Source organism: Prionailurus viverrinus, chromosome C1 (genome assembly GCF_022837055.1).
Source record: "Prionailurus viverrinus isolate Anna chromosome C1, UM_Priviv_1.0, whole genome shotgun sequence".
NCBI classification, from domain to species: domain Eukaryota; kingdom Metazoa; phylum Chordata; class Mammalia; order Carnivora; family Felidae; genus Prionailurus; species Prionailurus viverrinus.
The window spans coordinates 201,040,706-201,181,041 of record NC_062568.1 but is presented as its reverse complement, the minus strand read 5'-3'; the positions used below and the strand labels follow the sequence as shown (position 1 = coordinate 201,181,041).

The following is a 140,336-nucleotide window of genomic DNA, read 5'->3' as shown; positions in this document are numbered from 1 at the left end:
TTGGCCTGGATCTTAAGATCTAAGAGAAGATCTTAAGTAACGACTAGATTACTATCTCTGGCCTTCCCCAGACTGTTAGCTCCAAGAAGGACAGGCGCGGGTCTCCGCGTGTTCCAGATAGTAGCCTCGTTTCCCAGCCCCGGAGCGGGGCCCACAGAAGGTGCTCAGGGAAGGGGACTGAACGCATGCAGGAATGTCTTGACCTAATCCCGTGGCCTCCACGGGGGCCCTCCTGCCCCCCCCCCCCCGAGCTCTGCAAAGCCCACACAGGAGAGCAGTCTTGCATTTCAGTAACTGAACTTCATTTCAGTAACTGCATTTCATGGATCCAGAAATGAAGGTGGTTCTCTGTCAAAGCTTCCCCAGCTGGGTGTGGGCCTGTCCCTCCCCCCTGCCACCCCCCACTGGGGGGCAGACAGAGCAGAATGTGAGGGGACCCTGGGAAGCCAGCCCTGACCCCACTCCTGTCCCTCTCCTCCCTCCCACCAGCTCCTTCCACTCCCACGGCTGCGTGTCCTGCCCAGGCTGCAGGATGGAGAGGCCGAGGGAGCCTTGCCCATAAATTACATTGCAGACGGTCCACCGGGAAGATTAGGATCGCACGGGCTTGGAGCCAGGCTTCCCAGCGTCTCCCTGCAGGAAAAGTGGTTCAGGGATAAACAGACTCAGCAGTGAGAGGGAAGAAGGGAAGGAAGAGACAGGAAGGGGGGGGCGGTGGGAAGGGGAGAAGGGTGGGCGGCAAGAGGGAAGAGAGGGAGAGAGAGCAAGGCGGAGAGACAAAAGGCAGACAGAGACCAGTAGAGGCACATGGGCAGAAGCAAACCCAATGGCCTCTCGCCTCTGCGTTCTGGATCCCAGGTATGGAAATGTCTTTCTCTGGAAGACGAGACTGACGGCCTTAATGGTCCTGAGTCCCAGGGAGGGGGGATTCCTCCCAACCGAGGCCCAGACTCTGGGGAAGAGACAGCAAACCTTGGGGCAGGTCTAGGGACTTGAGGACAGGGTCAATGCCATTCTCAGGGTCCCCTTTTCGGAAGTGGGGAAGCTACTTAACCCCAAGGATGGGGGGTGCGGGGCTCCCACACCCCCACCCTTTCTCTGCCTGTGTTTGCTGTATGCAACCCGTTTCTCCCCCACCCCGGGACCCCTCACCATTTCCCCCCGGGGTTGCAATGCCTCACACCGAATGAACTTTTGCCTCCAGAAAGAAACGTTCAAATTCAATTTCAAGCCCTTACGTTGTGGAGGGGAAAGCCTCTAGGACTGAGATTCAGGACACCTGGCCTTTGACCCCTGTCAGCGAGGAACTCACTGTGTGGCCTTGGGGTAGCCACGGGGCGTCTCTGGGCCTCGTTTTCCAAGGCGAAAGAGGAGCTTGGAGTAGTGGTCCCCCAAAGAGTCTTCCAGCGCTAAGATTCCACAGCAGCCCGCATTCCTCTTTGGAGGAAATCCCGAGTGAGCGAGCACTGGACAGGGAGTCGGGCAGCCCCTGCTGCAGCCGACTGAGCCTACATTTCACCTGGCAGGCTCGTTCGGAGCCAGCACCACTGGTTAAAACACCAGCATGTCTCCCCTTCGCTACAGCACCTGAACTTCCCAGCACCCCTGTGGGTCACGCTTTAGGATCGTGTCCATCATACAGAGAGAAAACTGAGGGTAGGATCGTGCCCATGATACAGAGAGAAAACTGAGGGTTGGCCAAAAGCAACTCGGCTCAGACATAGCAGAGCAGGAGTCAGATGGATGCCAGCCCAGCTCGCCCCCCACTCCACCCCACCCACAGCGCGACGCCTGAACCGGGAGAGGGACACCTCGGAGAAGACAAATGGAAGACGAGGGTCACGTGCACCCCAAGGCATCCCCGGCTCGTCCCCCTGTATTTAGACGCAGGAGATTCCAGGGAATGGCTCGGTCCTAATCTCTGTTACGAGAAAGGATTTCTTGGACAGACGGGGACACCGAGGCCCAGAGGAGCTTCCATGGGTCTGATCGCCAGATAAAATACAGGACAATGTTTGGGACACATGCATGCTAAGAAAAAAAAAAAAAAAAGACAATTGTTAATCTGAAATTCAAGCGTCACTGAGCAACCTGAGTTTTTATTTGTTAGATCTGGCTGCCCTCAATGGGATACACCCCACTCCCCACCATCCTGGGGGGGCCACGAACCTAGAATCTGTGTCTTTCCCTCCCCAGCACGAGCTACACCCACCCCCAGTCCTGGGCCCTGCAACGAACACACATTTGAACGAACACTGGGGAAACAATCGCTTCCCGCAAACCCTTGAAGCCCCAGCCATCTCTAAAGTGCCCCCGGCTCTCTGGGGGCGTCGAAGGAGGGAGGCAAAAGGCTCCCTCCAAGCCCCCCTGCGCCTCTGGCCTCTGTGTCGCGGCAGCCAGTGGCGTCAGAAACAGACACTTCCCGAATCCCTCCTCTGGGCCTCAGTTTCCACATCTGCGAAATGGGAGCCCGGTGCCCTTTCCCTGCAGCCCTGGCCCGAACAGACTGTGAAAGCATCGTCACGGCCCCAGCACTGTGCCTCCAGGGGCCCCTCCTTCCGGGGCAGGACGTAGGAAGGCGGACCAGCCACCAGGAAATGCTGCTTCTGCCGGTCACACTGACCGAGCACCATGCACGCCCGGCTGTGTATGTCACACGTCCCCAGCCCCGAGGTAGTGCCCAGCACATCAGAGTCCCCATTGACGCTAAGCCCACGGTGTCCTGCGCCGAGCCCCGCATGCAGTGACCGGTGTGGATTATCTGGTCTAATCCCCCAAAACACCTCACACCCCCACACGCGTGTTCATCGCCGGGTGGCCCTAGATTTACCTGATGTGTGTCGTCTGCCTTCACGACCGGGTCACACGGGCTCTGCAGCCAAGGGCCCCGTCGGCCTTGTCCCCGGCTGCATCCCAGGCTGGGGAGCCACGCGGGGCTCAGAACAGGTGGAGCAAATGAATGAGTGCTGTTCTCGGCCCCTCTTACAGATGAGGACGCCGAGGCTGGGAGAGATGATGTTGCCCACGACGGCCGAGGGAGGGTAGTTTGAGCCCAGGCAGCCCGGCTCGGAGCCTCTCCTGTCACCCTCCACCATTCGGTGGGCACACAAAAAATAATCCGCGAATATGCAAAGGAGTTCGCCACCCTCCTCCCCTCACCCACACCCTCCGGGGCCGGCAAAGCAACCCCTTCGAAATCTGGAAGCAATCACTAAACCTGAGAGCTTGATTCTTCTTCTTTTTTTTTTAAGATTATTTATTTATTTTGGGAGAGAGAGAGAGAGAGAGAGAGAATGCAGACAGGGGAGGGGCAGAAAGAGAGGGAGAGAGAGAATCCCGAGCAGGTTCCACGCGGTCAGTGCGGAGCCGGACGTGGGGCTCGAACCCACGAACCGTGAGATCATGACCCGAAACCGAGAGTCAGATGCTCAACCGACTGAGCCACCCAGGCACCACGAGCGCTTGACTCTTCACCCTAAAGCATCAGCTCAGATGCTGCTCAGAGGATCCTGCTCAGAGACGGGGAGCCACCGCCCTGAGTCACACAGCACCTTGGTAGGAGCCCAGCTGCCCCATCCCGTAGGCCCAGGCCCTGGACCCCCTCTCTGCTCCCCTCTGTACTGGCGACAGAGCAGCAGCCTTGCTCCCTCCTCGCTGTGTGACCTTCCCTGAGTCACGGCGCCTCTCTGAGTCTCTCCCGCTCTAAACTGGGAATACGGCTCCCGACCCCGCAGAGCTGTTCCAAAAATTGGGAAGTGAAACCGTGGACGATCAGCCCAGCTGGAGAGAACGTGGCCCTCCCCGCTCAGCAGACCCCACCAGCCCCCTCCCGGCCTCTTGGCCTCCACCCGGCAAGCACTAACCGGGGCCTGACAAACCCCAGAGCCAACCTGACAACCCTGTGAAGTCTGAATCAGAGGAAAATAATTGAGGTTAATTCCTCAGCGTCTCCAACATACCACCCACCTCTCCTCCCAGCAGGCCGGGGAGGATTTAGGAGTTAATGGCAGCATTGTCATGTAAAGGGCTTTGAGATCCTGGGAGAGAGCCCTGGGGACGTGGCAAGTATGAAATGGGCATAATAGTATTCGCACCCAATTACTCCAGGATGGTCACTCAGGCTTCCCCCACCCCCAAGCCATAAGGGAAGAGCCGCCCTTTCCCTCCCCCTGCCCCCCGCCCCCCACCACCTCCTCCCCAAGCCCCTGCGGGGACCGGGCTAGGGCTAGCAGGTGCCACAGGCTGGGACCTGAGTCCTTCCAGCTTGCTGTGTGGTCTTAGGAAGTTCACACACCCTCTCTGAATAGCTTGCCTCCTCAGTGTCCTGAGGGTCCCTGCAAACCAATAGACAGGTAAAGCACCCACCATGCCTGCCCCTCCACCCCCGGGTGGCCCCGCAGTTCTACGGCAAGGGACCCGTGCGCCCTGCATGGGTATCCACCCAGGGAGAAAGCCAGGGATCCAGCTCCCAGCCCGAGCTGCTTCCCTGTCCTCTTGTCTTAGCCAAGCACTGAGGCCCCAGTCGGTGGGCATGAGACCCTGTGATAAGAGTAGCCCTCACTTTGCCTACTGCGGTGGAGTGACTTCCTTAACGCTCACTGGAGCTCCAGCCCCAATCTGCAGATGGGGAAACTGAGGCCAGAGGGCAAGTCCTTGCCCCAGGTCCCACGGCCAGGAAGCAGGTGAGCCAGGCTTCCCATCCAGGAGCTCAGACTCCACTCACTCCCCCTTTGTGCTCAATAGAAGCTTGGAGGGGGGCACCTGGATAGCCCGGTCGAGCGTCTGACTCGTGATTTGGGCTCCGACCTTGATCCCAGGATCGTGGGATCGAGCCCCACGTCGGGCTCTGCACTAATTGTGGAGCCTGCTTAAGATTCACCCCCCCCCTCTCTCTGTCTCCCTCTCCCTCTCTCCTTCTGCATCTTTCCCCCACTCGTGCATGCTCTCTCTCTAAAATAAAAAAAACAGGGGCACCTGGGTGGCTCAGTCGGTTAAGCGTCCGACTCTTGATTTCAGCTCAGGTCATGATCTCACAGTTCGGGAGTTCGAGCCCTGCGTTGGACAGAGCCTGCTTGGGATTCTCTCTCTCCCCGTCTCTCTCTCTCCATCTCTCTCTCCCCTGCTTGTGCTCTCACTCTCTCTCAAAATAAATAAATAAACTCTTAAACAATAAAATAAAATGCAGAAAGAAAGAAAGAAGCTTGGAGGAAATGCCCCAGTCTCCTTCTCTGTGTCCTGAGAACTTCCAAAGGGACATCTGCCAGCTTTCTGTGCCCCCCCCCCCCACCCCGGGCCGGTTGATAGAGCCTGAACAAAGCTTTCTTGAGCATTTACTATGTACCAGGCTCTGCGCTGAGTGCTATCACTTTATATCTAACTCACCTCCTGGGAAATGTGGTGTTTCCACCCCATTTTACAGGGAGAGAACCCGAGGCATGGGGCCAAACGGTGGCCGCTCTACGGAGTAGGCACCACCTGGTTTCATGGCCTTTACGGCGCTCCTCGCTTGCTTAGCTGGTCTTTTCACGCGTCTGCGTGCAGGAAGGTGCTTATTCCGTTTGCCTTGACTTTGCAGGCTGGTCTGGCCCTCCTCCTCTCTGCTGGGTACCCAGGGCTTGGAATGGGGCCCAGGCACCGATATTTATAAACAGGGGCTGGAAGGCAGCGTCTCGTGGGCCAAGGAGCCCTCCGCACGGGGCCGGGAGGCTCACACTTTAGAGGCAGCCTGAGAGGGGCCCGGATGGGGTGCAGGGCTGCCCGCGGGAGAATCAGCAAAGGCATCGAGCCAAAAGCTCCGTGCGGCCCAAAGCCGCATGATTTCTGGGACAGACACGCAGCCCAGCCCGTCTGGCATCCCCTCTCTCAGGCAGCTGGGGGTCTCTAGGGTCCCGAAGCCCCTGCTGTCGGCCATTCGGTGGCCCGCTGCCCCTCGGATGCTGATGGCCCACCTGTCTTTCCCATCCCTTCTGGATAAATCCGAGGCAGCCCCCTCCTTCCTCAGATGCTACCCGCGATCTCCTGGTCTTTCCGGGCTCCTCATTTTCCTCCTCCTGCTCCCCCCGCCCCTCCCCTGCCTCCCCCACCCATCAGAAGTTAATTCCTCAGAAACTTTCCTTGGGAGCAATTTCCGCTTCTCATTATGCCCGCTGCGCCGGCCGGGCTCGCGCTATCTGGCTCCCTACAGCAGGGAAGACGTCTGACACTTGCCTGGAATAGCAGAGGTGACGGAGTGGGGGGGGGGGAGGCGACTCCTGGGATTACGATAAGGGCTCGTAGGCCGTTTGGTATGCCAGCCCAGGCCACACGCTTTACCTTCCGTATTGGGGTGATAAAGATGATTCTCCATGCTGGTCCCTATCTCCTATCAAGACCAAACATTCAAATGCAGCCCTTCGTTTCCAGCCCCCTCCCCCCGCAAGATCCTACCTCCTCCAAAGGAAATTGAACCTTATGATTTGAACGGGGGAAAAAAAATTAATTGAAGTAGGCCAGGTCATTCCCTCCCTAGGACTCTCTCGGATTTAATGAAAAAAATGGAGAGGGTTTTGAAGACAGGTGTACTTGTGGGGTGCAGAGAAAGAAGGGGCTGGCAGGTATTTCTTTGGTGGGCTCCGAGAGGAGGCCCCAGTCCATCAGGAGGGCTCCGGCCAGGGGCACCCAGTCCCACCCCACCGGCCGGGTGCTCTGACCACAAAGTTGTCACATCGGAGATGAGTTGGCGGCACGGGGGCGGGGGGTGGGTGCAGATTCTGACCCAAAAGAGAGGTACTGAGGGTGGGGGGGGGGGTGCAGGGAGGAAGCATGACTTCACTTCTCATCTTAATAAAATTTTACCAAAGGAGAACGAGGCTTCGGGAAGGTTTGGGTTCCTTTTCTTCATTATGATTATTTTTTAGGGTTTCGGAATTGTTTCTTGGGTTCGGAGCCTGTCAGCAGAATATTTATTGTACTTTATGGTGCATTAGTAACAAGATTGTCTTTCCTCTCCACAGCCGGCTTCAAACCCCCCCCCCCCCCCCCCATCTATCTGGAAGGAGAGTATATTAAGTAGGAGGATTTCTTTTTTGCCAAAGTCAGCAGCCGTGGCAAAGACTCCTCAAGTCCCGGAACTCCGGCTTTGGTGGCATCGCCCACGGGGCCTCGGGGAGGGGGGAGGCGCCCCGGCTGGGCCTGGCCTCATTCCACTGGCCGCTGCCCACCCCCCCCCTCCGGCACCCCCACTGAGCACCTCCCAAATTCTCCAGAGAGCCACCGGGTACCCCTGCCCTTCCCCTCGGCAGCTCCCCGCACCCCTGGAAGGGCACCACACCCCACGATGGACTCACAGCCACAAATTACAGCCCAGACAAGTGTGGATTACTGGCCGGCAGGAAAGGGCACCGGAGGCAGAGGCCAGAGGCGGGGAGGGGCCTGGATGGGGTTGGGGGGGGGGGGTTGGCCCATCCAACCCCCTCCCGCAAGAGCAAAGACACAAAGAGGCCGGAACAGAGAGGCTGGCCGCCCAGCCGGCTGCCCCGGGGCCCACAGCGGCTTCCCATACAGGTTTTACAGGTCTGCCTGGAGGCGGAGAGAAACTGGCCACAAGCCATTAATTACAAATTGGTTCAGGGAGGGAAAGGCTGGGGAGGACATTTTGGCTCCGGCCTCCGGGGGTGGGGGGGATTCCTGCTCTGTCCGGGATGGGCCCCAGAGCCAGCACTGGGCTGCCCCCCCCTCGGGGCCCGCTGGGGACACCGCTGGGACGGCTGCCTCTCTGGGCCTCACTTTGCCCATCTGTCAGCCCAGGGGTGGGATCGGGTCATCTCCAGGGAGATGATTCCGCTCATCGCAACGACAGCCACGCAAGAGCAAATGCACAGTGGATGCTCACGGGTGGCCACGCCGGCTGTCACACAGGCCACCTCACCGAATCGCCCCAGCAACCCCGCGGCCGGGGTACTGTTATCCTCGTGGCGTGGTGAGGGGCCAGAGAAGGCTCGGGGAGTGCAGGCGCCCGGGAGGGCTGGGGTCATCAGGCAGGTAGCGGCGGGGCCTGGGCCCCGGCCGCTGTCCTGGCGGGCTCCAGCTCCCTTCTGGTGACTCCACACCACCCCCTCGGACAGTTGCGCAGGCCTCGGGTCCCACGGTCACCTTCCGACTTGTCCTCCTCAACTAAAAAGACAGCAACGCGTCCGGAACCTTAAAGGCTTCTGGAGAAGCTCCCACGCCTGTGCAGACACCGGCTGAGACGGGGGGGGGGGGGGGGGGAAGCCAGGTCTGGGTCTTTATTCCAGGAGGAGAGGGTCTACCAAGCCCAGGGAGTGGGAGTGGAGGCACCACCCCCAGCCCTAGGATGGCACTCAGCGTCGTTCCTCTTCCGCCGGGACCCCTATCCCTCTGCTGCTCCTACGGAGCCCCCCAACCCCGGGCCGGGCTTCCCAGGCTCACCACTGACAGGGTGCACTGACAGCTGTGGGGGGGGGGCCCTCCCGTGCACTTCCGGGCGATTAACGGCAAACTTGGCCTCTGCCCACTAGATGCCAGTAGCTCCCCACCCCCACCCCAGTGCTGGCGACAACCACATGTGTCTCCAGGTTGTGCCTCGCACTCTAGGGGGGCAAAGTCATCCATTTGAGGTTCGCTGCGCCAGCAGTTAAAGGCACAGGGTGCCCTGGTCCATCGCCCCCTCTGCCACTCAGTGGTATCATCGGCACGCCGCTTGACCTTGGAAAGTTCAGCCTCGCCACCTGCAAAATGCGGGTGATAATGATATGCAGAGGCCTGATCTGAGGGTTGCATGAGATAAAGCCTGTGAGGTGCACCTGAGGGGCTTAGCCCAGCATCTGGCGAACGTGTGTAACCAAAGGAACTGGTCATGAGTAGGGGGGAACAGAGTGTCACCCAGAGAAGATTAACACCAACGATGAAGTCGCTGGGGCTGGGGCTCATGTCTTCATGAGCTGGGCCCATCCGGCTCATGAAATTCATCTTTGGGCTTTGAGATCTAATCCTGAAGGCCCTGGTGGTGACACTGTCCAGTCCTTTCTCTGAAGACCCTGGATCAAGATTTGTGTCCTTAAAAAAGGGAGGGGGGGGCACCTGGGTGGCTCGTTCGGTTAAGCATTTGAGTTTGTGAGTTTGAGCCCCGCAGCAGGCTCTGTGCTGACAGCTCAGAGCCCGGAGCCTACTTTGCATTCTGTGTCTCCCTCTCTGCCCCTCCCCAACTGGCACTCTGTCTCTCTTTCTCTCAAAAATAAATAAACATTTTTTTAAAAATTAAAAAAAAAAGGGTTTGTGTCCTTTCATTAGATCGTCAGGGCTCAACCACGGGACAATTTTCACCCCAGGGGACATTTGGTGATGTCTGGAGACATCTTTGATTATCACAGCTGGGCAGAGGGCAGGTACCCCGGGCCAGGCTAAGTTTCCTACAGTGCACAGGACGGCCCCCCGCAACAGAGAATCACCCAGCCCAACATGTCAATGGCACCTAGATTAAGAGACCCTGCATCAGACTGATCAAACCTACTTGCTTTCCCTTTTTGCCTTGGCCCCTAGGAAGCTCAGAGCAATGTTTTATTTTCAACTGCCACAGCTTCTCTCAGCCAAGGTTTCTGATTCAACTTTCACCCCTACTCCCATCCTCAACTACTCTGTATCTTCTTTCACCCGCCCTGAAATAGGCCCACAGAATCTTTGTCTCCTTTTAATCGTGTTTTACTGTTCTAGGGAGAAGTGGGCATATAAACCAAAGCAAAGCTAATCCCTGTCGGTTTCTTTTTAAGTGATTTTCATAAAGAGGTTTATGGCTTGCGGTTTCACTTGTAAGTTAGACCATCCTCTCAACAGCCAGAGAAGGCAAGCAGGAGGGAAAAGGGCTCGGCCACAGGTGGCTCTGTGTGTAAATGACGGTGGGGACATACGTGGGAATTAAATGAAATGTCAGAGACCGAATGAATCCTGCCGATGCGCTTCCATAGGGAAGGGTAGGAACTCTCAGTGCCTGGCAACTCTTTAAATGACACGATTTCCTTTTTATTTTTTTTCAACGTTTATTTATTTTTGACACAGAGAGAGACAGAGCATGAACGGGGGAGGGGCAGAGAGAGAGGGAGACACAGAATCGGAAGCAGGCTCCAGGCTCTGAGCCGTCAGCCCAGAGCCCGATGCGGGGCTCTGAACTCACGGACCGCGAGATTGTGACCTGGCTGAAGTCGGACGCTTAACCGACTGCGCCACCCAGGCGCCCCACGATTTCCTTTTTAAAGACGAGAAACCTGACGTTCCCCGCCAGTGTGGATGACCCGCTTATCATCCTTAGCCTAAAGCCAGTTTGGTTCCTTCCGTGGCCTCTGCGCAGGTTAAGTTACCCAGACGGTCGGCACGCGTGGGGCTGACCGCTCACTGTCAGCCAGCCTCCTCACCCCAGCGCCCGCCGCCTTCCGCCGCACCTGCCCGATGGAGCACCAAACTCAAATCAGCAAAAAGGGGTGCGTCCGTGGAGTGGACTGTTGTTCAGCCATAAAAAGGAGCCAAGTCCTGAGTCCCAGGAGGCACCAGGAAAACATCATGCTGTGAGTGAAAGAGGCCGGACATCGAAGGACACACAGCCTAGGAGTCCATTTATAGGAAACACTCAGAATAGGCAGGGTCTATTCTGCCCCCCCGCTTAGGGCGGGGTCAAGGGGGGAGGAGTAGGGAGTGGTTGCTGATGGGTGCTGCTCTCCTTCTGGAGGGCCAGAACGTGCTGGAAGTGGATAGTGGTGACGAGTGCACAACGTTGTGAACGCACTCGATGTCCCTGTGTTGTACACGGTAAGATGGTGAAAACGTGGTATATTTTGTGTGTGTGACTTTTTCCACAATTTTTAAAAAATGTAGAAAGATAAATGAAAGACTGTAAGGAAAGGAGGGAGGGAGAGGGGAAGGAAGGAAGGAAGGAAGGAAGGAAGGAGGAAGTGAAGGAAGGAAGGAGGGAAAGGGAAGGAAGGAAGAGAAAGAGTGAGGAGGAAGGGAGGGAGGGAGGGAGGGAGGAAGGAGAGAAGGAAGGAAGGAGGAGGGATTGAAGGAAGGAGTGAGGAGGAAGGAGGGAAGGAAAGAAAGAAGGAAGGAAGGAAAGAAGAAAGAAAGGAAGGAAGGAAGGAAACAAGGAGGGAGGAAGGGAGGAAGAAAGGAAGGAAAGAAGAAAGAAAGAAAGAAAGAAAGCAGGAAGGAGGGAGGGAAGGGGGAGGGGGGAAGGGGAGGGAAGGAAGAGGGAAGGGCAGAGTGAGTCTGACTCCTCCGGGCTGGAGTGTGTGAACATCTTTTTTCCCTTTTCTCCTCATCTCTAATACTGGAATATTGTTTGCACAATAAAGCAACCAAAGAAAACAAAACAAAACCCAAAACAAAACAAGAAGAAAACAAACAAAGCCCAGACCCCTGGAACAGCTGAGTCTCGCTGACGTTGTGGAGAATCAACAGGTCAAAAAGGTGATCCGATCGGTCTGTCAGAGGGTTATTTTGTCTACACAACACGGCACAGCTGGTTCGAAGTTTGGGCTTTTTGTTTCCTTTTCCCTCGCTTTGACTGGCTGCTTTAACCCGGCGAATAAGCAATTTGAGAATGACTGGGGAAAAATAATATTTTAACTCAAGCCTGGGTTTCCAAATTGCCCAATTAATAGAAGGGGGAGAGTCCTTTCTTCGAAGGGTCTGGCCTCAGGCATTTGGAGCCCAAGTGAGTTTCGGGCCCACACCAAGCTGTGGGAAGATGGTTCTGGGAGATCTGCTCGACTTCACTCCTGCCTGGGGCTTTTCTCTTATAGGTGCGCTGGGGCTCATCCCAGCATTATGTGGCCTGGGGAAGGGGACAGCAACCCACCAAGTCTCAACTGAGAGTCTTAAAGAAACTACACTCCGGGGGCGCCTGGGTGGCTCGGTTAGGCGTCCGGCTTCGGCTCAGATCATGATCTCACAGCTTGTGAGTTCAAGCCCCACCTGGGGCTCTGCGCTGACAGCTCGGAGCCTGGAGCCTGCTTGGGATTCTGGGTCTCCCTCTCTCTCTGCCCCTCCCCTGCTCGCATCCTCTGTCTCTCTCGGGTAAATAAACATTAAAAAAAAAAACAACAAGAAAACAAAAAACCACCTAAGGACACGAAGATATATTCTCACATACGTTTGAGCCTTTGAACCCATAATATCACCGCAAATGTAGGTACAGGGAACATATTGGAAGCAAATACTTGAAAAGGCGGAGGATGATTTCGTGATGGGCAGTCTTGACTTAGTTCTCTACACTCGGCCAAGAGCGCGTGTTGCTTTTATAATCCCCAAACTTTTTTTTTTTTTTTTTCCTTCAAAGATTTGCAGGGACTATCAAGGACCAGCGTTCCCTTTGAAATGGCTTCCAGCTCGCAAATGGTCTAAACTCGTCTTTGCTCTCTGGCCGTCACTGAAGCTGCAGTGAGGAAAATTCAGATCACACGCGAAGAAGCCTCTGGGCTCCACGCTGCCTCTGGCCACCTCCCAAAGATGCAGCCTCGGCCCCGGAGCGATAGAGAATCCCAGGCCGAGAGAGGCGATGGGGTGTTGGGGGACACGAAACCTCTCTCCAGGAATGTTCTCCGTCCCGCTTCCTCCCGTGATGGACTTCTTTCTCAGAGGGACTTGCGACATCCTCTTAGATCGGAGTGCAGACCGTGGGCTCCCTGAATCTTCCGTCCGCCCTCGCTCCTGCCATTTAACCTGGTTGTGCGTCCTTGGGCAATTCATTGGACTCGCTCACCAGTAAAAAGAGGCAGGTGTTCCCATGAGGTTCGAATAAGCAAGTCCTCAGGGCTCTGAGCCTGCCTCCGATGTTAACCCTGTGTTCAGGCCCCTCTGGTCTGACGACTCGCCTGTTTGGACAACCCACCCCCCCCTCCCCCCAAAGCCGTGTCAACTCTACCGATGAGGAAACGGCTGCCCAAAGTCACAAGGCTGGAGAACGAAGAGCCAGGATTCGAACTCGGATCCCTGGCCCCAGGGTCCAGGCTCTTTTGAATGGGTTTCTCATTTCTGTGTCCATGTTGTCCCTCTGCGAGCACTGGCAGCACGTGTGGTTCGGTAAACACTTGTGAAGCTCTAGCTACGTCCGCTTACTTAATTGTGCGACTACAAACGGTCAGCCGCCGCGCTAAGTGCGTTTCGTGCATTACCTCATTTAATCTTTCAACAGTACCTAAGACATAGGCGTTGTTCATATCCGCATTTTACAGATGGAGAGATAAAGGCACTGAGAGGTAAACACCCAGCTGGCAAATCCAGGGGATCTAACCCCAAGAGTGTCTCCCGCGTTGAAGATGAAGATTATTGGCTCTGTGGCTTGGGAATCACGAGCGGTATCTATACGGGACCAGGCATAATGGATCCCAAACGAACTGCTCGCCCCGGGTAGGCTGAGCCAGTAGGGTGGCTAGAAATCCTGATCCCTGGCTCCGGCTTACAGCTGGGTGCCCCCCCCCACACACACACCCCTGCACTCCCACCTCAGGTGTGGCGCACAAAGCGGGAGGCTTGGTTCAGGAGGATCCCCCACCGCCCTCTCCCATCGTCACCCTCTAGGCTTTACTTTTCACCTGAAGGAAGAATAAAGCATTTGCTTCTACGGGGTTTTGGAAGGACCCCCATCTCCTTCCAAGGAAGCTCAGCTTCCATGCAAAACCATTGGTGTCCATGAGGAACTGAAAGCGTGTTTGACTTCACAACGGGCACATTCGAACGGCCCGCACTTTACAATCCGTGGCGACCCAGTAATAGTCAACACTTGTCTGTTAACGGTGTCTTTCGGGGAATGAAGGAAATCGAAGTCTGCTCTTTCGATCTGCATGATATGCATCTTCCTCCCTACGGACTTCAGCCCACGTCAGTGTTTCGGGCACAGACACACGTAGACACGTGCGCGTACCTGCCCACCCACTCTACAACTCCATGGGTCTCTTCCCAGAAATTAATCAATGCGTGAGACATACTTCCACGAACCTTCTCCACCATGCCCGGCTCTGGAAATTCAGGACAGAAGAAAATGTCCAGGTTTCAAAACATGGATGCAAGTGCAGGAACCATCCGGCCCCATAATTTAACAGAGGAGCTCACTGAGACCCAGAGGGGAAGAGCGACTCACCCAAGGTCATACCGCGAATCTGTGCTGAGCCCAACTGGGTACCCAGGCCCCCTGGCTCCCGGCCCAGCACTGCCCAGAGAGGTACGAGAATAGAGGTCATTGTCTAAATGAAAAGGAAACAAATGCCACCTCTCCATCCCCGAGGAGAGCCAACGGAGGGAGTCTTTGCAGACACAATTGCCACAAAAAGTTTTCAAAGCCTTCCCTAACCTAATATATGTAAAGAAATCTTTGGAGAGTTATTCCCCATTAATCAGCTGTCAGCAGCATTTGGAGGGAGGGGAGGGGAAAGGGGAACGGAGGAGACGAACTCATTTTCCAGAGCCTGTCTCCAGGATTTCAAAAACGAGTTTAGCAGAGCCAGTCACTTTGGGGGCATCTGAGAAAATGAGAAACGGCCCTCACACCCTCAAACGCTCTGCCCCTGCACGATGATCCCTCTGATTTAGCGGCTCACACTTTCGCACGGACCGGAATCGTCTGGAAGGCTGGGTAAAAGCACGGATGGCTGCCCCCCACCCGCTCAGACGCAGCAGGTCTGGGGTGGGGTCTCAGAAGTCGCGTTTCCAACCAGCCTCCCGGGACGCCCAGGCTGCTGGTCCAGGGACCACCCTGAGAGTCAGCGCCCTGGGCCATCGGAGCTATTTGAATGGCGCAGACGGAAGGGTGAAAAAGCAACTCTATTCATCCGGGGGCAGAATAACGTGGCGGTCAGGCCGAGACTCGAAGTCAGGCAGAGGCACGGGCACCCCCCAGCTCTGCCGCACCAGCCCCGGGGGCAGGGCCTTGTTTGCTGTGGCCCATCGGTGCCCGGCCCCGGGGCCGGGACATCACAACGCGACGCCAGACAAACGTGTGCTTCTGTTGCTGAGGGGAGGCAGTTCTCACCGGTGCCCGCCCACTGCCCAAGCAGAAAGGAAGGGGGAGGTGACCCAGGGTCCAGGGGAACGTCAATAGCGGGACGCCTCGGTGGCTCAGCAGCTTAAGCGTCCGACTTCGGCTCAGGTCACGATCTTGGCGTTCGCAAGTTCGAGCCCCGCGTTGGGGGAGCTGTTGTCAGCACAGAGCCTGCTGGGAATTCTCTGTTCCCCTCTCTCTCTGCCCCTCCGCTGCATCTGCTGTCTCTCTTTGTCTCTCAAAAATAAACATTAAAAGAAATAGCGGGGCACCTGGGTGGCTCAGTCGGTTCAGCGTCTGCCTTCGGCTCAGGTCATGATCTCGTAGTTCATGGGCATAAGCTCCGCATCCGGCTCTGTGCTGACAGGGTGGAGCCCGCTTCGGGTCATCTGTCTCCCTCTCTCTGTGCCCCTCCCCTGCTCTCTCTTTCTCTCTCAAAAATAAAATAAACATTTAAAACCAAGTTTATTAAAAAAAACTAACTAAATACATGAACATATCAAAAAAGAAAAAAAAAAAAAGAGTGACCCATTAGTCGCATTTCTTTGCCTTGATAGCGGGTTGGGGGTGAGTAGGTGCCGAGGCCTGAACCTGGCCCCAGAGTCCATTTCTTTTCGTCATAATAACTTCCATGTGGATGCCTCCATTTAAAAAAAAATGTTTAGCGTTTATTTATTATTGAGAGACAGAGAGAGAGACAGAGCATGAGCAGGGGAGGGGCAGAGAAAGAGAGAGAGAGAGGGAGACACAGAATCGGAAACAGGCTCCAGGCTCAGAGCTGTCAGCACAGAGCCCGACGCGGGGCTCGAACTCACGGACCGCGAGATCATGACCTGAGCCAAAGTCGGACGCCCAATCGACTGAGCCACCCAGGCGCCGCCGGATGCCTTCATTCTTTAAAGGTACAACCCCCATTATGAAACATTTAGAAAATGCCTGGAAGCAAAAAGAAGAAGATCAGTATCGCCTGTGATCTCGCCCTGTAGTAACGCTCATCTTTTGGGTATTCATTCTTCTGGGTTCTTTGTCTACACATAGGCATCATTTTTTGCTTAAAGTAGGATCATGCTGTTTTGGAAGCGGGTTTTTTTTCCACTCCATTTTCCTGAACACTTGGCATTAAAAATTCTGAGAGGTGGTACAGTTCACCCCAATTCCTACCCAGCACGACATTCTGCAGAGACAAAAACAGGGCCATGTGAGATCCAGCTACCTCTTCCCAGAATCATCTATTCACTCTATTTATTTACTTACTTACTTTCTTACTTATTTACTTATTTATAGAGGTCAGGAGCACACAGGGGAGGAACACAAGGAGGGAGAGAGAATCCCAAGCAGGCAACGTGCTCAGTGCATAGCCCGATCAACCCCCGGATCATGACCTGAGCTAAAATCAAGAGTCAGATGCTCAAATGACTGAACCACCCAGGTGCCCCATCTCTTCGCTCAGGGACCAAGGTCACACCACTTGACCTCTCAGTGGCTCACTTTCTCAGCCAGTACCATAGGGGTGATGTGAGTACAGGCCTCCAAACAGTTGTTGTAAGGATTAAATGAGCTAATGGTGTCCAAGAAACATTATACCAGTGTTACCTCTTACTATGTGTCCTTGTGATCGTTCCAGAGTATTCCATTATATGGATGTTTCATAAACTATTTGTCAGTATTATATTGTTTGAAATTACCCCCCCCCCAGTTTTCCCTATTATAAAAAGAAAATAGTGTGATGAACATACTTATGTCTTTGTGCATGTGCGTGACAGGTTCCCAGAAGCTCCAAGCAGTAGCCCAAGGATAGTTCTAAACATTTCTGGAACTTTTAAAGCATGCTTTCCAAGTCGCCCTTCAGAGAGCTGGTGCCAGTTTCCTCCACCACAAACAGTGTAGTTGAGTGCCAGCTCCCAGAACCCTCAGCAACCTTGGATAGTATCACTTTTCCCCCTCACAACTGCCCCTTTCATGAGTAAGCGTAGCATCCCGTCTTAATATGCTTTGCTTGGGAATCTGGTGAGATGGACAGTTTTTCACACGCTCCCAGTCCTCATGTATTAACAACATAGGTCTTTAATAAATTGCCTGTCCGTGTCTTTTCGCCTAAAGATGGTGCATCATCCTTATTGACTTCCAAGAGCTCTTTATATAGCAAAGACATTTACCCTTTGCAGCAGAGGTATCGAAAGTACTTTCTCCGGTTTGTCATTCGCTTCTCAGTTTTATTCTAGGTGGGTTTCTTTCCTTGTGTATTACTTCGTTTCCCCCCCCTCCACCCAAGAGCCACTTGTTAACCAGCCAGAGGTACCATTGCTCTCCCCCCATCAGTATCTTCCTAGCCCGGTTCCATCAGCCTGGGGCCCTTTTAAGTTTGTAGCCTGGGGCAGTCCCTTTGATTTACTGCCCCCTACCTAATGAAAAACCCAATCGGAAAGTGGTCTATCAGGTCTTTCCAGAAGTCCTAGACGACCCCAAATCGGCTGGGCTCCTACTCCCGCTGGCAGCCCAGGTCACAGGTCATCACGCCCCAATGACCCCCGAAAAGGGATAAATCAAGCCCCCAGGGGGTGATAACAGTTGGTGCCAGCCAACTGGTTCGGCTGCTTGCTTCCCTGAATTTCCCTGAAAATTTTTGGGAGAATGTAAGTTATAGCCCAGAACTGCAAGAGGAAAAATACGCAACTGAGGATGAGCCACAAAACCGGCCCCTTCCTGAGCCCTGCGAAGTGCCAGCTGCTGTGCACACACGCGACCTCTCCGGCGATCCTCCACCAGCTGGGCGTCACTGTGCCCACTTGCTACATGAGGAAATGGAAGTTCAGAGAGGTTAAGTCACTTGCCCCCAGAAAACCCAGCTCATGAGGATGGAGACCAAGATCAAAAGGGATCTCACCAGGTTTCAAAGGTTGCGCCCTATCTCGGAGCCCCACTCACTGGACCCATCTGGGTTTTAACCCCAGCTGTGCCCCCCCCCGGCTGGCTTTGACACCAGGAAGACCCCGGTCCCATTTTCCTTCACCTGGGGATGCTCACGACCCGCCTCTGTGCCACACAATATGGAGTCGAGAATCAAATTTTTAACGTGGACAACCTTGTGAACCGTAAAAGCGTTCGGCAAAGCTTACCCTTTGTGCCAACTTGTATCCACTTGTAGCAATCATGCAAAGCCAGATACGCTTACAGGAGATCACCAGCCCCTTTCCCACTCTTCCATTCGTTCAACAACACGGAATCCTGAGTTCACCGGAACCCCGGGCCCCACGCCTCCCTCCTGCTCTAATGAGCCCTGACACATGGAATGCTGTGTACGTGGAGTCCCCATACCTGGGGATGCAGAGAAGGCTAGCGGCCCTGCCCGTTTAGGACACGGCAGCCAGAGGCACCCCAGCCTCTCTACCGGGCAGAACATTCTACGAGGCTAAAGGAGGCCAGGTGAGATCCAGCTGTAGCTTCCCCGCAAATTAATTCTTTTTTTTTTTTTTCCCTGCCTCTAACCCAACACTACTGATATCGACACGGATAAATCTCAGAAACATCGTGTGACGTTTCAGAACGGTGCTCACGGCCTGTCAATACATAAACTGTTAAGGCAATAGGTTTTAAGGTAAAGATGGAATCAACTCCTAAAAGCACGTGTGTTCATTTCCCGGGGCGGCCGTAACAAACGACCTCAAACTTGGTGACTCAAAACAGCAGACACGGGGCGCCTGGGTGGCTCAGTCGGTTGAGCGTCCAACTTCGGCTCGGGTCATGATCTCACGGTCTGTGAGTTCGAGCCCCGTGTCGGGCTCTGGGCTGATGGCTCAGAGCCTGGAGCCTGCTTCCGATTCTGTGTCTCCCTCTCTCTCTGCCCCTCCTCCGTTCATGCTCTGTCTCTCTCTGTCTCAAAAAAAATAAATAAAAATAAAATAAAACAGCAGACACGTAATCTCTCCCGGTTCTGGAGTCCCAAATCACTGTAACCCTTGGCCAGAATCAAGGTGTCACAGGGCGCGCCCTTGCAGGAGGCTCTGTGGACGAGCCGTTCCTTCTTCCAGCCTCTGGTGGATGCCAGCGTTCCGTGGTTCACGGCCACATCCCTCCCATCTCTGCCTCCTCGGCCGCAGCACCTTCTCCTCCTCTGTGTCCAATCTCCCTTTTCTTCTCTCTTATAAGGACACGTGTCCTGGCATGTCGGGCCACCCAGAATAATCCAAGATAATCTCTCCATCTCAGAGGCCTTAACTGGGTCCCCTTTACATCGTAAGGTAACATTTACAGGCTCCAGGGATTAGGACTCTGGAAGAACCCATTCTATTATAATATAATGTGAAATATTTAATAAGTTTTTTTTTTTTTAATTTTAAGCCCTGCCAGCTCCTTGCTGTGTGGCCCTGGACAATTTATTTCACATCTATGGACTTTTGTCTCCTCATCTATATTATGAAGGTACTGGTATCCGTCTCAGGATGTGTACGAGAATTCGATAACATACCATATGCAAAGTGCCTAGCGAGCGTCTGGCTCATCATAAGTACAGACTTGCCATTATTATGGCCATTGCTATGGTCGCCGTCTTCCCGAAACCCAGGAGCATTTTCTACAGCACCCCCATGCATATGCACACACGCATGTATGTGCACGCACACACACACACATACGCACCCTCCTGAGCGAGAGAAATAAGTTTTTCTGCTTCCAGCCCTGGTTTCTGAAACTCAGCTTTGGTAGGGGGTGGGGAGAAGAGAGGAGGTAAAAACTACAATGGTAGACGCAGGGGCGGGGGGGGGGGAGCCCCTTTGCAAAGGCACTTTTTGATCTGCTCTAACTGCCACTATAGAGAATTAGATGGAATTCATTTTTATGATGAAGGAATTAATGGTTATGGAGAGAATCGGGTTCAGGTGGAGGACTTGAATCCAAAGAAGGGAATAAAGCCTTGAAATTCAAATGAAAAATTATTATACAAGCATAAAGGAAACCTATTTTACACCTGTAAGACTAAATGTATAAATATGAACCAACTTCTCCCTCTGGGAGATGGGGATTGTGCTTTTAATTCACCTAGACAAATGTGCAGTGACTTCGCTTCTACCTACACATTTCAATGAGGACCTGGGGCACCCCCAGACTGGCCACCTCCTCCCTCGAGCTATAGGCACTTTCTAGCCAGGGGTAAAAGCCCCTCTGGCCTCCCCAGAGCTTGCAGGAGGGAGGTGGGCTCCTGAAGCAGAAAAGTCCCTGGGCAAGGTCATCTCAACGTCTCCCTCGTAGAGCTACAATTTTCTGGTCCTCCAGTCTCCCATCCCCACCTCCACGGACTCCTGAGGCAGGACCCTACGGTCACCAGAATGTGTCAGCTTCATTCGTTCATTCCACAGCACCTCTGAGCACCTGCCGTGCTCCAGTCTTTGCGCTCAGTGCTGGGGATCATCTGGTTTGCAAAAGGGGAAACTGAGGCAGCAAGAGACTAAATGGGAGCAAGAGAGAGACCGGACTTTGGAGTCAAGGAAGCCTGAGTTAAAAATCCCTTCCTTGCCACCCGAAACTCTTTGACCTTGGACCACTCTCAGTTTGACCTTGGACATCCCCAAGTCTCAGTTTCCACCACCCCCACCCCCACCCCCACCTCTGTAAAACAGAGAGGCTGATATCCGCCACCTACGGGGGCCTGGAGATTAAACAGGCTCGCTGTTCAATCAATACCCGGCACAGGCGAGGCATTCAAAAACCCTGGTTATTAATATCGGTGCCCAAGAGCAAAAAGTAGTATGATCGTTCAACTCAGCTCTTTATCAAGCACCCTCTGTGCTCCTTTCCACACTGAGCTCACTCTAGAACTGCAGAGATGGATACAAAAAGGTCCTAGCGACTGAGTACAGAGGAAGCGGGAAGGGAGGAAGCCAGTGTGTACTGAGTGCCGACTGCAGCCTGAGAGGCTCACCCAGTTCTCATCACTGCTCCCTAAGACGGTGCAGACTGACCGTGCCCGAGTTCCATCCAAGCATCTCTTACCATGTGCTTATGGCTGGTCACCCTCCCGATGCCCCGAGGGATCCAGGAAATCCCGGCACGCAGAAAACACTCGAAGGTCCAATAAATACCACTGTGGATCGCCATCCCCACAAGATTCAAGCCCAGGTCTCCCCACCTTTCCCCAAGTGCACATATCCTGCTTGTACTAGAATCACTCATTCATTCATTCATTCATTCATTCACCCAACGAGTCCTCTGAGCATCTCCTAAGGAACGTAGGCTACCACAGTGAAGGCACAGAATAAATGATCCTGCACCCAGGAAAGGACAGACCCCTCCCTGAGTGGGCCATGATGGAGGAGGGCCCTTCCCAAGGACGCAAGGCAGGAGGAGCCCTGGGGACCAAAGGAGCAGCATCCCACCGGCCTCCCCCGAGCAAAGAGCCATCTGAGGTGGGAACCAGGCAGTGTTTGATCTTTTCCTCCTCAGTCTCATCCCACCCCGCCCCCACAAGCCCGGGGGCCTGCAGGGAAAGTTAGTCTGGGCTTGTGGGCTTCCCCTGGAACTCGTGGCCAGCCGGGAGCTCCAGGCAAGCTGGAGCCGGGCGCCAGCACCCCTCCCCCCCTTTGATTTGTTCAATGAAAATGCTTTGCCGGTTCCATAGATGCTCGGTTGTGATAAGGTAATTGTGCAAGGGCGCAGTCTACAACCCATTAACGCTGGACTCCTGCAAATTGAACTTGGAGTAGTGATCTAAAGGGGCCAGCGCAGGCAGCCCAGAGCCATCAGGCACTTGGTCTTTTGTTCGGGCAGCCGGGAGCTTGGGAGGAGACCTCCGTCCTCGGGCTGCCCAGCGGTTGCAGGGAACAGAAATCCCGGCTGCTCACACACCTCCAGCCCCGCCTGTCTGCAGGTGCGCCGTGCACTCCCGCGTGCACACCTGTGGACACGCACACTCACCTGCTCTCCTCGCCTCTTGCACAGGTACACAGGGGCTCTCGGCCTCCCCTACGGCCGCACGCGCACTCACGCGCACGGTCCCCTCCGTCTCACGCCGTCCCCGGGAGGCCACCCCAAAAAGAAACCTTCTCTCCGTCCCACGGAGGCCCCTTTGCCCCACACCAGGAGTGAAAAGGAGAGAGGGGTTGCTGGGCAGAGGGGAGGCTTCTAGGGATGTCGGGGAACACGCTGCAAAGATGGCCTTGGCTGCCTTTCTGGAAGCCAGTGGAAAGCAGTTAGCAAGAGGCAGAGGCCCAGAGGAGGAAAGAGAAGGAAGTGGAAAAGGAGGCAAAGAGAGGAGGTGGAGAGGGGAGGGGAGGGGGTGGAGGAAGGCCAGGAAAAAGGATCACTGAGATCCTATGTAGCCATCTGCCTGGGAGAAGTCTGTTACCATTACTGCTGTTATTTACCTCGGGAAGTGGAACCCAACCACACTATTTTCTTTTGCTCGGAAAAGAGAAAACGCCAAGCAGGAAAACCTCTTAGTTTCCCTCTCCTTCCTATCCCGGTCGGAGCAGATATCTCAAGGTCGCTCTTCTAAGAGTGCTACTACTTAGGAGAGAAAAACAGTAGCAGGAGGTTGGGGGAGTGGGGGAAAAGGTGTTCTTTTTCAAGGGTGCCCCTTCACAAGCTGCACTGAGGAATTCTGGCATCCGGAACCGGAGCGAGCCTCCAGAGGGTCCTTTGTTCATGGATATTCTATTTCTCTCCCCACCCCCACGCCCACCCCCCTCCTCTCTCATTATCAAACATTTGAAGACGGAATAATTCCATTTGTTGACGTCTTTGGCCAGAGCCTCTGAAAATGCAAAAGGCCCCGCCGAAATCAGGACCCCTGGTTTTCAAGGTGGATTTATCACCCTTTAAAGGAAGATTCCTTGGGTAATCGCTTTCAGAAAGTGCTCATCACACAGGGATCTAAAATAAAAAGAGTGTCCTTTCCCTTGGGCTGGGGGGGAGGGATCCCTGGCCACTGCCGGCAGCGAAAAGGAAGCCTCAGTTGTGGCCCTAAGTCTCTCATGAGTCGGACCCATCAATTCACAGTCTGGGGCTGAAGCAGCCAGAGAAAGGCCAGCTTCCCCAGGCCGATGACACATTGAGGTCTTGCTCCGGATCCTTAGGCCTCTTTCCCACTTGGAGGGTTCATCTGGGGAAATTGGGAGGAGGAATTCCATGTGCCTTGTCGTCGCTCTTAGAAAGGAGGTGCTGGGGGCAAAGCGGGGGGGGGGGGCAGATAGGAACTCAGACCAGACAGGGAAAAGATGGAGGTAGGGGCCAGTTACTTACCCAAGCCATAGAGCACCAGGACCCAAGGAATTTCTAGAGGGAGGGGGTGCCAGAATCATGTTGGGCTGAGCCTGGAGATGCCCCTTTTGAGACAGCCTGAGGTAGATGCAAAGCAGAGGAGGGACCCTTCTGGAAGGTCTTTGCCCAACCCCACGTGGACCAAAGGGCTCCCCCAGGGATTCAGGTCTGAGTTATAGCCTGGTGCACAGTGGAGGCCCCTACATACTTGAGCACACCATGGAGATGGGGGAGGCAGGGACGGGATGAACAGATTGAGAGAGGAAACCCACTGGGGAGAAGTCAGAAAGGCAAGGAGGAAAGGGGGTGGTGACAAAAGAGAGATAGAGGGGGCGCACGAGACAGAAAAGTCTGTGTGTGTGTGTGTGTGTGTGTGTGTGTGTAAGAGACAGGGAGAGACAGAGAGAGACAGGCAGATCAAGACCAAGAGAGAAGAAGAGGGAGGGAGAAAGGAGCAGGGAGAGAGACAGATTAGGGTGAGGGCTTGAACGGGAACTTTCCAGGCCAAGAGTCCAGCCTGACACACACAATGGAGACCTGAGCCCCCCAGCGCTGGAAGCAGCAGAATGGCTGGCGGTCTTTGCAGTTGATTAATGTCTGTGTGGGGAGTGAATTTGGGCAAGGGGGTGAGCCAGGGGAACTGAGAGGAGAGGGAAAGATCCCCCCCCCCCGCCACCTCCAGCTGCAGCCGCCAGCCCCAGTTCCCAGGTGAACCCCCCTTTCCCCTGCTGGATGTGAAATTGCCATTTCACCCCGCCACACTTCTTAATTGTTGAAAAAATCATTTGTGAAATTGGTCTCCAACAGGCGAGAACGGCCACGCTCATTCTGACAGACACCCCCCTTCCTCCCCCTCCGCCTGCCCCGCGGGAGCCCACGGAATCCCCAAGCTGCGAATACTCAGGGTTCGTGCCGCTAGCACGGGGTTTCGGGGAGCCTGCTCGGGGCCTCCCTCGCGACTGGGCCCACAGCTCAGCCCTCTGCATGGCACGGCGGGGACCGTGCCAAAGGTTAGGTGGCCCCCCCCATGGAGCACCCCGAGTTCGATGTTCCCAGCCGCAGCTGGTGGGCCCCGACCCCAGGAGATGCAAGCGCGCGCGCGCGCGGCCTGGCGGTGAAGTCAGCAAGGAGGGACCGACTCTTCCAGCCTCCACGCCAGCGCGCCCCAGAGGCCTCTCCTCGCCCAGGGAACTGACCCAAACACACATTCACACCTTCTTGACAGCTGACACAGCATGGAAGCGACTCTAAAACCTAAACACAGACAGAGACCTTCACTTAGAAGCACTCGCGTACTCAGACTGGCCCGCAAGCCTACGAGGAGCCTTACACACAAGCCGACCTCCACCTAGAGACACACACAGGGGCTTAAATTCACACACAAACATACCCCTCGGTCCACCCACAGACGTAGAGAACCGGTGCCTTAAACGCTTCCTCGCCAGTATGGAAGTTACTGATGAATGAATGAATGAATGAATGAACGAACGCTATATTATAAGTATCTCTACGAATGAGTGTATATTGTGTGCATATCTGTATGTGTATATCCACACACACATGCATACGTGCATACATAAAATACACAGCCACTTCTGCAGGTCCCGGGCCAGACGCTCCAGCAAGACAAGATGTAAAGGGACCCCAAGTGTAATTGGACTTCCCCAGACACGTACACGGTGGCCTCAAACTTCATCTCTCAGTCCCTCTCCTCAGGGGCAATGGATATAGCAGGGTAACACCTCTAACGAAGAAAAGAGCCCAGAAAACCTTGTCGGGCCCCTAAAACTCAGGCCAGCCTGGTACCCGGGCCTGGGCAAGTGCAACCTGGATTCCCCCTTTCCAATTCTAAAGCTACCTGGCCTCCCCCTCCTCAATTCTGGAGCTGCTGGAAGGTGTGGGTTTAACAGGTTTTTTGTAGGCCCCCATTCCCAGAGTGCCTCCCCACCAAGAGCCTGATGAGCCCTCCCCACCCCCCCCCCCAAGTGCTGGGACAGACGGGAGAGGAGGGAGTCTGTCACATGCTGAGAGGGGCAAAGGTCACAGGTGAGGAAAAGGGGAGGGGAAGGGGGCACACTAGGGCCAGCCCGAGGAGAGCCCCCCAGGCCAAGACGAGGCTGACCCCAGGACCCGGAGAGGGCGGGCAGGGGGCGGGCTGCGGGGCGGGGGCCGAGTTGGAGGGCTGGGTTTATTTTATTGTATTTTGCCTCCAGCGCTGGGCCGGAGACACTCTTTCCCGAGGGAGACAAAAGGCCTGCTGTCCTGGCGTCCTGCCCCGCTGGGAGGGCGGTTCGCCCCCAGGACTCGTGTCCCGGGGCAGGGGCGTCTGGCCACTCCGGCCGGGGATGGGGGGGAATCTCCACCCCCACTGCTGACCCTTTAATTGGGGCACTTCCCCCTGTAAATTCTGAGGGGGGAGCTCAGAATTGACGGGCTCCCCCATGGCACCAAGACTCCCCCCCCCGCCCCCCAGATCCGGGGCACCACGCTCGCTGTCAGCCTCCCGGCACCAGACTGCCCTCGGAAAAGAGGTTCTGGGTCGTGGCCAGGGTGCCTGAAGAGGAGGGCAAGTTTAAACCCGGCTGCAGCTGGGTGAAGGGAAGGGGGAGACGAGGGGAGAAGACGCAGTCCCTAATATTTGGCACGCCCAGTTTCCTAAGCACTCTGGGCGGCTGGGAGCCGCGGAAGGCTGGGCGAGGACCCGCCACTGGGGCGCGGACGTTATTTCACAGAGAAAGTCATCAACCCTTCTCCTGAAGTCACCCTAGGCCGCTCGCCCGAGTGGCCCCACTGGCGGAGATTTCAGAACGTGTGAGAGACATGGAGGAGATCCGCAATCAGCCCACTCTGGCCCTGGGAGGCCAGAGAAAAGGCGAGAATTCAGCGGAGCCGCCAACCCCGCAGCAGACATTCCCAAGCAGCCGGGACGCCGAGAGGGGCCGTGGGCGACCAGGGGGCTGGGCGCTCGCCCGGCCGCTGTGGCCCATTCGTCAAAAGAAGACACTTGCACAAAGTTGGCCCCCTCCCCTTCCCTTCTGCCCCCTTCCCCCAGCCCCGGGGCCTCGCTCCCTCTGTGTTAACGGGCGGTTCAAATTCTCCCCCAAAAACCAGGTCGAGCCGGGGATTAGAAAAGAGAGAGAGAAAAAAAAAATATTCGTTGGCGATTTCTTTTCGTTATTGGTCCTCGCCTCCCTTCCGCCCTGGCCCCCTTTTCCATCTCATGAATAAAAGAAAAGTCCGAACCTATCAGATCTCGTTCGCTGCCTCCCCCCCCCACCCCCCGCCGCCGCCACCCCCCTCGTGCTCCAGCTGAGCACTTTTGCACAACTTACCCGGCGGATCGCTCGCCCCCTCGCTTCCCCTCTTGCCTTCCCAACCCCGTCGCCCCCAGTCGCCTCCCCTCCAGCCCCGAAACTCCGACAGAGCCACCTCGGCCCCTCCCCGAGCCTTGGGGGGGCGGGGGGCGAAAGCCGGTGCGCGCGGGGGACGTGAGTGTGGTCTGCAGCGAGGCGTGGAGGGGAGCGCAGGGAGGGAGCGGGCGAGCGCGGGAGTAAATATATAAATAAATACGGGCGAGATCCCACTCGGCAGCCTCTCGGCTCAGAAACTTTGGCCCGGAGCGCGCGAGCGCGCACGGCCGCCCGTCCGAGGCCGGGCCCTGCCTCCGGCCGCGGCTCCCCCCTCCCTGCCCCAGCCCCGCTCCGCCGCCGGCCTCGCCTCCCGGTTCCGCCCGGCGCATCCGCCCGCACAACTTCTGGCCGAGCGGAGCGGGCACAGGCGGACTTGGGGTTGGCGTGTTTGTTTGTTTGAACTTCCCTGTCGCCACCTTCCCCCCCCTCCCGACCGCCCCCCTCCACCAACCTCCGCCCCCCACCTCGCCCCCCTCCCCAGCTTCTGGACGCGAACGGCTGCAGCCGGGGGTGGGGGTGGGGGCAGGGAGCGCGTGCGGAGAGGGGAGGAGGGGGAAGAGGTTAAAAAAAGCGAAGTGGCAGAAGAAGGGAAGAAAGAGAGCGCAGCGGGGGTGAAGGGAGCGGACGGGCAGCGATTTCTGCCGACTCTGGACTCGTCCCCGGCGTGCGCAAGAATGGCGGCCCTTCCCGGCACCGTCCCCAGGATGATGCGGCCGGCGCCCGGGCAGAACTACCCGCGCACCGGCTTTCCTCTGGAAGGTAAGAGCGCCTCCGCGCCTCCGCCGGGAGCCCGGGGTCCGCGGAGACGCAGCCATCTCCAGGGGTGGCGGCGGCGCCAGCGGCAGCGGGGCGGGAGGAGGGGGGCCGCGCTCCCCGTCTCCTCTGGGACGGAGTCCGGGCGCTGGACCCCGGAAGTTTCCGGGGCCGACACTTGTCCGTTTCTGCGTGGCTTTCGGTGGCCGGCGGCCCGGCCTCACAGGTCGCGCGGGCCCTGGCCTTCCTCCGCCGGGCGGAACCCGGGGCAGATTTCGGCCCCTAGGAAACGCCAGCTCTTCGTGAATTTCAGCTCGTTCCACTATTTTCAGATACTTCCCTCCTCCCCCCCACCCCACCCCCTATAGTTTCTCGCAGCTCTCCTGCGTTCGCCCCTGCCAGCGCGTCCTGCTCCTCGTTCCGAATTGTTCTTTTTTGTTTGTTTGTTTTCCCCACTGCTGGGATGGTCTTCCAAAACCCCTTTTATTTCGAAATGCCGACAGCATGTGGATAGTGTGTGTGTCCAAACCAGGAAGGTTCTCCGCTTCTTCCAAAGCAACAGTCAGAAACTCCCTGCTCTTGGGGTCTGGAAACAAACTAATGCGAAATAATCGATAGCAACGATTTCCCCCGGCCCCACCCCCACAACTTTTCACTTGGGCTTCGGAACTCTGGAACTCTCCTGGGAGGGGACCCCGGGACGGGGAAAGTGCGCGATTCTGTAATGCGTCCTCCCTAAAGAAATATCCAGCGCCGGGGCGAGCAGGGAAGGGCGGACCGTGGACGGTTCCCGGCTCCAGAAAAGGGTGCGAGCGGGCTGCCGAGACCCTTTCCTGCAGGTTTTTTTTTTCTTTTTTCTTTTTTTTTTGGCTTGGTTTTGTGTTGTGTTGCTTTCTTTCTAAACGGTGGAAGGCCTTCAACCTGTCAACCGAGGGATCGCTGGGCTTCTGGGGGCAGGTAGCCACGGTGTCACACGGGACTCCACTTTCATTTTTTACTTACTCTTCTGGTAATTGTATGAGCCCCCTTGTGCGCGAGGAAGGGGAAAGGAGGCGGGGAGGGGATGGACGGGCAGGCAGCCTGCGATCTGGGGAGGGAGGGGTCCCTCCGGCAGCGGGCCGGGCGCGGGTCCCTGCATTAGACAGAGGCGAAGAGAGTGGCTCCGTGATCAAGTGCGCGTGAGCAGCCACGCAGGCGGGAGAGCGCACAAGCCCGGGGATTTGCCGTAACACTCTCCTGTAGCGAATGCAAGTGAAACAGGCGGCCGAGGACGCGCAGCGGATTAGAACAATATTTGCCCAACATGACGGAGAATACTGAGGAGAGCCGAGCGCCGGTCGCTAAAGAGGCTCTTGAATATAAAGTTGGGCGCTCGAGAGCTCTCCAGTGCTAATGGCATATCCCGCCACGGAGACCGAGTGACTCTGACTTGGCGACGCACGATTTCTGATTAAATCCGAGGGTGGCTTCAGACTCCTACTTTTGCAAAGAGAGGTGGGGGGGGGGACCGGGAGCGCGAGGAAGGAGGCGGTAGGAACAGCCCAGCCTCTTCTCGCCTCCTCCCTTCCAATTATACCGGCAGCTCCCTCCACTCGGGCGGCTGTGAAATCGTTCTAATCTGCCAGATCTCCGCAGCCGCCGAGTCTCCAAATTGGGGGGATCGAGGCCGGATTAGTGCACCGGGTGTCCCCCAACCTTCTGGGAGGAAATTGTGTACACTTTGCATTAAGGCTTCTGAGGAGCTCTCCCCTCCCCAGCATACAGCAGGGACTGACTGCCGGGGATGTCTGTCTCCCAGGTTCCCAAAGTCACCCACACCCCAGCGGGGGGACTCTGGCCCATCTGTGTACCAGCCTCTCAGAGCCCGCAGGGACAGTTCATGGATTTCTGAAGCCAACTAGTATTTGATTTCGAAGCTTGGAGCATCTCCCCAGATCTCCCCAAAACGAAATTAGAGCTTTGAGAGGGGTTGGAAGCAAGGAGAGTCCCTCAAGGGACAGCCAGGTGACCCCAGAGGCAGGGACCAACGGCATCATGTCACCAGTCCCTCGACTGTTCAGTTAGAAGTTGGATGGCTCTGACAGCCCAGGCCAGAGCAATAAACACTGGTAATTAACCAGCGCCTTCTGGCTCCCTCCAAAATGGATCAGTCTTGACCACCTAGGGCACGGAGCGGACCAGAGGGGCCACATCTCATCCGCTAGTGCCCTCTCTAAGAGGCAGGCAGACCTGTGGCCCAAACTGCATCCCGGGGGACATTGGTCCCAGAGACTCCAAGACTCCATCAGCCTCTTGGCTCTGTCCCCTCCCTCCCGTCCTCAGAAGTATCAGATCCGTCGTCCTCATTCCCCATGGTGTGACAGGAGCAGGGGCACGCGGCGTCTGGGGGACTGTAGCAGCCAGCCGTGACTCCCCCCTCCATCCTTCCAGGACCTTCTCTCAGCTTTATGACGGTTTTCGCCTGACCTCTGTACTGCCTGGGCTCCAAATGTGTGTGTGTGTGTGTAGGGGGGGGGGGTTTCAGGGATCCTCTGTCAGGGGTCTTGGGGCTCAAATGAGACGAGCCAGGGAGGTGTGCTCAGTGTCTCCTCCCCATCCTTACCCTGTGCCTCTCTCCTTCCCCATCTGCCCTCCCTTCTCCAGTGTCCACACCACTTGGCCAAGGCCGGGTCAATCAGCTTGGCGGGGTCTTCATCAACGGGCGACCCCTGCCTAACCACATCCGCCACAAGATAGTGGAGATGGCCCACCATGGCATCCGGCCCTGTGTCATCTCCCGCCAGCTGCGTGTCTCCCATGGCTGTGTCTCCAAGATTCTCTGCCGCTACCAGGAGACCGGGTCCATCCGGCCTGGGGCCATCGGAGGCAGCAAGCCCAGAGTGAGTGTCTTTGCTGCGAGCCGAGCCGACAGTCAGCCTTCCCACGGTTGGGGGATCCTGGCCGTAGCCCCTCTCAATGCCCTCCATCATCCAGTATCACTGGGGAGTCCGTACGCTTCCTGTGGAAGTACAGGGGGAGAGTGTCCTCACCCCCGGATAGCTCCCTCCTTACTTGAGTTTCTAGTGGATGAAGATAACTGAGGTTCCAGGTTGCCCAAGACTTGGAGGCCCATGAGTCATCCCTGGGCCGTCCCTATGTCTGCCCCATCCCCTATCATCATCCCAGACCAGGGAAAAATCTCCCCTCTGTCTTGCCTGAAATAGTGAAAGGGAGATCCTAGGAGTCCTAATTAGCTTTTTATTTTATTACCTATCACTTCCCTGGGCCCTCAGTCAGCTGCCTTCCTGGGAACCAGGCTCAGGTTTTGAGAAGGGATAACGCCAAGCTCAGAAGGGGGCGGTGGGGGGGGGGGTGGGAACCAGAGCCACCAGCCTGGCCTGGGGCTCTTGGGAGGTTGATATTAAAAGTATCTCCCTCCCCCCACCCCATCTTTCCACCCCCGCTCTGCCACCTCCACCTCTGAAGCAGGTGGCGACTCCGGATGTGGAGAAAAAGATCGAGGAGTACAAGAGGGAAAACCCAGGCATGTTCAGCTGGGAGATCCGAGACCGGCTGCTAAAGGATGGGCACTGTGACCGCAGCACGGTGCCCTCAGGTGAGAAGGCAGCTGAGCCGGCGGAGGCTGGTTCAGGCTCGGGGTTCGGGGCTGGGGGTGGAAGAAAGAGGACAGGAGGTGGTGCATGACACGGAGCTTGAAGGAAAGTTGGGGGGAGCAAGGGGGACAGGAGCGTGGAGAGAGTTGGGGCACAGGAGGGACTCAAAACCGAAAGGAAGATGAAGCGAGGGAAGAAGGAAGGAGAAGAAAGTTCAGAAAGAGAGAAGAGGAGGAGGAAGCAGAGAAGGAGGGATGGATGGACAGAACGGAAGGAGGGACGGAAGGGGCGAAAAGTTAATCCTATAAGGCTGGGTGGTAACGGGAGCTCCCTGGGCACTTTCTGCGGGAAGTGGCCTAGAGAGATGGGTCCATCCTGGGAGGGTTGATCTCGGGTGGGCTCCCTGGACCCCTTTCCCCAGGTCACAATTTCTGTTTCGTTAGTGCCCCCAGCCAGCAATGGGCCCCAAATGTGGGGGCCTTCCAGCATCCTGCCTTGTGAGACAGAAAGCGGCCTGGGATGTCCGTGTGCAGGGGCGGCCAGGCACGCAGGGCTGGGCCGCACACCTGAGTGTGGAGACCGCAGCACAGGGGCTGGAGGGCCTCCGGGAAGGCCCTGGGGGAGTGGGTGTGGGTGTGAGTGTATCTAGGGGATGCGCGGGTGTGAGGCACAAGTGTGTGCAAGGATGCGTATAGGAAAGCCGCCGTGAGATGCCCCAGGTGGGTCAGCTTCCCTAGCGAGTGACTGTCCTTAGGTAGAGACGCTTAACCGGGGAGGGGGGCAGCGGGTGTGAATCTCATTGACGCGTGTTGGGGGCGGGGGGTGGGGGCTGCGCGGCTTTCTCCCAGGGGCCCAGGTCGCGCCGGGCTCCGCTGCCCCAACGACTTATACTCGCTCTTTTGCCTTTGAATTTCTGAGGTTTAGTGAGTTCGATTAGCCGCGTGCTCAGAATCAAGTTCGGGAAGAAAGAGGAGGAGGATGAAGCGGACAAGAAGGAGGAGGACGGCGAGAAGAAAGCCAAGCACAGCATCGACGGCATCCTGGGAGACAAAGGTAGGGAGCCTCCCCGGGGACGCCACGGCGGGGCCGCGCGTCCCCACCCGCCAGCGTGCGGGCCGGTGCTGCGCTTCCGCCGCCCAAGGCTGGCGACCGAACTTCAGCGGGAGGACTCGCAGCCTCCGGGGGTGGGGGCGGGGGGGGGGCAGCCGGGAGCCCCCTCGAGGGTTGCCGAGAGCGCCCCCTCAGCGCGCCCGGGGCCAGGGCAGGGCGCGGAGCCGGGGCGCAGACGGACCCCGCCTCCCCGGGGAGCCGGCGGCAGGTTGGTGCACTGCGCGCCGCCGAGTGCGCGAGCCCCGCGCGCAGGGCCTCGCCGAGCCCTCCGGCGCGTGTGTCCTCCGGCGCTGGCGTTTTGGCGGCTGGTCCCGGCGTGGATCTATTATTTATAGGAAACTTGGGCAAGGGCGGGGGGGGGGGGGGGCGAGGAAGGAGGAGCCGGCCCGCGGCTCCCTAAATGAATTTGTTAACCAGACCCGCACACGCTCTCTAAACGGTCCCTTGAAACCCTGCCTGACAGTTGACTGACCGCTGCAATCAATAAAAATTAGCGAGGGCCGCGTGGGCCGCCGCCGAACCCTCAGCCTCGCGTTGTCAGGGCGCGCGGGCCGAGGCAGCGCCGAGGGGGTGCAGACGGGCGCACGAGGCAGGGGCTTGCCCCCGTGGGGCCAGGAGTGGAAGCCAAGTTCCCAGAGGCCCGGGGTGGGGAGGTCTCGGGCGAGGAGAAAGATTCGGACGCTCCTCGCACTCTCCCCACTTTGCAGCGCGGCTGGGCCGCTGCCGGGAGTCTGGCGCCCGGCTTTTTCCCCGGGATCTGCTAGGGAAGGCATTTATCTTTCAAGCGCCTGCACGCCCCGGGAAAGGGGGGCGTGCGTTTGTTTATTGACGGGGGCTGGCTGGGGAGAAGAAGCAAGCCCCCCAGCAGGCATGCGGGGCCGGGGCAGGGGTGGGGGGCTGCAGGCAGGCGGACAGCAAAGACTGTGCTCCTGTGAACCAGCAACACAGTAGCTTTGTGGAAAGTGGGGAAGCGCCCCGAACCTGGGAACTTGGAAAGAGCACATTTGGCTGGAATTTCTTTGCAGAGGTTTCTCGAGGTACCTCCCTCCTTGCGTCCTGCGAACTCCCAGCCCGGGTCTCTCCCCAGTTTTCAGCAGGCTCTCCCAACCTTGAAGATGAACTTCAGAGACAAAGCCCGCTTCCAAAGACAACACCCAGGGAGGCCCAGCCCCCACTGGCCTGGTGGAGGGGGAAGGTGGGAGGAGGGGCAGGGGCAGCCCCTTTGAGTGCAGCCTAGAGCTGGGGAAGGGGCGGGCCATTGACATTCAGGGCCCCAAGTGGAGCCCAGTCCCGCCAGGGACAAAAGGGCGAGGGAAGAAAGGGAGGGAGCCGCGCCTGACACCCCGCTGCGCCGGGCCTCAGGTCTGCAGTGGGAAGGGGTCCTGTGCCGCCAAGGAGCGCCTCTGGCCTGGCCCAGGCGGCCCTGAGCCCTGCGACCCCCTGTGGGGGGACCCACTCCTTACTTCAGTTTGTAGCAGAAAGGGGCTTAGGGGCACTTCCTTTTTTTGTGGGGTGGGGCACATTGAACTTGAAGGGCTCTTTTCTGGTGCCTTACCACACGGCGTTTCTGGGAGGTGCCGGGGGAGAGGCGGAAGGAGGTTTGGTTTTATTTGGAGAGACTTTAGGTGTGCGTGTGTGTGGCTGGGGTTTGTCCAGTTCGGTCTGTCCTGAGAAAGAAGGAAGGGAAGGGGATAGAAAGGGTGGGCTTTGGGGAGCCCTCCGCCTCCAGGGAGGTCCTGCGCTTCTGGTGTTGGTCAGGGCTTACGAAACCAGCTAACAGGCAACTTCGCTGCAGAGAGGATTTCCCTGCAGCACAACCAGGAAGCTCCAGTTCTCCAGGGGTTTGCGGGGAGGAGGCAGAGAGCACAGGAGCTGAGTCTGGAGAGGAGTTGCAGAGATGAAATGGCACCCGTGGGTCTGGTATCCAGAAAGCCCAGCAGTTTTCTGAGTGACAGTGGGCATGTCGGGCGCCGGGAGTGTGGGCTGGGTGGCTGTGTCGGCGCATGTGACTCTCCGTGTGGCTCTTTGCCCGTGGCCCTCTGGATCGTGGTGCCCTGGGGCTGTATTCTGTGCAACCGCGCTTCCGTGTGGCTGTGCAGGGTGGTCGTACGTGGGTGTGAATGGGCAGAGCGACCGTGGGGATGAGTGAGGGTTGCCTGTCCATCTGGTGACAAGTCACATCAGCCCCCTGAGTACCTGGGCAGGCATCCCAGGCGACCACCCCCCCCCACCCCCACCCCGCAGTGGGAAACTCTCCTCTCCCTCCTAGGCCCCGGCCATCAGCTTCACGGCCAAGTTAGAGGTGAAAAGACCCCTTAACCTCCACCCAAGCCGGCCAGGTGGGGAGAGGCAGAGACCCCTCAAAGCGCAGAGCCAAGGGAGGGGTGCGCGCCCACGAACTTTGTTTTGGCTTCTTGCTCTTGACGAACGCTTTCTCGGGGGGTTGCCCCTCTCGTGGCGGGGAGCCTTGGAAGAAGGGGTTTAAGAGCTCTCCTCTTTAAGCGCTAAAGAGAGATCCCTCCCTGAGTCCGTTTTTCCCTATCGTCCGCTTGGCATTTAATAATGTTAAGACTTATTAGAGCTGGTAATGAAAACTGGGACTCCTGAATAGGAAACTGTGTTGGAGAGGGGTGTAATAGCTTCCAGGCATGGTAAGAAACTATTTATCCGCAATCAGTCCTCACTCTCAGAGTTTGAAGCACAAACGTTAAGTTGAAGGGTTTTAAAGCAGATTAAATTGAGCTTTTATTTCTGTGCACTTTCATCTCTGAACAGCTCACTCCTGCTCCCCTTGGGCTGATATTCATGAGGCTGTTCGTATTTTTTTTTTTTTTTTTTTTTTTTTGCTCTTATCCTTGTTAAGACCGAGTTATTAGGGTTGTTGGTGCTGAGAATTTCAGACCGCTGCGGAGAGGGGCTCCGGCCACGCTCTGCTCACCTGGAGAGGGACATGGACAGTTCTTGCCCTCATCCACTTGGACCCTCTTCCCCTCAGCCCGGCTCCGAGGACCAGGGGAGAGACAGGCCGGAGACCCAAGCGGGAAAGGACTGGAGGAGGGACGGAGAAGAAAAAGATTTGCCTAGCCTGAGCCCAGAGAGACTCTGCTGGGAAATTTGATAGGGGTTTGCAAAAAGTCGAGCCATCTCTCTGGGGGAACTAAGGGGGCCAGTGTAAAGAAATGGGGGGAGCCATATCAGTAGTAATCAGCACCCCCAAACCTCATGCCTCTGACGTTGCACAAACGTAGGCTGAAACTGACCAGATCAGACGTGGGGCTCCATCTGGGCCTCTGGGGTACGGCGCCCAGAGAGGTCACGATTAATACGAAATAAGGAGGGAGAGGGGGGACTCGCAAGCTGAAAAGAAGAGGGTGCATTTCCAAATCTCTGTGGGGGAGAGTGCCGTGGTCACAGCCGGGCGGAGACTTTGCTGACTTGCCCGGGTCGGGAAGACCGTCCGAGGTGGGGGCCGAGGGGGCTGCTGTGTAAGGCAGATCTGTGTTTCTTTCCCTCTTTCCTTAATGCGTTTTTAAAGCCGCGAACGCACAGGTGTGGAGTGGCAAGTGACGGAGGAGGATCGGAAGGGAGAGGAGAGCCCCGAAGTGTCGGTTTTAGACACTTGTACAAGGAGGTGGGAAACAATTTAATTTGGCAGCGCGGATAGCTGCTAATGCGGTTTTCGGTCGTTCGCTACACTGGAGGAAGCTGTTTTGATTGTGTGTACAAGGACCTGCTAAATTTAATTAGGCTCCGGGGGAGCGCATGAATAGGGGAAGGGGGGGCTCGGCCCCCCTCAGCCCACACCGTTTTTTGTTTTTTTCCCTTTTTTCCCATCCCCCGGCTTCACACCTGGAAGGGGCATTGTTTACCGGATAGGCGAGAGCGGCCGAGGCAAAGGGAGGCGGCGCGGAGGGAGCGGGGCCTCGGGAGCGGGAGCCGGGGAGGGGACGGAGATAGTCCATTTATCAAGAAACAATCTGCATTGATTTAAACCAACAAGTTCCCTCCTCTGTAAATGTGTGTTTAGAGAAAGGTAATTGACACTCTACCAAATCAAAGGATTACCCCGGGTTGGCAATCTAATCAAACAGAGTCCAGGCGGGATTTGAGGCTGTTCAGAGTGGGGATCAGCTTCGCATAATGGGGGCTCGGAGGAAGATGGGAGGGTGTCAGGCAATCCCCCGGCTTTAGGCTGAGCTCAGTGGTGAGACCAGAGGGAGGGAGGGAGGGGGGGCGAGGCCTCCGCCGCGCCCGGGTGGTGGGGGGATGGGGTGAGCGGAGAGGGGGCGTGCGGGGCGGGGGTGGGGGAATATCCCGCAGGAGGGGGGCTCCCGGCGAGGGGCGAGCCCACACTGGGCTGACAAGACTCCCCCTTTCTTCCCTGCATCCCCCCCAACCGAAGCCGCGAGAGGGGAAGGAGGGAGCGGAGACTCACGGAGAACAACAATGTTACAAAGGCAAACACTGGCGCTCGCGCGCGCGCCCGCAGCCCCGGAACCCGCGGTAAATAAACAAAGTCGGCAAACTGTTTGCCAGATAAACTCGTGCCTAAATCGAGTGTGACGGGCAAGGAGAGTCGAGACAGAAGGAGATAAGGTTGGAGGGGGAATGAACGAGCATAATCTAATAGAAGACATTTAGCAAACAAACTTGAGACAAGAACAGGGGAGCGGAGGGTAATTATCCGCCCCAGAGAGCGAGGGAAGCCTTCGGAGGGCTGGGGGTGCGGGGGGGGGGGGGCGGGGGGGGGGGCCCGGAGCCGCGGGGGTGGGGCGTGTTGGGGAGACGGGGAGGCGAGAGGCCTTTGGGACTCCACGGGGAACCGGGCCAGGGTCCCCAGGGCGCGCAGGGGAAGGCCTTTGGGACTCCACGGGGAACCGGGCCAGGGTCCCCAGGGCGCGCAGGGGAAGGCCTTTGGGACTCCACGGGGAACCGGGCCAGGGTCCCCAGGGCGCGCAGGGGAAGGGCTCGGCTCCCAGATGGAGGTTCCCGCGCGGCTCCAGCCTCCCGGACGCATTTCTACACGGGGTGGGGGTCCCCCGCCGCGGAGGCGTGCGGGTTTTATGTTCACCTCCGGGCACGCACCGCCACACACACCGGCTGTTTCGAGGCGTTTGTACCTAAAAGACTCGTGTGCGCGGCGCAGCCGTGAAAGGAATTAGATATTTACCAGTTTGAAATAAGCCTGGCTAAGAAGAAGAGAGAAGAGAGAGAGAGAGAGAGAGAGAGACATTGAAAAGACGAGGCTGGCTGGGGGAAGACTTCAAACGAATTCATCATTTGGAATGGTGGAGGGGAGATTTACCAGACAGTATTGGGAAGTTATTTAGATATTAATAACACATTTTCCTGAGGCGCGACCACGGCAGCCATCTGCGCGGCTCTTGGAGCTATTTGGCTGGGTGAAATATGGGCGTCTCAAATGTTGGGAAGAGATAACGCAATCAGGCTATAACCCTGGTCCTAAGACGGCATCGCAGCGTTAAACCCGGATTAACCTCCCCCCACCCCCGCCGCCCCCTCCCCTTTCACAGCTTTCCAAATTTTTCACTGGAATTTACATGGAAGGATTTAAAAGCACATATAACAGTAGCCTTAAAGCAGTAAGGTGATTATTTGGGCTTTTTTTTTTTTTAAAGAATGCCTTTCTGAAAATGATAGTTGTCACACATTACATCTTATGTAAATAATACGATATAAAAGCATATATATATTTTTTATACATAGAGAGTTGAGCAAAGGAGATCTCCTTCCAGGTTGCCTCTTGGGACTTTCTGTTTGTCATCATCAGCAACGTTGATGAGGCCTGGTTCCTAATGGGCACCTAAAGAAACATGAAATGTACAATCACCTAAAGCCAGAGTTCACACCACAGAAGGGGCACAGAAGTGTCTGGTGAGGAGAAGCCTTCCAACTGTTAAGAGCACAGAAGAGAAACCCCAAAGGGGAGATTCTCCAGGGGCTTTGGGGCCTTGAAGGCCATGACTAAGGGGGGGGGGCACATTCCAGGAATTCCAGGAAAAATAGCTCGTCTCCTTCTCCCATCCCAGACTAATGAGGTAATTAGGAAACCCGGTTGGGGATGGGGATAAGAGGAGATTGGAAGGTGGGGATGCCCCCCTCAGTTTTTACTGTCCTAGGCCTTCCCTCTTCCCCTCCCTCCCCCCAACTCTGGCTGAAAGAGGAAAAGGTGGAAATGGGGTCAGCGCTTTCTGACCCGCTCTGGAGCGATTGGCCCCGGCTGGGGTCGGGCAGGGGGAGGGAGGGAACTTGCCTTCCCAAATCGAATCAAGGCAGAACGGTGACCTAAGGGGGAAACGTCGCCATTAGTAGATAGATCTCTCCAAAACTTCAAACAAAGTGGGGTGGGGGTGGGGGGAAGGGAACGGTGAAGCTGGGTAGGCAGAGGCCAGGCGGGGAAGGGGTCCGCAGGCAGCTCAGGGGGGACCGGGAGCCTGCGAAGGGGAGGGGCCCGGAGGAGGAAGAGAAAGGGTCGAGGGCAGAGGGGAGGTGGGGGCCAAAGGAAGGGGTGTAGGAAAGGGGATATGATATGCCAGAGGGGGGTCGGCTGCACTTGGAACTTCAGCCCCCGGGGAGAGGCAAGGCTTCGCGGCGCTGCAGCCTGGGGAGGGATGGGGGGGGGGGGGGTTGTGCGCGCCCCAAGCCGTGCTTCCATGAGGCCCCTAGGGCATCCCAAGGCGCCTGGGCGCTCCAGCCTGGCCCTCAGTTGGGCACCTCCAGGAGCCGCAGAGCCCCGCAAGCTTGCTGCGGAAGGGTCCGCGCGGTTTCTCCGGGACTGCGGGTCAGCTAAATGGCCCAAGATTTGGTCGCCCGGGCCCTGGCTGTGCGCTGGGCCTGCGCCCAGGTCGAGCCCAAGGGAGGGGTGAGCAGAGACCGGGGAGACACAGAGGCACAGAGGGGGTACGAGAGAGAGGCAGACGGAGGAGAACAGCAACAGGGGGAGGGGAAGAGAGAGAGAACGCTGCGCGCTGGAAAACTGGAGCGAGAAGGACCGAGCGCGGGGGGTAGAGAACCTGCCGGGAGCGTTGGAGGGCGCCGAGAAATGCGGAGGGGCCGCGGCAGGCGCGGAGCGGCAGGAAGGAAGACAAAGGGACGCCGAGTCCCCGAAAGGCTGGCCGGGGACGGGCGGGTCGGGAGAAGCCGTAGGCCCCCGAGGCAGCCCGCGGGAGAGCGCGGGCGGAGAGGGCGAGCGCGCGGAGCCGGGCGGCGGCGGGAGGCGGGCGAGCCGCTGTCGTCCTTTTGATCCTCCGCGGCTTCCCCTTATCAGAAGCGCTTTCGGTGACACTGGCACAAAGGCAGTTCATCATATTACAGCGCGGCCCGGCGGCTCGCTGCGATCCCGCCGCTTAATTAGAGGCGAGCGAGTCGGGGCCGGCGGAGCGGGAGGGAGGCCGAGCCCGAGGCGGGGGCCTGGGCGCCGCGCTCCGACCCGGGGCGCTGAGCAGGGGCCGGCCCGAGAGCCTGGTCCAGCCGGGACCGGGAGCAAAGGCGGGGGGTGGGGGTGGGGCCCTCATTCGGAGCGCTGCTCCTTAAACGGGCCTGTAGGGGTTTCACTGCCACGAGAGTGAGGCTCCCTGCCTTCGGGATGTTCGCAGCCGCCCCTTCTAAGTTCTCGGCTTTGGGGAAGAAATGGCGCAGGCCGGCATCCCCACTCCCTGGCTTCCCACGCCGCAGACTGGAGGGTGAGAGGGTGAGTAAGGGTGACGTTACAAGGCTGGAGAGCTGAAGGCTTCATGCTGCTCTGGGCCCAGTTCACACCCACAGGGTACCAGCGGCCGGAGGGTCAGATTCAGATTCCCCCCTCCTGCGGCTTGCCCTGTCCCCAAACGATCCCAGCTGCGCCAGGCAGGAGGAATCAGGAGGGGCAGAGGGCATCGTGGTGGGCCTGGGAAGGAAGGGTGCCAGTGTCGGTCCTGTCCCCAACTCACTAGAGTGTAATCTTGGACAACTTGCTCAGTCTCTCTGGCTCTCGGTCTCCTCCTATGAAAGCCAGAGCCCTGGACTAAGTCAAAGATTCTTGTCCTCCTTGGGGGGACCTGAGACCCCTTTGGGAATTGGATAACACCCAACAAACTGGCCAACCACACAAGTTCGTACAGACAGAATTTCGGGGAGCGTATAAAGGGGTCTCTGGGCCTCTGGAGGCCATGCCCCATTGGGAACTTCACACGGGCAAGTTTCCTGGTGACTCCAATATTCTCGAGGGAGTGTCTCTCCAGACACTCCTGGATGAGAGAGCCCGGGATGAGGATCTGGAATTGGAGGAGGGGTGTTGAGGCTGGAAGCCTGCCCTCTATCTGGCCCTTGCTGCTTCCACCCCTTTCCAAAGCATGCAGCAGTATCCACCCAGTCACCCCCATTTGGTTGTTGGAAGGGTCCTTTCTGAGGTTGAAATAAGCACAAATGTGGTGTTCCCCTTTTTTGTCAAAGAAAGAGAGAGGGAGGGAGGGAGAGAGAGAGAGAGAGAAAGGAAGGAAGGGGGGAAGGGAAGGGAAAGAGGAAAGGAAAAGAAAAGAAAGAGGAGAAGAGAGAAAGGGAGGAAGGAAGAAAAGAAATGAAGAAAGAAAAGAAAAGAAAATTGTTTCAGAGGGTGAATTTCTTCAACCTGTAAAATTTTGTTGAGCACCTACTATGCATTGTGCCAGGCATTGTGATAAGTGCCCAGGAGCACCTGAGACACCAAGAAGGTCTCTGCCTTCAGAGACTTTTGAGCCAGGTGGTTGAGACAGAAAATAAACACGCCTACGGTGGAGAGATGTGCCCCAGCGCATGTGTTTGTGTGCATGTTTACCTGGATCTCTGAGTGCGCCTCGCCCCCTTGCCAGGCTGCCTGTGTGTTTTGGTGTTTGTGAGGGTTGTCTGTATGTCTGTGTGCGCGTGACTGCACGCAACAACAGGATGTGTTTGGGGCCTGGGCTGGATTTGGCAGGCAGCCGCCAACCTGACTTGGGGGGTCACAGGCCTGGAAGACAGGGCACGGGAAGCGCCCAGGGTTCCAGCTAAGAGGAGGAGGGAGGGGCAGCCTGGGGCCTGAGCTCCCAAGCGCCTTCCCTGTGCTCTTTGCCACTGAAAAAAAAAAAAAGATCAAACAGCCCCTAGGACAGGACAGAAAAAGGCGTGGGGCGTCCTCCGGAGAAACAGCTTGGAAAACTCCAGCCTGAACTTTTCTGGGGTCTTTTCACGGGACCCAGACCCAGCGGGGCCCTAGTGGAATGGGCAGCTGCCTTTCTGCAGGATCCTCCCCCGGTCCCCAGCCTTTGTGGGGTAACAGGTGGAGAGGGTCCACTCTTGGACGTGGGTTCAAATTACAGTTGTGGGTCTGTAGGTGCCTGGGGAAAGTGGAGAGAAGGTAACATTTGGGGAAGTTTCGTGGCACGTCCTGTGTTGTATATACTTTTGCGCAGAGATTGTGCGTCTGGAATCAAGCACGCTCCAGTTCTCTGGAAACTTGTCCTACGGTCTGCATCAGATTTATCTGGGCTGCACAAAAATCAGGTTCAGAGTTCATCTCCAGAGCATCAACTTTGGGGTTGGTAGGGGTCAGGGGGAGTTCTAAGGAACCGTCTGGAACTCTGTCATTCCCAGCGGAAGCCTGCAGAAGACCTCCTGTCTCCTGCAGTCTCTTGTAACCACAGAACCAACCCCAACTGCCGGTCCAGTGGCAGAAGGAGGAACCCAGGACTTTCGGGACTGATTTTGTACTCATCCCCTCCCCACCCCCACCCCCGTGCCTCCTCTTTGCAAGTTTTTCTCCACACCTGGTCTTCTGGGTCTTAGATTTACTCTCGGGAGAATGAGAAGTCCGATAGAAAAAAAGAAATTCCAGTGTGTGTGTGTGTGTGTGTGTGTGTGTGTGTGCCCCCTCGAGAAAAAGCTAGGAGATGCCCGTCTGCTTTCTTCTGCTGCTTTTTGCCCCCTCCATTCTCTCCTTCTGTTATGGTCCCTCCAGCCGCCTACAAATGCCGCCCCTCCCATCTTGGGTGATGGGGAAGGTTCTGAATTACTGTGCTGGCATTTTTAGGGTTTACTGGAGGTGCTGGGAGTGAACCCTAAGCAAAGAGGCTCTGGAACCTCCTTTCCTCCCTTGAGGGTCGGATGGTTTCTGGATTGGGACTTTCCCTTCCGTAGCTGGTGCAGCTGACACCACGGAGGTGTAGCTGGTGCCCTCAGGGCTGAGGGCCGCAGGGGCGATTACCCCCCTAATTGCCCCCTTGCTTCTCCCTGCCCAACACACACACACACACACACACACACACACACACACACACACCCTTCTCCCCTCCTGGCTGGTGGTAGGTTTGAATGCTGGTAGCTCTTCTGTTGCGGAGCCCTGCCTCAGTGACTTGCAGTGGCCAGCCTCAGTTTCCCCATCTGATTAGTGGGCTTGTCAGCCCTTCTCCACCTCCTGGGGCAGGAGGAAATAAGGGCCGGGAAAGCGCCTCAGAAACTGGTCAGCGGGTCCGAGGAGGGGGAGGGGCAGGCTCCAGGGGTTTCTCCTTTCCCGGGCTGACCGCCCGCCCCCCCCCCCACTCGGCGCAGTCCCCGCTCGCGCCTCAATGGCCACTTTAGAAATACAAACAACTTTAGAAATAAAGTAACCAAACCCCCGAAAGGGGCTTTGAAGGGGCGAATGCCTGGTGGCGCTTTACTATGGTGTGGGCCGAGGCCCCGGCCTAATCCCGCTTTCATTTTCACCGACGGCCGCGGGGGAAGCGCTCCGGGCCTCCCGGCCCCTCAGGAGGCTGATTAGGCCACAAAGAGCCCCCATTATCCCGAGAAGAAAACCGGGGGCGGCGCGGGGCGGGGGGAGCTGGGGGAGCGGGCTGCCCGCGCCCGGGCTATTGACTTAGTGGATGAAGTCAAGAGCGGGCACGCTGGGAGCCCTGGGGGGGAGGGGGAGGGGGAGGGGGAGGGGAGGGGGGGTGGGGAGCGAGGGGATCGGCCCCGCGCGGGGGAAGGGGCGGGGAGACGGAACAAAACAGGACGCACAAAACCCCACAACAAAAACTAAGCTTCGGGCGAGGGAAGCTGGCGGTGGAGGGCTTGGTCCCTGGGCTTCTGCTGGGTCAGCTGCCCCGGGCCGGGCGACCTACGGAGCGGGGTGCGGGGCAAAGGAGTTAAGGCCCGTCTGCGAGGCGGTCGGTGGCTTTCTTGGGAGGGGATGCTGGTGGAGAGGAGAAAGTTCCCCCGGCGAGGCTGGTGTGTCTGTCGCTAAGGGCTGCGGTGGCTTGGGCTCCAGGCTCTGGCTCGCAGCCCTTCCCTTCCTCCATGAACCTGGGGAGCTGGGTCCAGAGGTCTCCAAAAGTCGTCCCCTGCTGTGGCCACCTGTGGTTCTGTGATCAGGGACATCTGGTGGGCAGAGGCCACTCCTGAGATGCTCTAGGAAAGGTGCCTGAGCTGGGGCCTCAGCGAGGAGGGGGATGAAGGACAAAGAAAAGCCCCGTCCCCTGACCGAAAGATCTGGGTAACTTTGACTGAGGTGCCCCTGGAACCTCAGAGTCCCCATCTGCAAAACTGTCCCATGGATGTCAACTGCAGAAGAGTCGGTGATATAATTATAGAAACTGCAGGGCAGATTAGGAGACCAGATAAACAGAACTCTCCAGTTCCTTCCACCTCCTCCTGTCCTCCAAGGCCACTCCCCTATGACTTGAGAAAGAATAGGGACTGTAAATCTGTAAGTGATCACCGCGGTTGACCGGGCTGGGGTCGGGGCAGGTGCTGAGCCATGTGCCAATGAGTGGCATCCTCCCTGATCTAGAAGAAATAAGTGGGGCTTGGAGGCAGCTCATTCAACAGAAGGCGGGGGATGGGGGGGTGAAGAAGGCAGAAGCAAACAAACGGGGACCTCCCAGCTTTGGTAGGCAGGGTTGGGAGAGTCAAGGTGAGCCCTATTTGGTGACTGAAGGAGATAGTAGAAACATCCTCCCGGCGGCGTAGAGGAAGCAGGTGAGGGTATATGACACAGTCCCCCAATCACACCTTCTCCCCGAGAATAGCTGCCCCCCCCCCCAGTTCTCTTGAAATAGGGGAGGTCTGTACACTGAGTCGAGTGACTTGGAAGTGACCTGAAGGCATCTAGACTCTTCATCCATTCATCACGAGGGTCTGTTAAGCCTTACTTCCTGTGGGCTGGGCTGGGGGGGTGGGGGTTATACCCGCCCCCCCCCCCCAGCCCAGCCCAGGTGGTGGGGCTTCTCCAGGCTGAGCTAAGAAGCTGGGACTTGTTCCAAGAGCAGTGGGGAGCCAAGGAAGGGACTTCAGCAGGGAGTGCTGAGCCTGTGGCTGGCTCCCAGGACAATGACAGGGACAGGGCTGGGATCCCAAAGGGTGAGCCGGAGTTGAACAGGCCTTAGAGCTCATCTGGTCATTTTCTAGATGGAAAAGCTGAGGTCCAGAGAGCGTGGCATGAGTTGAGGCCAGAGCAGGGGAAGGGAACGCTTGTTTTCTGGCAGCTTCACCCGCAGAACAGCCAAAGAAGCGGGTTGAAGTCTTGCTTCCAGGAAGTCCAGGGGTGAGGGCCTGGGGAATCTGGCCCTTTTCCATCCCTGCAGTTCGTCACCCTTTGTGTTTATTTTTTATTTACTTTTATTATTTTTTTTATTTTTGAGACAGGGAGAGACAGAGCACGAACGGGGGAGGGTCAGAGAAAGAGGGAGACACAGAATCTGAAGCAGGCTCTGGGCTCTGAGCTGTCAGCACAGAGCCCGACGCGGGGCTCAAACTCACGAACCGCGAGATCATAACCTGAGCCGAAGTCGGACGCTTAACCGACTGAGCCACCCAGGCGCCCCTACCCTTTGTGTTTAATGTGTGATACTGTTGTTTTTTTTTTTAAGCTCCATTTCACAGAGGGGGACACTGAGGCTCCGAGAGATTAGCTCAAGGAAGGAGGGAAAGGAAGACCGTTCTCCTAGTACGGTCTATAGGACCTTGAGACCGTTACCCCCAGACGCTGAAGGGCACAAGTCTGGCTACTCTTGTCCCATTGGGATAATTGCAAGCCCCCAGCCCCTCCCTTCCATTCTTCAGGAGCCCGGCCCAGGGGAGGCTGGCCCAGGGGAGACTATGGCTCCAGCCAGTACCCCCCAATACCACCCACAGTCCCAGCACCCATGAGCACCTACTGGGATCTTGAGACTTGACAGATGTCACAGACTTGGCCATCTTCCTTGGGAAGAGTCCCTTGAGTAGCAAGGACAAATAAATGACCTGGAGAAAGACAGAAAGTAACTGCAATATGGCGGCTAGGATTGGAACTCAGATCCCATGTGAATGGCCCCCACGGACAGGCCCGGGCTTTGGCACTAACTGCCACATAACCCTGAAGGAGCCACTTAATTTCTCTGGTCCTTCCCCCTTTGTCTGAACAATGGCAAGGCAGGATCAGCCTAGTGGTTTTCAAAGTGAGTTCCGTGGAGACTTGGGGTTCCTAGCAAGAGCTTCAGGGGTGATACGGCCGGCGGGGACCCTTTGAGCTCTGATACTCTGAGCACATAGGCACTGGAGGGGAGGAAGTAAAAAACCAATGTGTTCCTCATTGAAGGAGGAAACTCTGATGAGGCAGGGCTTTGTCCCAGGGCGGGAGCGGGGGGCCTACCTCCAATGGAGGCTACTCTGGAGGAGGAGGAGGGGGAGGGCGAGAGAAGCTGTGTTTACGCCTGGAATCAGAGCCCGGGGCTGTGGTTATTGGTCTTCAGAGATAAGCTGATATTGCTTATCTGGTGACAAATGATTTCACTCCTCTTCTATTCCCTTGATTAGGGAACTTTCTCTCCTGGCCGGGAGGTCTCTTTGGGAGAACAGGCATGGCCGGTCTCCAGACACTGGGGTCTACCTTTTGAGGGCTTGCCCAGCTTGCTGTGTGACCAGGGGGGGCGGTTACCCTCTCTGTGCTTCACTGGGGAGGGGTACCCGTGGCGGGGCCAGACTGCAGTGCTGTCCTGGCGTGGCCCTGGAGGGAGGATTCAGTGCAGAGTGTGGGAGACGGAAAGATCCGATGAGGCAGGAAGGCGGAGGGCTGTGTGGCAGAGCCCCCCGGGGGCTTTTGCAAAGTGTGCACACAGGGGCACTTCCTTGGTTTGGGACATCCGAGGGGCGTGGCTTTTTGGGTAAGGGGCTCTGGTCGGTCTGCTGGCCACCCCAGTTGAGAGTCACTGGTCTGCTGCCGCACTGTGTTTTATAGATGGAGAAACTGAGGCCCAGGGAGGGGAAGACACTTGTGCCTTGTTGCACAGCAAATCAGGAACAGAGTCAGAACAGGGACCCCGATCTCCAGACTTTCAAACCAGGCACCATGAATGGAACATTCATCCAAAGCCGCTGGGTCCCTCACTTTTTATTACTATCACCTGCCCCTGCTGAGGGTCTTGATCAGTAAGGGCACCAGGCTAGGAAGAAGGGGACTGTCAGGACGAGCCCCCTGCCTGTCCTGCTGTGCCGCCCTCCTGCCCACACCTCGAGCATGAGCGTGGCCTCCCAGACACCCCCCCTTCATCTCAGCCCCCCCTACCCCGCGGGTCCCCTGGATGAGCTGCTCACATCTCTGAGCCTTGGTCTTCTCACCCGTCCGGTGGGGCTAGAAACCACAACAGGAGCGCAGGTCGAAACACAGAAAACGTGGCCAGCACATAGGGAGTGTGTGTTCACAATGCGGTGGAAAACCTGAAAGCGATTCGTGCAGGACAGGTGACCCGTGGAGATTTCTCAGATAAGAATTTCCCAAGTCAAATGCAGGTTGTTTTATGGGGAGGGGAAGGCTCTAAAATACATGTGCGTGTTTTTTCATAAAGATTTATTACAAAAGTAGCATGTACTTGCCCAAGTTCAAATGATAGAAAAAGCAGATACAATTAAGACGGAGAATCCTTTTCCTCCTCCGGAGATGGTCTCGTTGAGTTTGGGGGTATAGCTGTCGGGATTTATGTCTCTACATCTGTATCTGTGTCTATGCCTCCGTCCATCCATCTAGACCTAGATATATATAGTTAAAATGGCATCGTAGCAACTTAAGCTGGGGACTGTTAGAGGCTTTGGAGGTGAGCGTGAGACCCTAGAATTGAATCCTGGTTGTGGGTACGTGTACGTTTCCCCAGTGAGGGATCCTTCGTTTTCCTGGGTTTCTAGGGCTCGGGGTCCCCAAAAGGTTAAGCGTCTTGAGGTAGGAGATTTGCAGGTGTCTGTCCTCTTTAAGGAGGGGCAGCAGAAGCCCCCCCCCCCCCCCACCGCTCCCCTTGGCCCCCTCAGTGCCTCTCGCCTCCTCCTTCCTCTTGTGCACCTGCCCTGGCTTCCGGCCTCCTCTGCTTCAAAGCAGAGCTCCAGGCAGGCTAGGCTTTACCTGCCTCATCTCTGAAAGGGGAAGTGGCATTTCAGGCGCTTAATTAGACCCAGGACAAGAATAGAGGCTGGCTGTCTGGTCAGGCCAGAGGGGATTGTTGGGGGGGATTAACACCCAGGTAAACCCATCAAGGCTCACCGGGCCCCTTGGCAGGAGGCAGCAAGGGAATCCCGCCCGCAGTCGAAAGGCTGGGCCAGCAGCTGGGAATCACATTCCCAAGGGAGGCGACAGACAGAGCATGTGTGTGTGTGTGTGTGTGTGTGTGTGTGTGTGTGTGTGTGTGCGCGCGCGCGCGCGCACAGGGAGGGCAGGGAGTGGGAGGAGACGGGAGGCCCCCTCCACCATCCTCCCCCCCCCACCCCTAGTGCCCCAGGAAGGTGGAGATACAACACCGTTTATTCCCACAGCAGCAATGTGCCCACTACGTGCCAGGCACCAGGTGCTGTTCTAGGGGCTGGAAGTACAGCCTCGAGATGCACGAGGTCGTGGAGCTTTCGCCCTGGGGGCAGGGAGGCAATGAACAGGTCCACGAATCGGGGAAGACTTTGGGAGGGTGGACAAGGACTCGGAGAATATAAAGCAGAGCAATGGGAAGTGGTTGCCTGGGGAGGTGATGGGTGATCACGGAGCCCCGCCCCAGGGAGGTGATATTTGATGGGAGACCTGGCAGGCTGGAAAGCAACAGCCGTTTATTGAACATCTACTACTTAGGAGAATAGCCGGTCGGCCGGCCGCTGACTGTGTGCCACGCCCTGGGTTAAGCACCTTTGTGCATTCGTGATATCCTGCCAAGAGTACCTTAAGGAAGGGCTTATTTATTAAGATGCCCATTTATAGACAGAAGGAGGTGCCTAGGCTCCGTGAGCCCAGATGGGCAGGTGCATCTCACTGGTAGCCTGTGCTTTTCAACCTGCTCACCTCCTGCTACTATAGGTCAGGAGCCCGGCCAGGCGCTCTGTTCCCCTCCTGTCACTGCCCGCCTCAACCCCAGCCCTGCCCCACAGGCACCTAGTATCCCAATTTTGCCGATGAAAGTAAGAATTCAGAGAGGTTTGCCCAGTTCCCTAGGGTCGGCAAGTGGCAGAACCAGGCCCTGAATTTGGGTGCCACAAACGCTTCCTGCTGTCACATCCCAGCTTCTTGGCAGTTATCTGACCTTGGGCTGCCCTCCACTAATTCACAGCATGCTGTGTCCCTGGGAAGTGGCTTCCCTATCTCTGGAGCAGAGGGCTTGTCATTAACAGAAGATTCAGCAGGAGGGCTTGCTGACGCGTTTTCGCTCGCGAGGGCCCTGCCCACATACATGACTTGTGTTTGGGATTCTGAACTGAGAAATCCCAGTTGGCCTTGGGGGTGAGTGTGTCGGAAGGTAAACGCTGGGACTCTGTTGAGGGAGTGTTCTTGCCTGTGTGTGTATTTTGTTGTTTACTGTGTATGCATGGCTGCTGGTGGGCACTATTTTAGGAGTCGGGAAGGAAGAGAGTGGGTCTTGGATAGATGGGGTTGGGGGGGGGGCTTTGTCTTCATTTGATGGCGCGTGTGGGTAGGTCCTTGTGACTTGAAGTGTGACGGCTGGGGGTGAACGTGTTCAGGGGTGTGTGGTTTGCGTCGATACGGGTGTGCCTCTGTCAGTGCTGTGCGGTGGAATGTCCCCGGGGCTGTCACTGGAGACTAAGGAATTGGTGTTCTCGTGGGGCTGTGTCGGTTCCACCAGGAACAGGTGCAGGTCAGTGTGTTTTCAATGCATCTGTCCCCATCTTGCAGATGGGAAACTGAGGCTTGGGGAAGGCCGAAGTCACCAGCCAGTAAGTGTCTGAGCCAGGAAGGGACACCAGGACTGCCTTCTCAGTCCAGCCTTTTTCCGCTGCTCCCCAGGAAAGGTTTAAGTGGCAGACAAAAAAGGTTTAAATGCCAGGGTGAGCCGGGCGGACGCATGGGTAGTCACACGCACGTCCCCCTCCTCCTTCTGGTGTCTCTCGGCCTCTGCCTGTTCCCCGGGCCCCCAGCCCAGCCCTGTCGCACGCGGGCCTTTCTTTCCTGGGATTGCAAATACGTCAAAGATTAACACTGCAGCTGGCTGCAGCCTTGAACAATGGCGAGAGCTAGGAAGTGAAGAAATAGCCTGAGAGGCACGACAGCCCTGTCCAGAGGGGCGGCTCACAGGGTCTGCCCACTTGACTTGGAGTGACCCCTCGCCCCACCCCAGCCCCGTGCGCCCAGCTGCAAAGGGAAAACAGAGTCTGTAAAGAAATTCTTCCTGGAAAGATCACTTCTTACAGGTCCACCACCTTGGACCAGAGGTTAGGGGAAACTTAAAGAGAGAGGGGTGCCCGATCCCAGGGGTAAATAGCCAATAAACAATCACGTGTGTGTGCGTGAGAGAGAGCGAGAGAGCTGGAGGGGGTGCAGCTGGAATCCTACTCGGACGCCGTGACCCAGCCTGAGATGCGTCGCCTCCGACTCTGTTCTCCTGAACGGATGACACGACACAACCAAATACGTAAAACCAACGCACGGGGACGCGGTGTCTTTTTCCTTCCCGAGTCTCCACTCACCCGCTTCCTCCTGGTGAGTGGCAAGGCGCCTGAGAACGTCACTGGCTTCTCCGGGCTAGCAGAGGGGGGAAAACACCAGCCAACATCGGGGGGGGGGGGCTCATTTGCAAGGCTGTGATCATTAGAGATGAAGAGATCGTGCTCACTTTCAGCTGGGAGGCAGCTCTGGAGAGCCACCTCGGGATTGTGGAGGACTTACCGTGGGAGGAGCACGTCCCCCGTAAGCCCCACAGTCACAGATCTTGCTAATCCCATTCTACAGATGAGGGAACTGAGGCTCAGGGTTCCCAAGGTCGGGACTGGAGAAAGAGGCAGAAGGAGTTTGAACCGGGCCCCTCCTGCTTTGGGTCCAGGACTCATGTCAGCCCCCGGGTGGCTCAGGAGGGGACAGTCAAGGTGAGAACTAATCTAGCTTTGCAGGTGCCTACCATGCCAAAGCGACATCAGCTCCTAGGCCAGAAGCGCATAGGTATCCCTTTAGCTTTGGCATAACTTCTATGATTTAATTTTCACTCCGCTATTTCGTCGGGAGCTGTTCGGGTGTGTGCAAACTCCCCCGTAGTTCATCTCTCCGCAAAAACCAAATACTGTGTTAAACAAAGACGACGTACTCCCTTCCTGCGGCCAGAAGCTGGTCTCCCTGGATTCCGGTTTCCACGGTTAGAGGCAAGGGCTGCGGCCGGTCCCAGCCCAAGCCTGGGAAGCTTAGAAATGCAGGTGGCGCATCCCCTCCGCAGATGAAGCCACTTAATTACCACGCAATCAATATGCAAACAAGTGCCAAACTGGGTTTGAATCAAATTTCTCATTGGGGACCCAGTGGGGGAGGAGAGTCCAGCAGAAGTGGGGGGGGGGCCCATCAGGGGTGGGCTGGCAGGGGAGGGGGCTGCAGGATGAGGAGCTGGGCTTCGGCTGGGACCTGGGCACCCGAGGGCCGCTCAGAGGCCCCCGGAGCCCCCAGTATCTGGCGTGGGGCCCGGCTCCCAGCGAGGGGAGCCAGGGTCCGTGGCCCAAGGCTGCTATCGGCGGGAGGGTTTCCAGACCTGTCAGCTGAAGTCTGGCGGTCTCCACTAATTCATTTGACTCGGAAATCTCAAATTGACCAGGTTCCCCCTCCCCTCTTTAAAACAAACTCATTAAACTTGTCAACACTCATTAAGCCTGTAAAACATTGAACTAGAGCCGCTGGGGAGACTTGCAGAGGGTGTGTGTGTGTGTGTGTGCGCGTGCGCGCGCCTGAGAGCACGCACTGCAAAGCCGAACTGGGCCCTGGGAGACCCACCTCTGAGGCTTGGCAGGGGCAGAAGTCATTCATTTGTTCATCCACTTCCTTCCTCCCGCGGGTTCCTTTCATCCAGGGCGGAACGGTGTGGGGGTCAAGGCACGGTTCCAGACTCAGCCTGGAGTCAGTTGGGATCTGCCTTGGCCCCTCCTGCCTGTCCGACGTGGGCCAGTCCCTTATCCTCTGTGCCTCAGTCTCCCCCTTCTGGAAAATGGGCATTTTAATTAGGCCCCCACCTCACGGGGCTCGTAGCAATGTCTGGCACCTGCTAGGAGCACTCCCGCTGGTGGCTGTTATTATTGGTAGTAGTCGCAGGAGTCTTTTTAGCTATTATTATTAAGAATCCCTTCAAATGTAAGGGATCGCTGAGGAAAAGGTGTGTTAGAACATGCGCTTATGGTGAGAAGTGACATCCAGAGTCAGAGCTAGCGCGGTGCCCGGCATTGTAGGGATGTGAGGGACGCCCTTCCTTCCCTGGGGTAGGGACTCCCCGTTCACCCCACATGCTCCGCTCCCTACCATGCAGTGAAGAATGTGGGGGGCATTCCAGAGCTCCCTCCTTTGGTGAGGACCATGGGAGCACTTTCCTATCACCCAAAGCAAAGCCAGGGTTTGTGTGGGGCCGGGGGGGGGGGGGGGCGGGAGGAGATACAGGCTTCCAGAAGAGGCCAGGGATGTAAGCCCACCCCACCTGAGGGTAGAGGTCCCCGTGGCCTTAGAAGCAGAAGCAAAAACCACACCCACCTTGCCCTCAATAAAGAAAAACACTACCGGTTAAAACAAACAAACAAAAACGCCTGATGGGAAGGCAACCAGGTGACCCCAGATCTAAAACAGAAGCTGGAGGGCAGGCTCCTGCCTGCTGCTGGTTCTAATACACACTTTCCTTCTAAGAAATTCCTTCTCTCTCCCGCTCCCTACAGCTGGGACTGAGTCTTCCCCACCTCTGCCGAGGGGACGGGGCTCCAGAGGGCCCAGAGATTGTTGCTCGGCGGCCGGAGGCCTGCTCCAGGGTCCCGATGAATAGAGGTTTTGTCTGGGCCCCCATTTAGGATTTGTGGCTGTACTTGTGATGTGTTCTTTTTGCCTTTAAAGTGGGGTGTCCACAGGCTTTCTCCCTTTCTCTCTCCCATTCACCTTCTTATTGAGAATGCCTCCTTAAAAAAAGAGAAAAGAAAAAGAAAAAAAGAAAAAAAAAAAAACCCCACGCCGGCCTTCTGCTATTTTCCTTCTCTCTCTGAAAATGAGAACATCAGCTATTGAAGCGGATTGATGAACTCTTCCCAAAAGTTTATTAAGGGAAGGTTAGACAAAAGCCCCAAGGCCTGCCGGCAACTGAACAGTCAGTATATATACTGGGCCCTTTTGTCCCCCCAGGGCCGACGCATGAATACCTCTCAATGGCCCTCTTTAGAGTGACAAGATCAAGCCAGACAAGGGCTTGTTAAAAGGAACTTCGAGCTGTTTCTCTTTCCCCAGCCCGGAGCTCCGTCCCCCACTCCTCCTGCATTAATGTACATCTGCAGCAGCGGGAGGAATAATCGGCTGGAATTCTGTCGGTTTTGTGTGGGTTTTTCTTTTTTCCTAAATACACCCTTCCTCCTCCTCTTCCCTGCCCCCACCTGCCCCTCCCTCCCCCCCTTCCCGCCCCGCCCCCTCACCCAGCGGCCCTGCAGCCATATGTTGTGAGCGCAGCCTGCTGTGTCTTTGAGGGACCCCGGGGTGGGTGTTTCTGGAGAAGAGCAGAGAATGGGGTTCTCGAGCCTCTGGCCCTTCCCGTCTGTCCTCTTAGTAAGAAGCACGCTTACTGAGCACTCACTGTGTCCCGGGGCTGGAGGAGGACCATATGTGTGTCATCGCCCATGTGGGCTTTTCCAGCAAGGTGGGTGTTATTTCCCAGCAAGTTATGATGGGACAGCAAGGTGGGGCGAGCGTGCCTGAGTTGGGGAGTGACGATGGACTCAACTCACTCTTGAGGCCTCCCCCTGTGCGTCAGCGGCTTCGTTCAGAACAGGTTGAGGCAGGACATATATGTCAGCCCTGGTTGTATGGAGGCTTCCGGACCGGCTGGCTGTGGCTCTGTGGGCTCAGGGAGGACCCACGCGTTCCGTTCCGAGAGGGAGGTTGTCTGGGAGGGGCCTGGCCCCCAGCATGCTGAGCGCGCGAGGTCAAGAGAGATCTGAAGTGTCCCTGGGATGATCCTTTCTTGTCGATCACAGCTGAAGGAGAAGGCACGCGCTGTGGCTCCAGTAAGCCCCCGTGCCTACCTTCTAACTGAGATGGAGAGTGTGTGTGCCCGTATATGAGTGTGTGCGTGCAAATGTGTGCAAGCGTGTGTAAATGTGTGTGTAGTGGAGGTGCATAGTATGTGTGTGCATGTATGTGTGCCTGCATGCGAGCGCGTACATATGTGTGCAAGCATTTGTGAATGCACGTATAGAGTAGGTTGTGATGTGTGTGCACGTATGTGTGCGTGCACGTGAGTGTGCATGCACGTGTGTGCAAGCATTTGTGAATACGCGTATAGAGTAGGTGTGTAGTGTGTGCATGTGCACGTGTGTGCAAGCACGTGTGAGTGTGTGTATAGGTGTCTAGTGTGCGTGCGTGTATGTGTGCACGCCCGTGAGTGTGTGCACCTGTGTTTGCAAGCACGTGTGAAAGTGTGTGTAGAGTAGATGAGCAATGTATGTGTCTGCCTGTGAGTGTGTGCCCGTGAGTGTGTGCACCTGCGTGCATGCATGTGTGAATGTGTGCGTAGAGTAGGTGCGCGTGTGTGTGCGTGTGCGTGCACGGCAGATGCACTGTCCCAGCGAGGTTAGCTCTGTGCTTGCGTCTCCGAGTGGCAGACTGGAATGTTCTTTGGGGGCGTTCTGCCCGGCACGATGCCGTAAACAGAGTAGGTGCTCCATGAGCACTCCATAAATCCAGAACTTTCCTGAGACACATGAGCAGCGGAGGGGAGAGGGACAACCAGGCCTCTGTGAGGCGTGAGGCCTAGCCCCTCCCTCGCCTCCCCTTCCCCTTCCCCCCCTCCCTCGCCCCCACCGCCACCCCCACACCTGTCTGAATTGGCGCTTGGAGGAGGCCTGAAAAGGGAGTGTCCCTAATGACCTTGGTTGGAGAACTGGATGCCCCACTTGCCTTCATTTACCTTCACCTTCTGAACAGCTTGCCTCACAGCAATGCCCAGAGGGTGTTTGCAGCCATCCTCCCCGTGGCTTCTCCCTGGAGAAAGGGATGGAGAGAAAGGGGAGGGGGCTCAGGCAAGTGGCAGTTAGAAGGAGAATCTCTTCTGCCCCAGAGGTAGGAGCCTGGCCTTGGCCGCTCCAGCGGGGTGGCCCAGTGTCCCCGCCTACCTGGGACTGTCCCGGTTTTAGCACTGAGAGTGCCGTGTCCTGGGATCCCCTCGGTCCTGGGCAAACTGGGTGGTTGGTCATTCTCTTCTCTGGTGTGCGAAGTCAGGCCCTTTGACCTCGAGGCTCAGGTCTGTCACCTCTGAGTTGGGGACATCCCAGCCTCGTCCCAGCTTTATTAAAAGGCTGGGTGGGCAGGGAGAAGGGCTGGCAGAGGGACTTTGAGAAGCGGGGGGGGGGGGGGGGTACCAGGTGCTTGGAGGGTTTCTCTCAAGGAGGGAAGCCTTGTACTGGGCAGCCGGGGCGGCTGCGGGGTGGGGGTGGGGGGTCCTGTGTGGCTGGAAGCGGAGCCTGGGCTGGAGCCCAGGGGAGCCTGGCAGGGGAAGGGCAGAGGGAGCTTGGCTAACCGAGCTCCAGGTTTGCATCTGCCACTTGCTGGCCAGGCAGTTTAGGCACAGTTGTTCCCTGGCCTGGGACAGGAAAGTGATGCCATCCAGATCTGGCTCTGCTCGGGACCAAGTGGGCCTCTAGCAGATACTACACCCCTCCCTTCGCTCCTACTCTGCTCATCCCCCAGACCCCTTTTTTTTTCTGGCTTGTGGACAGAATTAGAGGGAAGGAAACGGGAAATCCAGATGCGGAATCTATCCAGAGAGACCAAAGCGGGGCGGGGGGGGGGGGGGGGTGAGTGAGGCATTGGGGTGGGGAGGCTGCTTAAGAATCACCATAATTTAAGAAATCTGCCTCTCCTCCCTCCCCCCAGATAAGAGTTGCTGTTTCATGGATGATTCAAGTCGAACTTCCCCCAAGGAAGGGCTATGACCCCTGACCCCTGTAACCTGTATTTAGCACGTTCAAAAGCCCCTACTAGCCCCAGAGAGCTGACCTGAGCTGGGACCAAGGCAACCAGGCAGGCAGGGCTATAAACAAGTGGGGCTCCTTGGGCTCAGGAATCCTGAGCGAAAAACCAGAAGGGAGCCAGAGATGGGGCCTGGCCTGGCCTGTGAGCACATGGCCGAGGAGGGGGTGGGCGCGGGCGGGAGGACGATCAGGGAGGTGGAAGGGGTTGGGGGAGAAGGGGCAGCCTACCCCCCAGATAGGGGTGGATTTCCTCTCTCTGACCCTGTTTTCTCACCTGTAAAATGGAGCCAGAGAGACTGTCCCCATAGGGTTTTTGCAAGGATTTGGTGAACTGATGTGGGTGGCTGCCACTCCCCTAAAGCCTGGAGCGTGCCAGGGGCTCAGCAGTGCCAGGGGGGGAAAGATGACAGGAAAAATGTGATCAGCGGGGGCCACACCCTAGGGGGGCACTTGACGATTTCGGTAGGTTGAGATCAGTCCGTCTTTTTGAGCACTAACTACATGCCAGGCGCTGGCCGAGGTGGGCAGCGGCCCGGGAACGTCCTTGCCCTTGGGGGCCCCCCGTTTGGTGGGGGAAGCAGACAGGAAAATATATAGCGCCCCCATATTCATTGTGAGGGGAGCTTAGGGTGGGGCCCAGAGGCCGTGGGAGATTCGGGCTTTGGGGTTCATGAGATGAAAATGCATCTGTCTTTATTTCTTCAAGCTCACGTTTCCTGTGCATCTTTCCAGAAACTTTCTGACCTCTGCTCCCACCTACCGCTCTTGCCCACCCCAAACCTGGCGTGATGTGCGCACATCTCCTGGCGAGCCTGTCGTTCTCCCCTAATCTTCCTGATGGGAAGGCAGGGGCTGGGGAAGGGTCATGGTCGGTCCCGGCTCTCCCACGTGGGCCTGGGCTCCGTGTCCACTCAGCTCCTGCCCTTGCTCTGTAATTCAGGCAAGAGACGACCCCTCTGAGCCTCGCTCTTCTCGTCCGGAAAACAGGGCGAATGACACTCGGCTCAGTGCTGGAAAAAAACCAAGCGCCTGATGCTGGGTCCGCACACAGTAGGTCCTCAGAGCATGGGTGCGGGTGCCAGACGTGGGCCTGGAGCCCAGGTTGGCTTCTGGCTGCAACACGGGAACCAGGGCTCCAGCTCCTGCTGCCGGGCCTGGCCTTTGAAGCTTAGTACAGCTCCTTATTACCGCAATTAATTACCCCGGGACAATGGTGCTCAGCCCTGCCCTCTGTCCTCGCCTTCGAGTGGCAGGGGGTGGGCCGGGGTGGGCGGAGGGCACCGGGAGGAGGGAGGTTAAGCGGCTGCCTGTTTGTTTATGGGCCCAGGAAGCTTTATTGGTTTTACACTCCAGCCTGTTTTGAAATCAAAGAACGTTTCCAAGGAGGGGGTGGAAGCCAGCCTCCTGGAGCCCAGAGAGCAGCGGTGTTATTTATTTTTTGGTCCCTGGTTGAGCACAGACTGGTCCTCACAGGTCTGCTCCGGGGCTGGACAACAGGGGTTGGCGCTTTGCCAGGGACAGGGCCGGCGTTCAGGGGCCGGGGGTGGGGGGGAGGACTGTGAATTGGGGCGGGGGGGAAGGGACTCTGGCTTCCCAAGGCACGAAGCCTGTGACCGGGCCCCGGCCAAGTCACGGCTCGCCTCCTCTCTCTCAGCGTCGGTGATCTTGTCTTCCAGAGGGGCCCGAGGATGATGACCTCTGCCCCACAACCTCGAGGGATGTGCTAAGTGACGTCCAGTGGTGTGGGAACACCGGGTAACCTCTGGGAAGCCGTGGCATTTGCTCCTTTGTTCCTTCTTTAGTTCGTTCGTTCGTTCATTCATTCATTCATTCATTCATTCATTCATTCACGGGATCGCTTAGGCTCTTGCCCTGTGAGAGAGACCGCAGCTTCGGGTCAGGCTTCTGCTCGGAATTCGAAAAAAAGAAAGCTGGTTTCTAACATTCGTTCTTTATTATGCAAGAAGGACGTGCTTATCGTGGGGAAAAAAAGTCAAATGCTGGAAGGGTATAGAGAGCAAAAAGTTTGTCAAGCCCCCCACCACCCCCCACCTGGCCCCCAGTGTTAAAATATTGTGAATCATTTAGGAATCTGATCGTCTAGGTATTTCTCCGCGGGGAAATGCGTGCGCGCACACACGCATTGTTTATTTTGGCAAAACGGGCTTTGCAACACACACTCTTCTGGACCCACATAGTTGATGACACGTCAGGGACGTTGTTTTCCGGAGGCTGGGGCAAGAGGCGGCCTCTTCCTGATGCCTCACCGGCCATGGGTTTTATGAGTTGTTTTAGTCGCTGTCAGTCTGACACGTGAGGACAGGTGTGCCTGACTTGTGCCTGTCAGGTTCACCTGTTAATTCAAGGAGCCATTGCTGTCCTGTTTGTTTTTTTTAATGCTATTTTAAAAAAATGTTTATTTATTTATTTTGAGACAGATAGAGACAGTGCGAGCAGGGGAGGGGCAGAGAGAAAGGGAGGAAGAGAGACAATTCAAAGCTGGCCCCGAGCTGTCAGCACAGAGCCCGACGCGGGACTCAATCTCACGAACCATGAGATCGTGACCTGAGCCGACACCAAGAGTCGGGTGCTTAACCCATAAGTCACCCAGGCGCCCCGTTGTCCCTGTTTTATAGAGGATAAGACTGAGGCTCAGGGGATTGGAATGGTTGCCTCAGGCCTCCTGCTAGAACATAGCTGAGCTGGAAGTTGAATCTGAGTTTTCTGATTCTAACTCTGGAATATTCTGGGGGAGTGTGGAGGAGTTGGCTCTATCCTAAGATACAACCACGGAGGACGGACTTCAGGTAAGATCGGCAGCCTGGCCTTGAGGTGAGAAACTAGCAGCACTGACATTCTCCCGACAGGCCAGGAGCCATTAAGCAGGTGGCTTTCACGTCAACTTGAAGCACAGGCCAGCGGTTACCAGCCCATCCAGGACGGGTCCCTCCCCCCACCCCGACTCCCGAGAGAGAACAGAGAGACAGGGAGACTTGGAAAGCCTGCGCCTCACCCACGGGCAGCAAGAACATGGGGTATAATTCTCTCTCCTGATCTGGGGGTTCTTGAAACTCACAGCTCCCCCCAGTTGCTGTACGAGGGCTGGGATTTGGAGCAGAAAAAAAGCTCCTCCTCCATCAGAGCCTCCTCCAATGTCAGCTCTGGAAGCATCTAGTCTGACCCTCTCGCTTTCACAGAGGGAGGGGCAGGGGCCCCAGAAAGGTTAAGTGACTTGCCCAAGGTCACACAGCTAATTAGTGGCAGGGCCTAGACAGATTCCATCCTGCTGGAAAGATGATCTTACTCCTCTGAGGCAGTGGTGACCTCTCTTCTGGCCCCCACGCTGCCTATAGCCACATCTGGGTTTTTCCTTCCCAACTGTTGAGAATCTTCTGAACCCGGAGGAGGCCAGGAGGCATAACAAATGGGGAGCTGGTGACCTGGTGGAAGACGAAGCCTGGGATGGGGTGAGGGGGGTGGCTGTGGGCAGGGGAGAGGGGCTGCCCCGGGGGTGAGGTTGAGGCAGCCGGGCTGGAAGTCCGTTTACAAAGTTATCACAGCCGTCCCGCTTGGCCAGCACCCTACAGCTTACGAAGCCCTCCCAAGACTGTGATCCCCACAGTGTCTCTGCAAAGTAGCCTTGTCACCCCCGTTTGAGTCATGGGGAAACTGAGGCCCAAAGGGTGACACCAGTAGCTCAGAGGCACACAGAGTGTCAGACCTGGAGGAGGGGAGAGCTCTGGACTGTCTATCTCGATGCCCCCATTGTATAGATGAGGAAGGCGAGGCCCCGAGGAGGGGGGAGCCAAGGGCTCCCTATTCTGGGATCTGTTCCCCCGACACATGCTGTCCCCGTAGACACATGTCCGGTGAACCCCTGCTCCTGTGGAGAAGCAGGATAATGCAGTCCCTTTCCCAGGGAGCATTTGATGAGGCCTGGCCAGAGACACCACCCTCTGGTTCTAGTGTCTAAACACAGCAGGGCAGGAAGGCAGCTAAGCTCCCAGGTGCCCCAGTCAGCTAGACCCGGACCCCCATCCTGACTCTGCTGTGTGTCCCCGGGAAAACCACCTCCCCTCTCTGGGCCTCGGCTTCCTCAGGTGCAAATGGGGCTCCATACAGAGTGGCTGGGAGACGATAGAATGACAGCCTCGTTACCATGGGTGCTCGATAAACGTGGCGGCTTATCGTGTTTGCGGTCAGCGCAGACCGAGAGGGGTTGAGACTGACCCGGCTCTCGACCCCGGTGGCCTTGACAACACCCTGTACCGTGCGTCCTTCATTGTCTCCGGCCGAGGAACGAGACGATGCCAAGTCAACTCATCCTATTTCAAAGTAATTCGGTGTGTGTTTGGGGGGGGGGAAGCACCCAGCTCTGCACCCCAAACCTCAAGCCTCTCCCCACCCCCCTTCTGTGCACAGTGGCCCAGTTGGGATCTAGGGGAGACCCTGAGTGCTCTGGCCTGTGGGGACCTCATGGGCTCTCCAGGGAAGAAGCTGTTGGGGGGCAGAAGAAGGGGCGGGGGGGGGGCTTGCTCTGTGTCCCAAGCCCCAGAAGTGGCCCAGGTGAACGTGTACCTGCCCGTACCGCATTCTCTCTAATAGCCGCCCAGTAAGAGCCCCCAGCGCCAGCCGGTGACTGTGGGACAGGCTGTGGGGTGGGGGAAGGGGCCGGTGGGAGCAGAGGTGACTGAAGGCGCCTGGCCACTCCTGGAGCCCAGACACCTCCCCATTCACTCCCTGGCCAGGTCCTCGGGGGTTCAGCCCTTCGCCCAGGTGCTGTGTGGCTGCGTTCCACCTGAAGACAGGCTTTGAAAGTCAATTATTTGAAACCAGGGAAGCCAAGGCCTCACGGGCCTCTCAGAGCAAACAAGCTTTTGGCACGTTTGAAGAAAAGGAAACAGGATTGAATTTCCCCTCCCACTCACCTGGGGAAAGATTCAGACTGCTTGGTGGTGGGGGCATCTGGGAGCTTGACTCTAGCAGCCCACTTAAGGGGGCAGGGGTCCTCTGGGGTCATCGGGAGAGGCCCCTGAGACATCCTGTGGCTTCTCCCAAGCAGCTGGCTCTAGGGCTCAGACACCTGAGGGCGAGCAGTCCTTCCTTTAATCTGACTTCCTTCCCTCCTGCTGCCGATTGGGAAGATGGTGTGACCTCAGCGGCTTGCCCCTGGCCAGGTTCGAGAAGGCACCGGTGTTCGAGGCCTGACCCTCCCACGGCTAGGTGTGCGTGCCGTCGGGCCAGCCGCTTTACCGCCGTATGCCTCTTCCCCATCTGTATATGGGGAGATTAATAACATTCTGAGGTTCATGGTCAAGTGTGAAATCCTACAGAGAGGGAAAGCGTCGGTGGGGGGGGGGAGTTTGTCCTGTGGCTGGGCTTTGCCTACATCCTTCAGAGAGCCGCAGGGGGAGCAGGGATGCTTCAGTCCGCACACAGCCCTGGCTTTGCAACAGCCCCGGAAAGGGAGACCTTGTCCCAAGAAGCCACGTCCTCCCACGACGAGGCTGCACAAGGCAGATGTATTCTGGAGGATGTGCAGTCGGAGGGGTCTGAGGGTAGATTTAAGGAAATACGTACCTATAGTCTCCTCGAGTCATGAGTCAGGGAGTGAGGGGGGAGATTGGCAGTGGCGGGGGGCAGGGGTGGAATTTGCTCTAAGAATATGGTAGAAGCCGGGGCGCCTGGGTGGCTCAGTCGGTTGAACGTCTGTCTTGATTTCGGCTCAGGTCATGATCTCTCGGTTCGTGGGATCGAGCCCCGCGTCGGGCTCTGTGCCGACAGCTCGGAGCCTGCTTTGGATTCTCTGTCTCCCTCTCTCTCTGCCCCTCCTCCGCTCGTGCTCTGTCTCTCAAAAATGAATAAACATTAAAAAAAAGTTTTTTAAAAATATTCCAGTGCCCAAGCTGCACCCCAGACCATTATTCCGTGATTCCAATGAACAGCCCTGGTTGAGAACCCCTCGCCCAGAGTCAGAGCTGTGGGTGTTGCAGCCACGGGGATCCCTGAGCCACACCCTCCGAGCTTCCATGTCCTCACCTACAAACACCAAGAACCACAGAACCCTCTCAGAGAGCAGTGAGGCGGATAGAAGGGCCACCGTGTGTGAGAAAGCACCTGGTACCTAGTAGGTGCTCATTAAATGCTTGTTAGAGTAAATAATGGTTGCCATCCAGGTATTTTGCATTCATTTACATCAGCTTTCCTCCCTGTTGATTCCTGGCTTGGCAAGTCTTTCCCCAGAAGGAGGGTTGCTTCTGCCCTGGTTTTGGGCAGGCTGGTGTGTCTGGAGGCCCTGGAGGAGGACCCTGGCTGGTTCTTGTGTGGACACATCTTGGGTAACCTTCGGCAAACAGTGACTCAGCCTTAGCCAAGTCCCTTCCCAGGCCAGGCCCGTCTTCAGGTTTCTTCCTGCAACAGGTCAGGGCCCACGAGGATATAGCAAGTAACCGTGCCGGTTTTCTTTGGGGCCCTTGGGAGGGATCAGGGGCCACAGGATAGGGGCCTCTCTTTTGCCTTCCCTTCTTCAGATACTTGCTTTACCCTAGCACCCTCCCGCCTCCTAGATGCTTAGGGCTCAGAGAGGCTAAGTGTCCACCTTGAGGTCACCCAGGATTCAGACTCCCCCCACCCAGTGCTTGGCCTCAAAGCCCCACTGTGCCGCTGGCAGCTGAGAGTTCCCCTTCGGGAGCAAAGGAATGATGTTTCTGGATCCCCAGCTTGGCTGGACGTGACTCAGTTCCTAGCACTTGGCCTCCTCACTCTGCCTTCTCCTTGGTTCTCCTCTCAGGTCTGGAGCCACCCCAGACTGGGGCTGGCAGTTCGTGGCATTGCTTCCGGCCTGGCAGGGGAGGCCAGGAGGAATCCAGAACCTATTTAGAGCTCCAGAGCCTGTCCTGAGTCAGTGGTCCCAGGACTTGGCAAAACGGAGTTATCGGCACCCCTAGATGGGGCAGCCTGCTGCTGGCCACCCCTCCACCCTTTGCTGACATACCCTGAGAGTGTCTGTGGGTCTCTGGGACGAGAGGGGTGGCCTGACACCTGACAGCAGTATGAGCTCTTTCACTGACCTGCTGTGTGACCTCTGGCAAGTCGCATGCCCTCCCTGGGCTCAGTTTTCTCATCTGTAGGACAATGAGTTGGGGCCGAAGTACCTTTCAGGTTGCTTCTAGTTTGAACCTCTGGACTCTGCTGACATAGAAAGGAGGTCTCGAACACTAGAGACCAAGTCCGTCCGGAGAAGCCATCCTGAACAGAGAGGCGGGTGCCTCCGCACCCGACCTGAGATCAACCTCGCCCTCTCCCTCTCTGAGCCTCGGATTCCTGATCTGTAAATGGAACAAGAGCACACAGGACGTGCTTCCTGTGAGCTATGGTGAGCCCTGGTGATGAGGTCTGCACTCCAGAGCCCTTGTGGGGGCACTGTTGCCAGGATTCAATGAGCTCCTAAGTGCCCCGGGGCTCCTAAGTGCCTGGCAGATGATCCCCGTTACTGTTGCCCTGTTGTTTGCACGGGTGTGGCTGGATCTTTCTCCTACTTCCAGCTGTCATCCTGGGACCAGAGGCAGCAGAAGCTGGGAAGCGGGCAGAAGTGGCGGCAGGGTGGGTGGCTTTGGGTGGGACACGTCTGGCGTCCCTCCCAGGCTCCAGCCCGTGGCTGTGGCCGCCCTGGCCCCGGCCTCGTTCTCCAGCAAGCACCCTCGTCACCCTCTTGCTTCCCCTCGGGGGCTCTCAAACCCGTTTCGTGAACCGTAACTGACTTACGGCCCAGATCCACAGTCCCCGCCCCGGCATGTCCGTCCCTCTGTCCATCCGTCTGTCCGTCTCACGTCACTCGCTGGTCTGGCCCCAGGGCCCGGGGAGTGGGTGCCAGGCGGCCGGCAGGGGCTGCGGGGTGTGGGGACAAGCCCCGCCTGCGTGCCACCCTCCACCTGGCTCCTTGCCCCATCAGGCACCACTTAAGGGGATGTACCCTTAAATGTGGAGGGTGAAGGCAGGGCTGGAGATGCCCTCAGAAATGGAAATGGGGCCCATTTGTTTATAATTTACTCCCTGACACTTAACGGGAACCCGATGGGACCAATGAAGGCCCCTCATCACCCAGCTCCTCCCCCAAAAGTGCTGGAGTCAGTTCAGTTCTCTGAAGGCAAATGCAGCCCGCAGTGGAGCGGACCCCTCTGCACCCCCCCCCCCCACCGCAGGCCTCCCTCCCCGCCTCCCTCCCCCCTACCCCCGGCCCCTCTCTCAACTTTTGGAAGTCTTTGCTGTTCCCAAGATCAGTTGGGCCTGCCAGCCTTTCCAGGCTGTGGGGCAGGAAGGCAGGGGGCCTTGCTTTCGAGGTAGAGAGGGGCCAAGGACTAGAACAGTCTGGGCGCAAGACAGGCGGGGCGGGGCGGGAGGGGGGGCGGCGGTGATGCCGGAGAAATCCAGTTTTCAATTTTCCTTAAGAGAAAGATGAGTGCATGAGAGACAGAATAATTTTCCAGTGTGCAGGCTGTAAGTAAAACCTCCTTGAGACATTGCGAGTTATTAAGAGAAGGAAAGAAAAGAAATTGTGAAATCAGTTTGCCTTTAGCGGAACTGTACAATGCACTCTTATTTCCAGGGGAATCTAATTAGCGGGCAGGCAGCCGAGCCTGAGAGCGCTAGAAGCTGGAGGTTGGGCCCGGGGGCCCCCGTGGCTGCGCGGGAGGGGGCTGGGTGGGCAAACCCTGGGCTTTGGGGAGGCGTTTCCCCTCCCCGCCTCGCTGGAGGTTCCGCTGGCTTGGGTTCGAATCCTGCGTCTCCGCGCTGCTGCGTGCCTTCGAGTTGGTGGCCTAATGGGAGGCTCTGCTTCTGAATTTTAGAACGGGAAGAATGTGACTCCTTCACGCTGCCGTCGTCGGGGGGGGGGGGGGGACGAAGGAGTGTATAAATAGGTCCCGACACACACTGGGCGCTCGGCGTTTGCTTGTTCCTGTCCTGCGGCCGCCACAATGGTTACCACCCTCCACGCTTCCAACATGAACCCCTCCCTCATCCCCAGGCCCCCTTCAGCATTCCCCTGGCTCAGAATCTCCCCCTCTTTCAGCCCCGACCCTCCGAATCTAGTCACCGGGTCCCCTAGCCTCGCATCGCACATCTGGTGCAGCCTGTGAGGCCATCCAGCCACCCCCCCCCCCCCCACCGCATCCCACCCCCCCCCCCCCCCCGGCCTCTTGCGGGATCCAGAGGATTCTTCCAATGAGCGATCCTATTTTGTCGTCGTCGCCGTTGTTCCGAAATCTATAACAGAAGGCAGAAGTGCCTGCAATCGGAAGCACGTGTGCACACGCGCGTGAACACAACAGGACCACGGCTGACCGTAGACGTGTGTCCTTCCGCGTGCATTCGCGAAAGCGCCGGACCCCGCACCCTCCCGTGATGACCACGTCCGTATCTCAAATGCTGCGTCGTCTCCCAGCACATGCAGCCCCGGGCCGGAGGGTGCCGGTCTTTCCAGCTGCCCCGATCGGGGCGAGAAGGGAGGCACGCAAGGGACGGTGGGAGAGAAGCGTTGGAGTGGGGATGTTCTCCGGTTCCCAAGGCCTCTTCACTGCCCTCACTCAGAGAAATGAAAGGCAGGGGGTCTGCACATGACCTCAGCCTCCTGATGGACCTGAATTCCAGTCCTGACGTGGCCGCATACAGCCGTGTGGCCTTGGGTAAATCATTGCCCTTCTCTGAGGCTTCTCCGTGGAACTGCTCTGATAATCAGTGCCCGGGGCTGAGTGTTGTGGGGTGATGCCACTTATGTGTGCCAAGCACAGTACCTGGCACCGGGTGAGAGCATCATGGACGCCCTTTATCCCTGTTTTAGCCCTATGGGGTGGACCTCTCATTCTTCAGAACTGGGGAGCCCCATCCCTCACCCCTCTTGCCCCCGCTGAGAACCAGATCGTTTGCAGATTAACCAGATCGTTGCAGGTTAACGTAACTAACCTATGGCCGGCCCCATTTTGGAAAAAAAATAACCATCATTTATTCTATCAAGATTCAGCAAACGGGGCCCGAGGCGATAATTTGCCCCAGGGTGCGAGTAACAGATTTTATTTTTATTGATCAAAAGAAAAAAAAAATTTTTATCAAAAACACATCAAACTAGAAAAGGCGTAGGCAGCGGGATCAAATTGGATTTTAACTCCTCTAAAAACTGGCTCGCCTGCTTCCAGAGCCGTCTGACTCTGCAGCGAGATGCTTGCAGTCCAGAGTGGCTGGGGGATCATTCCCACGGCAGTGGGGGCTGTTTTGCAGCCTTCGTTAAGGTGTCACGTTTGCATCTGGGCCACCTCTGAGTGGACCAAACATCTGGATGTAGACGGGGGGGGGGGGGGGGGGGGCGGGGATCCAGCGGGGTACCCGTGTGTTGGTTTACAGAGCGTCAATCCCCCAGACCTCTTGGAACGGTTCAGCTGGCTAGCTGGGGCTCTCAGCGTGGGGCCAGGTATCTGGTGTTGCATAAATACATCTCTAATGAGACGGTTGTGCAGGGTGACCCTAACATACTCACCGGTAATCACGTTAGCTTGAAGAGCAAACAGTCACAGGCGTCTATGGGAACATTGCAAGTTATTGCGTGGATCTGGGCATGTAGGAGGAGGCCATGCATTCATTCACCCTCTCACTCATTCGTTCATCCATTCGACAAACGTGTGTTGAGCCCTCTCCGTGGGCCACGCCCTCTCCTGGGCGCTGGGAATAAAGCAATGAACAAAACAGATTAAAAGAGAAAAAGCGTCATCCTTCCGGAGCAGAAATATTGCCCCTGCCAACCGTTCAAACTAGAAGGCTGGAAGGTGGGTCACAGAGGAAGCAGGGGTCAGGTGTAGTCCCTGAGGTGAGCCTTGTAAAGCTCGGTCCCCTGATGCTGTGGCAACTCTTTCCCCTTGTTAATACAAGTGACGGAATCTGATTGGTGGACGCAGTGGGGGAAGGGAAAAGAGGACCTAAGTATGGAACCAGGGCGGAGAGAAAGGGTGGAAACAGGTGCATCCGGAGGCTGAGGTGGGCTGGGACAGGCTCGGCCCTGGTTAGGGCTTCAGGCACCCCGGGCTGTGGCCTGTCAAGAATCTGATAACCCAGACGCCATGGCAAGTGGCAGAAGCAGGGACCACAGAGAAGAAAGTGCACCTGCCAAGTGTGCCCCCTGGGCTGGGCTCACCTTGGGCCGAGTGTCTCCTCCCCACCAACGCCATGCGTGAAGAACATGTGGGCTTTGGGGGCCGGGGGCGGGGGGTGCTGAGAGGCAGGCTGTTTCGGTGCCTCCATTTCCATTCCGATAATAGATAGGTAAGACGTCGCATGGTTCTCCCTTTGCCCAGAGCAGCATGGTTTGGGTTTGTTTGCTATTTTTCTCTGAATTTCTGGAGAACAGTGCTTCTCAGAGCATGGCCCCCACCAGCAGCATCAGCGCCACGGAAAAAGTCGGTGGAAATCTATCTTCCGGCTTCATCTGCTGAATCAGAAACTCCCACCGAGGGCCCAGCAGAGTCTGGGTTCCAGCGAGCCCTCCAGGGGGTCCTGATGCCCCGAGCTTGGGAATGGTTGGTTTAGAAGATGCTAGGGAGGCGGCTTGATTTCCTTGAAAATGTATTTGGTGACTCTGGGCACCCACCTGGGTCGAAAGGAGGCTTTAGCACTTCGCATCTGAGAAAGTCCCCACCCCTTCCGGAAGCGTTTACCCAGGAGCATTGGCCCCTGAGATGGCGGAGAGAATTCCATGAGAACGTAACACACACTGAGCTCCTGGCACACAGGACCCCCTCGGTAAACCGTAACCCCTTGATCCTTGTGTGCGTTACTCGACAGGGGTGAACCAGTAAGAGAAAAGCGTTCCGTGGGGCAGGTGCTGGTCACCTTTGAAAATTCAGCCTCAGCAACTCTGAGATCAAGAGAATCACAGCATCTTGGCATCACGACCCAAAAGGGGGTGATTTGGTTCCGCCCCTTTGTTTACAGGTGAAGAAACAGAGGGCATGTGTCACAGCCGCCCTCCTCCCCTCACCAGCCCCCTTCTGACCACCCACCCGGCCTGTCTCCTTCCACCTTCTGTCCCGTCCCGAGTTATCTTGCGCAGAGACTCACAGCGAGGAGTCCCAGATGAGCCCCTGGCTGCTTTTTGCAACTATCTTTGGAAGCCAGACTCTGTGCCATTATCAGCCGCAACCTGCACGTGCCCAACACCTAGGTTGAAGTGGACCGATTAACATCTGGAGGCGGGAACCTGGGCAGGGAGAGAGGGCAGCAGGCCCAGGGGGCCCCCTGCTCTCGGTGGGTGCCTCCCATCAGCCTGCCATCAGTCCAGCACTGGGACCTGACTCTGAGCTGGTGTCCGCTCCGGGACCAAGTTTTCCAGGGTTGGGGTATCTGCCTGACATAATACGTAACAGTAATTAAGAAATAAGCCGCCTTGCCCAGCCTCACAGCGATCATTTGGCTAAGTAACTACCATGGTCCAGTGCCTCAAAAATCACCATTAGAGTACGCTCCTTATGGCCATAAAATTTCTCGTTTTCTGCCTTTCATCAGCCTCCCCCTGCAATCTTCGCCTTGCTTTATTTATACATTCGTCCTCAAACAATGGCAATAAACTCTTTCCCAGAGTGTTGCAAATCAGAAATTTGTCCACATTTTTCCACCACCTTCCACTGTGGACCTGCTCCGCCTGGGAACAGCCCAGCCAGGCCAGCTGGAGAGGCTGGGCTGCCGCAGATTGATGGGAGCATGACAGGGTGGGGTTGCTGGGGAGAGAGGGTGGGGAGGGGCAGCCGAGAATGCGAGAATGCGCCATGAAAGGCCTCTGGCTGCCCAGCGACCAGCCCAGCCTGAGACACAAGGGGCCCAGGACTGGCCTGGGGAGGGGAGGGGAGGGGAGGGGAGGGGAGGGGAGGGGAGGGGAGGGATAAACCTTCCCTAACCCCTTCCCCTAAGAGAAGAAGGGCCTGAGGACTATTGAGAAACAGAATATAAGGGTCATGAAATCTGTCCTTCCCTGCCCCCACAAGAATCAGAGGATCTCAGGGTGTCCTGTACCCCACACGGCACCCCCAACTTAGAATCCCAGTCCCTCTGGACCTCGCCCCTACCGCCATTGATTGATCATTATTTATCCAGATAGGCGTTTATTGAAAGCCCTACTGTGCACCAGCAACTGTATTAAGCTCTGGGAGTAGAAAGTGGTGAATAAATCAGATAGACCCCACGTCCCCTTCTCAAGGCTGTTCTTAAAGATCCAGGAGGACCTCTGGTTTTTAGGGATAGGGCAAATGGTGCTCAGAGAGGGGTTTAGACTTGCCAGAGGCCACACAGGAAGTTGAAGGCAAAGCCAGGAACAAACTTCAGGGCTGCAATCCAGAGCCCCCAGTCTCTCCAGCCAGCCCATGGCCTCCCTGGGGAGCCGTCTCTGGGCCAGGTGATCGTTGCCTCATCTGGCCGGGGCACTGGGTGCCTGTGGCCGGGGTGGAGGGCACTTCTGCGTGAACATTTTGCATCCGAACCTGGCATTTCTGGTGGAGAAGTAACTCAGGCTGATGGCTTTCCTGTTGGGCCACAGAGGGGAAGTCTGTTCTATTAGGTGAGCCTCCCAGGTGAAGCTTTTCCTTTCTAAGGAGCGAGGCTGGCCTCCCTTAGAGTGACTCGCCCCAGTGACCCCGCAGTCCTGGCTTGCATTTCCAGTGACCCCGTTCTTCCTTCATATTTGTGTTCTAGGCTCAGCCCACGCCACTGCCCACCTTTAAGAGAGTGGTTCTCTCTCTAAAAGCAGGATTCCGACGTGTCTGCTGGTTTCCGTTGTGGTGAACATTCACTGTTGTCGCTTTTATCAGCGTGGGTCTGTGGGGCACCCAGGAGGGGACTGATAAATACCTGTTGGGCCCACGCTCCTCTGTGCTCCTTGACGTGCAACAGAACATTGGGTTTTATAGAATTTTCTGGGAGGCCTATTTAAAGAAAGGTGGAGGAGGGAAGAGTCGGGAGTTGGGTGGATAGAAATGACTCAGCACAGGGTCCTGAGAGAGAATCTGTGACTCTGGGGAAGCTTGAATCACAGCTTCCGATTGTGCCTGGGATGACAAGGCGCATGGTTTCTTTGTTAAACGGGTGGCTGCAGTTCCTACCAAAGACTGTCATTAAGAACATTCTAGAAAATTAAAAAAGAACACTCTAGAATGATGGGGGCGCCTGGGTGGCTCAGTCGGTTAAGCATCCGACTCTTGATTTCAGCTCAGGTCATGATCTCACGGGTTCATGGGATTGAGCCCCACGTCAGGGTCTCTGCTATCAGCTTGGGATTCTCTGTCTCCCTCTGTCTCCCTGCCCCTCCCCCCTCTCAAAATAGATAAATACACTTAAAAAAAAAAAAGAACATTCTGGAATGATAGGAACCACAGGACAGGGTAACACCCAATTATAACAGAGAAACAGAGTTTCTACCCTCAAGATACTCCTAGCGAAGGCACAGTCTCTCTGAGGGTGTCCCCACTTTGATGGGGGGAGGCCCAACTGTCACACTCAAGAAGTTCAGATAACCCTCTTACAAGCCCTTTGGTATGGTGTATTTGGTAAACAGAACATGTGCATTACAAGTTAATGGTTGGTCTCTGGCAGGAGTCGATGCCAGGTGCCGGGAGGGTGGCGTGGGCAGCAGATAGCACGGGCATTCAGCGAGAGCTGACTGGGTGTAGCGGTCACGGAGAGCTTCGTGGTCTAGGGGGACGTCGGGTGCGGCTTTGCAGGATGGGGGGACTAGGAAGTGGTTTAGAGCATTTCCAGTGACCCCGGGCGGCAGCGAGTTACGAAGGTCTGGAAGGAGCCCACAGGGCAAGGCGTGCCCAGGTCAGGGCAAGGACCTCGGATGCCAGGCTCTGATGGGCCTCTGGGGCCAGCTGCCTGGGTTTCACTGTCGCTGTGCCATGGGCTGGTCTACCCTGTTTGAGCCTCAATTTCCTCGCCTGTAAAACGGAGCTGATAACAGCCCTTACTCTGTGATTCACGGCGCTAAAGGCACATAGTGTGCCCGAAACACATCAGCCACGTGTAGGTTAATTCTCCTGCATCCCTCGTCCCCAGTCCTGTGGCAGGAGACTTTGTGTGACGGCAGAGCCCCGTCTTAGGGTCCAGCGAGCCCCAGGTTGAAACCCCTCCTCACGGCTGAATCTGGAGGCGGGCGGGGGGGTGGTTCGATGGATGAAGGGGAGCAGGGGCCGGGGGTCCTGAGCCATTTACCATCTCTGCCTCCTTTGATGACTTTGCAACTGTCTGCAACCCCTCTGTGCCTCCCAGAGTTCCAGCAGTGAGGAGGGGTGAGGGGGTGGCGGGGAGAGAAGGCTGGTGGGGCAGGCTTGACTTCTCAGGCATATGGCCCTTTCACAGCGGCTTTGTGGGGCGCCGACGGGTGGCCTGCCTGCCTTTTCCTCGCCGCGGCCCCAGCTGCTGTTTCCTCTTCGCTGACCTTGAGCCCTCGAGCCGGGCCTCCCCGGGCCCAGCTTCCTGAGGGCCTGTCTCCTTCGCTGGCCCTTCGTGCCTGCCAGCCCTTGTATCCGAGCCCGCTGCACCCCTCTCCTCTGCAGGCACCACCGGCATCTGGGACGGCCTCCCCCGGGGAAAGAGGGTGCGGGCGGTCTGTGGGCGTGCTGGGGTTTGTGCGGAGCGCTCGCCATAGGAGAACAAGGAAGGGAACAAGGGAGGGACCACCGTTCACGCAGTCGTTGGTTCATACACGCATTCCTTCCTTGCCTTTGTGTTTCGTGCCACGCAAACGTGCTTGCCTCTGGAAGGTACGGAGGTAGATGAAGTTCTCGTCGTTTGCAGACACCCGTGATGACAGCCGCGATAGCGACAATCACAGCTCGCGTTCATTGAGCGCTTACTGTATACCTGGCACCGTTTTAAACCCTTGTCTTGGGGCAAGTCATGTAACCTTCACGCCCGACGCCTCTGTTCCTACTTTCCTCGCTTTACAGACGAGGAAACTGGCCCAGAGGAGGGGGCGTGGCCTTCCTGAGTTGATCGTTGGGACATAGGCACCGCGTGGTATGTTTTGAGGCTCCCACGCGGGCAGCCACACCAGCACCCTGAGGAGCAGAGGCGCACGGAGTTCTTATTCCCGGGGCTGGACGGGGAGATGGAGATTCCAAGGGGACACGTGACACGCTCAGGGTCACACCGCAGGTCAAGGCGTGAGTCTGGAGGGCCAGGCCCACCCCCACCCCACCCCCCGCCCCCGGGCCCCGGGCTCTCCAAATGAGAGGAGAGACCGAGCCTGGAGGTACAGCTGCTCAGACGGGTGCCCCTGCATCCCACCACTGTCGCATTTTAGCAATGACAAAAGTGAGGCTCCGATGTTCAACAACGCGCCCAGCACCTGTAGCTTGTTGGAGGCAGATCCCGAGCGCAAGCTCAGGCCCCTCCGGCCTCCCAGCTTCTGTCCCGGCTGCCCGCCAGTGTCTGCCCATGGCTGCCTGGCCACACTCTGTAAGATGGGACCCAGTTGGGGCACCTGGGTGGCTCAGTCGGTTGAACGTCCGACTTTGGCCCAGGTCATGAACTCGCGGTTTGTGAGTTCGAGCCCCGCGTCGGGCTCTGTGCTGACAGCTTGGAGCCTGGAGCCTGCTTCTGATTCTGTGTCTCCCTCTCTCTATCCCTCTCCCACTCATGCTCTCTCTCTGTGTCTCTCTCTCTCAAAAATGAATAAACATTAAAAAAAAAAGATGGGACCCAGTTGTTAGGCTTCCTTTAAGGTTCCTATCTAGTGAGCTCTGTTCTCTGCTCAGCACCAAGCATTGCTTTTCCTGGCCTTACAGGAGGCTGGTGAGTAAATGACAGAAATAGCCCGACAAAGAGATACAGGAAAACTGTGATTATTTTCAAGATTGTCTTCAAATCCCAGGAAGAGAGTTAAAGGGGATGGTGAGCTGAGACCCTCCTAAGTGCTTTAAAATGTCCTGCCTTCTGGGGCGCCTGGGTGGTGCAGTCGGTTAAGCGTCCAACTTCAGCCAGGTCACGATCTCGCGGTCTGGGAGTTCGAGTCCCGCGTCAGGCTCTGGGCTGATGGCTCGGAGCCTGGAGCCTGCTTCCGATTCTGTGTCTCCCTCTCTCTCTGCCCCTCCCCCGTTCATGCTCTGTCTCTCTCTGTCCCAAAATAAATAAACGTTGGAAAAAAAAATGTCATGCCTTCTCCCCTCCCCTACCCCACAGCTGCCGTCCGCTTCCAGAACTCCCCATTTGCTGCATATGACGCCAACGGGTTAAAGAGACCGAGTTGGAAGGACCCTTGTGATGTCGTTAGTTTCAACCTCCTGCCTTAACAGGGACACCTTACTTTTGAATTCTCTGCACCCAGAGAGTTGCAGCCCTCCAGAAACCCTCCCTTCTCTCTCGCATGTGACTTGTGCTTGGTTCACGGTTCCATGCAGAAAGAGTTGTGGTTCCATCGTGAGAAAATGTGGCTCTGAATTCTGGTGGTTTAACTACACAGTACCGTTTCAAACAGTACTATTTCCTTTTTCCTTGATGGGCCCCCTCTTAGCAGGGATGTATAAAGAGTGCCCTCTAGTGCCTGAGAACAGTACCAGGCCGTTAGCAGAGAGGCGGTGATCAGAGAACACCCCACAGGGGCCCCACATTTTGTAATGCAAATTATATACCTGCAGTTTCAAGTTAAAAAAAAAAAAAAGCAGCCTGATGGGGTCGGATAGGGACGCTGCTCCTGGAGAAAGAAACGTTTTGTCAGGTTTAGGTTGTGAACCTAAACTCTCACTAACACAGGGAGAGTTGGGAGAGTGAAATTGGGCCCGTTGACTTGTTGGTGAGAAATAGCGGAGGACGTGGAGTCAGACGGAAACCCCCCCCACCTCTCCAGTGCCTCCCAGCCCCACCCCCCCCCGAGGGGGCCTCCCAGAAAGCAGGGCTGAAGCGTGGACGGTTTCGCTGAGCCCCAGCAATGAGGGCACAGAGATGGCTGTGTCAGAGCCAGATGGCGGAGAGCGAGCTCGGAAGGCTTTCCAAGCTGATCAGAAAGGCCGAGGAGCAGTGACAGCTAGCATTGGCTGAGCACTGCTGTCCCTGACACGGTTTCCTGTGCCTTCGTGTGCTCATTTACTTACTCGTTCGTTCGTTCGTTCGTGCAACAGATACTTGGGTGGCCACTTTGTGCCAAGCCCTGGGTATTTATCAGTGAACAAGAAAGATGAAACCACCCAGCCTCAAGGAGCTCTAATTACGGCCAGGACAATGTGGGGAGGGCCATAAAATAGAAGAGTTAGCCTATCTGATTGTGATAGGTGTGGTGGAAAAATACAAAGCAAGGAAGGGGGGAGGGCGTCCCTGACATCATCCGTGTTTTACATGTGCGGAATCCACAGAATCCGGGCAGACTGCATCAGGAGCCTGTGCTCTTAAATAGCCCGCTCTACATTGGCCTGGACACCTGCTCACTGCAGGGGGAGGCATGGGAGGGTGCTGCAAGCAGCGGTCACAGCCTATGCAAAGGCCCGTGGTTGCTGGAGCAGGAGATGGTTGCTGGAGTCCAGGGAATGAGGAAGAGGGCATACAGGGGCGGGGCAGGGTGGGTTCGGAGCCAACAGGGATTCTGATGGCCCTGGCCCTGGTGCTGGGCTGGTTGCATGGGAGGCGTTGCCGACAGAGGACGAGGGTGTGGAGGAAGAGGGCCAGGCCTTCGATCCGGACACCTGGGTGGCAGTGCTGGATGGGCACCTGAGACAAGCTGGGGCACTCGTGGTGGACAGGAGGGGCTCACTTCCGGGGAGCTTTCACGCGGGGTCCGAGCGAGCCCTGCCCCTCGGCCCAGCCGGGTTGCCCGGCCCTTGTGTGCGGCCGGGCTCCCGCAGACGTTCCCAGCCTCACGCACCGCACGGCACGCCGGTTACAGCTGAGCAGTTCTGCGGAGGGGCCGGGAGGGCTCCCACCGTGGCCCTGGCTCGCCGGGCCCCCAGCTGAGCTGTAAATGACTTTTCCATTTTCCGAGACCTGCGCCCAGGCCTGTTTGGTATTCAGGGACGCCGGGCCCACACTCGCCAGCTCTCGGCTCTGCCCGAATTACTTGATTAAAACGCATATCAACTATTATGTGATTCGTTTCTCTGCCGCAGCTCGAGCCGGGCCTATGTTAAAACTGTAATAAAGGCTGAGTTTGGAGGCAGCGGGGGGGGGGGGGGGGGGGCGAAGGAGCAGGGGTGGGAGGGCGTCTCTGGGTCGGGGGAGGGGGTCGGGGGGAGCTGAGAGAAGGACCCCCGACCTCAAGGCCACTGCTGGCTTCCTCGAATCTAGATGACAGGGACCTGCAGACGGTCAGCTCCCCTCCTGCCTCCTGAGAAAGTCGGTAGGTGTAGCAATCGTGACCATCTCATTTCCCGTCTTTTCCTCTGGCAGAAGGGACAGCAGGGAATGTTTGGGGGTGAGGGTAGAGAGCAAGCCGCGTTGGCTTTCGCGCTCAGAAATGGAATTCTCCATCGCCTGGGAGTTCTCTGTTGCAAAGCTGGCTCTCGCTAGGCTGTGAGTCCCGAGTCCTGGGTTTTCTTCGCAGCCTCCCTGCCCCTGGGCTCCACTGACCATCTGAAAATGGGGCTGATACTGCCTGCTGGGCCCTCCACGGTTATTGGGAGAGTCTGGAGTGAGGACAGTGACAGAGCTTGGAAACCGTAGGGTGTGGCACACACACGTAGGGTGGTGACCGCTGCCATGTGTCGGGGGCCAAAGGAACTTTGTAATTGTACTGCCAGGCCCTGTTCGTCTAAGACGCCCTTATTGAGCACCTGCTGTGTCCCAGGCGTAGGCTCTGCTCCATGCAGGGATCTCCCAGTCCAGTCGGACCAAGAGACCCATAGACAGGCAGGTTGGGTGTCCCCCGATGAGCTTTGAGAGCCCGAGAGTGGGCGTGCAGACCGGCCTGGACATGCTCAGGGAGCGGGGGGAGGCTACCCATGAATTGCGTTGTGCTGGGTAAGCAGGAGCGAGCCCAGTGGAAGGGGGTGTGGTGTTCCAGGTGGAGGAAGCTCACGGTCAAAGTCAAAGCATGGATGTCTGAGACGGCCCCGGCTTGGCCATTTAAGGGTGCCAAGAGCTGGCCAGGGAACCTCGTGGAGTGACAGGGTGGGCCTGAGCACGTGGGCAGGGCTGACAGTGGGGGGCTTGGGGGGGGGGCGCCTCACTGGCCTTGCTGAGGCTTCTGGAGTCATCCGCCGTGGGAGCTGGCAAGCTTGGAAGGAGAGGCAGAGGCTGAAGGAGAAGCCGTGGAAGATGCTCCCCGGTGACTCTCTACCCACGTCCATCCACCTCGCCTAGGCTGGCCTCTGTCCTGAGTGGACCTCAGTCCTGCCCACCCTTAAGCTTTGACAAACCAGATGGCTCCTGTCACCCTTCCTGTCCCTCATTCATTCTGTTCTCAGGGGGCTCTGAGGCTCTTTCAAGTCCTGTCGCTGTCTTGTGTTCTGTGCCTGTCCTGGCCCCAGTTCCTACGGAAGCAGGGTTTCCTTCAGTAGACTGGGAAATTCCCAGAATAGGGATGGTACCTCCTCCATCAGATTGGGAGCTTCCTAAGACAGAGGCTGTTTTTCCCCCAGAAGATTGGGAGGTGGGGCTGTTTCTTCCCTGCTCGGGATTGGACTCCCCACGTCCCTGAGCAGAAACCAGGAACCCAGAGAGAAGGCCCGTCGCCATATCCCTCTGTCTTGGGGCTCTCCCCACACCTGTACTGGCTCTGTCCCACCCCCTTCGGGACCTTTCCATCTCACAGCTGTGTGGGGGGAGAGGGCGGGAGCTGCTGCTGGCCAGGAGGCTGCCCCCCCACCCCCACCCCAAATCCAGCCTGTGTCTAATGAACGTGCTTCACGTCCACTCTGCCCACGTGGCCCCCTTCCCCGTGCCCCTCTGGGTTATGCAGTGCATTTTGGGATTGAATCCCTGAGACTGGGTGTATTTGGCTCTGAGCCCCAGCTGTGCTGAGGAAGGTGCCCCAGGATGCCTACTGTGCCCCCACAGCCTCCTCTCAGTGACAGGAAGCTGGGCAGCCGGGAAAGGAGAGAGGAGGGGGTTAGATCTGACCCCAGGTCTCTGCCTTTAGGGATGAGTAATGACAGGAGGGCTTCCCTGCCACTGGTTCCCTTGTCCTGTGGCGTCACGATCAAAGGCAACCTGGCAGTGACCAATCAAAAGCACAGACGACTGCCCAATGGCCAAGAGAGCAGGATGGAGGGGAGGGGACCTGGGGCAGAGGAGCATTGCTCAAGACCGGATGACGTCCCAGCTGTGGATGGAGCCCCATGACAACGTTGCCCATCATGCACTTTGCCGTGCCAGGCTTTTGTACATGCTCTTCCCGCGGCCTGGGATGCCTGTCCCCTCACCTAACATCTCAGAGGCCGTATGCGGTGTTTGGGGGAAGAAGGAGGGTGTCCCTTGTGGGCGAGGCCTACCCCTATTCGGATAACAGACATTTAAAGCAGTTGAGCAAGGACGGCGTGGGGGGGGGCAACAGGAGAGCAGGAGGCCGGTGTGCCCCTTTCCTGAGAGACTCTGGGCAGGTCACACTGCTTCTCGGTGACTCAGTTTCCCCCGTCTGCAGTGGGCTCACATGATCTCTGAGGCTCTTCCTGCTTGACTCCGGCTGAACGCCGTGAGCACAGTGTCCCCAGCCCGGGCACAGCACTATCACTCCGGTGACCGAGTGGATGACGAAACATGAAGTGCTTCCAGAAATTCCCAAAATGGGATGCTAGGCGAGGGGGAGGGAGAACTGAAGGCAAAAGAAGAAAGAGAGAGAAAGCAGGAGCGGGAGGAAGGTCACCACTGACCGCCTGCTTCCTCTTGCCCTCTCCCTTCCTTGGTCTCCTCTTCTCCTGGCCCTCCTCTGTGCTCCCCATAGTCCCCCAGGGTCCACGGAGGGTGCAGCTCCAGAGCCCCGGCCAGGCCACTCCTTGCTGGCATTCCCTCTGCTGGACCAAGATGGGTAAGAGGCACAGGAGTCGGGAAGCCAATTCAGTCCCCGGGGTGTCTTCAGCTCTGAGGCCAAGGAGCTCGACCAAGCCCTTCCTGCAACCTCTCTAGCCTGGGCCTGGGGTAGGCAGATTGCTGGCCTGATAGCCCCGTCCAGGGATGAGAAGTAAGCTGGCCGCAGACTCCTGGGCTCTGTCTGCACAGGAAGCAAAGGCTTTTCTCCATCCCCAGGCTCCTGGGTGGAAATCAGTGGGGACTCTCAGGTAGGGGCCATGGTCACGACCAAGGTCATCAGGTAAGGTCTCTTCCAGCCTGGAGGGTTACTCAGAGATCCTGAAGCAACCCAGGAAGGGCCTGGGTACAGAAGTCACCTAGTCCAAACGCTTCATGTAATAAATGGGGGAAACTGAGGCCCAAGGAGGGAAGGTAGCCTTCTTAGGGTCACGGTTCTGGGCGTCTAGGGGCAGAACCAGGTAGGGAATCTAAGCTGCCTGACTGCCAGCCCTGCGCACGTGCATTTGCTCTGTCTCCCTCCCTCCCTTTCTCCTGGCCCTCCTCCTTTCATTTTTGCAGTATTTTCCTTGAAAACAATAGCATTGCTGCTTAAATGGTCATTATTTTATTTTATTTTGTTTATTTATTTATTTACTTATTTATTTATATTTTATTTATTTTTGAGAGAGACAGAGGCAGCATGCGAATGGGTTAGGGGCAGAGAGAGGGAGCCACAGAATCCGAAGCAGGCTCCAGACTCCGAGCCGTCAGCCCAGAGCCCGACGAGGGGCTCGAACTCACAAGCTGTGAGATTATGACCTGAGCTGAAGTCGGACGCTCCACCGACGGAGCCACCCGGGTGCCCCTAAATGGTCATCATCTTAAAAATACTAACTATAAACAAGTGTAAAGAAAACAAACAAACAAACAAAAGCTCTGTCACCCTGAGGGTTAACGTTTGTTAATCTTTTGAGCACGGTGTTCCGGAATGTGTCATGCGCGCTTTTTCCGGAAGCGGGATCCGTCTTTGCGTGCCGGTTGGTGCCTCGCCTTTTTCTTAGAGTCAGGTGTATGGAGGTATCACTAACGCGCAGCCAACTTCTCCCATTTTGGAGAGTATCGTTCTAGGAATTTCAGCATACCCTGAGTCTTTGGTCATAGACATCCTTCTCTGTCAGTGGAACTAACCTAAATACCCAACGATAGGGGATTTAAAAAAAAAAAAAAAAATTTCGTTGTGCCAGGAAGTATTTAACCAATCCCCTCGGGTTGGGCACGGAGGTTGCTTCCCCCCCTTCACCGTGATGAGCAGAGCTGCGGGGAACATACTTGCCCTTGTACTCAGGAGGGGTCCGGCTGTCCGCGCGGCAGGGGTCGGAAGGCAGGCATGTGGCTCTACTCCGTCTCACTAGGCCCTCACCCTCTCCCTCCCTCTCGCCTGCCTGCAGGGAACCGGCTGGACGAGGGCTCCGACGTGGAGTCGGAACCCGACCTCCCTCTGAAGCGCAAGCAGCGTCGAAGTCGGACCACATTCACGGCCGAGCAGCTGGAAGAGCTGGAGAAGGCCTTCGAGAGGACTCACTACCCGGACATCTACACCCGCGAGGAGCTGGCGCAGAGGACCAAGCTGACGGAGGCGCGTGTCCAGGTGAGGCGGCGCCTCGGGTGTTGGCGGGCAAATCGAAGAGGCGGGAACGGAGAGGGTTGGAGGTGTGGCCGGGGTCCCAGGGATTAGGGGGCCCCCAGGGGGTTCTGCAGCAGGTGGTCCGGGGACCTTGTAGACGAGGAATGCCCCTGGCACTTGATGCAGACTAAGCGGGCAGCAAGCGTCGGTTGACCGGCTGGGCCAGCGGTGGGCAGCCCTGGGCAGCCAGGAGCTGCAGTGAGGTCCTGCTGGAGAGCAGTCATCCCTTCCGAGATGAGCCAGAGGACAGGGCTCAGGAAGCACAAAAGTCTCCAAATCTCCGATGAGGGGAGGAAGTGATTAGGAGGAAATTTTCTGAAGGGCCCGGCTTCTTAGGACAGGTAACGAGTTTCCCGTCACAGGAAGCATGTGAGCACACCGGGCAGGCTTGTTCCTGGTGGGTTGGAAGCATCAGAGGAAGGATGGGCAGACCTCGGACGCCCCCATCCACACCCTCAAGGGGGTGGGTCCTCATCGGCGGGGCTGGGGGAAGGGAGGGCGGCGAAAGCAGCACCTGCCTGGGCTCGCAGGCCCTCACCTGCCACTTGGCCCCAGCGGGGGAGGGAATGGCCTCCTCTCCCCGGGTCAGGGAGGAAGTGAGAGAGGGTCATGATGGCTAGCTCCTGGGGGAATGCGTTCCCGGCCTGTCTTCCTCATAAATGGGGGAGGCGGGTCTGCGGGAAGGGCCACCCCAGACTGCTCACTGGGCACTTCCAGCGGGGAACCCAGCTTTGCTAGGCGCCCACCTTGCCCCAGCCCTCCTCACACATGACCCGGCAGAACGTCAGGCCACCTTGTCAGGCAGGTCACCTCCAGGCAGGCCGCAGGTGCAGAAGCAGCAGGCCTAGAGAAGCGACAGAGCTCGGCTGGGGCTGAGCTGGGCCGGAACTCGGGCCTGGCAGGTACCAAAGCCAAGGTCTTTCCATGCAGAAGGAAGAAGCTGCCTCAGAGGCGGGGACCTGAAAGCCGTGGGGCAAGATCTAGGAGCAACTGGCACTTAAACGCTCTGGGAACCGGTGTCCCTCCCTCCGCCCTCCCCACCCCCACTGTTGGAGCGGGGGGGTCCTTGGCTGCCTTTGAGGGAGACCCCGAGGGGAAGGGGGCAGGCGGCAGCAGCCAGCTTGTCTCATTCTCTCCCCTCCTCTCCAGGGTGATATCTGAGCCTGGCCTGGGCTCCGGGCCTCCCTCCCCCCGCTCTGATCGTCCTGCAGCTGTTCTCCTGGGCACATTCCTGGGTGCTTTCTCATTCCCACGTCTGGCGGCCGCGGCTGCTTCCCATCACCTTGAAGCCTGACCGCTCCTTGTAAAATTTCCTGGCTGTCAGGGCAGTGCTTTTATTGGCCCAGGGGACCCAGAAACAGGTGTCACTCAAGGTCCAAGGAGGGAGGGGGGCTGGGAACAGGGGGAGCAGCCAGAGGCCGGGCAGACCCACAGTGTGGGGGCCCAGGCAGCCTCCTGCACATGCTGACTCCCGTAACATCCTGTGGGCTTCTCCAGGGCAGTGAGTGTGCCCAACCTTGGCCTGAGAACTTAGCGTGATCCCAGCAGAGGAGGGATGGATTATACGTTGGGTTTTTAACAAATGACCAAAGCTGACCAAAGACATCAAGACCAGGATGATAGAACATTTGGCCCGGAGAAGCGATTTGGAGGATGGGGCTGCTCTAAGAGGCCCCGGAGGGTGGGACCGGGGCCAGTCGGGGAACGTCCCCAGGCCTATATAAAGGTCTGCAGGGACTGGGAACCGCAGGCCTAGGTTTCCCTTGGTCTCTGTATCACCTTCAATAGATCTGTTTCCTTTCTTGAGACTCAGTTTCTCATTTATAAATAAAGGAATGGAACGAAATGGTCACTGCGGCTCCTTAAAGTTCTAGGATCCTCACTTATTTTTTTTTCATTTTCTTTTGATGTTTTGTTAATTTTTGAGAGAGAGCGAGAGAGACAGGGTACAAACGGGAGGAGCAGAGACAGAGGGAGACACAGATTCTGAAGCAGGCTCCAGGCTCCGAGCTGTCAGCACACGGGGCTTGAACTCACGAACCGTGAGGTCGTGACTTGAGCCGAAGTCGGACCCTTGACCGACTGAGCCACCCAGGCGCCCCTAGGAATTTTGTTTATTGACAACCAGAGCTGCCTTGTGAGGTGATGAGATCCCCGTTCCTGGAAGTGTGTAAGGCAAAATACAGTGTGCCATCAACCAGAAACCCTAGTTTCTGCTAGGGTTCCTGCTGTGGACGGTAGGGCAGAGACCTCCAAGCCTCCCGAGCACCGCTGAGACTCTATGGATCTGAGGTCTCGGGTGTCGGATTCTAAAAGTCTGTGATTCTGGGATTCCGCAGTCCTGAGACGTCTCATGTCAGTGGCCCGGGGAGATGGTGAAGGGGTCCCGAGTGGGCTCAGAGCCAGACGCTGAGGTGTGAATCTCAGCCCCAGCACTTACACCTGCAGCCTCAGTTTCCTTATCTGCAAAGTGGAGGTGACAGGAAGAGTCTACCTTGTTCTAAGCATAAATGCTTACCTGTAAAAAAACCACACGCTCCGCATTTGGAGGTGCCTGGCACACAGGAGCTCCAGAAGTAGGGTACATTCTTAGTAAAACTCCACCTGCTCTTTCCAATCCTGGCCACCCTGGAAACCCCCAGTTCGTTCAGCTGGCACTCATTTATTGAGCACCTACTCTGTGCCGACGCTGTTGTGGGCCCCGGGGAGTCAGCAGACAGAAACCGCTGTCACGGAGCTGACGCTTGCATGAACAAGGACACAGGTAAATGTGTCAGGCGGGGTTCCAGTAACTCAAACGCGTTGCCTCCCTCTGGCTCTGCTCCAGCCCTGCTTCTGAAGCCTGCAGGGTGATACTTGGCTTCCCTAGTGTCCGGGGGAGACACCGTGTCTCAGCTGGCGGAAAGCCACCAGGAAGGGTGGGAAAGGGGGCATCAGGCAGGAGGACGCGTGCCTGGGGACCAGTAACCTTTCTCTGGAGGAGCCTTCACTCCTGAATAGCGAGGGGCCAAGCCCGACCTTGTATCCGTCTTTCTCGGAGGTGGACAGATCCGCTGTGTCCCAAGTACCAAGGTCTCTGAGCCTGTGTGTTTCCCCCAGAAGCAGAAGCCTCCCTGACAGGAATCCCATTTGAGAAACACTGGAGGGACTCATCATTAATTAACAACTTGGACTGGACCTTTCCCTCACAGTAGATAACGCTTATCGGACACTTCTCATTTGCGGGGCACGATGCTCAGTGTTCCACGTACATGGTCACTGTCATCCTCCCCGTGATGTTAGGAGGCAGGTATGATCAGTCTCTCCATTTCCAGCTGAGAAAACCTGAGGGAAGAAATTCCCTAAAGACAGATAATCAGCAGTGCCGGGACTTGAACCCAAGTCTGCCCGTCATGTTCTTTTCTTCTGTGCTCCGTGGACAGAAGGACCAGATGGAATGTTCAGCCCCGTAAACAGCTGCTTCCTATGGCATCGTGTTCCCAGTGCTGGGTGTTGTGGGAAGGATCAAAAGTGGATAATAAAACTCAGCGTCTGCTTTCAAAGAACTCAGCCCTGATCAGGGGTTCTGGTGCAGGGGTGTGTCTGTGTGTGTGTGGGGGGGGGAGGGCGGAGGGGGTGATGGGGCTTACTCCTGTCCCTCCTGGAGCCTCCAGGCCCCCCTCTGTGAATGGGCAGCTTACACTGGATGCCAGCTAAGAGCTCGGCCACCAAAATGATAGTTGTAGATGTTGTTCTAAGCGCTTGGCCTGTGTTAAGTCAGTCACTTGACGTCCCGGGAGGCAGTGGTTCTCTGCCTTGTCTGTTGTGTGCCCGGGGCACAGGGCAGCTTGAGGGCTAGGACGGTCCGGTCCATCTCTATCCTTCATATCTCGCTTGGCATAGAGCACAGTCCCAGTAAAGGTTCGTGATGAGAAGGAGGGAAGTAAGGAAGGAAGGAAAGAGGAGGAAAGGATAGGGAAGGACAGAAGGGGAAGAACTTTTCCAACTCTCTTTGGTATTCTTTATCCGAGGGAAGGATGACCCACAGGCAGCTGCGGTGTGCCAGTCGGGAATGGCGTGTCCCACGCCTGCGTCATTCTCCATCTGACTTCAAGGTTTTTGCTACATATATGTATCATCCAGATCGCTATTTGTTTTTATTTTATTTATTTTTTTTCATCTTTATTTATTTTTGAGAGAGAGACAGAATGTGAGCAGGGGAGGAGCTGAGGGGAGGGAGACACAGAATCAGAAGCAGGCTCCAAGCCCTGAGCTGTCAGCCCAGAGCCCGACGCGGGGCTCGAACCCACGAACTGCAAGATCATGACCTGAGCGGAAGTCGGACGCTTAACTGACTGAGCCACCCAGGCACCCCACTATGTGCTTTTAAAATAAAATCAATGTATGTTATTTTTTCAAATGATTATTTATTTTTGAGAGAGAGGGACAGACAGTGTGAGCGGAAGAGAGACAGAGAGAGACACAGAATCCAAAGCAGGCTCCAGGCTCTGAGCCGTCAGCACGGAGCCCGACGCGGGGCTCGAACCCACGAACCGCGAGATCATGACCTGAGCGGAAGTCGGACGCTTAACTGACTGAGCCACCCCGGCGCCCCCAAAACAATATATTTGAAAATAAAAGTGTCTCTCACTGTCACATAAGGCAGGCAGCTGGAAACACACATCAGGGAAGACGAAACAACATTGATGGGGGACTTGCTGGAAAACATCAGCTGCGGATGCGCTTTTCTGTGTGTTCAAGAGGAGGCTCAGCACGGGTGTTAGTGAGGCACCGAGGATAAGTTAGCACCAAGCCCGGACCTTGTCCTCCACATGCCCAGAAGGGCCGGAGGAGGAGTGGAGGGGCTCAGGGTTCCTGAATGTCTGTGTCACTGCCATCTCCCAGAAGCGGGGAGCGAGGAAACACCGCCCATTCCGCGCCAGTTCAGAAGCCCCTCGGTCAGGACGCCCCTGGGGAAGCCCTCCGTGCCCTGGGGAGTGGGGAGAAGCAGGGGCCGCAGTTTCATTCCAGAGCCGGTTGTCGCTCCTGACCGGACTGCCTCGACTCCTTGCTCTGTGCACCCTAAACGAGTCAGAGCCGGCTGCGCTGTTCCTCCAGCTCAGAAAGCTAAACGCGGCTTCTCTCCTCCAGAAGGATCTGGAAGACAAAAGACACCAGGGGCACAGAAGCACCCCTCCACTCAGCGGAGGCTGGACGGGTGGGGGGAGGGTCTTAAGTGATCCTGTGCTGCTGAAGGCTGGAGGGGACCCCACCAGGAGGGGCTCCCATCTGAGCTTTGTCGCATCGGCCCTGGCAAAGATACACCAGAGCAGGCTCTGTATTTCCTTGTTCTCTCGTTCATCCGTTCATTCCTTCATTCATTCATTCAACAAATATTCCATGTAGATGCAGGAGTTGGCTGCGGGAAGAGTGTCTGGCTTAGAGGGAACGGCATATGCAAAGCCCATATGCTTTCCCGTAAGCCTTTTCCTCCTTTTCTGGACCAGAGCTCGTTGCAAAATCCAGACAAGTGACTTCTAGAAAGTCAGACTGATTGAAGTTTGAACCTCAGATTCGTTTCAGCTATAGCTGTGTGGCCTCGGGCAAGTTCTTTGACCTCTGTGAGCCTCAGTTTCCCCTTCTGTGAAATGGGAATAGGAGTACACGTCTCCTGGGTCTACTGGGCCGACGTGAAGCACCAGCACGGGGTGGGGGGGGGGTGGTGCCTGGCGCAGAGGGTGGGAGGGAGCGTGTGTTAAGACAAGGACCCCGAGCGGCTGCGGTGGAGAGAACGTTGCACGGAGTCGCCCAGACGTGGCTGTGTCCCCGACCCGCCCCGTTACGTGGACAGGTCACTCACTACCTCTGCCCCTCAGTTTGCTCATCCGTAAAATGGGGAGAACAATAATAATCCCATAATAATCCCTTCGCTGGGTGGTGGTGAGGCCACGATGGGCTCACACCCACGCAAGTGCGCTGCACTCCGTCCCCGGCCGCGGGAAGGCGATTGGACGCGGGCTGGACACAGGGTGACGGCTCGGGGACCAGTGGTAGCCGTGCCTCAGCTCTCCGCCAGGAGCCAGGCTGAGGGATCCCCGCTCTCTGCTCTCCACCCGCCCAGGTCTGGTTCAGTAATCGCCGCGCCCGTTGGCGGAAGCAGGCAGGAGCCAACCAGCTGGCAGCGTTCAACCACCTTCTGCCAGGGGGCTTCCCGCCCACCGGCATGCCCACGCTGCCCCCCTACCAGCTGCCGGACTCCACCTACCCCACCACCACCATCTCCCAAGGTGAGCGCACGAGATTGTCCTGGCACCTCAGCCGCGCCCTGCCCCCCATTCCTCCCTTCCTTAACTTAGAAGGAACGATAAGGGCTATTTATTTCTTTAACGTTTATTTATCGTGGAGAACAAGCACTAGCAGGGGAGGGACAGGGAGGGAGGGGGACGCAGGATCTGAAGTGGGCTCCCCAAGCTGTCAGCACAGAGCCCCACGCGGGGCTCGAACTCATGGACCGTGAGATCGTGACCTGAGCCGAAGTCGGATGCTCAGCCGACCGAGCCACCCAGCCGCCCCCAAGGGCCATTTTCTTTTTAATGGCCATTTGTCTGTTTGCACGTGGACAGACGATTACCACGGGAACAGTGAGTTCCTGCCTTTGAACTTCTTGGTTTTGCCAACAGGCCACAGAGCATCCAGGTGAGGGTTAACAGGTAGCCTTCCCGCACACGTTTAGAACGGAGCTTCTCAAACTGTGAAGTCACACGCATCCGCTGCGGTCTTATTAAAACGCAGAAATGGGGCGCCTGGGTGGCGCAGTCGGTTAGGCGTCCGACTTCAGCCAGGTCACGATCTCACGGTCCGGGAGTTCGAGCCCCGCGTCGGGCTCTGGGCTGATGGCTCGGAGCCTGGAGCCTGTTTCCGATTCTGTGTCTCCCTCTCTCTCTGCCCCTCCCCCATTCATGCTCTGTCTCTCTCTGTCCCAAAAATAAATAAACATTGAAAAAAAAATTTAAAAAACGCAGAAGTGACAGGCAAGGCTACTATCCCTCCCTGGACCCCTCCCTCCATCCTGTCCACCCCCTCCTCTCTCCCCCCTCCCCCCGCCCGCCCCGGGGCGCATGTTGGGAGCCCCACTACCTGACATCTGACTCATGCCGCCCCTGGGGCTCCCTCTTAAAGGGCCGACAGGCTGGAGTTCTAGAAACTGAGGAGAGAGGCAGGGGATCCTCCCTATGATTTTTTTTCTCCCCTCCCTGTAATTCTTGATGAGAAATTGATGATGATGGTCTCATCCCCCGGAAGGCCGCGTGGAGGGGCCCTGACAGAGCAGAACAGCAGCCCAGCAGCCAGGAAGAGAAATGGCAGCTCGGACCCTGGCCCCATCACTCAGTGGCCTTTTCGCCTTGCACGAGTGCCTGGCCCCTCTGAGCCTCGGTTTGTGCCCGCTTCACACCCTTAGACAGTATTTGCAGAAGCACCTGGCCGGTGGTCGGTGCCCCCAAAATGCTGTCGGGACAGGCCTGGGTAGATTAAGAGAGTCCCCAGTGAGGTCTGACTTTCAGTCCAGAAGACTTTGACTGAGCACCGACTGTGTGCCAAACGCTGTGCAGTGTGGCCGGTGCAGATGCCTGGAGGTTGTCTGGAACGTCGGTTAGCTGTCAGTCGAGCCTTGGCTAGTCCCCGGCGTCCTGTCCAGAAGCCAGCTGGTCCCATCCTGAGTAGCGAGGGGAGGTCCCCTCCGTCCGCTGGATGGCGACGAGGAGGAAGAGGCTCGTGGCTCGCCTTCCACGCGGACGGTTCTTTCCCTGCCCTGGGACGCCCGCCATCTGGGCCGGGGCCACTGGCTCAGGCCCTCTCCTGGGTCTCTCCGCAGACGGGGGCAGCACCGTGCACCGGCCCCAGCCCCTCCCGCCGTCCACCATGCACCAGGGGGGGCTGGCCGCCGCGGCCGCCGACACCGGTTCTGCCTACGGAGCCCGCCACAGTTTCTGCAGCTACTCGGACAGCTTCATGAACCCGGCGGCGTCCTCCAACCACATGAACCCCGTCAGCAACGGCCTGTCTCCCCAGGTAGGTGGCCTCACCAGTCTGGTCCCTGGGAAGCCGCGGGCTCCGGGGCACCTCCAGAGGGAGAGAGAGAGAGTGTTAAAGTGGGAAGCAGGGACGCCCCTGCCACCCTTGCTGGTCAGGACCCCGGGATCCTCTGCCTGGGCTTTATCTCCGAGCCGCAGGCCCGGGTGACCCTGCGGGCAGGTACGGAGAATGGGTTTCCCTGCTCCTGGCCACCAGAAACAAAAAGCTGTTCCTGGCCCGACAGCCCCCCCCAGAGCTTGTGAGTCCGGCCCCCCGCCCACCTCATGGCTGTTCGGTTCACGAAAGTCAGGCATTTTCAGGCAGCGTGTTGGCAGAAGCCTTGTACCGTTTCCTGTGGGATGCTGACTGTGGTTTTGGGGCTTGGTTCTCGAACCAGGAGTCCTTCCCGGATTCCATCCTGTGCTCCACCCATCTCTTGCCTTTCCCCAGGCGTGACCACCGAATGAGAGGCAGGACCGCCTCCTGTTGGTAGAGAGAAACGCCGCTGGGGTTCTAGACTGGGGGCCCTGCTCCCATTGGGTCTTGGAGCTCGTTCCCTCGTGTGTGATTGGTTGCTGGCTGCGTCACTCGTTGCCGGGGCTGTTGGAAGTCATTGGGGCCACCCTGCGATCCAGTGCAGAAGGCATCGCTGAGGCTGTTGGTGGTGGCTGGTGGTTTGGGGAGCAGGACGCGGGGATGCTGGCTGTCCTGGTGGCTTTGAGGAGCTGATGGGTTCCCTTCTGTAGCCACAGCGGGTTCTCAAATATCCACGGAGGAAAGGCGGAAATCCAAGGCTGGTTTTGCCCTGCCTCCCACCTTCTGAGTGTGGCGCAAGCTTTCCTGAACGGCTCTGGTTCGGTAGGAAGGGTGAAGGCTGGAAGAGGGTTAAACCCCAGCTCCGCGGTTCAGGGCGTCGGGGAAGTTAGCATCTCTGAGCCTCACTTTAGCCCACGTTGAACTAAAAAGTGATTAAACCGGGTGTTGCTAACCTCCTAAGAAGGGTGTTGTTTGTGCTCAGCTTGCTAACTGGCCGAAACCTTAGCGCAGAGCCTGGCACAACATAGGGGCTGAATAAACATTCGTCCTCGTGTCAACCCCCCGCCCCCCACAATTGCCAGGACGATATAATCAGTATGAGAACCCTGTTACTTGAAGAAAAAGGGGGGCCAAAGGGAAGGTCCACTACAGCCCCCAGGCCACATCCATCTAGCTTCCTGCTGTTGTCAATAAAGCTTTATTGGAACATAGCCACGCCCGCTCCTTTACAGATTTCTGGCTGCTTTGGGGCTGTAACGCCAGAGCTGAGAACTTTCATAACAGATCATGTGGCCCACAAAGTGAAAAATATTTGCTACGTGGCCCTTATAGGGAAAAAAAAAAAATTGCCAACCCCTGGTCTAAAACCTTCCCGAGGTTTTAATTTTCTGCATGGTTTTGGGTCCGTCGCTGTGTGCCTCCGTTAGTGAGTGTGGTGGAGAGCTAACTGCATTTTAGTCTCCTCATTTACTTATGGGTAAGGTCCCTTCCCCTCTCTGTGCCTCGATTTTCCCATCTGTGAAATGGGGATGGTGCTAAGCCTCTGTCTGGGGCCTCTTCCCCAGGCCGGGGCAGAGTTGAGCAAGCCGCTGAACCCAGAGCTCCTAACAGTGATGCCCGAGGTCCTCTTGGGGCCCACATTAGGGACCGGGGTGATGCAGCCTGCAGACCAGAATGCTTTCCCGGTGGAACCTCGTTGGTCTCTTTGGTGCTCAAGGCCATGACTTCCATGCCATTAGTGTGGAGGACAAAGTGGCTGAGCTGACCTTCCAGAGTCAAGAGGCAGACAGGATCCCAGAGCTGGCTGGGCGGCCGTGGCTGCAGAGACCCGAGGTGTCCACGTCTGAGGATGTGGTCCAGGCCTGGCCTCGAGGTATGAAACAGGCTGGAGGAGCCTCACTTGGAAATCTGAAGAGGGATGTTGAGATTATGCAGGCCAGTCTTCTCGATTCATCTCAACAGGGCCCGGGAGGCGTTGGCCGGGCCAGGGCCTAGAGTCCGGGGCTGACCACTGCTCCTTGCGGCCCACGGGGCTGAAGTTTCTCCCCAAAGTGGCAGTTTTGTCACAGGGCAGAGGAGAGACGAGCAAATAGGGGGCGCTTGGCTTCTGGAGCACGATTCAGCGATGAGAGGGATACAGAGCAAGGATGTTTCATGCACTGTTTGGGCCCAGAGACCAGCCTCGGGGAGGGAGCGAAGACGAGAAAAAAAACCCAGCCATTACTGTAAGCAGCCAGTAGCCCACCCTTCTCCCTGCCCGAGCTGGACGCTCCCCTCTCCTCCCAGAGACCCTCGGGAGGCTTTCCTCCACTCCTCAGGCGGAGAGGCTGTCAGGACGTGATGGATTGGGCTGACTCCGGAGACTTGCCCAGAGGTTCCCACCAAAGGTGTGAAGACAGATGGAGGGTCTGACAGGGGCAGAGGGGACCAGGAGGTGAACAGCTGCTGCCAGGGGAGAGGGGGCCGTGCGCAGGGTGGGCGGGAGGGCAGTCCGGGTGCGCTTCTGTCCGTGTGAACTGCCGGGGTTAAGCTTCGAACACGTCCTGCGGAAGGGGGACAGCGAGGGGGGGTGTCTGGGTCTGTACCAAAGCTTCTGGTATTTGTGACTCCCCGTACGCTCCCTCTGCCCTCTGGGCAGGCCAGCCACACACCTCCGTGGTCTTGGGAGGGGTGGGAGGGGTACACTCCCCACCAGGACAGACCCGCTTCCCACGCCCTGCCTCCCCACCGGCAGGGAGGTTCTCCGGAGCTCCCCTGGGTGAGAGGGATGGGATGGGGTCTGTCTGGGCTGGGGACATCACCCCTCACCCGAGACTGCAGGTCCTTACCACGCCCCCCCCCCAGTAGCCTTGGCCTTTGTTCTCACAAAAGCCCAAGGCGATTATTATGTTGTGGGGGTGGGGGTGAAGTTGGGGCTCTGCGGAGCACCTGCTCATTGCACTGGTCAGTTTGCTGCTGGCTGGAGAAGTGCCCCCCCCTCCGGGGGGCCTGACCCGGGGCCTGGTCTCCGAGCCATCCCGGGAAGGGGGGCTTGTCAAGGCTCAGAGACTCCACGGAGGGACTGCCTGGGCGAAATCCCCTGGGAAATCCATCTATGCTGAACCCTGGCTCTCAGGCTAACAGATACTTACAGCGGGCCTACTACGTGCCAGGCACCATTCTAGGCACTGCGGATGAATCAGTGAGCGTCAAGGAGGAAGACCCCTGCCCTTGCGGAGGTGACAGTGTCACAGGACAGGCAGACAATACATCATAGAACGGCAGGCCATGCGGTGTATCTGATACGCTGTTGACAAGGACAGCTTAACTTGCCAGCCCCTGTGACTCAGGCTCTGTCCTGGGAGTTTCTTACGTGGTAAATACTGGGTAGCAAAGCCAGGCTTCAGCCCTGATCTCTAGAGCCTGAGAACATAACTAACACTGCCCTCTGCCTCAGAGATGCCCTCTCTCTCTCCCTCTCTTTTTTTTTTTTTTGGAGATTGGCTGGCAGTAAAAAAAAAAAAAAATCCTGTCCCCTTTAGCTCCGCAGAGGGGAAAGCTCATTCAGCCCATGTCACGGATGAGAAAACTGAGGCCAGGACCTCAGGTTAGGGGCCAGTGGGCAGAGTTGAGTCACATGGGCAGAGGCCTCCTGAGAGGTTCAGACAATAATGAGCCCAGCCCCTCAGCCATGTGCAAAGCTCAGCTTTACAAGATCAGGGGCTCAGCACTCGGTAAGATACCCCCGGCTTTGTGCACGGGGTCCCCCTGAAGAGGTACCAGGAAAACAAATACAGTTTGACCCTTCGACCACATGAGGATTAGGGGTGCCGAGCCCCCCCACCCCACGATTGAAAACTCACATATAAGTTTTGACTCCCCCTAAAATGTTACTAACAGCCTACTTCCTGTTGATCCAAAGCCTTACTGAGAACATACGCAGTCCATTAACTGCTTATTCTATACGTTCTGTTTCTTTGACGCTGCGTCCTTACAATAAAGCAAGCTAGAGGAAAGGAAACGTTATGAAGAAAAGCCTACGGAAGAGAAAATACATTTGCAGTGCTGTGCTATATTTATTGAAAACCTCCATGCATAACTGGACCCACGCCGTTCAAACCTGTGCTCTTCAAGGGTCAGTGTACTGCCCGTGCGATCTCGTCCCTGATGGCTTGTTGGGGACTTGTTGCAGACCCTCCCGCCCAGCCTGCTCTCGCCCCTTTAGCCCAGGCTGAGGTCCTTGGACACAGCTCTTAGAAAACAACTCAGGACAGCTTAGGACAAGAGGAACCTTTCGTGGTTATGAATTACAGTGAGTAATCTGATGCCCGCCATGGCTAGGAATCGCACACAGGGCACGCTGGGAGGCAGGGGTAGTGGGCAGGGAGATAAAGGGGACACCTATATGTAGGTCCCTTAGGATGCCTGCCCTTAAGAATTCCCCGGTCTGATGGGGGAGACGCAGCCACTGCCTTGAGAGGCTCCTGGTCTGGCGGAGGAAGGACTTCGCCCATCCTGAGGAGCCCACAGTCAGACACAAGAGGAAAACCCCCGTCCTTAGATGCCCTGGTGTGATGGCAGAAGCCAGCGCTGTCCCGGGGGCCTCCCGGTGTGAGGGGAGACAGGCTCAGAAAGTCACTCATGCCCGCTGAGCAGTCTGAAGTCCTGAGCGAAGAATCAGGAACACGGTCCCGTCTGGCCAAAGGCTCCGGGCAGGGCGTCTGGTGCTGGCAGCTTCTTTAGGGCCCTTGTGGGCGTGTCCCTGGGGTGGGGGTGGGGCGCCCTGGGCCTGAGCTTCCTTCTCCTCCAGACTTCTTTAGTGCAGATTCTAGCAGAGCTGGAAGTGGAAACTTCTGGAAAGCCCAGACAGGGGAGAAAATTGCCCCAAACCGTAGTTAGCTTAGCAGCAGGGCCGGCCCCCAGAGCCCCAGACCCCCAGCGGACGGCTCCTGCCACTGCTTCACAGGAAGGGGGTGTTTCTTTTTTGCCACAGTGGCTCATTTTCTCCTTCATAATGTCCCACATTCATTGTGTCCTTTGCTCCTCGCTGGAGCTTCACCGGAAGGAACCTGTAAAAGGGATTTACATATTTACGATTTCCCCCAACTGAACTAATGAAAAATACTCTCTGAGTGTGCGGTTCATCACACGGCCGCAGTCACAGTGAAACAAGCCTTTTTGTCCTTTTGGGCTCCTTGATGTTCTCTTCTCCTTTCCCTCTTTGGCCCGTTAAGAATTACCTGTGACGGCCAAGGTGGGGTGGATGCTTCCGGAGGGCCGGCACGGACGGGGCCAAATGCTTCGGCTGCTTTCACTCACCGAACCCTGGCCATTATCTTGTGACCTTCATTTCACAGATGAGGAAACTGACTTGTCCAGGGTCAACCACCTCTCCATCCATCCGTGTGCCTGCCACGTGCCAGGCTCTGCGATAGGTTCTGGAAAGTGACAGAGCTGGGACTGGAACGGTCTGCCTCCAGAGCCCTCTGTGCTATTCTGTGGTCTCTGGCTGCCCCCCGCCCCCACCCCAGCCCCACCCCCCAAGGTCCGTCCTGCGGTCCATCTGGTGAAGCTGAAGTCTGCAGCCACGGGGCATAGTCAGGCTCAGGGTCCAAATCATCCAATGCAAAGCGTCCCCTTCTTCCTAAAACCGGCAGGAATAAATCTCAAGGCTTTTATTTAATTTCTTGATGAAAAGGGGTCTCCTGAGTGATTTGCCACAGCAGACTTCGCTCCTGGCATCACTTGAGGGCCTCAGGGGACCCAACCCAGCAAGGAAAGGCACTCCATCCGCTGAATCCCTGCCGAGGGCCAGATCCCACGGAAGCGAAGCGCGTGGGCTCTGTGAAGTCATTCAAGTGCCGCAGAAAGGCTCAGAGAGGTTAAGTGACTTGCTGAAGGCCACAGAGCAGCCGAGCGGCCGAGATGGGACACTGACACCGATCTGCCTGACCCACGAGCCATGCCTCGCGGTGCCCCTCAGCAGGATCAGTCCGCTGTGCCCCTCGTGCGATGAGCCCTGGAAACTCCGTGTGCTGCTTTCTCCTCTCACTTCCTCCTTGTGTTTTTTTTTTTTTTCTCTTTATTGGCGACACTGCGTTTATAATAAGCATTTAAAATGAGTCTTGCTGGACCAGGGACGAGGAAGGAGGAGGGAGTGGGAGATTTGTAGGCAGGAAGACGGGGAGGGGGATGGTGGGGTGTTAAATAGCCCAGAATTTTTTAAAAACTGATGCAAATCACTGGTAGGAGAGAAAATTATGTGCAATTACGTCCTGATATTGGAAGGTTTTGCCTAGCCCAGGCAACAAGATCTCATTAACAAGCAGAAAATAAGATTGAAATGGTGTGTAAAAGACCTGAAAAATGAATTTGAATGCTGCGTTTGTCCACAATTACCCCCTCCTTCACACGTATTTTATTGCAATTTTTTTATTATTCTTAATCTCTCCATTCCTCAAAGCAGATTGGGGACATCCTGGCATTACCGGGGCATCGGGAGGAGTGCGGAGGATTTCTTGCTCCCCTGAAAGGAGACCCTTCTCTCGCACATTTTCCAAGGTTGGGTTTTGGAGGGATCAGAATTCATTTCTCCGGCTTAGTGGGTTGTAGGAACACGGGGGCTTTAACCCCAGCCCCCAGCCGAGTGAGCGCGCGCCTCTGTGCCCCGCCCAGCCCTTCCTTCTTCTCCTTTCTGGGCGCCTCTTCTGCCTCCGGCTTCCTTCCCTTTGCCTTCTCAGGATCTCCTCCAGGCTTTCGCTCTCCCAGGGGTCTCTGCCACAAGCCCCCGCACCCCACCCCACCCCCGAGTAGGAGGAAGCTCAGGGGCTAGAGAAACAGCTCTGGGCTGGAGTTCTGGTTCTGCCATTTACCGAGCTGCTGTGTGGCCCTGGGGCAGCTTGCTTAACCTCTCTGGGCTTCGTTTTTTTCTCATCTGAAAACGGGAAGTGATAATCTCTGCTTCTCTGGGGGCGCTGTGAGGATAAAGCGAGAATTCGAGGAAAGTGCCTGGCACATAATAGGTGCTTAATAAATTCTAATCCATTCTTTACTTCTCCGCCTCCCTCTGCCCTGCATCCGCGCCCTGGCCTCCTGCTCAGCCTTACCCCCTTCCCCCCCCTCCCCTCTCGCCTACCCTCCCTTCCACTGGTTGGAAAATGCCTGAGTTGGGCTCCAGTCCAGGACCACATGGTGTGTGTGTTCCCCTGAGCCCAGTCCTGGGGGGAAAAGAATGCTGGGTGCAGGAAGCACCCTTTTCTGCTGAACACACAGGATGCTCTCCCCGCTCCGCTCGGGCCTTGGGAAAGGATGAGCAAGGACAGAACAAGTGACTGGCTCAGGTTGGAAGGACACAGCTCTGATCCTGAGTGGTTTTCCCCAGGGTTAGGGAAGAGCTGAGTCACCCCACCCACCCACGTACCCATTTCTCACCGTGACCAACGATGATGGTGGGGGGGGGGGGGTCAGGGGTCAGCTGGTGGGAAGGGCCACAGTCTGTGGCCAGATTTTCTCGGCCCCGAAGCCAAAGGCCATGTGGCAGCATCTGGCCTCCCCGGCTGGCTTCCTCCATACCCAGCACAGCCCAGCTCCCAGAGACCCTCTGCCACAAGCCACGTCTGCCCGCCTCCGTCTGGCGTACCAGGCGGGGGGCCGCGGGTACTGTCTTCTCAGTCCATCAGGCAACCCCACGCCCCAAGTGCCCTCTCCCCCTGACTCCTGGCCAGCCCAGCCCTGGGGCAGGGACGAGCTACCAGGCTCAGAGAATCGGCCACGGGGCCCCGGGCATCTGCGAGCCCCGCCATCCCCCGGAGGGACGCACGCTGCCAAGATCGGCCTCACATCCAGCTTTGCCTTTGTCCACAGTGAACCTACCTCAGTGCGAAAAGCTGAGCTATTTCCCCCCTGGAAGCTCCAAACAAAACCACCTGCTCCCGTCAGTCAAGGGCTCAGCTCCAGCCCACAGGGAGAGGCCTGGACAGAGCCCCGCCTCCGGTGAACACAGACCCTTGTTTATTTCTCTGCCTTTCTCACCCCCTTTTCCTGGGTGGAGGGGCCCGGGCTGGGCCGGGCGTGTGGGAAGGCAAGGCTGGGATCAGGAACTTTCCAGACTGCTGTTGAGAGAGGCAGGTCATGCCTGTGTACAGGAACTGGGGCGGGGGGGGGGGGGGGGGGGAGGGGGTGCGGTTTATTGCTTCTGGGTGACTTTAGGCTCTTTTTTTAATCTTCGAGAGAGAGAAGTAGGAGGGTGACCCTGACCCGTTCTCCTTTCTTAGAGGACTAGGTAGGATTCTGGGAAGATAGCATCTTAAGTCCACATCCCTGAGTCTGGACAAGAGGTGGGCCGCTCTGGGACTTTTTTTTGCCCACCACCAAATCGTGTGCAGGGATCTGGACGGCACACCTTGGAGAGGTGTGGGCGGGAGCTTCCCACGGGGCAGGGTAAGGTGGGGAGGGGGGCCCGGATGCTCCATGCACCCCCGCGCTCCTCAGTGGGACCACAGGCAGTACCCAGTGCCTGATGACTCATGTGGGTACCACACGGAACCCGGCGTCTGGCACGCAGTAGGCCATCAGCCACGGGTGGTGAGCCCCCTGCGTCTGCAGCTACGCTCTGTTCCCAACAGGTGTTGGAGGCAGCCGATCGTTCAGTCTGTATTTGAATGTCATTACCTACAATGCCCTCCATTTACCTAACTCCCGTTATTCACACAGCGTCTAGGGAGACTCGGAAAAGACATGTACCTGACTGTCCGTCTCTAACCTCGCATATTTCAGGGGCCGCCTCCCCACCAAAACTGTTGTGGACAATTTAGTGGGATTTCCGGTCGGCGAGGATAGGAAGTGCAGAGGGGTCTGGGGAAGGAAGGGGATGGTCACGGAAGGCTCCCTGGAGGAGTCTCAGCGGGGAGGTGGGGTTTGCTCAGGGGACAATCAGGGAAGGGCTAGGAGGTTGGTGCAGACAGGACAGCAGCCAATCATCAAGCGAATACTAAAACGGTGTCTAACGCAGATACATCAGGGACAAGTGGAATGATCATACGGACAGGAGTTCGGATACTGGGTTCTCTCCTTACTTGCTGTGTGGTCACAGGCCAGTCACATGAGTTCTCTGAGCCTCAGTTTCCTCAGCTGGAAGACGGGGCCGATACTACTCGTCGTGCAGAATTATGACAAATAATGAGACTTTGTTCATGTGAAACACGTGGTACCAGGCTGGGCATATAGCAAGCGCTTAATAAGTGACAGTCTTCCGGTCTCTGTTTCTCCTTGCCCTGATTAGAAATGGAATGAGTGATGTCCTGTCTCTGGCCATTTCCTTTTTGGGACTGGAGGTCTGGCTTAGCCCAGGCCATGCCTGGTCACCGATTGGAAAGGCAGGACATCTGAGCTCCCTCTCCGCTCCGCGTCTCACCCTCTGTGTCACCTTGGTACATGCCTCCCCCTGGGCCTCAGTTTCCCTGTCTGTGCAATGAAAGAGATGAATCAGTCTGTTCGTAAGGCACCTTCCTGCTCAGAGTCTGAGATTTCTGTGGGTTCTTTGTACAAGCACATGAGTCACAGCCTCTAGATCTGTGGGCAGGGACTGGCCCTCCTCTCCAGCCTGCCCCCCCCCCCCCCTCAGGCTCGTGGGCCCCAGCCTGGGCCTTCTGGGCTTCCCAGCAGGCCAGGGGTTTAGCCTTCCAGAGCTGCCTGGTTTGGTGGGAAAGAATGCAAATAGCGGATTTGTCCTTCTTTCTGATTAGTACGGGGGCTTGGAATGAGACAGTCCCGGCAGATAGAGGGGAAGAAAATGAGGGAGATTAGCAATTAATACGGCGGGCAGACTCGGAGCGGCACAGGCTGGTCCCTGGGGTCCCCAGCGGGAGGGAGGCCGCCGGGATGGCCAGCCACAGGACCTGGGAGGCCGGTGGCACCCCGGGTAGGAGAGGGAGGGTGACTTTGAGGGACCCCAAAGAGTCACGCTCTTCCCTGCCTCCAAGGTGTTGTGCCTGCCGCTCTCTCGGCTGGGACTCCATGTCCGCCACCCTGTCCCCATCTCAAAACCACTCCTGCTTACTCCTTAGGACTTGGCCGCCTTCCGGGAAGCCTTCGCTCACCCCCTCGTGCTGGGTTAGTTGTGCTTTCCCTGTGCGTTTATCACATCGTATCAGTGTGTTAAAAGTACTTGTATTACTAGGCAGATATTACCCAAGAATAACGTTCTCTTTTTTTTGAGCACTTATCACAGGCCAGACGCTGTGCTAAGCCCATCACATGGATGATCTCATTTAATCTTCACACGATCCCCTTTGGAAGGGGAGGACCTCAATTATATCTGTCTCGCAAATGGGGGGACAGAGGAACCCAGCAGTGTACATAATTGGCCTGAGATAAATCGCTAACAAGTGGCCGGCCCTGGACTTGAACAGCCTGCCTGCTCCCAGAGCCCATGCTCTCACCCAGCATCTGTCGCGAGAATGGTCTGTGGCCCGCTTGCTGGTAGGATGTGGGGGGCCCCACACGTGACTCTGATCTCGGCTACTCCCAGTGCCCTCAGGGGCAACAGAGCAAGGGGTACCAAGACGTGGGCTCTGGGGTCCCTGCGCCTGGTTCCAATCACCAGTACTGTCACGTCCTGCCTGTGCGATTCCAGAGAGGTTCTTCTCTGCCTCAGTTTACCCCTCCATAAAGTGGGGCTAGCAATAGGTTCCGTCTCCTAGAGTAAGCCGAGGAACAAGCATGTTGAGATACGCGAGGCATGTTGGCCTCCGGCACACTTCAGGGGAGCTGTTTGCAGACAGGGGCTCCAAGGCCACACGTGAGTTGGGGGCAGGGCCAGGCCCCAGACCTCCTGTTGCAGAATTAATTTTCCCCAGGGTCCCTGAGGTCCCCTGCTCCTTCCCGCCTCCTGGTCTAGGTGTCTGCCCTGCCCCAGCCTCAGCCCCAGGGCTGTCCTCTCTCCAGCCCCTCCTCTCTCCTGGCCCTTTCCCCAGCTGTGAACGTTTCTCCAACACCTTTGGGAGTGGGGACAGGTGTTCTGAGCCACCCCAGAGAGTGCCGTTGCAGGATAACAGCTGATGTGGAGGAAACAGGCAGAGGACCTTCCTCCCCTGGGGCTTCAGGGAGCATCTGAGATCTCAGCCAGTGTCTCTAGGGCCGTTGTTCTGGAAGGTCAGGCCTTAGGGCCTCCCCCACTCCCGTGTGGCCTTGGGCAGTCACTTCCACCCGGCACCTGTTTCCTCCAGAGTGATGAAGGCCAGCACTTTCTTCAGAGGGAGGACAGACTCTCTGGCACCCCCCAGCCCAGCCAGGCATGCCCCCCACCTTCCTTCTCCTCCAGCCTGTCTTGCCTCCATGTCCTGTCCCTCAGCCCAGAACTTTCTCTGGGTCCCAGCTGTGATTTCTTCCCCGCACCCTCCTCTGCTTCCCGCTTCTCTCCTTAACCCACGCCCTCCCCTCCAAGTGCCCCAGTTCTCCCCACCCCTTGTCCCTCACCCCATTTGCACCCAGCCTGCTCTCAGACCCCTTTCCGCCCTCCTTCCTTCTCTCCGCAAACCCAGCCCTCCTCCCCACTCTCTTTCCCCTAATCTCTCATATTCTTCTCCACTCCTTCTCTCATTTCCCGATTTCTCCAGCCCCCCGCCCCCCTCCGTCCCCCCCCTCCCCTCGCAATCTGCCCACTCTCAGGGCGGGGGCTGGGCGCGGTTCTGGGGGGGGGCGGTGGGAGAGCTGGGGCGGGGCGGGGCGGGGGCGGGGGTGGCGTGGGGGGGAGGGGACCGGATCCCCACTCCCGCCCCTCCCTGCGCTCCTCCGCGCGCCTTTGATCCATGGCCCGAGGCCGCCTGACAGTGGAAAATGCGGGGAGACAAAACCACTCAGTCAAAGTGATTCCCAACAACTGTCTCCCCGAGATAAGGACGCGCTCGGGCTCGGCGGCCTGCTTAATTCCTGCTGCCCGGGCCCGGGATCGGGGAGCAGCGCGAGCCCGGCGGCCCCCGGAACACGCTGCCCGCCCTGCCCGCCCTGCCGGCCCAGCCGGCCCGCCGATGCACGCAAGGTGGTGGCCTGGTGGCGGGGCGGATGGGACCAGGGCGAGCCATCCGGCCAGGCTGGGAAGCCGGCAGGAACTCACTTCCGGGGCAGTGTCAGGGCTCCACCCCCACTCCCCTTCATTCCCTCCCCCTCCACCAACGCACATGCCCATCCTTGAGCCTGAAACATTGACGTCCTCCCTCTCTTCACTTAGCCAAGCCCCCATTCATCTCTCTGGTGTCAGCTTAGAGGCCGCTTCCTCCGAGAAGCCTTCCCAGACCAACCGTCCAGTCTGGGTGGGCACACTGCCTCCCAGGGTAGCAGTTGGGGCTCTGAATTCTAACTTTCTGGATACTGCTGTCTCCCCCTAAAGCAAGGGCTAGGTTACCCTAGTGGCCCATGACTCCTGCCGCAAAGCCTAGCACACAGTAGGGAGCCAGTAAACTGCCGTGGGCACAGCTGGACACGGTGAACATTCATTCTCTGCCCAGCCCCGTGCACCTGCCTTCGAGGACCTTCCTTCCAGTTAGTTCCATTAGAGACAAGCAAGCAAACCAGGAGCCAAAAGCCTCCAGAGAAGAGGCGATATCCCAGACGAGGGGAGGGATGGGGGCAGGGGGGTACCCGTGACCCCCCCAGAATCCTCCAATGAGGAAGGAAACACCTTCCCCGGGGCTGGCCAGGCTGGGCTGGACGGACCACTGGGAAGTCCCGCTGTACGTGGTAACCATCTCCCTTGGCAAGCAATACTGCGATTTGGGGGTTCGGGAGGTCAGATATTGTAAAGTAAGGTCAAAAGGAGACCTTCGCAATCCCCCCCAGAAACCTCAGAGCTGTCTGTCGGGGGCACAGAGACCGCCAAGGTGGTCCCATTGGAGGCAGGGTGTGGCAGTCATGGGGAGGTGGCAGAATTCAGCTCAGGACGTGAAGGGGAAAGGCTGTCCACGTCCAGGCCGGCTGTACAGGGAAGGGGTGGCCTTGTAAAGCACGGAGCATCCTGTTTCTGGGGGGGGGGGGGTGTGCAAGCAGAATCTGGTTTTGTCAGGACTGTTGGAGAGTGGGTTCTTTGCAGTGTGGAGGCTTCAGGAGAGACTGTGGCTCCCAAACCTGTGCATCAGAAGGATCTGGAATGCCTGTTAAAGATCTAAATCCCAGGCTCCACCCTGACTGGCCGGTGCCCTAGGTCTGCACCGGGACCAGGAGAATCCATGTTTTAAGGAAGACGCCCGTGTGAGGCGACCTGGGATTATCAAAGCGCTGGATTAGCAAGCTTTCACCTTGTCAGCCTCGCATGAGCACCTTGACCTCCGCTTTCTTTAGGAAGTGACCTCAGGGGAGGCCTCAGAGGAGGGTCTGTTTGAATTGAACTGAGATCCCTTTTCCAGCAACGTCCAAGCCAGCAATAGTTCATCCTAGGAATAGTTCATTTAACCCATTGCCTCCTTTTGCTAAGAAAGACACCCACAATGGCCCTGCATGCTTTCCACCGCCGAGAAGGACTCCGGGATTAGCAGGGCTTTGCCGAGGGCACGAGTGGGTATGGCAGCGGCCTTTACCTTCATCTCCGCCTCTGCCCGCAGTGGTGTGGGCAGTCCCCGCTTTGCCAGCAAAGCCCCGGGGAATCTTGGCAAGCATCCAGCAGAAGAGGGGGCCCCGGATGAAATGTATGAGGAAGCCCCACCCCTGCCCCTGTCCCTGGCACCCTGCTGGTCTCTTGCCTCCCCTCTCCCCGCCTGCAGAGAGCATGAGGGCTCAGCAAGCGACCGACCGGACCCTCAACCTTCGCTCCAGACAGTGGGTCTGACCTTCGGAAGTCGCAGGATTAAGGTCCTGTGAGGGCCCTGTCAGGTGTCTTACACAAAGGGCACACCCAGCCTGAAACTGGGAGGTGATGCCCAGGGTAGAAGTTCCTGAGCCTCCCACGGGGCCTGCCTTCCTTCCCCCACCACAGAGAATGCGCCCCCCCACCCCCCAGCTCCCCATGTTCTTCCCCGAGCCCCCCTGGGTGCTGACCTCAACCCCAGCTGATTCCATGTTGCCCCCCCTGAGGAGGAAGCAGCTGTCCCAGCTGGGGAGTAAAGGAAAAGGAGCAGAGTTGTTCCTTGAGCACCGATACTGTCCATAATAATGGCAGTGACCTCCTTGACTTGTTTAGAACGTGGGGGTCCATGAGGCACTTCTGCCCCGTTCGTGATCTGATCGTCGCCACGTCCTGAGGGCCTAGAATCGTCATGCCCATTTTGCAGACTCAGCGAGGCAAAGCTCAAGGTCAGCGGCAAGGGACAGCGTCGGAATCCAAAACCCAGGTCTGCCCGCTGGCAGAGATTCACCTCTCCTCCGTGCTGGGCTGCCAGATCAGACAGAGGCTGGCCTGGACCCTGGCGGCTCCGGGTCTGGTCTGCACTTGAAGTTCCCAGGGGATTCGCGTGTTCGGGAGAGTCTGAGAAGCACTGGGTGAGGGGTCCTTTCTGACCGCCCAGTTTTCAGATGCCCCAGAAGCTCCCTGCAGTGACTCGCTGGACCACCCTTGAAGGCAGAGGGCGGAGAACGGAAGGGGTCTTGGAGGGAAGGCCCAGAGGGGGAACAGGGGAGGTAGGCTGAGGGTTACCCCGGTCCTGCGGTCCCATGCTATGGTGACCCCCAGCTGGACCAGGACGTGAGCCTGGCACCCGGCCTGGCGGGCTCAGCTCTGGTGCGAGAAGGTCCAGAGTGATTCCAGAGGCGCCTCCTGCTGGAGGTATGCAGGGGTGATGGGCAGAAAGGCGGGGAAGTGCCCGGACAGACGGACGGACCGTAGAGAGAAACAGGGTGTTAAGATGCTGGCGGAGAGAAGGTCAGGGAGAGGAAGCAGCAGGGGCAGGGGGAGAGAGGGAGAGAGACAGGGGGAGATAAGGAGAGTCTGGGGGGGGGGGGGCGAAGCACTCGGAGGGATAGAAACAGGAAGAGAGAGAAGGAAAGAACAAGAGACAGAGACGGGGGTGCACAGGCAGGGATGGGGACAGGAAGGGGAAGACAAAGGGCAAACACAGGAGGCCAGCAGGGATCAAGGCGTGCTGGGGACTCAGGGACACGAACTTCTAGAAATGAGGCGGGACAGGGGGCTGAGACAGGGGGGCGGCCCCAAAGCTGGAGAGGGCAGGGGCTCTGCGGCCGGCCGTGAATCCCAGTCCCACCCCTGCCCCGGCTCCTGCCCTTGGTTCCTTCCCTCTGCTACTCCCTGCTCCTTCCTCCCACCTACGGTCCAGGTGTCTGTGGAGGGCCTTTGCCCCAGCCAAGGGGGCTGCCCGGGCCTGAACCCCAGATGCCCTGCTCCCAGCCATGGCCTCCTGGAGGGGCAGTGGTTAGTCTCAGAGACCCGGGAGCCCGGGGTGAGAAGTGCTGCCCTTCTGACAAGTGTTTCCCTTTAGTTCCAGAGGCCACCCTGACAGGTGCTCCCCGTGATTAATGTCCCCACCCCTGAGGCCTGAGACCAGCCCCTCCTTCCCAAACCAAGCTGGTGGCCGTGTGGGCAGCCCAGGGACCGAGCCTTCCAGAATCCCCTCCTGGTCCCTCCCTCTTCCTCAGAACCACCCTCCGGATGAGCCGGTTGACTCTGGCTGAGTTTTTATTCCAGTCTGTGTTTTCCCATCCGTGTGGTGGCATTAACAGCCCTGCCGCCATGATCAGGACAAGGTGTCAGCCAGGTGCCCGGAGCCCTCTGGGGTAAAATAGGGAGACCTCTGGGCTCTGCGAGGAGGACGCCCCCCAGCCCTGATACCACAGCCCCTAATGGTGGAGGTGGGGCACAGGAGAATAACTTTGGCTCTGACAGGAGCACCGGAAGGTGTGAATTTGACAGTCGTGAGATTGTGGAGGGGGCGGACAGGCTTCGGCAGCCTGAAGGCTCTGTGCGGTGGCAGAGGAGGGGCCGCAAGCAGTGGGGGGTAGAGCAGGGGGCTGGGGGACTGCTGTCAGGGTTGGGGACCGTGGTTGCAGATGCAGGTGGAGTTCGAATCGGCCAGGGTTGAACGGGAGAGTTGTCGATAATAACCCTCCAGTTGGGGGCAGTGACTACCAGCTGTGTGATCTTCAGCAAGTGACTCGACCTCTCTGTTCCTATAACCCGTGGATGACAGTGGTGGCTAGTTCACAGGGTTGTCACGAGCAGCAAGCGAGTTTGCTTGGAACGCTGCCTGGCACGGAGCCAGCGCTGAAGGATGATGAATGTGGTGGATGAACGTGTGGAGGTGTCGCAGGCACAGGGTCGTGGAGCTGGGTCGTGACGGGAGCTAGGGACCCGGGCTGGCGTAGGGGTGCGTGCCGTGTGGGATGAGGCAGGGACTCCATTCCGGCTCCTTTCCCCACCTTGCCCAACCCCCTTCCCCGAATAACCCCCGGCATCGCCTTCCCAGCCCTCAGCGCCAGCGAGAGAGCTCCCGAATCTCTTCCCGAATCTCTCGGGGGCCCCGGGGACTAGAGAGAGACAACATCTCTCCGCAGCCGTCCCCAGCCTCTTGTTTGTTTGGTACGCGGGAGCCGTGGGCACATTTTTGCTAATTTTGTGACTGCCTTTATCAAATGGGGATTCACGGGCGCTTTATCCTCGATAAGTGGATTAGTCGGTGAACTAAATAAGACGGTGTGGGACGCGGGGGCTGCTCTGGAGAAGATATTTGTTTCGCGAAGAATGGAGTCTGCGTTCCCTGCCCTGTGCAGGCAAGGCAGGCCGGGCAGCAAAGTAGCTGGAGGGCCCTCCACACTCCTCCTGGGGCAGCAGAGCCCCGAGTCGTGGGAACTCTGCACCGTGCAGACAGGAAGTGGGAGGGAGGCTGGGTCCCCGGAAGACAGGGCCCCTGGGTCCCTCTGGGGAGAGGGAAATGAACGGAGCCTTGGATTCAATCCAGCCCCTTCAGGACACCTGGGCCCATCTGAAGCCTATCGCCTGCCTGGACAGCAGCTGCCTTCTCCCTGCCTCCTCCTTCCCTACACCTTCCCCTTCCTTCCTCCTCTCTCCTTCTAGCCTTCCGCTGCCTTTTCCTCTCTTCCTCCCTCAAACACCCCCAGAGGCCTTTTGCCTAAGTCCTGTGAATCCAGACGTGGGCAGGACATGGTCCTCGCTCTTGCAGACAAAAAACAAAAGCAAACCCACGCGCCCCCGAACATGTAGCCAGAGGGGACTCTGGTTGCACACTGGGCCTCTCAAACTTTTCCCCACAAACACGCACGCACATTTTGTATTCTTGGGCACGGTGCGGCCGTATGTGTCGCTCACGGTGACACAATCGAGGAGCACCGTGTCAGGTTGGCTCCCCGGGGAGTTGCGCCACGTTCGGCCGGCGACTCTGCACCAGCACGTGATGTTGCACGGCACTGTGGGTGTTGGGACCCATCGCGGGGGGGGTGGGGGGTGGTGAAGATGACCGGGCTGCCCCGGGGCCTGGGCGACTGAGAGGATGCTGGCCCGGCCACCTGGATCAGGGGGTGGCCGTGCGGACGGAGGTCAAGGCCAGGAGGCAGCCGGGAGGGTGCCCAGGATGGAGGGCAGGGCTGAGGTGTGGGTCTCTGTAAGACCCGCAGGTGGAATATTATGCTCAGGGAGGGAGGAGACAGAGGCGGGCGGATGCTCGTTCCAGCTGTTGCCTCACAGCTGGATGAGAGCGGGGTGGGGGGGGGGTACCCAAATGTTTTCGTCTTCCCTCCCGTGTTGACTATGAGCGGCCGGAAGCTCGAGGTCCCTGTCCTGTGCAGCAAGAAGAATCTGGTGGAGGGCGAGGGGGGAGCAGAGACTCTCAGAAGGAAAGAAAAGGATGGAGCGAAGCATTTGGGTCCCCAGCTGGTCCTTAGCAGCGTCCGTCCTCCCCAAGCTGCCTCCAGCTGAGTGTGATTTTGCTATTTATTTACATGTAATTATTGCTATGAGGTGCAGATATTAACGCTGTCAAGACCAATTTGCTCTGACATTTTTCACTCGCTCGGTGCCCCCGCCGCTCTCGATGGAGCCCAGGGCTCTCCCTGCTCGGGCCGCTGAGCGCTCGGTGGCCCGGCCGGGAACCACCCAGCCGGCAAGGAGTAGCGTCAGCGAGCTCACCCGGCTCCCGTGCAAACTCATTAAGCTTTGAAATTGAATTTGGTCCAGGAGAGGGCTGGCTGGGCCCTGCTCCACCGGGCCTAGGTTGGCTCCGGGCCTCCCTGCCCCGCCTCCCTCGGAGAAAACCGGGCAGGGGCCGGGGCAGGGGCCGGCAGAGGGCAGCCGGTGAAGACGGTGGACGGGCACTGTCGGAGAGGCGGGTGTGCACACGCCCCAAGGCGGCCGGGGCGCAAAGGTTGGGCATCGCCGTTGTCCACCTTCTCGCTTCTGCTACCTGATTATCCTACGGGAAAACCAGGCCGCTCTGACTTCGCAGGACACCGCTGTCCTTTGCAGGACAGCTGTCCCTACCTAACAAAGAGGCTTTCCTCTCTGGAGTCAGTCAAGCGTCTTACCCGGGATGGCAGGGCATGGCATCCTGGGGGCAGGAAAGGTGCTGAGCTGGCCCTGCAGTGGGTCCCTTAGCTAAATGCTGGAGGGAGAATCGTCTCTGGGATTAGACCTTCTGAGTTCAGATCCCAGCCCCCCACTTACTGTGTAGACTGGGGCGAATCACTTAGCTTCCCCGAGCCTCAGTTTCCCGACCTGTAACGTGGAACAGCCAATACCCCTATTTCCTCGAATCTAAGACGGTTTGATGCTGGCCCACCCTTGACCTTACCGGAAGAGGTCAACAAAAGCACCAGCCACGGCTCTGTCACCATTGCTGCCCGCCTTTGATGCTATCTGGCCGCAGCCGCAGCCGCAGCCGCAGCCAGGCGTCACGGATGACGGTAACATGCGTTCCGATCTTGGGAAGACTAAAGCACCCGCCCCTCGGACCGCCGTTCTAAGGCGTGAAGGGCAGTGCTGCCTGCCCACAGTAGGTCCTTGGCATGCACAGTAGGTGCTTAATAATGACACCTTTGATCACTTTTCCTTTTGAGACTCTCCATAACCGAGGGCCATTTCCTAGGAAAGGAAACCGAGGCCCATTCATTCATTCATTCACGCATTCTGTCTGCTTGAGGGACTCTGCTTCTTAGAGAGGGGAAGCGGGCCTGAGCTATCATGGCTGCGAGCCCTTAACGCATTGTGATATGAGCCAGCTTGTCTGCCCAGGTACTAACGAGGCCTCCCTGCCCCCACTCACTCCCTGTCACTGCCATTCTGTGTCCTCGTCTCCGGCAATTACCGAGGGGGAGCACCCCCCACGCCAGGGAGGCTGAGAGCCTAGGCCTCCCCACCCTCCTGTTCTCCCAACCTGGGCCCAAAGTCCAGGAGGCCCCCCTCCGCCCCCCTCTCCGCCCTCCCACCCCTTCCCTCCCCTCAGCTCAGCCAATTAGGCCCCTGACACCTGGAGCCACTGACAAACTGTTTCTGTCACTTGCTCTCTGTCTTTCATTAGGGCCGCAGAGGAGGGGGAGCGGGAGGGGAGGGGGAGGAGATGGGATCTTTCATGCCAGATACATTAATTACAAAACGGCCATTTGCCGCGTGAAAGTGTGCTAATTAAATTTATGCAATCATTATCTTTAAATAGTCATATCTTTCCCGGCGATCGGCCCCTTCCTTCTCCAACCCGGCCGCCGCTCAGAGCGCTCGCTCTAATCCCCCTCCGCCATTATCGCGCCATCAGAGATGGTCCCTGAATCCCACTGCACCCCTCTAGCCCCAGCCCCTGCTGGGGGCCGGGAGTCCTGGGCCTTGTCCTGGCATGGACACCATCGAACCCGGGAACCACCCAGGGAGGGGACGCCAAGGCCAGCCCCCCTCCGGTGCTTCCAGATATTTCTAGATGTTTCCGGATTTTGGAGCCTGGCATCTCACGGAGCAAACATTGGAAATGGGTGTGTGCGTTTGTGAGAGAGAGAGAATATCTTTGACTTCTTAGACAACCAGTGGGGAGTCATTCTGTCCAGCTCCCCCACTCCCCCGGGGCCGTCTTTAGCTAGGCCTCCAAGGACCCCTGGGGTGGGAGGGGGCTCTGTTGAGTTGAGGGGCTGGTGTGAGTATGCCACAAGACCCCTCTGTTTATTCTTTTCATTCACCCTCCCCTATGCCAGGCCCTGTGCTGGGGATAACAGATAAATTCATTCATTCATTCATTCATTCATTCATTCACTCAACTAATATTTGTTGGACACCTACTATGTGCCAGGCACTGGGAATAGGACAGCAAGTCAGCCCCCAGCAGCTCCTGGCCAAATCCAGGGTCAGGGTCAGGCTGTGCCCAGGGCAGAAGGCAGGGCCACAGAAAGGCTGAAAGCATCCTCTGGGTGAGGCCCGAGCCCAAGGCCTCATCCCGGCTTAGCCTTCCCGAGTCTTCTTCCCCATCTAGGCTGAAGCCGTTCTCTGCAGAAATTATCCTGCCTGCCTTCCTCCCCAACCAGACAGAGCCTGCCCCCCTGAGTCTTTTGAGGTCTGCTGTGTTGGACGTGGAAGGGAGAGAAAATCCGAAGGAGTCTGGGGATGGCAAATCCCCCTCCGGTCAGAGAGAGCAGTCAGTGACCAGATGGCCCCCCGGCCCCAGGGTGTGCCCTTGGGGAGGTCAGCTAGAGGGGCAGACGGGACACGTACCCACACATAAGCCACACTGGCATGTGCATGCAGACTCACGAACGTGCACACACATGCAGCATTCCCACGTGTGGTCCTCCCACCTGCAGCCACACATTACGCACGCACGCACACATCAACCTGAGCATGACCCAGGGCCGTATATGGTACACGAAGACCACAGTCAGGGGCAGCACAAGCGCACCGGACTAGGAGTCGGGGGTAGAGGATTGCCACTCATTCGCCAGGTGACTCTGGGTGAGCCCCTAAGCCTGTGCCTCATCTGGAAAGTGGGGTGACTGCTCCGTAGAAGAGGTGTGAGGCTTGAAGGGAAATGCTGTGGAAACTGTCAGGGGCTGTGCTGGGCAAGAGAATGGCAGTAGCCGGGCTTAGAAAAGGATCTGAGAGGGGCTGGGGTGGGGGTGGGGAAGGCGGAGGAGGGAGGGGACCTTGCCGGCCAGGCTGAGCACCGGCTCTCCTGGTTGAGATGCGGATGGCGGAGGGAGGGCGACGCCCGTGAGCGGAGAGATGGATGGCGAAGGAGGGGGTGGGGGGTGGGGGGCAGGGACAGGGAGACGTGCAGGAAATCTTGTTTGGAACCTCAAAGTCAGCACCCGAAGCCCATTACCGCTGTCCACAGGGGGCAGGGAGAGGGGAGGGGGCCCCGATCCTCTTAGCAAGACGCGAGCAGGAGAGAGGGGGAGCGGGGGGTGCTCGGCTGCCTGGGTGGGTGATTTCTCGCTTGCAGTAATCCCAGTGTGCAGCTGGGGGACAGGCAGTGGGACGGGCGGGGGGTGGGGAGGGGGTGTTGGCGTGAAGTGTGTCTGCGTATCCGTCGGGAGCCGGCGACCGTGGGGTTGTGAGACTGCGGTGTCCGTGACCGTGTAAGCGTGTCTGCCTGCGTGTGCATCCGCGAAGCGTGTGACGGCGCGCGGCCTGGCCGCGTGCGTATGTGCACTTTCCCGTGCGTATCATTCTGTGCGTGTTCGCGTTGGCCTGTCTGCATCACGCCGCGTGCAGTCAGCACGCGCGTCAGCGTGTTTTGCGTGCGTGCCCACGTGTCCATCCGCGTGGGTGCGGATTGGCGCCCGTTATTACGCGTGGGTAGCAACAACGGCAGTGACTTGGGCGCCGCGGTTTGCCGACTTGGCTGCACGTTAGAATCACCGGGGGAGCGGGCTTTAAACCCTCCTGATGCCCAGAGCCTCAGACCGACTCCTGGGAGCCTGCGGGGGTGTGAGATCCTGGGACCAGCATTTCACGAGACTCCCCCGCTGATTCCAGTGGGCGACCAAGGCGGAGACACAGAGCTGAGCAGACAGACCCCAGTGGAGCAGCCTTGACCCTCAGCCGGGCATGCCCCCAGGAGCTCCATCTGGACCCAGTGAGGGACTCCAGGCCCCAGACCCTTAGGGACCAGGGCAAGTCATGAGCGGGGCTGCCCCCGGTAGTCCCTCAGTCCCCAGAGACAGATGTCACAAAGTTCAAGCATTGTGTTCCATACCCTTGCCTTCTCTCCTGACAGTGGGCAATCGGCAGCCCTCCCCCCAAACGTGCCCCCCTCACCTCTTCTGGAAGTCAGGAGAATGAATTAGTGAGACGGGGGACCAGGGCTGACGTCGGAGATAAAAGCGTTCAGTGGGCCCCACCAGCCGGTCCTTTTGGAGCCAAACCCGAGGCTGAGGGCAGGCGGGAGCGGCCGTAAGCCCAGGGATGGGCTATACTCCCATCAGTTTGTGGTGCCACTCTCCTGGAGTGGAAGTCACTGCCCCCTTTGGGCCTCAGTTTCCCCACCTGTGAACACGTGGCAGTCTCCCGGGTTTGTATGTATTTACCTGCGCTTCCGTGTAAGCGGGCGTGGGGGCAAGTGTCCCAGAAGCTATTGGGTGATCCAGACAGAGGCTTTGGGGGCCGCCTCGCCTCCCTGGACTCAGGTGGGGTGTCCTCGTGAAGGTGTGCCTTGGCCCGCTGACTCACACCCGGCTCCCTTGTCAGGGTGCAGGCCCCAGCTTCTGTGGGGCGGGGGCTTTCCCCACTCAGAAAGCGCCCACTGCGTGCCAGGCCCCATGGGGAAGAGGGGGTGAAAAAGACACAGGGAGGAGCTCCCTGAGTCCGCCCTCAAGGGTGGCTTTCAAGCTCAGTCCCTTCTGATCCAGGTGGAAGGGGAGGGGCAGCTAGCGTGCGTGGAGAACAGACGTGTGCCTGGCACTGTCTTAAGCATTCAGCATGCACGGACCCATTTAATTCTTAAAGGGACCCTATCGGTAGCTACGGTTATTGCCGGTCCCATTATACAGATGAGAAAACTGAGACATAGAAGGCTAAAGAAACTGTCCAGGGTTCACAGCTCACCCTGGGCTGAGCATGAATGTTAGTGCAGATATTCTGGTCCCCGGTGCTGCAGGGAAGCCCCTGGGAGCCCTGATGGCTGAGTGGGGTGTGTGTGTGTGTGTGTGTGTGTGTGTGTGTGTGTGTGTGAAACGGCTCTCCCTCCGGGGGCTCGGGGTCCCCTCTGTCAGTGCCAGGGTGGGGCTCCCTGACCCGCCCACGGGTCCAGGTGGTCCTTGGCCTCCTTCCAGCCCCGGTCTCATCTCCGGGTCCCACTGCCTTGACCTCTCCAGGCTTGATCCCCGCCCCCCCCCTCCCGTGTGTCCCTCCGCGGCCCCCTCCGCCCACCCCGCACCCTGCCACAGAGCCCGAGTGATGGCGATCCCCTTTCTAATTGCAGCCTCGCTCCCGAAGCGCACTCGGTTATCACAGAGGGTGCAGATCCCACCGCTCTGCCTCCTCGGTCCCAGGCCCTGGGGCCAGCTCAGGAGCGGAGGGAATTAATTACATTTTTCCCATCCCCTTCTTTTAAAGGACCGGAGCGCGCCACCGCATCCCGGGGGGGTGGGGTGGGGGTGGGGGGTGGCGAGCGGAGGATGTGGAAGGAGGGCTGGCGCGGGGCTCCCGCAGCCCCCACCCCCAAACCGGCGAGCCAGCCTCTCCCCAGCGGGCGGAAGGGGGCTGAGGCTGCCCCTTATTGATTTAGTCTGGTGGAGGCTGGGACTGATTTAGAGCTGAGGGAGAGGAAGGGGCTGGGGGCGGGCGGGGGCCACGGCGGGTGGGGGCAGAGGAAGGGATGGCTGTCACTCAGCCTGACGGACAGCCCGGAGCTTTGCCTTCAGATAAAACCTTACAGATGTGGAGGTCGGTATTGATTTTGAGTTAGTAACGGTAACGTACCAAGAAGTAATACATTAGCGAAAGCAAGGTCACCGGGAAAAAAGTAAAACCCACCGGGGGAGAGGCCTTAGCATTCTTGAGGGGGGTGGATTACCGCATCAGACTGGGACTTCCTCAAGTTCAAAAGTTTGCAGGCCCCAGACCTCTCAGCTGGGCCCCTAACCCTGGGCAAACGCTTCCTGCTTCTGCGGGCCCTGCTTCTGCTCCCAGGGGTCCCCGGGCCAACTGGGGGGCATGGAGGGCCACTTGGGTCCACAGGACCTGCTCCTCAGGGTCGCCAAGGGCCTCTCCTCCCCCACGGTCTCCAGCACAGCCTGTTGGGAAGGAACACAGCTAGAGGGCAGGGAGACCCGGGTTCAAATCACAGCGCTGCCACTTACTGGCTGTGTGATCTCTGTGATTTCGCCTCTCTGTGCCTCAGTTTCCCCATCCGCAAAATAGGGGAGATAATAGCTTGGAAACTGCCATGCCTAGAGTCAGGGGGTTAGATGAAATGGAGAGAGGCCGCCAGGGACTCTGGGAGAGAGTAAGCACCTCCCTATTCACACCTATCCCAGATGTGGATTTGATTTGATGTTCCAGGGCAAATCCCATTGAACAAATCCCATTACAGGAAAATCTCCCTGGGCCTGAGCTGATTCTGAGCTGTCTGTTAATGGCCCAGGGTCCAAGGCCTCCCAAGCCACTGGGCACCACGCAAGCCCTTTCTGACAGAGGCCCCAGGAGGGCTTGCGACTCTCGGGATTTCACTCAGCATTGACCTCCTTGCCCTTTCTTAAACCTGCTGGGTGTGTTCCCACCTCAGGGCCTTTGCACTTGCTGACTGGTCTGCCCAGAAGGCTCTTCTGCTATACCCTCCCATGGCTGGCCCTTTTAGGTCTTGCTGGATATCACCTCTTTGGGGAGGTCTTGCCTGCCTATTCCACATCCGCCCTTTATTTTTCCTCTGTAGCACTTCTCAGTATCAGGAATTTATATAATTTGTTGTTTGTCTCCTTCATTAGACTGGTGGCCCCAGGAGGGCATTGAGTCGCTGATGCTCGGGGCCCAGCTCAGTGTCTGGCTCACTAAGGTGAGCACTTAGGTGCTCACTAAGTATTTGTTAGGTGATATCCATGAATTCAACAGGGTTTTTCTAGTATGTAGCAGGCACAATGTAGGTGCTGGGGCTGCAAAGGTAGATGAGCCATGGTTCTATCCTGTCCTCAAAGAGCTCACAGCCCAGCCCTCTTTGCGGCCTGGCACATGGTAGCACTCTATGATGTTTGCTGAGTGAATAAATGAATGAATGGCGGATGTCTTTGGGAGACACCGGATTATTTGGTGTATCGGGGATATGACGTGTCAGGCAGGAAGAGGGGGAGAAGCTGGGACAGGCAGGCAGCGGTCTGATCACAAGAAGACTTTGTCCTGTTTATCTGGGAGGTAATGGGGAGCCACTGATAATTCTTGAGTGCTGTGGTCAGACTCGTGGTAGTTCTCTGCCGGTCTCTGTCTTGCAGGACGAGTACTGTCTGGGTGCGTGGCTCCCAGCCCATCCCAAAACACGCCCGTCCTCTTCCTAACCCCTCCCCCTTTCCCTCCCCTCCCCCATTCCTCCCCTCCCCCCGTCCATTGTCTCTTGTGAGCTTGGCATCTTGGTGGTGTGCGGGAGGGGAGGGAGGATTAAACCGGGGTCTCACCAGAGCTGACAAACCCTCCCGAGAGTCTCCCCGCCCCCTACAATTATCCTCCCGAAGGAAGGGAAACCAGGCCTGTGTGTTTTCCCTGAGCCCCTGAGTCTATTCTCGGAGTCCAGGCCTCCTTGGAAGGGATAGCGAGGCTGATGTTTATAGGGGGGCGATTGGATGGGTGGCGAGTTTCCTAATTTTCTTAGATGGAAAGTAAGGTCTCGAGTGGGAACCTGACAGGCAGCCTGGAAGAGAATCGGGTCTCCTAATTCCCTGGCGAGTGCCAGATGCCCTGCGATCCACAAACTCCTCGACCCGGGAGAACCTGTCTCCACAGTCAGAAAGCAACAAACACAGTCCAATGGTGTCAGCGCTCCTCACACCCCCCCCCCCCCTTCACGGGGTCCCTCTTGCCATCACCCCTGTACCCTATGTGGACCCTCCCCTGAAAGAGGGTGAGTTTGGGAGATTCCACGGGCACCCGCCTAGACTCTCCCGCTCCCGTCCCCGTGCGTTCGCCGGTTCGATGGGGCTGATGAACCATTAAGTCCCATCTGAGCCCTGCCGGCTGCGGAGAAGGCCAAGACCAGCCCCCGAGGCCCAGTGCCCTTGACTCGGGCTCAGGGGGTGGGCAGCGAAAAGACTGAGGAGAGTGAGCCCAGGGTGAGGGGATTGTGTTGGGAGCATGGAGGGAAGGGTCACGGAGAGGCTGTGCTCATGCCCCAGCCCCTGGGACCCCAGCCCCACTCGCCCCCGCCAGAGGCTGCCAGCCCCTGGGGTGAGGACCTACCTCTGAAGAGGTCAGACGCCCACACTCATCCTTGACGGTCAGTCCTGACCCTGTCGGGCGGGTGGGTTCTGGCCTCTGGCCTCCGAGCTGCTCTCCAAAGAGTTGCCGTGAGGTCTGAAGAAGCCACAGGCTTTTGAAGACCTCGGTTACTTCGTCTGGGGAGGGGGCCTCATAGCTCGCCTCACACATCTCTGCAGGGCTCTGGATTGGGAGGGTCACCTGAGTTCATGCCAGGAGGAAGGAAAAGAAGGAGAAAGGGAAGACGAGGCTTAGGGGAGCCGGGGTCCTGATTCTGGAGTGCTGGGCGGGTGCAAAGCCCTCTGCGCACAGACCCCACCTTATGCCCCCTGCCACCCTCCACCAGCAAGGCTCCCCTCCTGGCCCGGCGGCCTCATTCCTATAAGGGGTGTCACCACCAGGGGCCTGGGCCCTGCAGGTCAGCTCACAAGGACCTGTCTTGCCGTCGTCTCCCTGGACTGAGTGGGACACCCGTGGCCCCGTGCCCCCACCCAGCTGTCTGCATTGCCTTTCCCCACTCTCTCTCCTGGAGAGCCAGACAGCCACTGTCACCTCCCCCAGAAGCTTTCCTGGACTACCACACTGGCTGAGTCCCCTCCCCTGGGCTCCCAGAGCCCCCTGAGAGCTGCCTCTGTCATGCCCCTCACCACGTCATAGCAGAGATGCTGTGCTCTCAGCTGCCTCCCCCCACCAGCCCCAGACACCCTCCTGCCGAGGACAGGGACCGTGGCTCTTCCTCCTCTGAAATCCCGGGGCCGCAGTCACCATCCATGCATGTTTGTTGAATGAGTAAGTGGACACACCAGGGAGCCAGCACCAAGTTCTTTAAGCTGAGTTTACAGAGATGAGCCTCACCCCTGCCTGTCTGGGTTGCCAGCACCGATGGTGACTTCCCGTTTGCTGTATGGGCCAAGCAGGGAAGAGGGGATGGTCACAGACAGCTGAGAGCTACCAGAGTCAAAGAAGGTTGCCTGTGACGCTATCTGGAAGCATTGGCCGTGGGTGTTGGTGTTGTAGGATCTCCGAGGGTCTCCAAGTCAAGAGCATAGCAGGCCTGCCATGGGGAAGCCGGACAGACCCAGAGTCCTTCTCTAACCTTTGTGTCAGAAGCTGGGGGCATCCCCATCTGATGGGACGCGCAGTTTCCCGTCCGAGGGACGCCCCCGTTGGATGGGAGAGACATAGCTAGTTAGTTCGTTTGTTCATTCGTTTGTTTATTCATTCATTCATTCATTCATTCATCGGACAGGCACAAGGTGTCCCTTAGAGCCAGGCCATGGGGATATCCCAGAGGCAAACGAAGCCCTGCCCAGCTGCCTGGAGCTCTCAGCCAGGGGAGATCCCGTAGGTCAGCACCTGACCAGGAGAAACCACTAACCGTCTTACCCACAGGGCAAGCAGGCCGAGTAAACTGAAGATCTCGGTGCCTTGCGGGGATCTTAAGGGAGCAAAGGCCTGTCTGGGGCCCGCCTGGCATCGTCCCCACCCCCGCCCCCCCCACAGACACACGCGTCTGCGGGGTCCGTCCTCCGAGCCCCCCCCCCTGCCCCCCGCCACGCCTGCTGCTCGGGCCGCACTGATGGTCTCTCCCCTGCAGGTGATGAGCATTCTGAGCAACCCCAGCGCCGTGCCACCGCAGCCGCAGGCCGACTTCTCCATCTCCCCGCTGCACGGCGGTCTGGACTCGGCCACCTCCATCTCGGCCAGCTGCAGCCAGCGGGCCGACTCTGTCAAGCCGGGAGACAGCCTGCCCACCTCCCAGTCCTACTGCCCGCCCACCTACAGCACCACCGGCTACAGCGTGGACCCCGTGGCTGGCTACCAGTACGGCCAGTACGGCCAGAGTGAGTGCCCGGTGCCCTAGACCTCCTCTTCCCCCTCCCTGCCCCGCTCCGAGGACGTTCTGTTTATTTACAGAGAGCTGCAAGGTGGAGTTGGGGTGGGGGCGCCCATTCCACAGGCGAGGAAATTGAGGTCCGGACGGGATGGACCGTTGGCCTCAGGTGATGCTGAGCCAGGCCCCTGCGCTCACGCGACTTTCGTGGCCTTCGAGCAGTGTCGCCCCGTAGAAACGTTAATATGAGCCACACGTGGCGTTTCAAATTTCCCAGTAGCCGCAGATTAAAACGCCAGAAGAAACGAGCACAGATCTTCTTCCCGGCATATTTTGTTTGACCCAGCACATCTGAAGTGACGATCATTTTGCCACATAAGCCGTACAAAGTTATGAATGGGATGTTTCACGTTCTTTTTCTTCACGCTGCGTCTTTGAAATCCAGCCCATGTGAATTCAGACACCAAGTTTTCATTGGAAAACTGTTTGGTCTGTCTTTAAATTTCATAAAATCACAATGGAGAAGCAGATAAAGTTTCCCAACCACGAAGCTAAATCGCATTGCAGATCAAATTAAATTACGATGTAAAATTCGGTCCCTCAGTTGCCTGTGGCCACATTTCAGGGGCTCGATGGCCACATGAGGCTGGTGTGATGCTAGAGACCCTGCCCCTTTCTGCCCCCTGGGTAGGGGGGACAGCTGTATTTTGATCTCTCTCCTGTACCCCCCACCCCGTCCTCAGCCCTGACTGCCCCCCACTCAGAGCTGGTCTCACATGCCTGCCCCAGCCACCGTCCCCCCACCCCGCCGGCATCTTGCCCGGAGGCGGTGGGCACCAGACCCTCGGACCGAAGGCTGCAGAAGGCAGGCCTGGCCGAGGTCACCGGGCTCCCCTCCTGCCCCCTCCTGGCCAAGGCTCACCTGCTGGTGTTAAACTAATCAGAAGGGCGTGTGGTGAGAGGCTGAGGTCCCAGCCCGAGGGCACCCCCGCCCGGCCTCACTGACCTCTGCTTCCTCCCCACACGGCCTTGGCCTCCACAGCTAAATGAGGGCCAGCTGTGCCCGTCTCCACCTCCTGGCTGTGTTCATGGCCCCTGCCCCATGCACGTGTGTGTTCGATACGTGTATGTGCATGTATGTATGCGTGTGAGCGTGAAAACACGCCTCATAGATACGTGTGATGTGTGCGTGTGTGTATCGTGTATTTCAGCATACGTGTGTTCGTGCACGCCTCTTTTTGCGTGTAGATGTGCGTTTGTGTGTGTGAATGTGTGAGTGTATGTATACGTGCCTATTCGCATATCTGAATTTATTTTTAATTTTTTTTAACGTTTATTTATTTTGGAGACAGAGAGAGACAGAGCATGAATGGGGGAGGGTCAGAGAGAGAGGGAGACACAGAATCTGAAACAGGCTCCAGGCTCTGAGCTGTCAGCACAGAGCCCGACGCGGGGCTTGAACCCACGAACTGTGAGATTATGACCTAAGTTGAAGTGGGACGCTCAACCCACTGAGCCACTCAGGCGCCCCGATGGTTCAACTTTTAATGTTTATTTTTTGAGATAGAGAGAGAGAGAAAGAGAGCAAGTTGGGGCAGGGCAGATACAGAAGGAGACACAGAATGTGAAGCAGGCTCCAGGCTCTGAGCTGTCAGCACAGAGCCCCATGCAGGGCTCAAACTCATGAACCATGAGATCATGACCTGAGCAGAAGCAGGCGCTTAACTGACTGAGCACCCAGGCGCCTCCCTGCTTTTTAAATACAAATTTTTTAACGTTTATTTTTCTTTAAAAAAAAATTTTTTTTAACATTTATTTATTTTTGAGACAGAGAGAGACAGAGTGTGAGCAGGGGAGGGTCAGAGAGAGGGAGACACAGAATCTGAAACAGGCTCCAGGTTCTGAGCTGTCAGTACAGAGCCCGATGCGGAGCTTGAACTCTCGGACCACGAGACCATGACCTGAGCCGAAGCCGGCCGCTTAACCGACTGAGCCATCCAGGCGCCCCAAATTAATGGATTTTTTTAAATGTTTATTTATTTATTTTGAGAGAGAGAGAGAGTGCGAGCAGAGGAGGGACAGAGAGAGAGACCCAGAATCCGAAGCAGGCTCCAGGCTCTGAGCTGTCAGCTCTGAGCTGTCAGCCCGACGTGGGGCTCAAACCCACGAACTGTGAGATCATGACCTGAGCTGAAGTCGGATGCTTAACCAACTGAGCCACCCAGGCGTCCCAATGTTTATGTATTTTTGAGAGCAAGAGAGAGACAGAGCGCAAGCAGGGGAGGGGGAGAGAGAGAGGGAGACACAGAATCCGAAGCAGGCTCCAGGCTCTGAGCTGTCGGCATAGGGCCTGAAGCGGGGCTCGAACTCATGGACCACGAGATCGTGACCTGAGCCAAAGTCGGACGCTTAACCGACCGAGCCACCAGGCGACCCTCACATATCTGACTTTCAATGAGCATATTGCGTCCACATGGTGTGCATGTGAGTTTGTGTGTGAGTGCACAGGTGCACACATTTGGTCATGTGGGTATGTGTGTCCGTAAGACGCACACATGGGTTTCAGTGCACATTCAGGTGCGTCCGTGTGACCGAGCGTCCATGTGTCTGTCTGTGTATTTGCACATGTGATGCTGTGTCACTTCATGGCATGTGTACCAAACAGGTACGCACGTGAATAGACGTGTGCGAGAGTGTGCAGGGGTGTGTGGTTATCCGTGCGGGCAACGCGTGTGCACCCAGGCTTGCACGGAGGCTTGAGTGTGTCCGTGGGTGTGTATATATTCGGAGCACGGACATGTACACTGTGTGTGCAGTGTGTAAACACGGGTGTGTGCACGCTAAGGTGTGCACGCAGGTGTGGCTGTGTGTCCCTGTGCATCCGGGCGGGTACACGTGTGGCCTGCGTGTGCAGCTGCGCCCGTGTGGGTTTGCGTGCACGAGGAGGAAGTGCGAGAGGGGGTGGAACCCGTGTGCAGGGACGGCGGAGAGCAGGGCGCGCACACATGCGTGCGAGTGTTTCCAGAGGGGCCCGAGGCGAGCCCCGGCCCCGGCCCCACGTTCCCAGGCAGAGCGGACACACATGCTCTTGATAAAGAGTTTAGAGCCGCTCCGCGGAGGCAGCAGCCCCGGCCTGGGGCAGGCGTTAGTCTCCCCCGGAGCCCTGTGCCCTGCTGCAGGGGGCCTGCCCAAGTCGGAAATAAAATTAACCCCAGAGTCAGCATGGGGGCCACCAGGGAGGGGGGATCAAAAGGGAAAGGGCCCAGGAGGCGAGAAGGGAAGAGGCCGGCCAGGGCGATTTCCCCTCCCCTCCACCCTCCCCACTCGCCCCATCTAGCTCCAGCCCCTGCCCCCCTCCCCTCCCAACCCCGGATCCTCCCGAGCCGTATTTTCCAACCCTACCCAGAGGGAATCCCAGGGCAGACCCCACCCCACCCCACCAAGATTCCAGGTCTGGGTTGGGAGGGGCCTGGGGGAGTGTTGGCCCCAACATCACTAAGTCTGCCACCAAGTCACCCTGCCTCAGTTTTGCTATCCGGGAAATGGGAGTCCAGGGATTAGACCCCCAACGTTTTTCCATTGTGCTGTCTTCCTCACCTTTGACATTCTGGGGCAGCCAGGGACAGGGACCCGTCGTGTTCCCACTGACCACCTGCCCCGTGTTTACGGGTGACTGAATACGCCTATGGCGGGGCTCCCAGTCCACGTGCAAGAGTGTGCACGTCCCAAACAGCCCCTGTGTATGCCCAGGTCCACCTGTCACCTGCTCACATCTGTCCCACGCAGGAGTTTAGCCCACCAGGCACTGGTATTCATTTCCTGCCGTGTTCAAAACCCTACCCAGAGTAGGTGTTATGTGTCCTCAGGCTATAGACGCGAGAGCCAAGGGCTTTCCCAAGGTCACACAGTAGGTGAATGGCGAACTCCAGGTCCCCTGAACTTCCAACCCGGTTCTCTTTTGGCCAAACCGCCAACTTGTGTTATCAGTAGTGACACAGCCCTCGACCCACCTTTGTGTCGATTCACGCTCATGACTTTATATGTACCTGGCTTTGAGGTATAATTACGCAAAATAGACGCGTGTAAAGGAAGGATAGATAACCCTTTAGTGAGCATCTACTATGGGGCCTGGCACTCACGGCTGCTTTGTATGGCGTGCAGACAGGCGAGGAAATGGATCCCAGAGAGGGTATTTGCCTGAGATCCGGCATCGATGCGAACACCGCCACACCTACGGCCCTGACCTCAGAGAGCCTCCCTTGCAGGTGTAGGTGTGTGTGGAGGGTGCACGTGGCTAAACTCTTCAGCCAGAGAGTCCACTCCTCTCTCTGGGCCTCTTGTCTTCCCAGGGACACCTCCACACTTTTTCTCGTTCCCAGCCATTATCTGTCCATCTGTCTGTCTCTCCTGTCCCTGGAGGGGGTGGGGGCAGGGGGCAGGGACAGGGCACACGGCAGATTAATATGGCCCTGGTGTTCCCAGAGGCCAGGGCCGTACTAATGATGGGGCTGATAGAACGCAGAAGTGTGAAAAGAATTTTAATAGATCTGACAAGTCTAATAAGAATTTGTGTCTAGAAGGGTCCTCCTCTGGGGCCGCGGGCTGACGAGGCGCTGACGGCTGAGATTTGTTTACTGGTTGGCATCTCCTGCCAACTCCCGATTAATCTAATTTGAGACGTTCAGAGCCCAGGCGCGGGCACAAGGCAGAGGAGAGGGGACGCGGAGAGACAGAGGGACAGGGAGGGCCGCTGACAGAGGCTGTAATGAGAAATGTCACAGCCCTGCCCTCGCCGGCCCCAGGCTCGACCCCAGGGAGAGGCGGGCTCTGTGCACGGAGGGTGCCCTTGAAGTTGGCTGGTCATTAGTAAAGTTGGCCTTCTTGGGGTCAAATCGCCCACCTTGGCGGGGCCTGGGGAAAGTCCTGTGGGCTGAACCCTGGCTGGCAGCCAGGAGGGGCGAAAAAGGAGGACACAGAGTGACCAGAGGCACAAGCAGGACAAATTCGGGTTCCTCCGTCTCACATGCAGTGCCTGACCGTGAGTCAGCAATCTTTCTGTGCCTCAGTCTCCACCTTTGTAAAGTGGGAACAGCTTTGCCTAAACCATGGGGTTGGTGAGAAATTAAAGGACACCGTGTCCGCCTCGCCCCGTGGTAAGCGTTCCGTATGTGAGGGATCGAGCATTGTTGTTCTGACTGTTCTCCAGAGCCGGGCCTTCCCACCCCACCCCCCGGGGACAGCCGCACAGGCTGGCACAGAGTGTGACGTCAGGTGGAATAAGGGGGAACAGGCAGAGGCGTTCGGTGAGTCAGGAGAGGTCGCCTGACTCGGCCGCGTGCCCTGGGAAGCCACCCACACTTCCTGGAGTCGAAACGGGGGCCCACGCAGGATTTGGGGTGTCGAGTGCTCCGTACCCTCTAAAGCGCACACACCCAGGACGCTGCGGGCGAAGCGCGTGGGGGCGGTTCGGAGCTGGCAACAGACCGCCTGGGTCCACAGCCTGAGGGCCACGTGACCTTCCCAGTTACACAGTCTCTTAGGGCAGGGCCTTGGCTCCACCACCTGTAAAATGGGACAGCGGAACTAGCAGCCTGGCAGTGGTGAGCATTAAGCGAGATCGCGCATGCGTGAGGGGCATAGAGCACGGTGGGCGGAGAATGAGAGCGGTCTGTGGATAGCTCCTCCCTCTCTTCCTGTAGCTCCTCCTCCTCTTCCTGCTGTGGCTCTACAGACTAGCTTCCTCAAGGTCAGGCCCTGGGGCCCAGATAAGACCTGCTCCAAGGAGCAGAGACGAGATGCCTGAGTTGCAGGCTGCCCCTGAGGCCAGAGATCCAGAGATTGAAGTTTCTTCCACCTGCCCCTCGCCCCCACCATGGAGTGAGGGGTAAGACAGGCCACCACCCCTTCTGTGTTAGCAGCTGGGAGCCTGGAGGCTGAGTGACGTCAGGGACAGCACCCAGGGCCTCAGTTCAGGCCCTAGAGCCTGGAAGCTAAGGAACACAGAGCCCAGAGACTCCAGAAACCCCAGGACATTTGCATATCCTTTAGGAATCGGTACAGTCCCTGAGCCTTCTGTGCCCAGCATCTCAAAGCACATCATCTCATTTGATCTTCATAACAGCCCTCGAGGAGGCTTGGATCTGCTCTCCCCACGATTTGCCCAAAGCCACATGCACTGGAGACAGTTGGGACTCCAGATTGCCCCATTCACTGTTCCTTTCCTTCTTGCCTCTATCAAAGGTCACACCTGCTCCCTAAATCCCAGTCCTGTGAGAGCCCAAGGCCTCTGAGCTCACCATGTACCAGGCACAGTGCTAACCTCTTTATATGCATTTTCTCACTTTCTCCCCACAATTCTTCCACCTAGGCGCTGTCGTTATCCCCATGTTTACAGACAAGGAAACTGAGGCTTGTATAGGTGAGATGGTTGGTATGCCCCAGATCACACACTAAAAGTTGGCAGGTGCACGATTTGAACCCCTAAAGAATATGGTCTCAATTATTGATACTTCCTAACTCACCTCCCTGGGCCTTGTCTCTGGCTGTGCCCACACCTGGCTCTACCCACCTGCCGTAGGCAGGCACCCTCGACTTTGGGGAGGCATGTGGAGCGCTATAGGGCCCCTCAGCGGGCAGGTGACAAGGAGAGTATCGGGTCAGGCCTCGTGAGTCCAGGGCAGTAGTCGCTATATTTCCTCTCGCCTTGGCCTCGGCCATGGATTCCAGGTTGGGAGGTAGCATCTCTGTGCCTCAAGAGGCCTTGGTCCCATGCCAGTCACATCATTTGGTCAGAGCTGATCTCTGCTGTAGCCTCAGGCGGACACAGCAGAGTCGAGACAGAACGCGTGCACACACAGACCTAGCAGTCACGCCTGCGCACACACGTACACCGACATGCGTACCTGGCTTAGGTGCAACTCACCTGGACACGGTTACCTGGGCATGCGTGGGCATTCCCCCTGCTCTACTCACACAGGTACATACAGCTCATCCACATCTGTCCACATGTACATGCGTGAGCATTGTTCATGGGTGAACATTCATGTTAGTGCCTGTTACTATGCAGAGATTGTTGTTTCCGCTGTTCACACACACAAGCACACCCCCTCTGACTCTCATCCCTCTGGATGGCTAGAACTTCAAGGCTAAAGGTCTCAGCTCCCAGCATATCAAGGTCTTGGCTCCTTGTTCTGCATGGATCTCTTGGCTCAACTTTGAGTAAGGGATGTAAGGGATGTTGCTGTGTCTCACCCATGAGCTGGGCTCAGGCTCCAGAGAAAAAAGAAGGATCTTTTCCTCATTACTACCCAGGCTCCGTGGGATTCACCGGACATCCCCCATAGCAGGCATATGTACAGGTGTATTGGAAAGGGAACTAATTCTTCTCTCAACGATGTGGAATCTTTTGTACTTTCCTACAGAACCTATGAGAGAGCTGGGCAAATAAAAGTGTTAAGTAAATATTTGCTTAATGGTTACAGAGGAGGTAAGAGAATGAGCTTCATGAAGAGATGGATGGATGGATGGATGGATGGATGGATGGATAGAAGGATGGATGGATAGATGGATGGTTGGATGGATGGATGGATGGATGGATGGAAGAACAGGTGGATAGATGGACAGAAGGATGGATGGATGGATGGATGGATGGATGGATGGATGGAAGGATGGATGGTTGGATGAACAGGTGTATAGATGGAGAGAAGGGTGGACAGATGGATGGATGGTTGGATGGATGGATGGATGATGGATGGATGGAAGAACAGGTGGATAGATGGACAGAAAGGTGGATGGATGGATGGATGGATGGATGGATGGAAGGATGGATGGAAGAACAGGTGGACAGATGGATGGATGGATGGATGGATGGATGGATGGATGGAAGGATGGATGGATGGAAGAACAGGTGGATGGATGGATGGATGGATGGATGGATAGATGGATGGAAGGATGGATGGATGGATGGAAGAACAGGTGGACAGATGGACAGAAGGGTGGATGGATGGATGGATGGATGGATGGAAGGATGGATGGTTGGATGAACAGGTGTATAGATGGAGAGAAGGGTGGACAGATGGATGGATGGTTGGATGGATGGATGGATGATGGATGGATGGAAGAACAGGTGGATAGATGGACAGAAAGGTGGATGGATGGAAGGATGGATGGATGGATGGATGGATGGAAGAACAGATGGATAGATGGACAGAAGTGTGGATGGATGGATGGATGGATGGATGGTTGGATGGATGGATGAATGGATGGAAGAACAGGTGGATAGATGGACAGAAGTGTGGATGGATGGATGGATGATGGATATGGGGCAGATGGAAGAATAGGCAAAAGGACCTTAATTTCTAGGAGCTTCTCTTTTTTTTCCAGCTGCTGTTGATTACCTGGCCAAAAACGTGAGCCTCTCCACACAGCGTCGCATGAAGCTTGGGGAACATTCTGCTGTGCTGGGACTCCTGCCTGTGGAAACTGGCCAGGCCTACTAGGGACCCTGGGGCGACTTGCCCCAGACCAAGTCCCAGCCCAATCCTTACTGATCCCTGAGCCTCCCAGCCTCAGCCCTTTCATTACCCTGGGGTCTCAGGAGGCCAGGAAAGGAGCCCATTCCCTTCTCATAGCCAGCCCTCTGGAGATGTGCAGCCAGTCTACCGTTCACCTGTGTTTAGGAACCCAGAGCAACCCCCTTGGAGTCTGCCCCTCCACTCTCTCTCCAGGAGGGTTTCTGTCAGCCTGCAGCCATTCCCCCAGTCAAATCCTGTCGTGGCCTCTGTGCTATCTCAGGCACAGAGGTGGAAGCTCACCCCGAATAGAGCAACCTGGGCACCCAAAGGAGGATGGTATCTGGGATGAGGTACTGGAGCCCTTTGGACCTGACTCCAGTGAGTACCCCGGCCAGAGGTGGGGGTGGAGCTCACAGGGTCCCTCCCAGCTGGAAGTGCTGGGAGCCAGCCCTCTCCTCCCAGGTGGATCTCTGGCCCAGGGCCCGAACCACAGCCCATTCCTCCTCTGGATGCTGGGACGCCAGCAGAGAGGGGGCCCTAGTCCTGGCGTCTTCCCAGGGGAATCACCCAGGAATTCTGAGGACTCCAGGACCCTCCCCACACACCTCTGCTGGGTGTAGGGGGTGGGAATCTAGCCAAGGTGGGGGCTCCAGAAGGACCAGGCAGAGGCTTACCCGGGGAGAGGGGCTCATCAGCAGTGGGCGGCCAGCAGCCAAAGACCCAACCCAGGCACCCCGAGGCAGCAGGCTCCTAGACTGAAGTCCGGGTTCCAGCCTTGCTCACCCGTGCGGGGCCTAGGGAGCCCACGGGCTCTTCAGTTTCCCATTCTCTGAATCAGGCAGGAGGGGGAAGGGAGCAAGTCATGTATCGAGAGGCAGAGGGCAGAGGGCAGTCTCAGAAGGGCGTTGCTTAGCTGGGGTTCCTGTGCTTGTGGACAGCAGCCCTTTGTTGCCAGAGGCTTTAGTGCTGTGCCTTCAAGCCCACAACCCCTGGAGCTGCAATTTCTCACAAAGCCTCCCTTGGAGACCTGAGCCTGTCCCCTCCATGCCTGGCCCTCTGGTAAGGGCACCTTCATCTGCCCCTTAAGCTGCTGGGGAGCAGAGGGCTTCCCTTGGAGCTCTGGAGGAGGGTTATGGGACCAGCAGGGACTGCTTGTCCACAGGCAAAACCACAGACTCCCCTTGACATTTGGTGGTGGGGGGCGGGGGGGGGCAGTGGAGGGGGCATGTCATTGTCCCACTGACAGTGGCACCTTTCAGTGTTGATCCACTCTAGGTTGAGAGGGCCCTGTCTACTCATCCAGCACAGCTAAGTGGGGGCAGATGTGGCCAGCGTTCAGGCCACTGCTCCTAGACAGGTGGGGGATGCCCAAGGTTCCAGAGACTAGGGGAAAGGCGCCTTCCTTGGCCACGCCGGTGGCTTCTTCATATCCCTTCTCTTTAAAAGTTGAAATCTTTGGGGAATGGTTCGAGCCCCTCACTTTGCCTCCCTTGGAACTTTTTACTACCTTCACCTATTTATCAAAATTATATTCGTCTCCACCGTCACCATTGTTATCATCTATACTTGGATCACCTTTATCAAGTGCTGCTAGGTTAGAGGCACTTGTGACAGCTGGGCACATGAGGCCACCTCTTTGCTCAACCCATGCCACTTGCTCTCAGCCAACAAGACGTTCCCGGAGGGAAGGGCTGCTGCTTTGGGATTCAGTCAACCCGAGTACCTCCCTCCTGGGGAACTGGGCTGGCAAGATGCTAGGACACTTTCCTGCGTGGATGCCGCTTCTGTGACAAATGCTCACCTGTTTTCTCGTCTTCAGACTTGGTAACATCAAGCCTGTCCTGGACCACGGCCAGGGTGGCTCGTATCTCTGGTTTAGAGGAACCTATGGATACACGGAGACAAACAGACTCTTTGGTAGCAGCAGATACCTGGACATGTGTGGCCCGTGGAGGTCAGCCCAGTTTTCAACTGGGGCATCTACTGCAGGAGACTTTTGGTTCTTCAAGCTCTGGACAGAAAGGAAGACTGTGTTGTCCCTTGGTGACCCAGTCCCCGTGTTTGTAACCATCACAGCCAGGAAGCAGCTCTTAAGATCAACCACAGTCTTCATCCACATTCCTTGAATGGTCAGTCCTCCCCCCTGGAGGCCTGGCTCAGAAATCATCTTGAATCCCCTTACATAGCCAGGAGCAGAGCTCTCAGGCAGGTGACATCAAAACCACCCAGCCTCACTCCCAGGAGGTGACATTCCCATGCTAGGACCAATCTCAAATCTCCCCCCCCCCCCCGCCCGGCCCCCATGATGAAATGGGAATAAACCAAGTGATTTCTCTTTATGTCCAATTTCTCTGGAGTTCTCCCAAGTCACCATCTTGGTAGAAAATGGGACTTATTCTCCCTGGGGCCCCACCCCCACCTGGCAAAATTTCCCTAAAATCCTGTGTATTAATGTGTCTAGCCAACTCAGTCCATAAAACTCCATCTTGGGCTGGCAGCTCACAACCTCACCGGACAGATGATGTGGGACAAGAGGTACAAGGCTTCAAACTCTTGAGGGTTGACCACAGCCTAGGAAAGAAGGCCTGAATCCCCGTGGCCAGGTCAGCCCAGAAGCAATCCCCATCCATTCCTGTAAATAGAATCCATAGCAAAATAAGAGATGTTTCCTCCAACTTACCACAAGTAGCTGTTGGTCCTACCTACGGGGGGGTGGGGGGGAGGTCCCTCTTCTGAACTCATTGTACATTAGTTGGAAATGTGGTGATGTGCTGTTCGTTTATAGGAAGTCGACTTTTATATAAATAAATAAATATATATATATATATATACTAAAAAAGGAAAGAAAACCCCCACAGTGTGTGTCGTGCTAGTGGCCAGAGACCATCTGTAGGGATATATCTGCATATTGTGTGTTTCAAATTATACATTCCAGTCTCTGTTGGGTTCTTTCAATTTTTATTGCTTTGTTTTTTTCATTTGCTGTTTCTCTCTTGCTATGAAAAAAGAAAGAAGTGACGTGTAAGAACCAAGCTATGCTTCACACTCTTATTTTTTACTTGATTTACCTTTGCCGTTCTTTTGCCAGAAGAACATGAAGAAGAGAGATAGAGGAATGAGACAGAAGGAAAGAAGGATGACGAGGGGGGTTTGCCCAGAAGACAAATGAGAAGGTCAGATGTCCAGTCTGACTGTGGCTTGAGAGCAGAGCAGGTCGGAGACTTGGCCCAGACTCCACGGAGATCCAACGTTGTTTCAGATGGAGCTTTTGAAGCATGCTGAGATTTGGATCCTGGAACTCGGTGAAATTCCATGATTGCCCGAAAAAGACATTCTCTGGGGCCTCTCTCAGGTTGATGTTCTCGCCCAGCTCCCGATGTTCCCTTCACTACTACATGCTTTTTGGGGTTGTCCGCTCTCTCCTGCAAAGGCACCGAACCGAGACCAAAATGGGGGTACTCCGGCCGCCATCTTGAAATGCTCAGAGGCAGCTGTGTACTGGGGACTCTTTCTGTCAGCTCTAACACGGCCAATCCCCCACCTGGGACGTGTCCACATAGCACTCTAGATCATTCCTTCTTCCTAGTAATTGCAACTCGGTTGCTTTCGTGTTTGACTCACAGCCATATTCCTCCATGTGGAAGTGAGTGTGTGTGCTTGAGAGTGTGAGTGGGGCGTGTGAGTGGGCTTGTGGGTGCAAGGGTGTGTGTTTAAATGTAATCGCACCATAATTTATTCAGCTATATGGAGTAGTAGATTAGAAAGAGAAACTGGCATTTGCTTTAACTACCTGCTTGTGAGCGCTTCCTCTGTAACTCAGGCGTAACTGTTATACATTAAAAGAAATTAAAGCATTTCCAAGGTTCTGTGTCCTTAATTGACTATCATTAGGCAGCTGCCCTAAAAGGGACCGAGGGGTGGCTGAGAAGCTCTTTGACCTAATTTAGAGGGTCAGAATAGGACCGCCGGGCCCCTCAGTGCCAAGCAGCTGTTAGACAGGTACCGGATGCTTAATCAGTATTTGACCAATGGAATGCTGTTGTTTAAGCATCTCTCCGATGAAATTTCAGTTCTGTTCACCAGGACAGACTTCCTGCTGCTACGCTTAGAGCCCTCAGTGTCCCTTTCCTAGGACATAGAATTTGGAAGGTAGGAGAGAGCTCAGAAGCTTCCATGTTTCCTTAAGGAGCAGAACCTGATATGGGGATTCATGGGCAGGTGGATTTATGGAGGGGGAGCCCTCAAGAGAAATGCATAAACGAGTGAAGGAAGCAACACAGGACAGGGAGGGAGCTAAGCAGAAGGAGCTTTTAACTGGAGTCTAGTTTCAACCTGATATTGCCGGGGACTCTTGAGCATGAATAGCACAGAGCTAGTCTCACCTTGAGACTAGAGGACTGGCCTCTTGTGCTAAACTGTCAGTCATTCATTGGCTGCTGGCTGTTCCTAGGGAATGTGGGTATGTGGATATGTGGGTAAAGGCTAATGTACCCAAGCAACTCTGGCCCAAGTGCATCCTGTGGTCTGGGGGCAGTTCTCCAGAGAAAGGTGCACCCATAGCAGCGACAACACGTCCGTTAGGGTACAGGTGCACTGGCTCAGTGAAAGGGATCTGGGCAAGGAACAGCAGCTTCTACTCCACATATGTTCCCCTGGCTCTAAATTGGGTTACCTGTGTCATTCCAGTGTATGGGTTTACTGGGATGATCTGAACAGGAGGGGGGCGAGATGAAGGGGTTGCTGAGAGATATTGTATATGGAGGATCAGTAAGGTGTTTTATGGACCTGAGCCCATCTAACCCAGCCAAGTGTTCCAGGTTAGGACTACAGGAGATTAGATCTTCCCTCTCCCGTTTAGTGTTCAGTAAGTCAGGAAGATATGGGGGAGAATCAAGAACTGGTCAAGTTCTGCTCTTAGCTTTGCATGTGACTCTATGTGGGTCCTGAGATAATTTTCTTCCCTTCTCAGACCCTATTTCTATATATTCTTTAAAAAGCAGCCTAGATAATCCCTAAGAATCTTCTAGGTTACCCTAACAATAAACGGAGCCAATAGCTGTTCTGGAAGGTGGCCCAGAGAGTACCCCGATGGCTCAGAGCTGTCTGCTACCAGTGCTGGGAAAGCAACACTCAGTGCTGGGTGCTGAGTGATGCCAAGCTGCTCCCAGACACAGATCTGCCCTTGGGGGCCCTCAGAGAGCTCTCTGACCTCCTCTAAGGGAGCTTTCCTAAGAGTCCCTTCCAACAATCTTTGTTTACAGACCAAGGAAAGCTGAGAAATTTAATCTTCTGCCCAGGCACACTACTGCCCAGAATAAAACCAGGTTTCTGTCTAAAGGAAAAAGGAAGAATGGCTATTGGATGGAAGAGTGTATCAGTCAGCTTTTGCCACCGTAATGCTTTGTAACATAGTAGCCTCTGTTTCTGGTCTCATTGCCCATGCACATCTTATATGAATAAGTTTCACAATCTTTCCTGGAGTAAAATTTACTAGTGAAGGAAAGAGAGAAGACACAGGAGCCCTGAGATGGGGAGGGACACACAGGACAGAGAGATGAGGCTTCTGTATAATTTCATCTGTTGTGGAGTCTATGAATACCTGTTCCTCCTGAGAGCACAGTTTCTAGAACCCCACTTCTTCCCTTCCCCAGATTGCCACTGACTTGCTCTGAGCAGAGAATTCATTCTCCTGGCTCTAATGATATAAATACCTGTTGCAAGGATCAGGGACTCACTTCTCAGAGGCACCAGGGAGAGTACATTCAGGGCTCCAGGCACCTCTGCTCTCTCCCCTGGAAAGAAAATTCTCCCTCATGTCAAGCCTTGTATTTGGTCCCAGGTACCCTCTGTGTGACTGTAGAAAAGCCACTTCCCCCAATCCTTCAAATGAGAATAAAGTCTGTCCCATTATATCAGGCTGGAAAACAATAACCAACAACTTCAAATCTCCTGGCTTAAAACACAAAAGGTTTAATTTTTTTTCTTGCTCATATTTGTGACTGTGGCCCATCACGGTCATCTTGATAGAGAATGGGCATCATCTCGAGCACTGCTGGCCACTGGTACCAGAAGGAAAGAGAGATGTAAATTGTACACTGGTTCTTAAAGCATCCACCTGAAGTGGCTGGTGTGGGACATTTCTGCTCAGGTTCCATTGGCCAAAGCAATTCATATGGCCACACTGACCTTCAAAGGAAACATAATCCATCTTGTGCCTGGGAGATGGGAGGCTGGGCTATCGGGAACAGCACTTGGGGCTGCCACACCCACCTATGCAAGGGAATTTCATGAGGACCAAGTGAGAAAAACTGATGTGAAAGCGAGCATCTCTTTAAGGACCTGCTCTATGCTTCCTGCCGTGGTGGGCCCTGGAGGTGGGGCTGGGCAGAGAGTGACACTAAAAGAACCACAAAGATGGCCTCTTCTCTGAGGGAAAGGCAACACTACGAGGCTGCTGCAATGTGCCCATGCGTGCACTTTTTGTCTTATGCACATAACAACATTGTGAGGTGGGAATTTCACCATTAATATATAAGAAAGGAAGCCAAGAGTCAGAAAGTTAGAGTCACTTGCCCGCTCTCACACGGCTAGTTACTGATAGGGACTGAGCTCTTCAAAAGAAGACTTCCTTGGGCGCCTGGGTGGCTCAGTCGGTTAAGCGGCCGCCTTCAGCTCAGGTCACGATCTCGCGGTCCGTGAGTTCGAGCCCCGTGTCGGGCTCTGGGCTGATGGCCCAGAGCCTGGAGCCTGCTTCCGATTCTGTGTCTCCTTCTCTCTCTGCCCCTCCCCTGTTCATGCTCTGTCTGTCTCTGTCTCAAAGATAAATAAACGTTAAAAAAATTTTTTTTAAAAAGAAGACTTCCGTGTCACATTCCAATATTGGAGTGTCGGAGACGTGGAGGAGGGGCCTTGTCTGAGGGTGGATGCCGATGGCTGTCTTCCACAGTCTGGTTCAGGGGCAGAGAGCCCTGTAGGTCACTGCCATCATCTGATGAGGAGATACCATCAGATAATCCACAGATATCAGCACTGCAGTGACCCCTCCCAGAATTCGTACCACATTCATTCTTGGAAGACAAGGACATGTTGGATAGAAATATGAGCTTTAGAGAGAATAGACCCTAACATGTATGCTTCCTACTGTGTGCCGGGTGATTCTCATCCATTGTTTTAGTTAACACTCCCAACATTTGCATATGGTAAGCATTGCGGGCCCTAGTATACACATGAGGAAATGGACCCAGAGAAGTGAGGCAGCTGGTTCCAGGCCTCTAACCACAAGGTGGAGGAGTAGAGATTCAAACCCATGACTCGTCCCAGTGTCCTGTCCATCATAGCAGGCTGCTCCCTAAGTGCAGATAGAACATTGCGTGAACTAGGAGGACAATGCGTTTTGAAGTGTATCAGTCAGTTGTTGCCAGAGTAATGCTGCATAATAAGCCACATCAAAGCTCTGGCTTACAACAAATATGAATTCTCACTTAACCAGGTTTGTAGGTCACCCATGGTTTCTCTGGTTTGGCTAATCTAGGCTTGGGTTAAAGTATGGTAGGCAGACCACCTGTAGGATGGCCACCAAGATGTATACCTGGTATACCAGGCCACCTGGTATACATGTTCTTGAGTGTGGGAGGGGTCTGTGAATATGGTGGGATGGTCACAACCTCAACATGGTTACACTGTCTGGCAAAGGTGGGAATACAGTCACTCTTGTGATTACATTACATTACACAAGGCTCCATCACAGCAGACTGGAGTGAGGTTCTCCTGTGGTTTTTAAGAAGTCAGCTGCTATGTCATGAGAAGGCTATTGCTAGGAGATTAGGGCACCCTTCAGGAGCTGAGAGTAATCTATGCAACAGCCAGCAAAAAAGTGGAGACTTCAGTCCTACCCAAGGAACTGAATTCTACCAACACTCTAAATGGGTTTGGGAATAGATTCTTCCACAGTAGAGCCTTCTGATGAGATCACAGCCCTTGCTGACACCTTGATTTCAGCCTGATGAAATCCTGAGCAGAAGGCTCAGTTATGCTGTGTCCAGACTCTTGACCTCCAGAAACTGTGAGATAATAAAGGGAGGGGGGGTGTGTTAAGCCACCAAGTTTGTAGTAAATGGTTATGCAGCAATAGAAAACTAATACAGATGGGCAGGAAGACTTCAGTCTCTAGGTCTGATGATATTTATTCCGGCGGGGGGGGGGGGGGGTCTATGAAGAAAGCAGCTACAGGACCATGAGTACAGATCACCAGATCACCAGTGTTCAAAGGGCATTTTCCATTTCAAGCCCCATTTCAAGTTTCTTCTCTTGTCAGATCCACTAACATCCGATTGGCCAAGGCAAGTCTCATGGTCAAGCCCAAGATCAAGGTATAAGGAAGTCCATTCCACCCACCTTGAAGCATGGAAACATTTTGGATGTCTGTTACAGGGGAGTTTAAGAATTAGGATACATTACTTAGGAAATTTAGCAAAAAACAAACAAACAAACCTCCATCTGGTTCTACCTCCCTCCATGCCCATCAGTCCACAGCTGACCAATAAGCATTTACCTCCATGGTATATTTGAAGTCCATGAAACCCCCTTCCCTAGCCCTGTCAAATTGATCCATAGAGAGTAGGCTTCTAAGAGAGGAAAGTGGGAACCAGAAGTCAGGGTGAAGAGCAGGTACCACTGTGAGGTTTGTGGGTTACAGGAGGAGCTTTCAGTAAAATTGACATGAACAGGACCACTCCCAGGCAGATGGGCTTAGGTAAGCATTGTGGTATGGGTAGCTGGATTCCTTGATTCTTTGAGCTGGATCACACCTACCTGACCCTACAGAACTCCATCTTCTTGTGAAGCTAGCCATTAAGGCCAGCCCATTAGCTGCCCGTGTCATATGGATGCACATGTCCTTGGTGCCAGGTAATTTATACACATGATTTGTCTATGGTTTTAAGAGAGCATATTGAAGTCAAACAGCCTATGTTACAATCCTGACACCACTACTAGCTAACCTTGGGCAAGTAGTCTCTGAGGACCCAGTTTTCTCATCATCTATAAAACTGGCATAATGATAGTACCAACCTCCAAGGCAATTGTGAAGATTGCATGAGATCACATAATAAAGAAACCAATGTCACTTTCTTTAGCCCTGTTTCACAAACTTATGTGACTATTGGATTTTTTTAAGCAGGGAATAATTTGGGGGAGTGGGAGCTATTTTTTTAATTTTTTTAAGTTTATTTGTTTTGAGAGAAAGAGAGGGAGGTGAAGAGAGAGAGGGAGAGAGAGAATCTCAAGCAGGCTCCATGCTATCAGCACAAAGCCCTATGCAGGGCTCAATCCCATGAATCATGAGATCATGACCAAAGCCTAAATCAAGAGTTGGACACTTAACTGACATAGCCACCTAGGTGCCCCAGGTCTTTTGTTGTAAGAATCCTTATTAACATTATAGAGAGATGCCTGGAGTTTCCTAGCAGCCAATGGAAAATAAGAAAACCAATGAGTTACTGAGTACTTATGTCAATGAGAAAATAAGAAACTTGCTAAAGGATGGTTCTCCCTGGTGTCTTCCTGAATATGATGTAATATATAAAAACTCAAGAATAAACTCCTGAAATATATAAAGGTGTGCTGCAAGGGATAATTCTTATAAAGTTCTTCAATACAGGTTGTTATTAATTCAGTAAAAATAACCCTGGTGGGAGGTGGGGAGAGATAATAAGAACAGGATATGATCTAGATACTGGGTTCCCTGATGACTGCACTTGATCCAAGGATCATTTTTGGAATATCTAAAGAGGAAGAGTAAGCCTATCAAAAAAAATCACACTTCACATGACTTTTTTCCCAACAGAACTTTTGATAAATATTAAATGGAAAATAACTGGGCAATAACCATCCTGGAGAATTTTCAGAGTATGATTATATAGATGCCGAATCATGTTTCTTATAGATGGCATTGTGAGAGTCTGACAATCTCTGTCCTTAAGATCTATGTTTAGACCTTTTACATTTAATATAATGATTGATGTAATTGGATTTAGGTCTACTCTATCATTATTTCCTTGTAACCTCCTTTTTAAATTTCTCTTTTCTTTCTTGTTGCCTTCTTTTGGATTGTTTTAATCTATTTCATTTTAGTTTATCTGTGGCCTTTTGGCATATATTTTTATATTGTTTTTCTGTGATTGGTCTAGAGATTATTATATACCTACCATTCTACTTAAGTTAAGATTTTACAGTTTCAAATAAAATATAGAAGGCTTAAAACCCTTGATATTATAGCTGACATATGTATACATGTACATACATTGAACACTCCCAAATAATATTATATTTTTTCCTTTGAACAATCATATATTTTAAAGAACTTAAGGGGAGAAAAATCGTCTATTATATTTTCCCAGATATCTCCCACTTCTGTTGCCTTTTCTCTATTCCTGAAGTTCCAAGGTTGCCTCTGGTATCAGTTCAGAGCTGATACCTTCAGCCAGAACTTCTTTTGCCCTTTCTTTTAGAGATGTCTGCTGGTTGAGAATTCTCTTAGCCTTCCAAAGGATTTTTTTTTTTGCTAGGTATGGAATTCTGAGTCTATGGTTTATTTTCTTCCACAAGAGACGTTCCAGTGTCTTCTGGCCCCAAAGGTTGCTGATGAAACGTCCACAGTTACTTGAACTGTTGCTCTCTTTTGTGTACATGTAGTTTCTATCTGACTGCTTTAAAGCCTTTTCTTTATCTTTTATTTGCAGAAGTTTGATTAGATTACGTTTAGGCATAGTTTTCTTTGAGCTTATCCTCTTTGGGACTCACTGACCTCTTGAATCTGTTCATTTATGGTTTTTTTCACTTACATTTGGGACATCTTCAGCCATAATTTTTTATTTAATATTTTTTTCCTGTATCTATCTCTTACTCCCCTTATTCAGGGATTTCAATGATAGAAATGTTAGCTCTTTTATTATTGTCCCACAGTGTCTGAAGCTCTGTTCATGTTTTTTCAATCTTTTTTTCTCTGTTCTTCAAATTGAATAATTTTTATTGCTCTGTTCTCAAATTCAGTGACTATTTTCTCTGTTATCCCCATCTTGCTGTTAAACACACCCATGATTTTTATAATTTTTCTGATATTGTATGCTTCACTTATAAAATGTTTATTTAGTTCTTTTTTGTAGTTTCTATTTCACTGTCGTGAATGTCTATAATTCCATTTATTTCAAGACTGTTCAACCTACCTCATGGAGTGTAGTTCTAAAAGCCACATTAAAATCTTTAGTAATTCCAATACAGGGGTCATTTCAGGGTTAGCATCTATTGATTGCTTTTTCCCTTGAGAATTGTTTGAGTTTGCTGGTTCTCGATACACCAAGTAATTTGGGGCTTTTAAAACATCATGTTGTTAGACTCTGGATCCTGTTAAAATCCTTTGGAGAATGGGGGTTTTGTTTATTTTGCTGTTGTTTAAATTTAGCAGACAATCAACCCATTTGAGTTCAGATCTCGAGGTCTGACTTGCCTTCAGGAACAAGAATTTCAACTTCAGTCCAGTTTTCAAAGACTTTGCTCTGGTGTTTGGGTCTGTGGCACTCATCTGCCACTTAAGTGTTGGTCTGGGACTCGGACAGTGGTTTCGAGTATCTTTCAGCCCTCAAAACCTTTGCTACGTCTTATTCTGTGTTTTAATGTGTGTTCTGTGCCTCGCAGGCTGAAGATAAGTACTTGTGTCCATTCAAAGAAAGAATTAGGGATTCCTCTTCTCCCTCTCTTTCCTCTTGGAGATTTCCCCTATATCCCCTGCCTCCCAGGGGCCCCTGCTTCTGGTCCTTCTGGCCAGAAAGACAAGGTTCTATTAGTGTTTAGGTTCCCAGACTGTCACAGCTGCATGTGACTGGACCTGCCTTCAGGGAGAAGACATAGGAAATAAATATTTTAAAAAAACAACAACTGTGGAACTTCTTCCACACTCTTCAAAGCATGGGGCCCCTTCTTCTATCCATATGGACAGGTTTTTTTCTATGGTTCCTAGATGCCCGGTGACCACCAGTGCCATCATCTCAGTGTAGCTCCACCATAGTGGTTGGTCTCAGGGGGCAGGGCAGAGGTTAAAAAAGCAATTTTTAAAATCCCAGAGATTTCCGACACTCTCTGGCTCACAGGAACCTTTTCCCCTGATCCTGTGGCCAGAAAGACAAGGTTTTGGATCTGTCCCACTGGCAGGTAAATGGGCTCCATATGACCACTGGCTCTTGGAGTTACCCATAAACTCTCTGCCTACTGGCCCCAAGCTTCTGTGACTTCTTGGGCCCCTGGTTCTGCAGGTGGCCTTAATGCTTAGAGGTGTCTAACATCACCCAAAGCAAATGCTAAGAATAGTTTCCTATTAATGATACATCTTATGGGTGCTAGGCAATGCACTAAGCATTATGCATATAAAATCTCTCTCCGCTCTCAAGTCAGCCCATTTTATGATGAGCAGTTGGTATCCTGCTCTGGATCTCACGCCAGGGGAGTAGTAGATCAGCACCAAGCCCAGGCCCAAATGACCCCAGAGCCTGTCCTTACTTGCTGGGCTTCCTGCCTCAAACCCATGGGCTCCAGATAAAGCAGCTGAGCCCACTGGGAAGGGGTGATCCCAGCTGTTTAAAACTTCAAAAATAAAAAAAAAGAAGACCATGATTTCCTCTGTGAGAGTTCTAGGATCCAGGTAGGAATTAGGGGCTGAACTGGGAAGCAGCTGAAAAACATCCTATGATTGCAGCACCAGGCTGAACGGAATAAGACATGTGTGACTCATCTGTTTGAACAGTTTGAAACCACTTCATCTCAAAGAAACATTCTCCTGAGAGGCCAGGCTGTGCCAAGTCCTGTTCGAGGTATTTTAGAAAGAGCTGAGTCTGGGAGAGTTAAGCGGATGATGTCAGTGGCACGTGAGCAGGCTCGGACAGAGGGGAAGCTTGCAGGAGGGACATCCGCCCCAGTGGTTCCCATCCATGGGCGCAATCTGGGGCCACTTAAAGGGCCAACACCAGACCCCACCCCGGCCGACTGAACCAGCATCATGGCGCAGGGGGTGTGGGTGATCTTTTAAGCATCCCAAGTGATTCTAAGCTGCAATGAGGGCTGAGACTCCTGGGCTCTCGGGAAGGAGGCGTCAAGATCTATCTGCCCATCCGCCTGGGCTTGTGGGGTACTGAAGGCAGGTGGGAGACATGAGGCACAAGAAACAAAAGGAAGTTCATCAAAATCAATGCTGGCAGGTAAAGTGGCTCCAAGTGAAGGCCAGAAAAGGGGACAGCACGAGGCAAAGGCCTCCCAAGAGACAAGACAAGGGGGGGCCCAGTTCTGCGAGTAATTTTATAATCTCTGATGCCCTCCCGCAGCTCTGTAACCTCTAATAAAATGCAATTGTCATTGTCTTACTTTGTGTATCATCTTTATCTATTAGCATCCTCCATGTTGAATGTACATCCTCAGATTCCTGAAAAATACCTTTGTGCGCGTGATGAATTTCCATAAAAATCTTGGTGCTGTAGATTTGCTTCTGCTCCTTCTCGTGTTCAGGTGGAGCTGAACTTCCTCCATGTGACTATATTTGAGCATCACCTCTGTGCGGTATGTACCATTCCATCAGATGTCGCCTCTGTCTCCACTCCCATAACGGGCGGGACATCGGTGAGGGCATCAGGCCCTGTTGGATGACACTGTGCTCCCGAGGGATGACCCCCATCACCACTTTCCTCACCTGTGATTGTGTCCCCAGAAGACAGACTGGCCCGTGAATCACATCTCCGGGGTACACAGGTCCATTCACCTGGTGCCACATTCGGGTAGAGTTCTTTGACGACAGAAGAAGGCAAAGGCAGTGTGACGTTGGAGGGGGAGGTGCGGTCCCCAAGACCACCCTCACTTCTGACACTCCTTTCTTTCAGGGTTCAGCGGTCCCCAAAACCACCCTCAGGTTTGCTACTTTGCTAGAAGGACTCACAGAGCTCACTGAAAGCTGTCATACCCAGGGCAATGGTTTAGGGCAGCACAAGGATGCAGAAGGAAATCCACCCTGGGAAAACATGTATGGCAGAATCCTGGGAGGCTCCAAACACAGAGCTCCTGGCCCTGTGGAGTCAAAGCCAGCGATAACTCCTGTTGGCAACGAGGTGTGCAAATGCACACAGAATATTGCTAGCCAGAAAAGCTCATCTGAACCTCGGTGTGCACAGATTTTATTGGGGAGACATGTCCGGTTGTCCACGTGGCTCACTTTTAGTCTCCACACCCTCTGGATGTGGGGCTGACCCCTTTAAGTTTTTTTAATGTTTATTTATTTTTGAAAGAGAGAGAGAGAGAGAGAGAGAGGCAGGTTGCAAGCAGGGGGAAGGGCAGAGAGAGAGAGGAAGACACAGAATCGGAATCAGGCTCCAGCCTCTGAGCTGTCAGCACAGAGCCCGATGTTGGGCTTCAAACCACGAACTGTGAGATCGTGACCTGAGCTGAAGTTGGACGCTCAACAGACTGACCCACCCAGGTGCCCCTGACACTGACTCTTTTAAAGGCTCTGTTGTGTTAGTCAGGTGAGGTTTGGCTCCGCTGCAGAGACAAACCCCGAATCTCGGTGGGCTGGCACAGTAAAGGTTTGGTTTCTCCTTTGTGCTCCTACACGATTTGGAATGCATGGCTGGGGAAGAGAAGGGTGGCTGGGGTACACTGGTCTTAGCTGCCTGGGCTCAGAAGTCACACGGTCATTTCCGGGGCACCTGGGTGACTCCATTGGTTAAGCATCCCACTCTTGATTTCGGCTCAGGTCATAATCTCGGATTTCGTGAGATCGAGCCCCGCATCAGGCTCTGCGCTGACAGTGAGGAGCCTGCTTGGGATTCTCTCTCTCCTCTCTCTTATCCCCTCCCTTGCTCTCTCTCTCTCTCTCTCTCTCTCACAAATAAATAAATAAGCTTTTTTAAATAAATGAAAAGTTTTTTTTTAATTAAAAAATAGGGGCACCTGAGTGGTTCAGTCGCTTAAGCGTCCGACTCTTGATTTCGGCTCAGGTCACGATCTCACAGTTGGTGGGTTCGAGCCCCACATCGACTCCACGCTGACAGCAAGAGCCTGCTCTGGATTCTCTCGCTCCTCTCTCTCTGCCTCTCCCCACATCTCTCAAAATAAATAAATAAACACTTTTTTAAAAAGTCACTTAAAAAAACAGAGGTTGCACTGTCATTTTCTCGCACGGAATTGGCCACAGGGCTCCAACTTACTAGTGCAAGGCCTTCTGGGAAACGTAAGGCAATTCATGGAATACTTGCTGGGTGAGGGCCTCGTTTCCCAGGCAGCAGCACCACAAGCATGGGCCGGCCGCAGGGGAGGCAGACGGGCCCCGAGGGGAGCAATTCACGTGGTGTGCCTGCCCGTGCCCCAGCCCCAGCCAGAATTCCTGGAGGAATCCCGGTGCTCCACGCCAACTCCAGAGAGTCTGGGAACACAGGGATAATCCAGGCAGCCCAGGGAGCTGTCAAGGGAAGGAGGCCAGCCCCCAGGGAGGACAGAGGAAGCAAGGGCAGAGGCCTGGATGGATGCGAGGGTGACACCTGGGCCACCAGAATTCCAGATGAGGCTTCCTCGTGCTGGGACCAAAGGAGACTGACTTACACAGAGTCAGGGTTCTTCAAGGGGATTAGGAGCTTTGTCTTTGCCTCACTCTCTGGGTAACTCTGGGGGTACGGTCCTTCCAGGGCCATCACAGAGCTTGGGGCTTCCCTGGTGACCCAGGCTGGTGGAGGGACAAGGACACCACTAGGATGAGCTCTGTGATGGGACTGGCTCTCCACTGTCCCCTTGAAGACAGTGAGTGGGGGGCTCCCAGGGATCCCTGCTATTGACCAGGTGTCTGCTCAGGGCAGAAGCTGGCAGGCAGGCTCTGTGTTACCTAGTAGGTTTGGGGTTTTTTTTAATGTTTATTTATTTAGAGCGTGATCTGGGGAGGGGAAGAGAGAGAGGGAGAGAGAGAACCCTAAGCAGGTTCCATGCTGTCAGCATGGAGCCCAACTCAGGGCTCGATCCCATGAACCGTGAGATCATGACCTGAGCCGAAATCAAGAGTCAGATGCTTAACCAACTAAGCTACCCGGGCACCCCTGTGTTACCTCATTTAAAATCCTCACCAAGGCCCTGCAAGCCCCAAATTATTGTCCCCTCACTTCACAGGTGAGGAAACCGAGGTCTAGAGAGGCAAAAAGAATTACCCAAGATTATCCCATAGGTAGTGAGACTGGGATTTGAACCCAAAGAGGGAATCAGCGTCCACACTGCTAAAGGCATTATATGATGGAAAATTCCATGAGAGCAGATCACAAGACACGGCCATCCCCCACTGCAGTAATCATCAGCTCCCCGCCCAGCTCATTTCATCCATACCCTCGGCAACCTCCCC

General features: G+C 56.2%; 1 protein-coding gene across 2 annotated transcripts; it reads left to right on the top strand.

The window, feature by feature from the left end:
* Positions 1-27,353: 27,353 nt before the first annotated feature.
* PAX7 (paired box 7) lies at positions 27,354-125,100 on the top strand. Of its 2 annotated transcripts, none has more exons than XM_047871311.1 (9): positions 27,354-27,438; positions 30,076-30,311; positions 30,898-31,027; positions 31,950-32,078; positions 78,953-79,152; positions 85,289-85,454; positions 87,041-87,237; positions 115,176-115,422; positions 123,795-125,100. In XM_047871311.1, the coding sequence occupies exons 1-9, from the start codon at positions 27,354-27,356 to the stop codon at positions 123,908-123,910; spliced, it is 1,506 nt and encodes a 501-aa protein (XP_047727267.1). In that variant the 3' UTR covers positions 123,911-125,100. The 2 variants fall into 2 exon arrangements, with proteins under 2 accessions (XP_047727267.1, XP_047727266.1); XM_047871310.1 differs by having other exon boundaries at positions 31,944-32,078.
* The last annotated feature ends 15,236 nt before the right edge of the window (positions 125,101-140,336 follow it).

What these genes read in the sequence shown, in the direction of transcription:
- PAX7 (XM_047871310.1), top strand. Translation starts at nt 27,354, where the DNA reads ATGGCGGCCCTTCCCGGCACCGTCCCCAGGATGATGCGGCCGGCGCCC. An exon ending in CGGCATCCTGGGAGACAAAG is followed by an intron (nt 32,079 to 78,952) that starts GTAGGGAGCCTC and finishes GCCTGCCTGCAG; the next exon opens with GGAACCGGCTGGACGAGGGC. An exon ending in GCAACGGCCTGTCTCCCCAG is followed by an intron (nt 87,238 to 115,175) that starts GTAGGTGGCCTC and finishes TCTCCCCTGCAG; the next exon opens with GTGATGAGCATTCTGAGCAA.